This window comes from Rattus norvegicus, chromosome 19 (genome assembly GCF_036323735.1).
Source record: "Rattus norvegicus strain BN/NHsdMcwi chromosome 19, GRCr8, whole genome shotgun sequence".
Taxonomy (NCBI): Eukaryota; Metazoa; Chordata; class Mammalia; order Rodentia; family Muridae; genus Rattus; species Rattus norvegicus.
Genome location: NC_086037.1, coordinates 58,117,061 through 58,233,624, shown reverse-complemented (window position 1 = coordinate 58,233,624; position 116,564 = coordinate 58,117,061). Strand labels below are relative to the sequence as shown.

Below are 116,564 nucleotides of genomic sequence, written 5' to 3'. Positions count from 1 at the left end.
TGCTTTAATTAGGCAAGAAAGAAGAGGTTAGGTAACTCGGGGAAACACATGGAACTTTGTAAATTAAACATGGGCCCACACCACGGCTGCCTTTTATTCTACCCGTTGGCAGATAATAATTACATGTTTTGTCTGTGCTTTTTTTAAGGGCTGTGAATTTTAAATGATAATGCGCCTCTCACCTCAATGTGAGAAATTGAGTCCGTATAATCAGCTCAAGTTATCCCTGCTTCTCTGGTATCCTGTTATTTAAAGCCTACTCTTTTTCGGGAGTTAATTATTATATATTATCTTCCCTATAATTATTTTTTCTTTTTCTGCATCACTTATTTTCGGATGTCACAATTGCATTTAGTTGAATACCAGATAAAAATACACTCGTTTGCTGCGGTGTGCCCTCTTACTCTGCCTCTCTACTGATCTCAATTCCTTCTCATCTTAACTTCATGGAACTCCCCCTCCCCGCTTGTATTTCTTTGTGTTCTTCCAATGACCTCAACTTAAAGCCAGGCAAGATCTTCTCTGCCCTGGGAGAGAGGACTGGGTCTCAGCTGCATTTTGCGTTAACAAATAACTTGTTAGGAAATCTTTTTACTTTTATCTCTCTGTCTCCAAATCCTCAGAGGCCGGATTCTTCAGTTTCAAGGTCACTTGACTATATATGGCCTGTTTTCAGTAGGCTTGGCTGAGAGGTTAGTCATCAGTTGGGGGCAGAAGGTTTTCAAGATTTCAGGGTCTCACATGGTGGCTTGTACTATTAAGTCAAAATTCATTCCATAGTATAAATTGTATGTTTTATTTACCATGCTGTACTAAGAAAACACATGTGTGTGCGTGCACACACACACACACACACACACACACACACACATATACACACACAGGACAGACTCTTACACAGTGGCATTCCACATGATCCAGGAGTAGGCGTGACCTTTCAGAGAAAATGTGATATAGAAATCATATCATTCAGAATCCAATTCGGAGACAGAAGTCACTCGAATTGTTTCAGTAGAGGAAATTTGATTTCAAAAGTCTGTAGGTAAATGTGATGGTTAATTTTGATCACTATACTGATTAGAGGAACACCTATTGGAAATGACAGGGCCACTGCACATAAACTCACCAAAACTTTGGTTACCTGTTCACAGCCTATGTAAGAGAAATGATATAAGATCCCAGCCTGGAAAGGGGAGGGGCTTCTGCGGCTCTACTCCTAGTTGGGGAGCTATAGCCAGTTAGTTTATGACTGCTATAAGATAGAGTCACCTTTCTTGGCGGTTGGCCACTAACGTAGCCCGTGCCCCAGTGGATAACCTTGAAGCCATGGGTAGCCATAGGCATGTGAGCAGCACTAATTAATCTCAAGGAGCTATTTCAAAAAAGAACTTGAAAGCTGGAAGGGCAGGTAGGGAAGGGGAGTGGATGAGAAGGATTAGGGGGGGGGTTGGGGATTTAGCTCAGTGGAAGAGCGCTTGCCGAGCAAGCACAAGGCCCTGGGTTCAGTCCCCAGCTCCGGAAAAAAAAAAAAAAGAAAAAAAAAAAGAGAAGGATTAGGGGACAGGTAAAAATCAAGATTCATTGCATATATTTATGAATCTTTAAATATTAAATTTCTTTACAAAGAAATGCCTAGGCTATTAAGGAGACACGTCTTTTGGTAAATCTCTGAAGTCTTTTCCCAGAGAAGTTTAACTTAGGATAACAATCTGATCTAAGTAGGGGCCTCACCAGTCTCATGAATTAAAATGAGGTTTTAGACTAAATAAAGAGGAAGGAAATGGGGAGAGAACTGGGTACCTTTACTAACCTGCTCTGATGTAATCAAGAAGCCTCACCTTCCCTTCCTTTTATCACTACAGTTGGGAGCTGTTCCTGTTAGCTGCTCCCTTGTGCATTCCCCCACCATGATGGACAATACTCTTAAACACTCCCCCGCTTACACTGCTTCTTCTTAGGTGTGTGGTCACAGATCAAGAAAAGTAGTTAACGCACCAAGAATAATCAGCTGTTCACTAGGTAAGGCAGAAGGCAAAGAAGCAGCCTGAGCTATTACAGGAAGTGATTTCAGCAACAAGTTATCACTGCTGGGGTTGCGTTTGAAAGACTAAAATGCAGTGGTGGAAATGCTAAAAAGTGGTGGCCAAAAAGCTCTTGAGCCTTGAAGACAGGCTTGACTTCATGCAGTCAAGTTCAACTTATTAACAAGGCAACACATATCGTCATCTATAAAATTCACACTCTAGAACTTTTCAATCAACTCACCAACAAATTAATAATGATAATGAAGAAGACGAAGAAGACGAAGACGACGATGACAATGAAGAAGAAGAAGAAGAAGAAGAAGAAGAAGAAGAAGAAGAAGAAGAAGAAGAAGAAGAAGAAGAAGAAGAAAACAAGAAAAAGCATAAAACCAAATCTCTCATTGTGAAGTTGCTATTTTTTTTTTTTTTTTAGTTCTTTTTTTTTTGGAGCTGGGGACCGAACCCAGGGCCTTGCGCTTCCTAGGCAAGCGCTCTACCACTGAGCTAAATCCCCAACCCTGTGAAGTTGCTATTTATACATGGAAATCCTCAGACTGGTTCAATGGCTGCTATAAGTATGAACCGCAGGGCAAAGAAAGATAACTAAGACAATACTCATGGGAAGAGGAGGGAGACAGGCTGACGAGGAACAACAACAGAAAATAAACAACAAACAGCAACAAAACAGGAAGAAGACATCCTGCTTCCTCCTGCAGCCTGGCAGTCTCCTTCCTACACCTAACAAGTCGGGGAAACATGCCTTACATTCCCGCCCACCCCTACTGCCTATGTGTTATTCCTGAGGTATTGATGAGACTCCAAAGCACGGAAAGGATCCCTAGCTAAACCACATAGTCACAAGTCCACTAGGCTATGAGGAGGGGAGAATTGGTCAGGAAAGATATATAAGATTAAAAGCATTGGATTAAAATAAGGATGTATTGCAAATCCAAGAAAACTATATCAAGTATTTTCAGGCACCCTTTTTAAAAGCCCAACGGATGATGTTTTCTCTCACATTAATGTGTGAAAGATTTGACCTTTTGCCTACAGCAGGTCACAAAATCTATTCTCTAGGAAGAAATGAAGGTTCTGTTCAGCACCTAATTATAATTGCTTTCAATTTTCTATTTTAATTTGTGTTATTTTTCAGATAATGTGCTATCAATATCTGTCTGCAACGTACTTTGGGGTCATACTCTTAAGCAGTTATAATTCCCGAGGCTGTTAGGCGGAGGGGCAGAGTGGAATACAGCCGCATCTGCCGCCACGTAGAGGCTCGGAAATTTGTCAACAGGTGTTTGTAATTGTAAAATACCCTCTTTGTGTTAAAACAAGATAATTGCACACAGGCATTTTCTGCTACTAAATAAATTTTGTTTATACCGATGTTGGCCATTTTTAGCACGGAGTCACATTAGACTTGCTGTTTTCTAAAAATATTTGCTAGTCTGTGAACAAAAGGGAATTCAAAGAGAATAGCATTCATGGCAGTTTGCACGGGAACTCAAGAAAACTGGCCTACTGGGTATGGGTGAGCTAAGGCTTGTGTGATATACCATTTTAATAACAGTTGTGACATAGTATTTAACCGCAGTCGTGTGGGAACCGCTGTTCTCTACAAATCTCCACTATATTCAAGTATGCTTCCAGAAGGCTTGGGTGGTGATCTGGAATTATGGATTTTAGATTATAGCAATAATTCAAATAGTTTTTTGAGAAAAACATAAAGATGATAAATGAGGCTGAAAAACAGCATACAAGTTACATCCCTCTCAGGAGAGTCTATCGTCTTACAACAGAACGGAGGGAAGGCCAACATTTACAAACTATTAGGAAATACTGTTTTCTTTAAAGTTATGATTCAGTCATTCATGCAATGAGGCTTTATTAATTAAGTCTTCTATTTTAAGGTAGAGGTAAATGCTAGGGAGGGGAAAAAAATGACCAAGCCTTTGAACGCCTTTACAGAGGTATCAATTAATCATAGAGACAATATTTTTTATCCAGAAAACAAGTTGAAAACAGGTTAGAGTGTTAATTAATTACAGCAGACTTTTCATAGTATCCAGGGAGATAATCCATGATGGATTTCAGATGGGAGAGAAAACTTACTTCTAATTAGTTTTGGTGGGGAAGCTCAAAAGTGAAAGGTTGCCTGCAATTTACCCAAATGTATCTGCCTCCAGGCTTACATTCCTGGACCCCCTATCAGCCTACCTTTCCCCCTGTCTCCACATCTCCATGAGATTCAGAGTTGTCCTCTCTGGGGTTAACCATAGACGTTTTATTATTCTATAATATGGGCTCTGTTCTACTGCTTTTAACTTGCATTTGCCCTTCTGGCTCTCAGGCTCTCCTGTGCCCCATGCAGGCCCTGCTCTGAGAAGAGCCAATTGGCTTCTCAGACCTGATCTTGCTTTCTATGTGCCTGCCCCTCACCCCACCCCTCCACTATTATTCTGGTTGCTAGAGCAGTTTTGGGGTGTTAGTTTCAGGTTAATAATTTTGGCAAGAGCATCTCCTTCTGAGGTAATTTTAGGATCTTTCAATGTCACCTGTCCTATAGAGACCAACATTCCTTGGAAAGTGAACTGGTTTGCCCCCACACCATCAATGTAGTTTCTTTATATCTCATGAAGAGGTTGATAATCTATGGAAGAAATGAAATTGATGCATAATAGGAGGTGGGTAAAATCAGGAAAATTCCAGTTCTTGGCACAAACACATTTATGTATTTTGTCTAGTAGGAGTAAAACAGTCTTACTTGGGAGAGAAAGTTCACAGCACCTGATTTGAGCCAAACTTTCTGTATAGTATTAGTTACTAGTTGGGTATGGGAATGTTAAGACATGTTCCCATATGTAACTGGAGATTTAATTTTGCTATTTGGCCTTTGATGAATGCCTGGGATCTCAATCTCTGGATTCAATACCATGTAGTGTTTCTCACAGATGACCCACACTGCCCATATGCAGATGCCTGATATGGCTAGAAGATTCTAGAATACATTCTAGAAGATTCTTGAATCATCAGGGAGTCTGGATCTTGGCTCCGCTCTCCACAGATGAGTCAGTGATTTGTTCTCGTCCTTCCAAAGTTTTTAAATTTTAAGTGTAAAAGTAGCAAATACCACTAAAACCAGCGAGAGAGAAGAAACATTACTTTCAAGGTATAGTCAACAAAACCAGCCAAGGGACTATTCAAGGAGCTTTAAGGCTACATATGGAATTCAAGAAAACAGTTCAAATTCTATGCCTGCTAATTGATTAATCTCCAACATCTGTAAAGAATTCTTGTAACCGAGTTACAAAAAATTTAATAATCTGGTTGAAAAATAGTTTAAGAATCTAAATATCATATACACATGCACATGCACATGCACATGCGTGCGCATGCACACACACATCTATATCTGTATCTGTATCTGTATCTATCTATCTATCTATCTATCTTTCTTTCTTTCTTTCTTTCTTTCTATCCAACAGACTCAGTGTTACCATTATTAGGGTATATATGAAATGCACAATTGATACATGATTGTTGATACATTATATGGGTGATTGCAAAAGGCAACAGCGTTTCCCATGTGGTAGAGAGATTAGAATTTTACACATAGATGGTGAGAATGCAGTGCGGTGCAGCTGCTGTAGGAAACAGGACAGAGACCCATCATCAAATGGACAAAGGAGCTGGCAACACTCCCAAAAGTTCCTCGGGGTATTTACTCCATTCCCCTCAAATGAAAGGAAGATCTCAAAGAGATTCTAGCCCACCCTTTACTATTCCTATGACAAAAGAAAATGTGGAACAGTGAGCAGTGGATTAAGTTTCCGCCTTAATAATGAAATGCTGTACATTTGACAGTTTGGCTAAGATTTGAGGGTGCTCTGGAAGATTGTACAGAAGCCTCATCACAGAGAGACTAGTGCTGATTCCACCTAGAGAAGACATCCACAGTGGCCAAGGGGTGTCAAGCTGAGTAGCTTGGTTCTAGAGGGTGGAGGGAGGGAGAGATGGGAGTTGTTAGCAACTGCATGAAGTCTCAGCCAAGCTGGATAAGTGATCGTCTGTGTGCCTTTGTGCTTGGAAAGTGACTCTGGCCCAGCTCTGGTTCCCTGTGGTTTCAGGTGTACTGGCACTTCGGATTTCACAGCTTCCTGTCATCCATGTCCTCCAACAGCTGTTAGTCACTGGCTTACTCTTTTACTTTATTTCATTGTGGTAAAAACACTTAAAGGAGTTCTTTGCAAATCCTAAGTGTGCAATACGTTAACTGTTAACTGCAGATAGGAAGTTGCGAAGGAGATCATCAGGTTTGGAAGAGGGCACCTTTGATCCGAGGCCTCTCAACAGCCTGAGCACGCTATTTCTTTTTCCAGATGCTTTAGAACAGTGGTTCTCAACCTGTGGACCACGACCCTCTTGTGGTCAAATGACCCTTTCACATACCATTGGAAAGCACAGCTATTTACATTGCAATTCATAACAGTAACAGAATTACAGTTAAGAAACATCAGCAAAAATGTTATGATCACCATTGGGTGATCATTGGGTGATTGGGTGTTATGGTCACCATTGCATGAAAAAAAAATGGATTAAAGGACTGAAGCATTCTGAAGCATTAGGAAGGTGGAGGACCACTCCTGTAGATTCTAAAGTTTAGAAGATAGCGGGGTCAGATCCAACAATGGAACTGTTTAAATCTTGAGCGGAAAGATTGGAGTTTGAAGAGCTTCCTGATGGTTTCTGCTTGATCTTTATTGTTTCAGGGCCCTGCCTGTGTTCATATCATGAAATAAGAGTCACAAAGTCACATCTGAAGCTTGCTGGTCATTAGAGAGATTATGCTGGCAGTTGATAGAAGGCTTATGAAAGCACATTTGATAACTGCCTAGAAGCCTTAATGCCACAGACTCACCAACCTCATAGGCACTGTAAATATAGATAATAGGAAAAATATATAATGGTACCCTGAAGGCAGCCAAAACCAGAGACGAGGCTGGGATCTGAGGTTTCATTTATTTTTTATAATGGCCTAAATTATTTGGATAAATTATGACATGCCTGTTGGACTGTGTATCAATGGGTCAGACATTTGAAACAGTGGTTTTGCTTTTCCGTGTAACACAAATTGGAATTTCAGCTATATTAAATACAAGGCAAATAACAGGCCTGGCTATTTGAACTCAAGGAAATTTTGGAGTTTCTTTGGTGGGGAGGGTTCTTTCTATACTTCTACATATTTATTTTCTAAATATTTAAAAGATCTGTCAAATGGACACAAGAGAGGGACACAGAAAGGGAAGGGAAGAGAGAAGTAAAAGCTGGTTTACCTTCATAGACATAGTTGGTGCACCTGTTTATGCCGGCATCACTTAGTGGCTGAGAATCTTGCTCCTTTAAGTCTGTAAACTATTATGCTCTTACCTTGTATGTGTGTGCATGTGTGTGTGCATGTGTGTGTGTGTGTGTGTGTGTGTGTGTGTTTCTGTCCTGTGTCTTCATTTCATATCTATTGCTGTGAAAAGACAACATAACTATGACAACTTTTAGAAGAAAACATTTACTATTGCTCATGATTCCAGAGGGTCATCTAGGCAGACAGGCATGGCCCTGTAGCAATAGCTGAGGATTTACATCTAAGCAGTAAGCCTGAGGGGGAGGGACAGAGGAATAAAGGAAGGGAGGAGGAAGGGAGGGTGGGCAGGGGGTGGGGAGAGAAAGAGAGGGGGGGAGGGAGGGAGGGAAGGAGGGAGGGAGGGAGGGAGGGAGGGAGAGAGAGAGAGAGAGAGAGAGAGAGAGAGAGAGAGAGAGAGAGATTCCAAGCTAACTTGGAATCACCAGAAGTTTTTAAACCTGAAAGCCCATCCCCAAGTGACATACCTTCTCCAACAAAGCCACACCCCTAATCCTTCCCAAAGTATTCCACCAACTGCTTACTAAGTATTCAAATATTTAGACCCATGGAGATGGTTTTTATTCAAATCACTATACCTGGCCTGCTTCTCTCTCCCCCTCTTTGTTATTTTTCTGATCTGCCATGTGATGTTTTGTTGAGGTCTTACCTCTATGAATGCTTCTGAGTTAACTAAGATTACCCTCACGCCTTCACTCTCCTTTCTACTCAGTCCTGTCAGGCTCTTCTCCTCCCCACAAGTCCCTTTACCACAGTCATGTCTTTTTGTTTTGTTTTATGACCCACTAAATTTAAGTCAAGGTTGGGAACTCTCTGTTGGAGTTTGGTAGACTCATTGGCACAAAACTGAAGTTGGTGACTGCCCTTCCCCCAGAATCTATCAGTAGTCAATGTTTTATTGAAGAAATAATCACTGAAAAGGGAATTCTGAAATTTATAATATTATCAAATGTTAATCTCTCAGAAGGAATCATACTATCTTTTTTTTTTACAAAGGCTCAATATTTTTGCTCACAAATGAAATATTCGTTAATAATACTCTACAAAGGGATACTTGTTTTAAATATCTCAAACCACAACATTCATGGCTGGCATGCTATTCACAGACATAACAACAACTGTCTGCCAGCCAGACTCCTGGAAGGAAAGGACGGAACACTCTGTGTGAACTGAAGGGAATTTAACACAGAGACCAGGTGCACAGAAGAATGAAATCACGGGCAAGGGTAATGGAGGATCACCTAGAGTCTTGTCCTGGCAGGAAGCTGTTCCTATGCCAAGGTCCAAGCATTAAAAAAATGATAGGCAAGTCCAGAACCTGGAGAAAGTTTAGCAGCAACAAGAGTGTCACCTGACAGGCACTATGGCTCCAGGTGGACAGCTACAACCAAAACACTGTAATACAGACGAGGAGAAGGAGGAAGAGGAGGAGGAGGAGGAGGAGGAAGGGGAGGAGTAGGAGGAGGAGGAAGGGGAGGAGGAAGAGGAGGAGGAGAAGGAGGAGAAGGAGGAAGAGGAGAAGGAGGAGAAGGAGGAAGAGGAGGAGGAGAAGGAGGAGAAGGAGGAAGAAGAGGAGGAGGAAGAGGAGGAGGAGAAGGAGGAAGAAGAGGAGGAGGAAGAGAAGGAGGAGAAGGAGGAAGAAGAGGAGGAGGAAGAGAAGGAGGAGAAGGAGGAAGAAGAGGAGGAGGAAGAGGAGGAAGGGGAGGAACTAGGAAAGTCAACATCCTGTCTTCTTTGTCTTCTGAATTACAAACATTGAAATCAGTTGGATGTTGAAGAGGTAGGAAGCCCAGCAAAAACAGGAGGGTTCCTTAAATACAGACATTTGGGGCTCACCCAGTCTTTCTGTTCTTCAGTCTGCCTCCTCTGCCTACTCCTCCTTCTCCAAGTTCTTCTCTTAAGTCTCTTCTCTCTGTGTGTTTTTACACCTCCAAACAAAACACATACCAACAGAGGGGAGACCATGCATTTCCCTCCATCACTGCGGTATTCCAAGGGAACTTAATTTAGTCGGCCTCTGCATGGAAGATAAATGGCGACTTTAACCAGGACTGTTTTCAGTGTACATGGTGACTGAAAACAGCAGGGGCAACAGTTTCCTACAGTGCCCCCCGGAAGCCACAGCACTGGTTCTGTCAACCACCCAACTTGCTCCTCCCACCGGGGGGGATCTCTAGATCCCCATTGTTCTTGTCAGTACTGTCTTCCTTCCCTTGGAAGGAACCCAAGTATTGTACCCCTCTCTCTGTTTACTATGTTCCCAGGACCATTACTCCTGGTATATGATCTCTACGATGCACACAGTGAATTTCTGAATCCCAATGTGCCTATTTTGGGCAGCAATTTCCTCTTAGAGGTCTGGATCAATAAGCCCAGTTGGTAGAGAAACTCGCACTCCCACCTTATCTCTAGTTGTTCAGGAACTTGATCAGCCCAAAATGCCTGGGGTGACAGGAGTTCCAATTTCATGAGATCACTGCTGTGTTCACGGGGAGATTTCTTTTTCTTTTGGATGTGCCCTTCTCTGACAAGTTTTCTGGGTCAAGAAACAATTCCATTAGAAGATTATTTGGTGTGGTCAAGGTTCTGTACATCGAGGTTAACCCTTGGTTCTGTGACCCAAGGTAGCAGTTAAGAACCGCTGCTTTACATCTTATGAGACTTGGATCCTGAAGCCATGGGAGTTAATCCATATGGGTTATTATGAAGGAACATAGGCCACACAAAAATGCCAGCAATAATAAGATGTTTCTAAATGTTCAATGGCCCAATATGAATTCAAAATCAAATGCATGATGAATCTAAGATGTTTCAACCTTTCCGTATTCATGTTACATCATGGGGGACTTGACCTTAGACTTGCTTCTGAATCTACAAAGCCTGCACTTTACAATAATGCCAATGAGTATTGCATGGGATACCCCTGTTCACTAGATACTTGTATGTCAACAATCCTATTTTACAGAATATACAGAACTTTCTGCTCTTCTAAAAGCATAGTGGTTGAACCGGAAGCAAAGGCTTTTTAATATTTTTTGACTGTCATTCCTAAGCATTAGAGTCTATCTTTAGATTGAGCTGTGTTCAAATGCTGGCTTTTTAAAACATTCCTATCTCGGTGTTGACTTGAGTGTCACAGAACACCACTCAGTGAGTCTTGGCTTGAGATTAGGACAGAATTTCCAACACTTTCCAAAATGGCCCTAAACATAATCCGCCATCTTACTTTGCAGATTTATGTGAAGCCGTGTCCTCAGCACTGATGCTTATAAAAGGGAAATATCAGTGAACTCTGGAAAACATTGATGACAGTCACTGTCATGCGCTTTCAAATAATCAGCCAAGATTTAATTTTTCATGTGAAAATAAACAAGCACATCCATCTCATGAGAATGTAAATTTACTTTCACCTTCAATAAATGGCAAAATTATATGTACGCCAAAGAATTGTTTTGAAATAAATTTTCTCCATGATTTTCAGTAAATATTTGACTTGTATATCTGTTTTAAATACCTATATACAAAGCATAAGCAGAATTCTTGGGTGGAAAAGCTCCTGTGACCGAGAGAATAAGATCTCTGGGTAGCATTGCTCATGGGCCAGGTCAATCCCTGTGCCAAGACACCAGCCCTGGGAAGTTGATCTCGTTTTAAGCCAGCCCTCTTCCACCTGTGGTTTATGACCCCTTTGGGATTGAATGACCCTTTACAGGGGTCACACACCAAATATCCAGCATATCAGATACTTATATTACAATTCATTCCAATAGCAATGTTATAGTTATGAAGCGGCAGTGAAACTAATATTATGGTTGGAGGTGGGAAGTCACCACACTATGAGGAACTGTATTAAAGGGTCACAGCATTAGGAAGGTTGAGAATCACTGCCTTAAGCCATGCTAAAGCCATAAGTGGAGTAATTATTCCTACAATGAAATTCTGTACTTCTCTTTTCCAGAATCCTTGTGTCGTTTCTTACAGAGCTTAGCCATGAAGCTTGGTAATATTGCCTGTTTTCTGAATTAATCAGAAAATCAGAAAAGCATAACATTTCCCCTTCTTCTCCTTCCTTCCCTCTTCCCCCTCCCTCCTCCTCTCCTCTTTCCCTCCCCGTTCTCTCCCTCCTCCTTTCCCTCTCCTCCCTCCTCCTCCGTCCTCATATTCTTTCCTTCCTCCTTCTCATCTTCCACCTCCTCCTTCTTCTATTTCTCTTCTTCCTGCCTTTGCTCTAGGTATGCATTCCCCACACTCTAACCTTTCCCAACCTGTCAGGGCTCTTTACTCTTTCTCTAAAGCTCTTCTCCCCACTAGGTGCTATTTGTCTATCAATGCATCTGACCTCCATGCCAGCTCATATAGTATGGCTTTTTTCCTTCTTCCTCCATCGTTCTTCTCTTGGCAGCAGCTGAGATGTACAGTCTTACAGTGTGCCTCCTGTGTTCTCGTGCACATGCACGTGTGTGTGTGTGTGTGTGTGTGTGTGTGTGCGTGTGTGTGCTTCAAAGCTAATAAAATTGTCTTTAACCTTCAGAAGAAATGTCTTGGGTGAAAGGGGTCATGATGCAAACCGTTTAAGAAGCCCTACTGTTGGAAAACCAGTTAGCCTTTCGGGGTTGTCATTAATTAATGGAATTGTGGCCGAGCCACTGCCGTGCTCTGTTGACACTGCTGCTTCCAGCTGATAAGGCTGAAGGACCAAGCTCTACAATAGGGTTAGTCCATGGCTGCAATTTCATCACCACAAAATGAGCTCCTCAGACAGGTGCTGTAGGTATGGGTTCATTCTTGTCATTGTGACAAAACACACAACCGACACAACTTAACGATGTGAATTTATGTGGCTCAGGGTTTGACAGGAGCCATCTAGGAAAGATTGTGGCAAGCAAGTGAGTTTCTTGGAGTGGCCCACTGTTTTGCATGGCTGTGACGGGTGCCCTGTGGAGAGGCAAAGACCCCAAAGATTCTGTCCTAGGATTGGTTCTCCTTGCTGATATGCTTTTCCTGTCACTGATACATAGCCTAATGGTTCCTGGGCATCAGCTCACCCTATTGGGCAAACTTCCTACAGATCAATGACAATGAACTTTCATGAATTAATGCTGTTTAGATGAATGAATGCCTTTATTGCATTCCTCATTTGATTCAAATAAATTTAGAAACAAAGTTTAAAGAGATGGTTTTAGTTGTTTGGCCAGAGAGATGTAATAAAGTTAGAATCAAGAACAGAATGTGCCTCCTTCTAATAGAATAGTAAGTAAAGGGTACATTATAAGGAATAATGTGAGTTTTCATAAACTGCACCAAGAAGAGATATAGGCTTGGGACAAATTTCTGATCAAGGGAAAACATTCATTCTAGGTCAGGTTCAAGGACAAAGCAACAGGTGTGCAAGGCCATGTGAAACTTGCCTTGAATTTATAATAGGCTTATAGAATGAAATGAAATGAATTTATAATGGGCTTAAAGAATGAAAAACTGCTTTCAATTAACTATACACATCATTTTGTAACTCCCTCTTTATGTAACATTTCATCTATGAGGTAATTTTACAAAGAACTTTTGTCTAAGAAAATATAAAAGAAGGCCAGAGAGAAGAAATGAAGTGCGATATTTGGAACTCAGTCCAATTTACCAAATGTAAATATTTACATGTCTCTCTATGTGTATATACATACATACATATGTAGGTATATATGTATATATGTAAGTATGCATGAACACTTATGGAATTGTTGAAACAGTTGGTCAGGCCCAGCCTAAGTGTGTATGTATGTATGTGTGTGTCTATGTGTGTGCTTGAATTCTCCCTTTCTTCTTTTTCTTTTCTCTGTGGCTCATGAAGAGTTAATGGACTCCAAGCCTCTTGCCTGGCCAGTGAAGGGCCCTTGAGTCAGAGAGGAAATAAGACTTGTTTTTTTTTTTTAATCCCCTGCTATCAGCAGGAGTCAAATTACCAGAAGGTAGAGGTTTTAGGCCACAGAATCACAAAGAGTTAAAGAAAGAGAAAATTTACCAAAAGGAAGTTACTTTTGCTCCTGCAATCACAGCTTTTGCACTCATGATCACCAAAGCCACCCTTCCTTGCCTGCCTCAGTACCTGGATGCTATGGCTGTCCAGTGGCAATGTTTGAATTCAGGCCATTGTGGCAGGGAATGGAAGGTGGTAGCAGGAAGGTGGCAGCAGGATGCTACAATGACTCTGCATGTCCTGACAGAGTAGGGAGCAGAGAAATGAAATTGGAATCAAGGGCAGGCTACCACCCTCAGGACTGTCCCTAGTAATCAAATTATGCCAGCTGGTCACCGTGTCTCAAACTGTTCCATAGCCTCCTTAAACAGTGTCACCATCTGGGGGGCCACGTGATGAGAGCATGAGTCTGAGGAGGACATTTCTCATTCAAACTGTAAGATAACACAGTTTTGGTTGGGATATTGATGAAGACATTATAGACTTAGCAGAAGCTTTGAGGACTGAGAAGGTGACTTTGTTTCCTACTATATGTGTATTCCTCTGAGGAACAAAAGCTGTATCTTGGGTTGGGTAGATACCCATGCAAGCACAAGGGTCCAAGTTTAGTCTCCGGAACCCACATAAAAAGCCAATACAATAAAGAGGCACCTTTAATCCTAGCACTCAGAGGTGGACATGGTTGAATTTCTGGGATTGGTCAACCAGTCTAGCCAAGTCAATGAGTAGAATGTCCTACCTCAAAAACTGGGCAGCTCCTGATGTACAACACCCAAGGTGACTCTCTGGCCTACACACACACACACACACACACACACACACACACACACACACACACACACATACAGCTGCACACATATATGAGAGGGCACTCAGTTTCTACTTCCTCTCAATCGATTAGACAATAAAATAAACTTATATCTTTCATGGTAAGGTAAACTTCATGCAATCCATGTGACTTAGAAGGCAGCTGGCACATCAGGACATCAGGGAGTGGATCTTCAGGTACCATATCTGCTTCAGTACTGACATTTGGTGCTGGATACTTGGTCCTCAGCTTTAGTAGAGCTTGATTATATACAGGAAGAAGATCATCAAGCTATTGAGCTCATGTATAGTTCTATTCTTCCTACCCCAGCTATGGAATACACAGACCTATGGAGCAAGGACCAACATAGATGGAAAAAGGGGCATCTTCTATTCACATAGAGTCATTTGTTTATTGATTATATTTTCAAGAAACTTCTTAAGAAATGTGGTATAACTCATAATAAAATATTTATTGTTTTCTGAAAGTCATGTCCTGCTCCTTCCAAGAATATAATTAGGGCCAGCTGGACAGTTTTTATGTATTAGATTCACGCCCTAAGCCATTGGCCTCATTCGTTCGCAGTCTGCCGTGAGAATTTCTCATTAAAAAAAAATTTTTTTTTTACTGTGGATGCCACTTGATGAACAAATTAAATTAATCAGTCACAGAGACTGTTAATACCTTTTCAGGGTGCTAAAGTCGATTTATTAAATGCTAAATCCCAAGAGAGTGCATGCCCATAAATAAATTCAGCCTACATTTAATAGTACTGTCCTTCATTCATATGCTTCTGATGTTGACAGGGGGATTTGGAGATACTGAGATCTCTGCCTCAAGTATGCTTCACTTAATTCCCCATGTCAAGTGTCAGGATTCCACTTCTACTTTTCCAAGGCTTTACTTCAGCATTAGAGACCTACGGGATGCATGATTAACTCTATAGGACAGACACAGGTAAATATTAGACTGAAGGCTGCTTGTTAATTTACAGTGGCCAATATTTTGAATTAATAGTTCAATACTCTAAAAGTGGCTTTCCTTTCATGGACAGCCCCCGAGGGCATTCATGAAGAGTTACCCATAGTCTCAGTGAGCACTAGTCTTGCTTTATAGCCAAGTGCCAACCTTGACCTCAGTCCACCCTTCATCTGTCACCCCTCTGTTGACTCAAGTAGCCCTAGTGTTGTGACTACAAACCACAGAGTTCCAAGGCCAGTTCTCTGCACTGATGAAATATTCTTAAGACCTTCTGCTGCATTTCCCCTAGGAAGGAAAGTTTAGGGAATCCCTCTATTGCTCATCACTCTAACTGTTAGGGGCTCCTACAGGGGACAGTTGTCACAATCAGAGTCAGTTGATGAGCATTTAATGGTGTGCCATTGAATCACCAAGGGACTGCTGATGGCTGGAAACTGTTCCCTCTGTCATGCATGAAAGGCTGTGGGAGGAAGCTGTTGCTGGAAGGAGACAGACACTGTAGCAGAGGGAAGGAAAAGTGACAAGGGTTTCAGATAAAAGGATCAACCAGTGACAAAGCCATCATCTGGCAAGGAAGGAGCAGAAAGGACAGAGGTACCTTGGCTTTATCCTACAGGTCACATACCTAGCTCTTGCTGGTTCTTCCTCTGACTTCTCTTTCTCTTCCTCCTTTGTGTGTGAGAGTGTGTGTTGTGTGTGTGTGTGTGTGTGTGTGTGTGTGTGTGTGTGTGTGTGTGTGTGGTGTGTGTGTGTGTGTGTGTGTGTGTGTGTGTGTGTGTGTGTGTTGTATGCATGTATATTTATGTTTTTGTAGAAGCCAGAGGTCAATGTTGAGTGTTTTTCTCAATCATGGTCACATGATTACAATGATGACAATGACAGTGATGATTGCATTTGAGGCAGAGTTTAGTCTTTCCCTAGATTTAGTCTTTCTAGAGCTTAGTACTTTGGTTAGTCTTGCTATCCAGAAAGCCCCTGGGGATCCTCATTTCTGTACCCAGCCCAGGGGTTAGAGATATGCCACGGTCCCCAGAAATTATGGGAATTCCAAAGATCTGAACTCAGAGCCTTAGGCTTGTAGCCAAGTCCGTTATTCGCTGAGCCATCTCCACAGCCATCTGGATCTCTAAGCCCTACCTACAGCTACTTGAAAGCAGATGAACTAAAAAGTCTGGAGATTTTAGCTTTGCAAGACACAGAGTAAAGAAGAAAGGAAAGAAAGAAGGGAACCTTGACCAGAAAGCAGTAAACGATGGGCAAGGAGGATAACGTGACTATAATGTGTGTTTTGGGAGTACTGTGAAATGAGTTAAGCAGTACTGGGTGGTGACATCCTACTTATATCTTTACCTTCCTAGAAGCTCACAGGGGTTTGTTGTCAGTAAACTGTCAATTGTCTTTTAATTTTTCTAAAATACCCATGAGTTTTCCTTTTTAGACATTTTAGGTATGCTAAGGCTCAGAAACAGGGAAGCTTGACATCTTGGTTGAAAATATGGAGGATCTAATGGAATCCACTCCTTAGAATAGAACTTTGGGGTTCTTAACTGTTTGGCTGGCAGTAGACAAAGAAAATAAGACAAACGAGTTTTATTGAAGTATTCAAGCAGGGTAGAAAGTATTCATGCTGGCAGGGTAGAAAGTATTCATGCTTGGCAATCAGGGATCTGGTTTTGAATCCTGGTTTCGGTGAGTTGTTCTGTGATAAAACATGGCTCTTGGCTGACCCCAAAGGCCTGTGAGACAACAGATTTCCCCCCACCCAGTGTGGTGTTGTTACAAAGAGGTGAGAACTATAAGAAGTGGGGCCTGGTGTTTGTGAGGGCCTGGCTCATTGAATGTGCGCTCCTGAAGGAGGAATGTAGGTTCTTGTCGTCCTCTCTTTTACTTCCCAGCCAAGAGAACTACTTGCTTGAAAAGTCTTGACTCAGCTACATGTGCTGACCCTCAGCCCACAGCAATGAGGTTTTAAAAAAAGAGGACTGCCAAAACATTGACCCAAAATAAACACTTTTACTCTATACGTTGAGTATCTCAATTGCTTGTCATAGTGACACAAAGGTGAATTGCACACAGTAAACTGGAGAGATTTCTTACAGCCTAAGTCATGAACTCATAATGAAGGTCTAATCCTCTTAATATCAGAGAATGTGAATTAAAGTTAGCACATTATGAAGAAGCATCTGCTTAGCAAGGGGTTGTAAGGTAAGACCTAACCAAAGCCTATCTTTTTTTTTTCTGTAGCATCATACCTAAGCTTTATTCACGGTTCAGAGTTGCCTCAAAACCTTCTGGGAGCTCATAGGGGATGTTATTTCTAGAAACCAGATGAGGTATAATATATCTTTCCAATTTCTAAGCACTGTCTTCCCCAGCAGAATGTGAAAGGAAGGATGGCAGAAAGCCCTCATAGGAAGACAGTCAGGGCAGGGGAACGCGCTGCCTTATTCCTTCCCATGCCTACTGCATGATTGGCAACCAGAGAGTCCGAATTAGTAATGAAGAAATAACTCCTCGGTGGGTGAGCATGAGAATGCATTATGAAGGAGACGTGGTCCATTTTTCATGCAGACAGACATCTCGTGCTCCCTCGGCAGCAGTTAGAGTTAAAGCTGGTACACAGTGAATGAGAACTGGATGTCAGATTACAAAGGGCTACACTGGTGAATCTAATTTTTTCTTCTTCTTCCTGAGAGACAACATTCATGGGTGGTGGGAGGAAGAAATAGAAGAGAAGGATGGAGGAGAGGAGAAAGAGCTTCATTGTCATGTGGCTCATTGGAGGTGTGGCAGTTTTAAGCTCCACATGGGTGTCCATCCCTGTGACATTCTGTGTTAGCTGCAGCCCAACTCCAAAGAGACAGATGTACTTTGCCACCTGTCTGCTCAACAGGAAGTTAAATATCTCCATCCTACTTAACTGTCTAGTAAGGGTCTATTGCTAAATATTTCTAAATGCATTATGCATAGTGTTTAAAAATTACATTCTTTTTTCATGGTCACTATGTTGAACTATATTGCAAGGTTTTTTTTGATGACTTTTTTTAGATAATATTTCTTTACTTTCATTTCAAATGTTATTCCCTTTCCTGGTTTCCTGTCCGTAAGCCCCCATTCCTCCCCCTCCCCTATAAGGTATTGCCCCCATCCCTCCCCCTTTCTGCCCCCCCACCATATTCCCCTGCTCTGGGGGTCTAACCTTGGCAGGACCAAGGGCTTCCCCTTCCACTGGTGCCCCAACAAGGCTATTCTCTGCTACCTATGCAGTTGGAGCCCTGGGTCAGTCCATGTATAGTCTTTCGGTAGTGGTTTAGTTCCTAGAAGCTCTGGTTGGTTGGCATTGTTGTTCTTAGGGGGTTGCAAGCTCTTTCAACAAAATGCGGATGCTCCCACTCCTTCTTAAAAGGGGGAAAATATCCTAGGAGGAGATATGGAAGCAAAGTTTAGAGCAGCGACTGAATGAACGGCCATTCAGGGCCTGCCCCACATGTGACCCATATATATATATACAGCCACCAAAACTAGATAAGATTGATGAAGCTAAAAAAATGCATGCTGAAAGGGACTGGATATAGATCTCTCCTGAGAGACACATCCAGAGCATGTCCAATACAGAGGTCAATGCTAGCAGCAAACCACCGAACTGAGAACAGGACCCCCTTGGGGGAAATTAGAGGAAGGATTGAAAGAGTTGAAAGTTTTGAATAGAACAAGAAAAAAAAATAAGGTAAGAGTACTGTTTCCTAGAGGTTCCAATGAGTAACTCACCTTAGCATAGCCATTCTGCATCTAGCATGTCTCCCATGGAAATACGGAAGGTAATAGATGATTTTAATCTATTTAATTTGATAAAGACAAAGTGTAATGTCACCTCCTATGATGAATATCTACCACAAGTTTTATAATATCTGACAAAAAGTGCACCGAGCTTTAGGAACTGGTGTGTGTGTAGATTGCTAAATAATGTTCAATAAATGTCATTTTTCATGAAATAGTCTCATTTGAACATTTATACTGCTTAGTATGGATCCAACCTACTTTACAATCCCTAGGAGTAGTTGATTTGGGGAACACAGTATGCACTGTAGCCCATTGCCCCCCCTTTTTGTATAAACTATCATCATTGAAATAATAATTATCAACCAAATTAAGTATGTTAGTTAAGAATAGAGTGCACATCTCAGGGAACATACACTGACTCTTGTTTTTCCCGACACAATGCAGGCTTGATTTGATCTGTCAACTGGCGACATAGAGTAGGCAGTTAATTGTCTAAAAGCCAGAGCATTCACTCGCACATCATAGAGTGAGATTTCTGGGGGAAAAATGTCTTTTATTAGTTCTCTCAAGCCATTTGTTTTATTTTCTTCCCCTTATGGTGTTTAACACATTCGATTTCATATTGATTTTTTCAGTCCTTTCCAGGGTTGAAGTCTCGGCTCTCTGTGCATTTGGCAATGTTCTTACTTTCTTGACTGCTATGTTGGGAACAAATGGTTTGGTGAGTTATTTCTGTTTGGAAATTCACAGTCGTGGGCATGGTTCAGTGCTTAGCATCGGAAAAGACTCTGAGTTCCAATTCAGCCACCTTTATAATATTACTCCATGGGCATTAATGACTGTTCTAGAAAGCTGGTAGGGTAAGGATTTTATGGAAATTTCTTCCACTGCTTGTTTTATTTATCTTAAAATGAAATCTTTTGTATTTGCATCCTCATCTCCTGGTTGGATCTTATACGTCTTTCTTTTGTCACATCTCTGCTCTTTTCTACTTCTTTCCCTTGGCTCTTATTGTTCTCCTCTTTCCATGGGTTACCCCTTTGTTTATCCTTCAACCTTTCTCTTGAATGTTTTCATTCCTATGACTGTGTCTGTGTAATTTCCAGGATTCCTCCGCTTCCTCGGAATACTCCATTGTGTCTTCTTGCACTTGTTTGTCAATAAAATATTTCCTTGAATCCCAGTAAAAGTATCAACACAAAGAAGATGCTATACCTGCTCTAAATGCTAGACTTCTTGTACCTGGGGATGCTCTTTATTCTCTGTCATGGTAGAAGAGCCACCTTGGTGTCTGGTGGTGGTGTCTCCTGCCTTTCGTATTTTTGAGATTTCACTTATGAAGCCTTTACAAGTCTAGGAGCTAAAAGAGTACCAACATGGTGGTGTCCTCTGGTGGTGTCCTCTGCATAGTGAGACAATGCTGCTGCTTCCAAAGGGTCTCCACACTGCTTGTATCATTGCCCAATATGTCTATCAGTAAGGGGTGGGGGCTTCTCAGACTATCACAGTGGTTCTTAACCTGTGGGTTGTGATCCTTGTTGGGGGGTATTCAAATGGCAGACATTTTCATTAGGATTCATAACAGTAGCAAAATTATAAAGTAGCAGTGAGGTAATTTTATGGTGGGGGTCATCCCAACATGAAGAACTATATTAAAGGTTTGTGGTGTTCGGAAGGTTGAGAACCCACTGGAGAAGTCAGTTGATTCATGGTTTCACCCTCACTCTTCAATGTGGAGATTTCCATATATTCTCTCTGCGTCTCCAAGTATATACCTACTCCAACAAGGCCACACCTCTAGTAATGCCACTCCCTATGAGTGTGTGGGAGCTGTTTTTATTCAAACCACCACACTGGGGCACTACAAATGAAGTAACCACAGTGACAACAGCTGTCTACAGCTGTTTACACAGTAAATGTTCCCATTGCACTTGTATCTCTGTCTTCTCTACCTGCTATTGACTGCTTACTCTTCTTGGCTATTGTCTCCTTCCTTTACATTCAAAGCCAACTTTTCCCAAAGGTGTCTTTCCCCATTCTCTCTCTCTCTCTCTCTCTCTCTCTCTCTCTCTATATATATATATATATATATATATACATATATATATATATGTATATATATATATATATTCACTTTTTGTAACCATGACATATTCAGTGAGCTTGGAGTGCACACAGTACATGTTCATCCTGATTTTTGATAAACAATTTAATCAATGAGTGATGTAAAATATCTCCCTAAGTACTTGTGCTAATCTCCCATTGCCACTGCTGATAGATTATCACAAATTTAACGTGTACCCAAAAGCATTTGCCATATTACATGTCTGGGATCATGAAGTACGGATATTAAGGCTTTATCAGCTCTCCTCTCTCTCTCTCTGGAAGCTTCAGGGGAAGAACTTGTATCTCTGCCTTCTCTACCTGCTATTGACTGCTTACTCTTCTTGACTATTGTCTCCTTCCTTTACATTCAAAGCCAGCTTTTCCCAAAGGTGTCTTTCCCCATCCCTCATCTCTTTCTGTGGTATTTGAATAATTCCTTCCCTCAGGGCTCAGGGCCACCCTGTTGAAGTAGAGGCAGAAAGAATGTGAGAGGCAGAGGTCATGGACGAACAAGGCCTCTAAACCAACATTATCAAAGTTCGTATGAATTGACTTAGAGCGAGGCAGCGTGCACGGGTCCTACAAAGGCCTGTACCGGGTCATTTGTGTGCATACCATGGCTTCCAGTTTAGTGTATGAGCAAGCGGAACGGAGAGTTCTGCATCTGGATTGGTGGGCAGCAGGAAGACAGAGTGAGCCAACAGGGCGTGGCTCGAACTCCTGCAACCTCAAAGCACACTTTCTCCAAGTTCACACCTACTCCAACAAGGCCACACCTCCAGTGACACCACTCTTGTGCCTCTCCTGGGCTCGTCGCCTCCTGATTTGGTCTAATTCCAGTGTGTTCTTTTGTATTTTATCTTATTATATTTTATTTTTATCTCTTAGAGGCCTCTTTATTTTCTAATGAGGGAGAAAGGGAGTATATGTGGATGGGAAGGGAGGTCGGGAGGAACTGCGAATGACAGTGGAAATGGAAACTGTAATCAGGTTATATTATGTGAGGGGAAAAAATCTATTTAAATCAAAGAAACATATCAAAAAAGAAAAGTGTTGTGATAGTTCCTCATCCTCGCATCCTCATTCCTGCGCAGTTCCTCATCCTCTTCCCTCCTCTCCCCTCCACACACTTTAAAAATAATATTTCTATTTGTCCACTTAAACAAATGAAAATATTTGTTTACAGTATTTATTCATCCACAGTATACTGTATGATTTATAAGACAATTTTAAAAATTGTGTCCATGGTGAAAACTAAAATTTTAATTTCGTTCTAAGCTCTACATTAATTTAGCCTGTAAAGTTGGGGGAGGGGGAATCCAAGGACACAGCGAGCAATTTGTAAGTCTTTAGCTCTAATTTTCAAGCAGCTTGTCAGTGATCTCCGACTACTTTCCTACTTAAAATAGACCAAGAGGAGAGTCAGTGGAATTTCATGCTCTTTTTATTCATCAGCTCTGGAGTTTATTCTCCCCAGCAGAAATACCACAGGCACTGAGAGGGTAGGGAAGGAGTGACCTGGATCTGTCTTGGTCTTTCCCCTAGGAGAAGGGGATTAATGATTGATTGTTGAGTGAATTAATGAATGACTAAAATACTGGAGTTATTTTTTCTCTGTCATCACCTTGGTTTCTTTTGTGTAACTTGCCTGTTTTCTCCTTTAGTCTGAAGAGTCTTCCTCAGCCTTTAATTATGTCCTCTCAATTCGCATCTATGTAGGTCCTTGTGCGTCACTGCCTGACGTATTTTCTCATTGTGTATTGAATTACTTTCCATGGATCCTAAGTATTTATTCCTGAAACAATGTTTTTTTTTTGTTGTTTTTTTTTTAACTTGAGTATTTCTTATATACATTTCGAGTGTTATTCCCTTTCACGGTTTCCGGGCAAACATCCCCCTCCCTCCTCCCCTTCCTTATGGGTGTTCCCCTCCCCGCCCTCCCCCCATTGCCGCCCTCCCCCCCAACAGTCTAGTTCACTGGGGGTTCAGTCTTAGCAGGACCCAGGGCTTCCCCTTCCACTGGTGCTCTTACTAGGATATTCATTGCTACCTATGAGGTCAGAGTCCAGGGTCAGTCCATGTATAGTCTTTGGGTAGTGGCTTAGTCCCTGGAAGCTCTGGTTGCTTGGCATTGTTGTACATATGGGGTCTCGAGCCCCTTCAAGCTCTTCCAGTTCTTTCTCTGATTCCTTCAACGGGGGTCCTATTCTCAGTTCAGTGGTTTGCTGCTGGCATTCGCCTCTGTATTTGCTGTATTCTGGCTGTGTCTCTCAGGAGCGATCTACATCCGGCTCCTGTCGGCCTGCACTTCTTTGCTTCATCCATCTTGTCTAATTGGGTGGCTGTTTATATATGGGCCACATGTGGGGCAGGCTCTGAATGGGTGTTCCTTCAGTCTCTGTTTTAATCTTTGCCTCTCTCTTCCCTGCCAAGGGTATTCTTGTTCCCCTTTTAAAGAAGGAGTGAAGCATTCACATTTTGATCATCCGTCTTGAGTTTCATTTGTTCTAGGGATCTAGGGTAATTCAAGCATTTGGGCTAATAGCCACTTATCAATGAGTGCATACCATGTATGCCTTTCTGTGATTGGGTTAGCTCACTCAGGATGATATTTTCCAGTTCCAACCATTTGCCTACGAATTTCATAAAGTCATTGTTTTTGGTAGCTGAGTAATATTCCATTGTGTAGATGTACCACATTTTCTGTATCCATTCCTCTGTTGAAGGGCATCTGGGTTCTTTCCAGCTTCTGGCTATTATAAATAAGGCTGTGATGAACATAGTGGAGCACGTGTCTTTTTTATATGTTGGGGCATCTTTTGGGTATATGCCCAAGAGAGGTATAGCTGGATCCTCAGGCAGTTCAATGTCCAATTTTCTGAGGAACCTCCAGACTGATTTCCAGAATGGTTGTACCAGTCTGCAACCCCACCAACAATGGAGGAGTGTTCCTCTTTCTCCGCATCCTCGCCAGCATTTGCTGTCACCTGAGTTTTTGATCTTAGCCATTCTCACTGGTGTGAGGTGAAATCTCAGGGTTGTTTGATTTGCATTTCCCTTATGACTAAAGATGTTGAACATTTCTTTAGGTGCTGAAACAATGTTTTAAGTCCTTTGAGATAACACTTTCCTGTTTTCCACGTCTTGTATTCTTCCTTTCATTTATCACAGCACACCCATCTATACAGATCATTCATCTAACCTGCCATCTTTTCATCTGTCTAAGTATCCTTTCATCTCTCTTCCTTTCTAGATTTTTAAAGATTACTTTCTATGTATTTCAATTTTAAATTAACTTTATAAGTTACACAGCTTACAAGTTTTTATAACCTTTAGAAGTTACAGAACTGGAGAGATTGCTTGGTGGTTATATGCACTTATTGCTCTTACAAAAGACCCAAATTTAGGTCCCAACACTCCTGTCAGAAGGCTCACAACTGCCTGTACTTTCAGCTCCAGAGAACCTGATACCCTCTTTGGGGCTCTGCAGGTGCCTATACTGGTGTTCAACCCCTTACTCTGAAGCCCCCAGATGCATACTCATAATTAAAAAATAAAAGAAATCTTAAAAATAAATAAATTACTAAGGTCTTCAAAGCAATGAAAGACTATGCATCCTTGACATTTGGGGGGAACCATTTCATGGTAATTTGAGCAGGGAGCTGGAGGAAGGATAGTAATTTGCTTATGTATCTTCCAGACACTGTATCCCCTTCTACTGGAAGGCATCAACCAGTCTGAGCAGGATGTTTTATGAGTTGCCAATGCTTAATTTACATTGATGTGTAAAAATCCTCTGCTGGCTACACTTATGTTAGACTCCTTGGGAGTTTTGGAATACCAAGAGACAGACAGAGAAGAGAGCAATGACAGATGGGAAGAGAGTCTCGGGTATTGAGAAGGAACATCTTTTCTCATGAATGGCATTTTCCATTTAATTTGGTGTTCTCATTCAAAGATCCTAATGCATTGGTTGAAAGAAAAGCCTTGTAGGAAATGACATTTGGGAAGGGGCCAATATGGGACACAACTCAAGGCTGCAAATGCCGGGCTCCTTGGCAGCTGCTTGGAGAACAACTGTTCGACGACAAACGACTTAGTAGAAAGCCTCTAGAGTGAGCAAAGGATTAAAATAGAAGGAGAGGGTGGGTTTCTGCAGCTTTGGGGAGAGAGGATTCAATTCCCCTGGCTTCAGGATAAATGTGCAACTGGAACCCTGCCTGGAGTTTATAGGCTGCACTGTCACATGACAACCAGGGATGGTCACAGTAAAAGACACAGCTAATTCCTTTCTAAATCATTGTGCCAGTCACGCTCTAGGACTTTGCATATTACTTAATTAAAATGTATCTGAACTGGTTCCTAGCATAATAACACCCTTCCCCTGTCACAGGATACAGGTCAAGGCTGTTTAACTAGAAGATGTGAGAAATACCATCTTGACCACAGTGTTTCATAAAGCAAGATCCCTAGTACAGGCTTTGAGCTTATTAAAGCAACTGGGGTGGGTGGAGGAGGTCAGCCTCTTGGCAAGTATTTGTATTTACTTTCCAGAATGTTGTCTTTTGTGACTACAAGTGCTTCTCTCTAGGATAAATCCAAGAGTCTTAATCTCTTTCTTTTGTTCTTCTGAGAGTGCGACTGGTAATTGCCAATGAATCACGGGGTCCAAGCTTCTCAAAATTTAATTTGCCAATGAATCATCTGGGATCTTGTTAAAAGGCAGACTCTGATGCAGTGGTTCTGGTGGGAGAAACTCCTTTCGCTGTGTATTTTTAAAGTGGAAAGCAGGGTCACCCCAGTATCCGACTCTGCTTCTCAGTGTGGGACCATTACCTGTCCTTACACCATGCTCTTCTTCCTCTTACAGGATGGCTGGTAGTGTGGTAGGTAATGCTTCCTTTTGTATTATGATTTCACTGTGTCTTTGCAAACATCCTGATTAGATTACTTGTTGGATGGAAAGGAGGTGGGGAATTGAATCCAAACCAAACTATCTTCGTAATAAATGCTAAGATACATATAGGCTTATTAACCAGCCTCAGTAACCTGACCATGTCATTTCCTTACTGTCTTGAAAGACAGATTGTGTCTCCCCTCTCCTCACACAATTCGTGCTACACTAGAAACCAGGACTCCTTTTTTTTTTACAAGCAAACCTTTGGCAGCAGGTCCCGTTCTACACTGACTGAACTGCTTTGCTTTGGAAAGTTGATAACGTGAAATCAATCATGTTTATAGTTTACGATGAATGACCAGTAAGAGGTAATTAATATTGATTCCTTGCTACAATGTTTATCATATGATACTGGACGTCAGCACTGGCCCTCCTGCTGTGTAGACAAAGGTTTAGCGACCATGTGCAGAAGTTGAAGAAATTTGCCATAGAGTAACCTGCCACCGTCTTACTTGTAATTTTATTTTGAACACTTTAAAGTTTTTTTTTGGTGAGTCCTAAAACCAAGATAGATAGCTCCTAAGGAAAAACATATGGATTTTTGTTTGGCTTATATATACTCGCATACACACACAGAGGGGGAGGAGGGGGGGGGAGAGAGAAGGGACGATGGGGAAGGGTGGAGAGGGGAGAATATTAAAGTCTGATAAAATTGACTAGTCTGCTTCAGCCAGATAACCCAGTTATTTGCAGGTTAGAGGTTTTCCTATTGAAGATGTATTAGGGGTTGAAATATCAATGTGCCTTTAGTCATCATCTGCGTTTCTGGGTCAGGGTATATCATTCAGTAACAGAAACACCACCTTAGATATTTGTTAAAAAAAAAAAAAAAGAAAGAAAATGAGATAGAGAATTGGATGTGTAAATTTTGTTGGGAAGGCTGCCTGCTTTAATCAGAAGTTAAAGATTTCCCCCCCTGGTATTATCATTGGATTTCTGGTCCCAAGTGTCAGGAAGCCTCTGGCGACACAAAGATAAGGCTGGAGGAAGTCCCTGATAGATCATTACGGTGCATGACCAAGGCGGTCCCTGTGGAGTGTGCTATCTTGCATCTACCATCATAGGCCTTGGCTCTTCAGATCTGAAGAGAAGATATGACAAGGTGAAGCATAGACTCCCTGCCTTTCTCAAAATCTCATGGAGTGAAGGGAAACAGGGGAAAAGGAATTGACCCAAATGGAATCTACACAGAAATCCCACACAAAAACCCATTACTTTGTAAGCTAAAGTGAAAATAAAATATTAAAATAAAATTGTATGGGAATGAATCTCAAGTGACATAAAACAAATCAGATCTGCAACCTTTGGAATAAAGGGAATTGTGTACTGTGTGGAAGCATTACCTGTCAATAAAAAGCGGATAACCTATTAGCACAGGGCAGGAAGTAGAAGGTGGGACTTCCTGTAGACAGACTGTAACTCTGGGTGATGGGTTCAGAAAGGTTCACCATCTAGACTCTGAGGAAGTCAGATGCATGAAACTGAGGAGAGGTAATCAGCCGTGTGGCAGACATAGAGTAGTTTAAATTGGTTAAATAAGTTATGAGCTAGTCGGGAACAAGACCAGCAAGAGGCCATAAGCATTATTAATAAATAATAAGCCTCCAAGTTGTTATTCAGGAACTGGGGCATGGGTGGAAAAGCCCGAAGTTATGGGGAATTTTTGAAAAAATGTAGTCCTTAGTTGACCTGGGAAGAGCAAAATAGCAGAGTCAAATGTTGGTTGTTGGAACAATATTCATTGACGGGGAACAAATCATTTGCTCATTGAAGTGCTTAAGGTAATAGGATATTCTCATTGGTACCCAGAGGATTCAATGAGTATTGGTTTCATGGACACCATTTTTCTAGTTATTCAGCCTAACTTCATGAATGATACTAACCCGAATGAAAATATATTAGTAAATTCTACCCAATTGTCTCTAGTAATCAAAGAAATCTCTCCCTTTGCATGGTGGTCTACAGGCTACAGATTTTTTTAGGAATTCCAACTTACTGATGTGGCCAGGCGTGCAGCTGTCCTGTTCTCAGAGAATATATTGCAGCTAGATCTGCCCTCTTGACATCAGCCATTATCCTTGAGTATGTGACCTGGGTGGCCAAGTTTCTAAGAAATCATGTCTAAGTTCAAAGTCAGTTGTTTGACTTTTCTTGGGAATTTGTGAGTTCATGCTATTTCTCTTGTGATCTTCTCAAAACAAAATTTATTAAACTCATCTCTCTAGCATAAGAGAAAAAATATATAATTTGTCAAAAGGCTAAGAACACGGAGATACTGATTATATAAGCAGAGAGCATAGTCTTTGTTGACAAGCACCCCTCTTCTATATTTTCTCTCTGTCTCTCTCTCTCTCTATCTCCCTTCTCTCTAATTTCTTCTTTCATTTCCTGTATTGACAACAATAGATCAGTTAGATGACCCCATTTTCTCACTGAGATCATGCACCATTGGCAAAAGTGTTTTTCAGGCTAATGCTACTGGGAGATAGAAAGCTCTCTGAGTCCCAAGCTTCTTTTGTTTTTCTGTTGCTGTTTATATTAGCTCAATTTTTCCTGCTATTCTGGGGGAATCTTTGATTTTCTTTTCCTTGTTTGCTGTGAGGAACAGGAGGTGGGCAAAACAGATATTGTCTGGTTTCCAGGTAGCAGGGAATTCTGGGAGTGTAAATTGTCTTTATGGTCTCATGCGATTGCCCAAGAGACAAAGAAATTGGGATAAATAGCTCTTATGATCATAAGGTATCTGTATTTTCTGTCTTGGTAGAATTTCCTCCCAGAATTGTTCAGATCTATTTATCCTTCTTTAAAAAGTGGGATGGTGGGTAACATCTTGGATATTTGAAATGGCAGGTGAAGGTCTTTGTATGTCATCTATACTTTCTGAAGACCTTGTGAAAAACCCAGATTGTTGGTTATTGTTTCATTTCTGTACATCATCTAAGCCATTGATAACCACTGCTACCAAAATATTCCTTTCTTTAAAAAGGGGGACCCAAATCAAAAGTTGTATCATTGTTGAAAGACACATCAAAGATCCACCATTTGGGATCACAAAAAAAGAGCTTACTGAAAGGCTAGGCTCCACAAGGAGTAAGAATTTGTGACAGCCACATCCTCATCTTCTTACAAAGCTACTGAATAATCTGCAAGAGGATACTATGAGCGACCAATTATTTTAAATAAAAGTCAGAATTTCATTCAAAGGTGTGTGCTGGCTTCCTTTGCTAAGTTCCTGATGGCTTTGATTTTGATATGTATTTCTAAGTGTGCTAGTCATATAAGAAAGAGGGGAAGGAAGGAGAGGAGAGGAGAGAGAAAGGGAAAGAGATAACAAGGAAAATCTACAGCAAGCTTCACTGGACTACTCCCTTGTATATAGACAGGAAGTGGGTCCTCTATTGCCTACCTTCCCCGTGACTGAACTCTCTAAGCATTCATAGTGATTTAGAAGAAGTTGTCCATACAAAGGAGCATCAAGAATAAATCTTCTTTGGGTTCCAACCATAGAATTGGCCAAACATACCCTTCTCTCTTATATATTTGAATATGATAAAAGAACTGTACTGTAACTTTAACCTTATAGAATCTGTAAGTTTAGTCAAATTAAAGTGCTTCAGATCCATGGTCACATTACATTCTCAAAATAAAAAAAAATAAGCTGTATACATAGGGTATGAGATCTCCTCCTTGAAGAAGGAAGAATTCTAAAATGACCCCTGGTGATTCAAGGCCTTTTTTAATCCAACTGCTGTAGGAAAGATATAGATTATGATGGGGTAAACACGCTGCTTTGTGACTAGATTTTGATAAAGTTGGCTTTGAGGAAATGAGACCATGCTCAGTGAGTCCAAGCTTATTCTGCAGAGAGAGTCAAAGTGTGACAGAGGGTCAGCACAAATGAGAACCTTGTTGGCAGAGCTTGAAGCAGGAGGAGGCTACGTGTCATGAAGTGAATCAGTTGGTAGAAGCTGAGGCAGGGAATCCTCAAATATAGAATAAGGAAGCATTCAAGTTTAATTTGCACTATTGACACTTTTTAAAAAATTAAGGTTAGTAAACATTTCTGAAGATGTGTTGGCAATGTTCCAGGCTTTGCAATTATATATGTGGCTCCACATTGCCCTGGCTCCTTCTCTCCCTTGCCTCTCTCAATAATGCTCTAAAATGAAAAACACACGAATGAGTGAGGAATGAATGAATGAATGAGTCTTGGGGCTGGAGAGGTTGCTTAGTGGTTAAGATGCATCTACTGTTCCTGCAGAGAACCTGAGTTTGGTTCCCAGCATCCATGTTAAGTGGCTTGCTATGTAACTCCCACCTCATGAAGTCTGATGACCTCTTTTGGCCTCTGTGAGCACCCGGATTCATGGGAGCAGATCCACACTCAGACATACATTGGCTGCCTACAGCTCATCTAGTGGTGAGACCTTGTGACAGTGCTCCATCACCATTGTCATGTCAACCTGTGTGGCCATGATGTGATGCAAGCTTTGCTTGGGAAGCCATGTGGTTGAGACATTCTGTGTGTCTAGTGATGTTCCAGGCATTCTTAGAAGACACCATCTTAGAGCAGGAGTCTTTGTCCGCTGTCTCTCACAATCATTTTGCCCTTCTCTTCTGAAATGATGATATCTAGGAATTAGGTGTGCACATATATACATGATTAAAAACTAATGAATAAAATTCTTTAAAAAATCATTTTCAGTTTAAGGGCTTTCAACACAGGCTAGACAATCAACCAAACAAATAAGTTCCACCCTTCACTCCAATGGTGTTTATAGGTTTTTACAATATAAGCAGAGGCAACATGGCTGAGTTCAAGCTACCTACATGAAGTTCTTCTCTATAGAGAAGCAGTGTGCACTGAGTGGAACATTATCTCATGCTTTCACGTCTTTGTAGAAATGAGGAAGCGCATACAGATAACAATGAAAGGGAGTCATGTAATGATGAAGGGAAATTCTGAGTTTCTGTTGATTTATTTTAATATATTTGCTTAATTGTGAGTTTGTGTTGTTCTAGGGTTCTTTTTATTTATGTATGTGAGCGTGCCTCTGTTTCTCTGTCTCTGTCTGTCTCTCTCCTATCTGTCTGTGTCTCTGCCTCTGTCTCTGTTTCTCTCTCTTCTGTGTGTCTCTGTCTGTCTATCTGTCTGTCTGTATAAATAAGTATGCTACATGTGTGCAGGAACTCTCAGAGGGTAAGATGATGCCAGATCCCCCGGAGTTAGAGATACAGGCGGTTGGGAGCAATCCAACTCCGGTGCTGGGAGCTGGATGCAGACCCTCTGCGCTAGGGACGAGTATGCTTAACCACCTAGCAATCACTTTAGCACCTGCAATTTAGATTTCAACGAAGGCTCTGATTGACAAACAACTCTGGCATTTAAAAAAAAAATTTGGAAATGTAAAAATGGCTCTTGTGAGCCAGTGTTGGGTAATTCTCACTGAAAGAATGTTATACAGTTAGAAGGAAGGATGGATTCCTCTCTATTTTTTCCCTTCCTGTTACCTAGACAGTGAATAGAGCAGATTTGACAATGGCATCCTTACCAGAAAGACATGGCTATGTCTGTAAGAAAGATTACAATGAAGAGAATACCAGAACTGAGTTCCCAACTCTGTGACTTCCACATTAGATTGGAATTCCCCTGTCTTTATTACAGGGATGCTGGAAAAAAATTACCTCCATTAAAGCTCTTCATGTTATAGAGTTTGGTTATAACAATTGTTCTCCTACCCTAGTTATTATGGAATATATTTGTATCATATAATAGTACAAGGCTCAAACATCAAATGTTTTGGAGTCTCATGCTACCATTTCAAATCTTATTCTCATTACATCATATGGTGTACCCAGCCAATCATTAATTCATGCATGCTTAAATTCATTTACTCATCAGAATACTCATCCAGTTTGGGAATAGCAGAGATACAAGACTGACAAGCGGTATTGTCTCTAGAAATGTCATGCTATGAAATAAACAAAGAAGACCACCCTGCAGGGTTGAGAGAGGAGAGGAACCTGAAGGAGAAGCCAGGGAAGATGACGGAGGTTGTAATAGCATGCTTTCATATTTGAAAGAGTGCTGAATGCAAGCAGTACATGCATTGCAGAGTTTGTCGTTCACAGGAACCCAGAGGGAAAAGTAATTCAATATCCAAATGTTTGCATATCCCTCATGTATTAGCTTTAATTTTCTCGCATTAATATGCTTCAGGGCCGTTTATAATGATGAGAGTCATAGGACCATGTGTACCCTGAAGAACTGCTTCATTCATAACCCAGACACTGATACGCAGACATGTTTGATAATTGCTTCAGAGTTAAAATTGTCTATGTTCATATAACATGAATACATATTAATTAAAGTAATGACATTTTTATTTCATGTAATTAGCATATACTGCTAAACGTTTTTATTTTGTAAAGTATTTCTTTTATCATGTTTATGTATGAACGTGTCTGTGTGGGGGATATGTGTACATGAATACTGATACTCTAAGAGACCAGAAGACTCCTGGAGCTGCAGTGTCTGGTAGTTATGAATCCACTGACATGGGCGCTAGGAACTGTACTCAGATCCTTTGCAAGAGCAGCACGAACTCTTAACCCCAGAACCATCTCTCCAGATCTGTAAAATACTGCATTGTACTTTCAACTTAATATTTGCAGGGTGTTTGACTGGTTTGCTGTTGTTGTTTTTCCTGATTATTTTGGCTTTTTTTTTTTTGGATTTTTATTTTGTTTTGTTTTGTTTGCCGAAGCTGCAGACTGAACCTAGGACCGTGTGCTTGCCGGTTAAGCACACCTGCTGAGATATATCCTCCCAGCAATGAAGTTAGCATCGTCCCCTGAGCAGATACAGTGACTCTCCAAAACACTGCAGCCTTCCACTAAGTGCGGGTTTTCCTTGAATTAATGCTCTTTGCTTGTTGTGTGTGTAGGAATATGTTTTCACATCAAAAGCAATATTGATCTTTTCTCTCAAAATAACTGCTTTCAGGCATAAAGCTATGTTTTATGCTTTCTTTTATATTTGTCTTAGTCCTGGGCAGCCTAACTCAATCCTTAATCCCAGGGGGTAGATTAATTTAATATTCACCGTTGCTTCTCGAGACTCACACCAGCTGAAGACAAATGATTTGGGAGCTAACATTATTAAATATTGTGATTTTATTTGCTCCCTGTGTTAGAAGAGCAGGTGGCTATTTATTCCAGCAACATAAATTTTGCAACACATAGTCTTTTCTTTTTACTTCTTGCAAAATACTTTCTCTCTCTCTCTCTCTCTCTCTCTCTCTCTCTCTCTCTCTCTCTCTCCCTCTCCCTCTCCCTCTTTCTCTCTCTCTCTCAGGATTGGGTTGCCTTTACTTTTTTGCTGTAATTTTCTAGTCCTTCCGTCTTCACACACTCCAAATGGCTCTGCCTACAGTCTTCTCATCTAGTGACAGTATGAACTACCTTGCATTACTGAGGAGAGAGAGAGAGAGAGAGAGAGAGAGAGAGAGAGAGAGAGAGGGAGAGAGCGTGCTGCACCTGGAACCTGGTGATAGAATTCCTCTCTTACTACTGGCTTGGAGACACTGACACTCCAACAGAGAGATCCACACTGATGAACCCACCCAGGCTTTGGTTCTTGGTTCTGCTTCTGAGCAGGCATGAAGTGGTGTGTGTGCACAGTGCACAGTATACCTCATGTGGTTTCCCCAGGGTATACTTGGCTCACGTAGCACAAGAAGGAATTAGGAAGATGTTAACTGCTAGAGGGACAAAGTAGGAGCAGTGAGAGACAGGGTGAGAGGAAGCTGGCAATATATTACTCTCTGTGTCCTCTGACCTGTCAATGTGATGTAGGGACTTGCCGTACAAATAGCCCAGAGATGTCCTGTGTGACTGATGGACATGATGCTTCCTTAGTGAAGCAGCGCCCATCTGTGTAATGTACAACCTTATCATGAATTCCCATCACTCCCTGCTTCTCTTACGCCTTCCCTTCTTTTTTTTCCTGGAATTACATTTTTTCCACCAAAAATCACCACTTTTTAAGGCTCCTGAAGCAGTAGTATGTATATTGTAAAGAACTTGAGAGAAGACAAGAGAGGTTCCTGGGAAAAATAGTTCTTAAGTTTTCCTTGTGCATGTGGTATCAACTGCAAGTAATTCATTAATTCATTCCCTTTCAACTAATGACCTACTGGCAGTCATGCTGAGCTGGGATCCATGCACAACATTAGATATAAAATCATTAGCTAGTAATATGAGATAAGTCTTTAAGATTCAATATTTCTTGATTATCTCATATATATACATATACAAATATGTACATACATACACATGTGCGTACACACACACACACACACACACACACACACACACACACAAATTTTTGGCCACATTCATCCTCCTCATCCATTTTGTTCCTTGTCCCTGGAAATTACATTCTACTTTCATGTTCCTTTGTTTCTGGCTTTGTTTCTGAGTTTAACCAGGACTGTTTAATATGAACACAGTGTGGAGCTCTCTGTGGGAGTATGGGAAATTCACCAGCAGCTACATCGACTGAAGACAAGGACTCTCCTTCCTTCAGCGTCTGTTTTTGGTAGTTTAATAGTCAAATAGTTCCCTGGCAATGGGTAGAATTCTATGATCCACTTCCTTGTCCTGACCCAGAGAGTGTTTCACAGCCCTCCTCCCCATCCAGCTCTTACTGCCCTTTCTCCCCTCCTCCTGCCATGCTTCCCGGGTGGATGTCTTGTTTGGGGCTGAGTACTCAATGGTCATTCCTTCTCAACACCTTGAGCTGCCATGGCTATCTTCCTTCGCTGGTGTTTATTGCAAAAAAGAGTTTTTTTGATGAAGACTGAGAGCAGAGTATATGAAGTTCTAAACATAAATATTTAGAAATCAATTTGAGAGCATATGCAATCAGCAAATAACACTGGCGTGTTTCCCTGAGGGCTTCTGTCTTGCCCAGCTGTGGACTTTGACCAGGCTTTCAGTGGCAGGCTTGGATTTCCTCTTGCGGAGGAGGCTTCAAATTCAATTAGAAAATGCTTTCTTTATCCCCACAATAGTCAGAGTACTATTATACAGGGGCACGTCTTGCCTGGCAGGCTGATATTATAGCAATAAAGTCCGTCACTCAGTAAGACTGGGGCTGTATAGCACTGAGAGCTAGTAAGCAAGGAGAAAGATAGTTCCAGTTTAGATTTCTCTATGCCTTGAAACCAAGGGATGTGCTGTCATCTTCAATAGGGTCTTTCGATCTGGATTCAGCGAGCAACTAAGAACATTGTCAATTGCCTCTGCGGTTGGGGGCGGGGCTGGAGGCATCCACGACCAATAACTTATAGTGAGGTACATCACTGGGAACTGGGATTTTTGTTTGTTCATTCATGGATCCTGGGGTCATCTACCCATGTATGGCAATTCCATTCCAACTCCTCTGTAATACAAAGTAGTATGTTTCCATATGGTGTTGGCATGAGTCCTTTGTTTTTCTGAGACACCATCTCTAACCTATTTCTTTCTCGCTTCAATGTTTAAATCTTCCCATTCGTGTTATTTACCTCACTTTTTTTTTATATCCCATGAACATGTCTAAATATCTCTACACTCCTTCTGGCCTCTTTCCCCACACCACGGCCCCTTTATGATTTCCCGGTCCCTACAGAATGGGACTAGAAGTGTTTTGGATTTCTGACTTTTTTATTTTAGGTTTTTGAATATCTTAGGGATGGAACCCACATCTAAACACGAAATTCATTTACATTTCACCTACACCTTATGAAAACAGCCTGCAGGTAATTTTCTCTGATATTTTTAGTGTTCCTGTTTTGACTGCAATGCGCCACCTGCTATGTGAAGTCAGGTGTGGAATCTTCCATCCATCGTGTTATGCAGGCACTCAAGGAGTTTCAAACATCAGAGCAGTTAAGAGTTTGTATTTGTAAGTAGGCAGTGATTAGTCACCTTTACAAAGAAACAGTTGGTTCCAAGTAAGAAAGAAAGGAATCCAGTTGTCCCCAAACAGATATGAATTTACACTGTTAGGGAAGAGATCGAATGTTGAAAAGCAAACTAGAATGAAAACATGTTCCCGACAAGAAGCAGTCACTGACGACAACAGCAGTACCTAGTCCTGCTCATGGGATGCTCACACCGAAATCTAAGTGATCATCACACAAGAACTATTTATTCTCCCCACTCCACTGAAAGAAGTGACGATAACCCAGGTGACAGTGGGCATCATGAATGCTTTATGGTTTACTGAAGCAGCTACTCTGTAGTTTATGAAGCAGTTTGTGAGTAAGCCACCATCTCTCACATTGAGCAGTGATTCCAAAGCATGGAGGAGATAAATAATGGTTCCTAGAAAAAAGATCGGGTTTCGGGTATGATGTCCTGATTGGTGGCTGTTGGCATAGAGAAAGTGTTGACTGACTAAAGAGCGTGGAACTTATATTAATTTGATGGTGTGGTACATTTAATTTTAAATTGTTGGATTGGGTAAGGATTTTGCACATCAGTCCTAAGTTATAAGCAAGGTCAAGAGTTAGAGAACTGGTCAGTTACAGATTGAGCTCTGACCATTTGGGGCAATGCTAATTACACTTCTGTTTGGCTGCCAGGAACGGTTGAGGGGTTGGTAGTAACTGCATGTCGTGGCTGAGGGTTAGTGATAGGGGAGATCATGCTGCAGAAAGAGGCTCTCACTGCTCTACCCTCATGTGCAAGACAGGGTTGTTGATCGTATTATATATTCATTCACTTTCTTCAAGCTGATCACTGGAAAGAGGCCAGCAAGAGAGCTGCATTTAAGTGCTATGCAGATGAAAGATACCAAATGTTGAACATGATCTATCCTTTATAAACTTACTCATTTTATCTTTATATATACATATATATATTCATATTTTACCTGCATGTATGTCTGCATATCATATGCATGCACATGACCTGCAATGACCAGAAAGAGTGTTGGATCCATTGGAACTGGAGCTACACATGATTGTGAGTTACTGGGTGGGTACTGGGTACCTAACTCAGTCCTCTGAAAGAGCAGCAAGTGCTTTTAACTGCTGAACCATCTCCCCAGCCCACAATCTGTTCATAATTTATGATTTTTCTGGAGATACTGATGTGCCCTAATTTTTTTGTTAAAATGAGTTTCAGAAAGAAAGTACTCAATATAATTTTAATAAAACAGAAGATGTGTGTGAGATTGTAGAGGGTGGCAGAACATGATTAGAAAATTGCGGGGAGTAAATGCCACCCTTAATATCATAATAGCCATATGGTTGACAAGTTAAAGGACAACTCAATTTGAAAAAGAAAGCATTTATGCTATGGAATGATGTAGGCTGATAGCAAGCTGCGTTACACCTATGATATGATATTTAACACCTTCCTGTCATGTATTGTTATCTTTATTTCTTTCTCAATTACAGAAGATTTAGCATTTCTGGTTTTGGTGCAGGATGGTCGGAAACTTAGGGATAAGTTACATAATGCCAATAACAGTTGGGGTGGATGGCGTGTGGTGCCAGTGAACTGTGGCTCAATGGTTCAGTCAAGTAGGTAATGAGTTAAATGCCTACAAGCATGATATTCAAAAGCTTGCAAATATCAAAAGATTGCAAGCATCTGGATATCTATTTGCTTGGTTTTACAGTTTCCTCTCACTAGATATAGTCCCTCTATACCTTCTTTTTATTTAAGTGTGTGTATGTGTGTGTGTGTGTGTGTGTGTGTATGTGTGTGTGTGCGCACACACACACATACACACACACACACACACACACACACACACACACACACACACACACCCATGAGTGATGCTACACCCATGAGTGATGCTACCCACACAGTGCAGAAGAGAGCCCTGGATCCCTTAAAGATTGAGTTACAGTTAGTGTACATTTAGTTGTGAGTTACCCAGTGTGCGTGCTGGCAAACAGACTCAGGTCCTCTGGAAGTGCAAGAAGGGCTCCTAACCACTGAGCCATCTCTTCATCCCCTAAAAGGGAAGTTAAAGGAACCTATTCAGAACTGGAACTACCTGCAAATGGATCTTCTCTCTATAGATGTAGTATTACATATAAGAGGGCAATAAATGTCAGCAAAGTTCTTATCTACTTGGAACACTTGGTGATTTTTTTTTTTACAGCACTTTTCAAAAGCATATTTAGGGGCAATGACATATTGTCTGCCATCCTTTAGAAACTTAAACTGTGCACAGATTCTTGATAGATGGATAAATATACAAAAGTATATATGTTCATGCCTTTAAAGATGTGATTATTTAACACAGCAACCTGAATATATAGTACTTGTTGGGCCTCTATACATTGCCTTGCAGAGCTTTCGCATCCACTGTTTGAAAGAAAGGATTACAGATTAAAACATACTGCAATTATAAATAATGCTTAGTATGAGAACAAAATAACATTTTATAAAAATTCTCTTTCTGAGACATAATGGTGTGGTCTGTAGGAAACAGTCCTCAACTATATTATTATGGTGTGGGTTTAGTCACAAAATTACCTATAAAACAAAGCAGTATTTGTTCTATTGTACTTTTAATTTGGAGTAAACAATTCTCTTTATGTCTTTGATAATTCCTTTTTATCTTCAGTGGCGACTAAATTGGAATACTTTATTTGATCTGGAAGCAGAACAAAGACACTTGGTAGGGGTGTTGGTGTCTAAACAATACTATTCTGTGGTCACAAAGCATCTGTATGGAAAATCAAATATATGGGAGAGGGGAAAGAATACACTATAGGAGAGGGGCAGAGGTAGGACTCCAGCAAAGCCTACACTCACAATTTTCTCCTTGGCTCCCAATCTAGTGCCTGTCACCAAGCAAGCACAGAGCCATGCTGAGTAAGTGCATGATTAGCAGGCGACAAAGTTTCCAGCGATCAAGGATAGCTCTAAATGAATCTGGATATTCTCAATCAGCCAGATGGCTGCCAGATGAGCCTCTTTGCAGTGACGATTCTCAGGCAGAGAATTCTTTGAGATCTTTACATTTATTTTAGGATCCGAGAACTATTGTTTTGAATATTGCCAATGATGCTTTCTCTTTTTGTTCTTACGGAAATGGACAGCTTGGTGTTTTATGAGAAATTAAAAGTCACATTGTGTCTGAAAAATAAAAAGCTGTATTTTATTAACTGAAATAGAATTACAAGAGCCATGAGCCATTTCTAAACTCTGAATAAAATTAGGTTGGGAAAGCACAAAATGTATTAATTACCAGTGTCACAGTCTCTGGTGGCCTTCAAGTAGAACATTTTTGCTTGTTTTCTATTTACTTTAAATCCAGGGTGTCAAACATACTGGATAAGCGTCTTGCTACTGAGCTATACCCAGCTCTTTAAGGTGCTCCTCAAATATTGTCATTTCTATATCCATCTACATATGGGTTAGAAGAACTAATATCATAGATACGTCCATGATATCTCACACACTATGCAGAGTCAGTGCCAACTCTGTCAAAATATCAGTGACATTTTCCACAAGGGTAGGGAAAATAATTCTGTATTGGTATGAAATCACAAAGGATCCTGAATATGGCCAGAAAACTCTGAGGACTAACAAATCCGGGGGCATCATAATTCCATCACAGACATGAGCCTCATTAACATAGAATGGATAAGCATTGATGATTATGATAAAAAAAGAGTTTAAGATGTTACAACCAAGTCGCACCTTTAATTAGGAAGAGGAGAACGTGAAAGACAGAATTAACATCACTTTTAGCAAAGCATACCACAAAGCCACAGTAGTCAAAAGATCACATCCAGAGACCAAAGGAAAGGAAGAGAGGACCTGGAAGAATGTCATTTATCTGTGTCCAGGTGTCCTTCTGGATAGTCAGCACCAGCATAGGCTGGGGCAAGGACAGTCTCTTTAAGAACTGGTGTTGCAAGTCAGACACCTGCTTTCAGGAGTCTCAAACCCCTTCTGTCTAGCACCGTGTGAAAGTAGACAGCTTAAAAAGTAGAATTACACCATCTCAGTTGTAAGACCTAAACCAGTAAATCGCCTGAGAAAAGCATGAGGAAGATAACTGGGGCCTTAACCATGCAAAGTCGGTGCTCTGCTAAGGAGGAATATCCACAGCCGTGGAAATATTTGAAGCCATGTGATGAATAATCATCTTTGTTTTATTCCAGATGGATAAGCAACAGAAGTCAAGTGGATGAACGGGACTATAGTAAACCGAAACACCTGTTTACACATAGCAAAGGTGGTGAGAACCTGAGGAAGAAATGACCAACAGGATGGGAAGGAAACCTTTACAAAGTCGTAAGAGATTAATAGTCAAACTGCACAGAACTGGAAAGTGCCAACAGAAACAAAAGCAAACCAATCACGGTTGTATATACAGGTCAGCAAAGAATTTAATGGGCCTTTCTTAAAAGCAGATCCCAGCATGATTGATAAATGTAAGAGAATATTTGCATCACTAATTATTAGAGTAAATAAAAATTCACATTCAGATATCATTAAACCCCAGCTAAATATATATATATGTATATAATATACAGCAAACATATATATATATTCATATATACGAGTATATATTCACAATATATTCTCCTATATCTATCTATCTATTCACAAAATAGTCAATACTGGTGAGGATGCAGAGAATATTTTCTCCTACATTGTCAAAAATTTGAAGACATTTGTATAGACATTTGAGAAGTCAACATGAAGTTGACCAAAAGCCAGTAATAGAACTACCAGATCATGGAGTTATTTTCAATATCTCCCATTTCTCTCTCTCTCTCTCTCTCTCTCTCTCTCTCTCTCTCTCTGTGTGTGTGTGTGTGTGTATGTGTGTGTGTGTGTGTGTGAGAGAGAGAGTGTGTGTGTATGTGTGTGTTAGAAACAGGTAAGTTTTATTTTTTTAAATTAAAGCAGTGATTCTCAACCTTCCTAAGGCTGTGTCCCTTTAATATTGTTGCTCATGTTGTGGTGACCCCCAGTCAGAAAGTTATTCTTCTCACTACTTCATATCTGTAATTTTGCTTCTGTTATGAATTATAGTGTAAATATCTGCGTTTTCTAATTGTCATTATTTACATGGATGCCAGGGATCTGAACTCTTGTCCTCACATTTTTGTGACAAGCACCTTACCCAGTGAGCCATCTCTCTAGCCTCTGTAACACCTTTAATATTCAAATGTGCATATCTAAAATTAAAATGTTACACATATTATTGAGTACATTTCAAATGCTCACGTTAATTATATAATTTATATCTGAATTATTTTAAGATAGTCTACCAAGTCTTCTGAGACAAATGCGTTCCTAAGCTTGCCTTATGGTGCTAGTTAACGTGTTCAGAAATGTCAGAGATGAGACCTTAGGTCATAGCAGATAGCTTGCTTTTTGATCTCAGGGGAAGGAAAGCTTTCACTATTTCTGAAGGAAATGTGAATTCCCTCAAAGATTTCTACTAGGGCTAACAAAGTTCTATTTTATTGCAGCTTTGCTAAGAAAAATCTTCATTAAGGCTCAATTTTATAAATTGCTTTTTCTGCATCAGTGGTGTGATGATTTTATTATTTTCTTCATTATTTTGTTAATGTGATTAATTAAATTGATTTGTTCCCTTCTTTTGGGGAAAAAATGCTGTGAAGCGTAATGTGCATACAGAAAGGCGCACAAACATTAAGCACACAGCTCAGTGGATTCTGACAAATAGATCGTGCGTGTGATTGATGGTCGGTCAGATGAAGACATAGAATGCCTGATATGGGGACTGGGGGGACAGGCAGGCTCCTCCCATTACAGAGACTAAGTCACAGAACCTCAACTTCCCATAGTACACATGACTGTTGCCAGATCTGGGGAAGGGGCCATCTGGCTTTCCTCACTCAACAGTATGTTTGTGTAATTAATCCTAGTTACTGCAAACAGTATGCATCTCTATTGTGTTGATTCTCAGTTTGGGACAGATTTCTCTTAAATGAATATGCAGCATTTATTTGCTCATTCTCCTGCTTGTGCATGTTTGGTTTGCTTATTTATTTTGGGCTGTGCTAATTAGCTCTCTTGAAGGCACACTCACATGTACCGCTAGGAGTGGGGACTCTGAACCAGAGGCTATGGTGTACTCAGCTTTACTAGAAACTGTTCAACAGCTTTCCAATGTGATTGTACCAATTAACACTTTCACCAACAGTGTATGAGAGCTCACTAACAAGCTAGTGCTGGTATTATTATAAAATAATTCCTTCCTCCCAGAAGCGATAGAAGGCAGAGCCACCCTAAGGCCAAATAGAGTAAACACTGTACTTTGTAGTTATGCACATTTTCTAGCATGTGACCATGTAATCTTCAAGAGGAAGGAAAAAGATTCATTAACAGAGTAGACAGGAAATGCTAAAATATCTCCATAATGAATCCATTGCAGTGAGCAAGCAGTGGGTGTTAAGTCATTGAACATGGTAGTCTATAAACTCCATCATCGACAAGAATGGTGGGAGGAAAAGAATCAGAAAATGCATAGTGAGAGAAGCTTGAAGTTGTTTCCTGACTCAGCTCTTGTGTTAGTGTTGTCACCCAGGAGTGCAGCTCCTTATCACACCAAATTGGGCACTTCTCGCAGTTTCGAAGGACTTCCAAAGTGTAGAGGAATTTTAATCCAACAACATGGCTCTTCTGGCAAGGGATCACATCCAAAGATCTTCTAAATCCATATGATCCATCCAGAATGCAGACACACTCTGGATCACAATATGATCTGGTTGGAATACAGACATGCTCTTAGTATATACTTTTAATCTCTAACAGTGAAGGCATGGCTAGTTTGTAGAAGGAAGCAGCCATGTTTGCAAGTGATGTCTAATTGAGGGGCAGGCAAAGTGATGAATCAGAGAAAGATTTGACAGAATGAGTCAGAGATAGGCTGTGTGCCCAACTCACATGAGAACAGCACAGAAAAGATAGGGTACTGAAGAGCAGCAAGAGAGAGAAAAAGTGCTGGTGGTCTGAGTGTGGCAGTTTTACTGTGACAGGTTACAATGAAAGCAAACTAGACACATGTGAAGACACAATAAGCCAGAGAAGGAGAAAGATCCAGAAGATTAGAACATATTGCCAACGTTAATATGAGGCCAAGCAGAGCAATTCAGGCAGAAGCTGAGAAAAGCTGGATTGAATCAGTCAGTTTGGAAGATTAGATTTTAGAGAGGCAGGAAGCTTCCAGGTCTAGGCCTAGCGATAGAGAAAGAAACACTCTGGACTCAGCCCTGTATTTACACAGGTTGGATACAGTCCTCGACTCATCCCTTCACCTGAGGAAATAAAAGTGACATTTACACCAAAGAACACATGATTTGAAAATATTGCTTTTTCTGAAAAGGAAACATCGTTGGCACTGTGACATTTTTTTCTTTCTTATCTCAACTACTTTTTGGGCTAGTTTTGTTTCTTTACTTTTGTCTGTCTCATAATAATACTAACAAAATAAGTATATGCCCTTTAGCACCAGGATCATCTTCTCTCTCTCTCTCTTTCTCTCTCTCTCTCTCTCTCTCTCTCTCTCTCTCTCTCTCTCTCTCTCTTCCTTTCTTCATTCCCTCCTTTCCTCCCTCCCTCTTTTAACACTATTCCCCCTTTTAACAGGTCAACTTCTAACTCACTAAATAGCCCTAAGTATCTGCAATGATCTTTTCCTTCCTTAACACATAAAATGCTGGGATTACAGGCAGATGCCCCCATGGCTCGGTTCTTGTGTTTTGCTTTTCTTTCTTTTATAAAAATTGGTTTGTTTTGAATCATAACATCTGTCATAGTCTAAGTGTGACTCGTCCCTCCAAGTCTCATTTGTTTGAACACTTGGTTCCTAGCTGTGGCTTGTAATAATACTACCAAAATCTACCTTGGTGAACCAAGGTGTTTATTGGAGTTGCTTACAAGACTGTGGAAGGGTCAAAGGCCACTGAGTCATCAAAAGCCCACTTCCGTATGGGTAAGGACTCATGTAAACTGAAACCCTGGGGCTCTCTGTATAATTTGTGACAGTTCAACAGTTCTGAGAGTCTCACTGCTCACCAACCTTTGAGCTTGTATAACCTTGGGAAGGGAGGCACCTCCTGAATCTAGTTTTAGAGACTTTACTAAGATTTGTGTGTTGTTTGCTTCCTGAGTCTTAAAGAACTTACCTCAAAGATGGTAAGTCTCAACTCAGAGGAAATGGCTTTATAACATTTGGGAACAGGGACAAGGAAAGCACCTGTTCTTTAGCTGTCTTTAACATCTGTGTGTAGTGACAGTCTTTTTTGTGGAACAATCTTCTCTTTACGTGTTAATGATTCTGTATCTTGTTCTAGTGGCCGGCATTTTCTGCCCTGTGTTTTTCATGAAATGTCCATCACACTGACATAGCTCTTTTGCAGGGTCCTGCTGGCCTTGGTTCGCCGTGGTGTGCACTACAGCAACTGTTCTGCCTCTTTGGGGATCAGTGATGCTCCTTCCAGGAGACAGAGATGTCCGTTCTAGATAGTCTCTACAGATGGTAATATTAGAGGAAGGCTCAGTTTTATGAACTGGGTTTTTTCCCCCCAAATTTCCATACTTTCTTTTATGTTAAGTTATCCTCTATCAAAATGGGAGGGCTATGACTTTGGGCTTTAAAATATAGCACCTGAGAAGCACAGTCAGCATATAATAGTACACAAAGTGTGAAACACACGGACATGGATTAAAAATATCAGGAAGCCACATTTGTGTGTAGTGACAGACTCATGAGAACTTTGCCATAGAGCCCTAAAACCCTGGCATGAGAATAATTCATCAGTAATATTGTCTGTGTACTTAAGCTTAAAAAAAAAAAAAGAAACACGGCCATGTGCCATCTCCTTCAAATCCTATTTTTCCTTCTCAGTCTACCATGTCTTTTAAGACACATTACCTAAATGATAAAAGATGTCATTACCTAAGGCAATTTATCACTATTTCCTGACTATATGTCCATATCTGTAAATTTTCTGTTATTTTCCTTTCCTTGTTTAATTGATCGTTTTTATTTTCGACAAGTTCATACTTCTGGGCAATGTGCTGTGGCTGTGTTTATCTTCACCGCCTTCCCTTATCTCTCCTTCATTCCTGCCTGCCTGGACCCTTCCTCCCAACTAACCCTACTCCTGTGTGTGTGTGTGTGTGTGTGTGTGTGTGTGTGTGTGTGTTGGGGGGGTCATGTAAAAGTGGTTACTGTGTTCATCATTTCAGTAGCTAATGCCATATCAAGAAGACAGTGCTAAATACATTCATCTCCATCCTTAAGCACTCCCTAGGCCTTGGAGCATTTGTTAGAGAAGCCCCCTTGAAGGCTGAGCACACAACAGTCACTTACTATTAACACACTGACCAGTTATGGTTCTCTGCTTTAACCATTTTTCATAGCTAAAGAAAATATTTTCCCTGACCAAGGATGAGAACAATATAGTGGTATATAGGAATATATGTAAACATTTAGAAGGCAGTTTGACTACCTATTCCTTGACAAAAGTATTAAATTCTCTTCTAAGGCAGTAGGCATTTGATCATGTTTACAGTTTTACATACATACATACATACACACACATATATGCTTAAGATGATATATAGATATAGATATGGATATATTTCTTGTGTAGTGGGCTTAGAAACTATCCAGAAAATGGTTGATTACCCCTGAAACAGTCATGCTACCATTGCACCTATGGGCACATCTTGCTAGCAGGTGGGTATTTCAGCATGCACGTTCCATAGATAAGACAATTGATGAGCTTTCTTCCCAAGCAAACTGCATAGTACCTCCTGGCATTGTGCATGCTAGCCAGCAGGGAGAGAGCTTAGCACCCTATTTCACTCTATCCTGTATTCAACATTTGTGATCTTCGGTGATAGGGTCTGTGGTAGTTTGAATAGGTTTGGCCCCCACAAATGCATGTCTTTGAATGCTTGGCCATAGGGAATGGCACTATTAGAAGATGTAGTCTTATTGGAGGAGGTGTGGCCTTGTTAGAGAAAATGTATCGCTGTGCAGGTGGACTCTGAGGTCTCCTATTCTCAGGCCCTGCCCAGTGTGCAATCAGATCCTCCTCTTGACTGCCTGAAGAAGCCAGTGTCCTTCTGGCTGCGTTCAGATCAAGAGGTAGAACTCTTGGCTCCTCCAGTACTATGTTTGCCTGGATGCTGGCAGGCTTCCCATCATGACAATAAGAATGGAGTGAACCTCTGAATTTGTAAGCCAGTCTCAATGAAATGTCCTTTATAAGAGTTGCCCTGGTCATGGTATCTCTTCAAAGCAATGAAACCCAAACGAAGTGGCATCTTATCATCTAATTTAGGTGGACAGCAACCAGCGATCTTGCTATATCATCTTTCTACATCCAAGCATAGAGCACTTTTTCTTTAAAACTTATCATACTTGTTATCTTCATGGAAAGGGGGCAGAAAGACAAGTGCTACTGAATATGTAAGGGTTTGTTCCAGGAAACATGGCACCTTTGAAAGCCACTTGATTTAAAAGATAAAAGCATTTCCCCCTCAGTTATCAAAATATTTTTTATTAATGTAGGATTGGCTTGATCTTTCCAGGACTGAAGTTGACAGAATTTATGAAGCTCACATCTGATGGTTAGTAATGCTTTGCCATTTAGTCACTTAGATTGTGATTAAAATATAGCAATGTCATTAAGGTGATTGGCCACCCAGTTAAGAAGACAGGCCCTGCTCCTATCTGTGTGTGAGTCTTTTTGTGTGTGTTTGTGTGTGTGAGTCTTTGTGTGTGTGTGTGTGTGTGTGTGTGTGTGTGTGTGTACCAGTGTCAGAATCTTCTCTGTAGCAGTAGTTGAGAGAGCGTGTAGCTTCATATATGAGCATCCGGTGGAGCTGCAATCCTGCTGTGCTATGCAGATAGTTTCAGCTTCCTGCAGCAACCCTGGAAGAGTCAGACATGCCTTTCTCTCTGCTCCCATTTCTAGTGGATCACTCAGAACTTCTCCAACCTTCCTCATCACTCATCCCATGGTACCAGCTCTCATCTCCAGCAGACATCCTGGGAACCTGTGAGTCACACAGGCCAGGGAAGGAGGCCTCTTCCTCCTTTCTTCTAAATCTAATCCTGTAGTCTTGCCCCCATGTCTGTAGCTGACCATCTGCTATGGTCTTTTTCCCTTCTTTCTGCCTCCATCTCCAACAGACCGTGTAGGTCTTCTCCTCCAACCTTTCTCCCCATTCATCTCTTTGATCAGCCCCCAGTTACAGCAGGCATTTCCACAGGCTAAACCTGCCAGAGAAGCAAGTAGGGCAGTGAAATGGGCAAGCAAGCTTAAGATCTCCACTCTCCTTCTCGTCCTCCAAACCTAATTTCCCAGTCGCATGCCAAGCTCTGTAGCAGACTACCTGTGTATGGCTATTCCTAGGGAACCAAGCAGATCCTGGTGAAGGATACACTTGCTTTCCTTCATCCTGTGGACCTCTTCACTTTTCCCCTTCTAGTCCATCTCCATTTCTAAGTGTCAGCTCCCAATATTAAGTTACCCCTTGTATTAAAAAACCCAATGACTACATCTGGCAAGATCCGAGAAGCATTTCCTACTAGACAACACACAGCCACCACATTCTTCTAAAATACACAGAGGGTAACAGAAATCAAGGAACAAAGTACCCACTCAACAAAGACAAGGTTAGATAGTAACTTGAAAACCCCACCTGCCCAGGAACCAGGTAATATCCTAGAATGCTGAGAATTGTAGTTCTGGAAAATAACAAAGCCTTATGGGAAAATACAGTGGCCTATAGCTTTGTCCTTAGAAGCCCCTGAAATACATGCCATGAAGTCATCCTTAGCTGGAAATTCCAGAGGATGGACCTGAGCAAATTCCATCTCTTGATCAGTATTTAACACTTAATAAAGCTTTCTTTAAATTTGGCCCAACATGGTGGAATTGTCTATGTTGTTGTCGTTGTTTCTGGTGAATCACAGGATTAACAATTAGCACCTAGATTTACAGTCGTCCCAACCCCAGAAGCCAAGATACAAGCGTAGAAACATAATCAAAAACAGCTAGAGTAATATGTCTCCATTGGAACCCAACTACCCTACCACATCAGGCACTGAGTGCTGCAAGACAGCTAAAGCACAAGAGAAGGACCTTCAAGTAGCCTTTGTGAATATGGTAGAGATTCTTAAGAGGTAGAGTAATTCCTTTAAAAAGAAAACCTATGAAAACACAAGCAAACAGTGAAAGGAAATGAATAAAACAGATCAAAACCCCAAAGTGGAAATACGGTCAAGAAAGAACATATACTGAGGGAAAACTGGAAAAGAAAAATTTAGGAGTGTGAACAGGTACCTCAGAGGTAAGCCTCACCAAAAGAAAATACGAGATTGTACAAGAGACTCTCAGGCATTGAAGATACGATAGAAAAAATAGATACCTTAGACAAGGAAAATGTTAACTCTAAAAAAAATTCTGGCATTTTATTGATTCTTTGTGAGTTTCACATCATGCTCTACAATCCCACTCATCTCCCCTTCTCATCATATCTGCCCTCTGCCCTTGCTACCCCCCCCCAAAGAGAATAGAGAACAAGCAAAATTAACAAAACAATACAAGGCATAGAAAATTCTCATTGTGGGAGCTACAGTATGCCACAGCATGTCTGACAGTACACCCTTTTGTTTATACACCTTTACTTGCAAGTGGACATTCCAATGAGTCGTTAGCCTGGTTTGAGACCTTTTCCTTCTGCTATACCATCAATACTTGGTCTTCACTGGGACTCATCTTGGTAATTCTGTTGTTGCCCTGTGTCGTGGGGACCCTGAAGCTTTGGATTTGTAGTACCAGCCCTTTTATAAGCGTAGCAGTTCATCGATGAGGCAGATGTTGGGTGGGCCAACTCAAAGCCTTGGACTTGGGCCTGGGTGGATAGCCGGGTTGGGTAGCCCACTAGCTCTTTCAGACCCACACTATCAGGATGAACCCTCCACCACTGCCCCAGCTACCTCACTCAATGTTGCATCTGGCAGGGTACAGGGTCAGCTCTTTTCTTCTCATATTCTCGGGACCACTCACCCACATGCTTACCACTGGTGCCAGCTCTACTGTGCTTTCTAGTCTGGGTGCAGAGTCTGCTCTCCTGAGAGCTGCAGCTGGAGCTGGATTTGGACATCCTTGGAGCTGACTCACCCCTGCCTTCAGGCAAGGTGATTTTCCCAAGTGCTGCATCTGGTGAGGGGCAGGCCTACCTCTCCAGATCTCTTGATCCTGGGGCTACCTCTGGAGAGGGGTGAGGATGCAGAGGGCCTCACTCCACACCCATAACATCTCATGACAGATGAGTGGTGGGTACAGGTCCCCCATGTTCATGCCCTCCTGGCCAGCTTATCAGGGATCCTGCCAACAGGGCTGGACCTACATTTCTGAGTGCTGCAGATGGTGAGAGAAGGCCAAAGCCAGTGAGGTAGAGACCAGCTCTGCACACCCTTTGGGCATCTGCATAATCCCAAGAGGCTTCCTGGACCAGGGACACCTGCATAATCTTTAGTGGTAATATGAGCTATGGGCATTGACATGTACCACTGCTGCTGGATGACCATGGACCCAGACATGGCTAAGAGTGGCAGCACAGGCTGTGTCTTCCCTATGGACACAGATGGTGGGGCAGACTACTCACAACTGCTATTCCTCTCCACCCCTGAGTCTCCAGTTCCACCTTTCTTCATAATTCTCAAACTGTTCTATTCTCTTTCTCATATCTGTACCATATATTTGTACATTGTAGTAGCTCATGCTACAGGGAGCCATGTGGCTAGAGGGCTTCTGGGAGCCTTCCTCTGCTTGCACCTCATGATGAGGTTGTGGGTAGGCCTCTGTAACACCTCACCTCTCAGTGGAGATTCTGAAAGCCAAAAGAGCCAGGACAGATATTTTACAAATTCTAAGAGACCACAATTACCAGCCCAGGCTTCTATACCAGTAAAACTTTCTATCACAATAGATGGAAAAAAGAAAGAATTCTATTATAAAGTCAAACTTAACTAATATATACATACAAATCCAACTCTACAGAAGTCTCTGGAAGGGAAACTTCATCCTGAACAAGCCAATCTAACTAAAGAAAACACAAGGAAAAAGTAATTCCAGACCAACAAATCATCATCACCATCACCACCACAACCACCACCACCACCACCATCATCATCATCAATGACGACAACAATAACAAAACTCTCAAAAACACAAACTACCATAATGTAATGATAGGAATAAACAAACACTACTAATTGATGTCTGTCAACATCAATGGTCTCAATCCCCACTCCCCCAAAAAAAGACTAACAGAATGGATGTGAAAACAGTATTCATCCTTCTACTGCATCTAAGGGACACACATTCACATCACACGTAAAAGGACAGAAGTAGACACTCAAAGCAAATGGACCTAAGAAGCAAGTTGGTACAGCCAATTTAATATCTAACAGAATGGAATTTAATCTAAAACTAATCAGAAGGAACAAATGCTCATCAAGGAAAAATTCACCATGAGGATACTGCAATTCTTAATAGCTATGCACCAAACAGGAGGGTACACAAACCAGAAGTTCATAAAAGAAACAAAAGTATAATGAGGAATAAAACAGGGTTGTCTACTCTCAATATATCTCAATATAGTACTTAAAGTCTAATAAAAATAAAACAACTGGAGGAGATCAAGGAGATACAGATTGGGAAGCAAGAAGTTAAAGCATCTTTATTAACTCCTACAGCTAATAAACACTTTCATCAAACTAGAAGAATATATAGTTAAGTCCTCAAATCAATAGTCTTCCTATATACGAATAACAAATGGACTGAGAAAATCATGGAAATAACACTCTTCACAATAGCCTCAAATAATATAAAATATCCTGGGGTAACTCTAACCAAGCAAGTAAGACTCATTTGATAAAAACTTTAAAATATTGATGAAAAGAAACTGAAGAAGGCATCAGAAAAGGTAAAGATCTCCATGCTCAGGAATACATAAAATGAATAAGGTAAAGAAGGCCATTCTAACAAAACCAATACGGGTTAAACATAAGTCCATGATTCTGTCAAAAATCTAGCACAATTCTTCATGGAGCCTGAAAGGACAATTTTCATCTTCCTATGGAAACAGAAAACAAGACAGAACAAAACAAACAAACAAACAAACAAACAAACAAACCAAAAACCCAAACTCAACAACAGGGTAGCTTAGAAAAATCCTGGATGAGAAAAGAACTGGGGATAATACCATCCCTGATTTTAAGTTGCACTACGTAATTATAGTAATAAAAACAGCATGGTATTGGTATAAAAGCAAAAATGTTGACCAATGGAATAGAATTGAAGACTCAGGCATAAATCTACACACCTATGAACATCTGATTTTTTTTAAAAGATAAAGATACCAGAAATAAACACTGAAAAAAAGAAAGCGTCTTCAACAAACGGTGCTGGTCAATCCATGTGGCTGCAAGTAGAAAATTCCAAATATATCTATTCTTACCCTCCTGTGCAAAATTCAAGTCTAAATGGATCAAAGACATCAACATCAAACCAGATATACTGAACCTGATAGAAGACAAGCTAGGGACAGATGTTGAACTCATTTGCACAGGAAAAGACTTTCTGAACAGAACACTGATAGCACAGATTCTAAGAACAACAATTGATAAATGGGACCTCATGAAACTGAAAAGCTCTGATATGGTAAAGGACAGTATCTTCTGGAAAAAGTGGCAACCCACAGAATGGGGAAATAATTTTACCAACTACACACCTGATAGAGGGCTAATATAAAAAATATAAAACAACAACAACAACAAAAATCCCCTGGATATCACAAAAAACAAATAACCAGTTTATTAAATTGGGGTATAGATCTAAACAGAGCATTATCAAAAGAGAAATCTAATATGGCTGAGAAACACTTAAAGGAGTGCTCAACATTCTTAATCATCAAGGAGACGAAAATCAAAACAACTTTGAGGTTTCATTTCACACCAGTAGAATGGCCAAGGCCCATGAAACGAATGACAGTCTCATGCTTGCAAAGATTTGAGGTAAGGGATTCCATAGCTGGTGTGAGTACAAACACGTACAACTACTGTAGAAAGCAGTGTGGTGGTTCCTCAGGAAGATGGGGATCCATGTACCTCAAATGTCACTTGTGCCCCTCTTGGATATGTACCCAAAGGACACTTCATGCTCCTACAGGAACACTTGCCCAGCCGTGTCCACTGCTGCTTTATTTGTAATAACAGAAACTTGAATAGACCTAGATGTCTATCAACAGATGGACAGATAAACATTTATACAATGGAGTACTACTCAGCTGTTTTAAATAAATGGATTCATGAAACTCAATGGATGGAACTAGAAAGAAAAATCATCCTGAGAGAGGTAACCCAGACTTGAAAAGACAAATAACGCATGTTATCAGTTATCAATTATCAGTAAGCTCCAAACCACAGAGGTTAAGTATGGAGTAAGGGACTAGAAAGGACAGCTAGATCTTCCTAGGAAGGGGAAACAGAATAGATAGTGATAGATGAGAGAAAAGGGGTGGTGGTGGAATAGAAATATCAAATAGGGATAGGAGGGAAGAGGGGGATAAGAAAGGGAATATAAAGAAAGACACCTAAACTTAAGAGCCATTGAATGGTCTTGTGGAAACCTAATATTGTAGAAATTTCTTAAGATACTAGGTTTTCATGCCCAAATGGCCCTTAATTTCATTTGTCTCTCCCTATGTGTATATGTTTGTAATATACCCAATATGGTAATCTAATAATATATATATTATCAGATGTACATGTGTAGTAAGATATATAGGTAAACACACACACATACACACACACACATACACACACACACACACACACACACACACACACACACACACACACACGGTGATCTAAGTGAAATCACTGACTAATGGGAAAGACAGAGCCCCAGCTGGACGTCTCTTGTTAGGAAATGAAGCCTTCAGTATTGGAAATGGTTATATGTAATTCAGTTAGGGGCCAGAAAGGTATCATGGAAACCCCCAAACAACCCAGGGCATTGCCGAGACTATAAAAGTTGCTTTCTACAAACTGACGCCAAGTTCCTCTTGCTATAGACAATTCCTCCACAGCGTATTGGACTAGGAGGAGTCATGTTGGTGCCTACCTAAAGTCCTCACACCTAGGGGTCGGTTAGTGTCCATGAAACCAGAAAGTGCTGTGCATGCTACCAAAGAAGAAACACCAGCCCCTCTACAAACCCTTTGATGTACAATGGCATCCTGCCTATAGTATATGCAATGGTGGCACAAAGGTGGTGAGAGACAACCAATATCTGATCTGACTTTAGGAACAGTCCAGTAGATGGAACTCATTCCATGTTTATCTGTCCAAGAGAAACCAAATTTAGCAATAAAATGACTTTTAATGACATTCTGCTTAGTCAGTCACCATCAGAAGTCTCCCTTCTGCAGCAGGTGGGGACAGATATACAGAGCTACAAATGGATGTTATGCACAAAGTGGGAGACTTTGGAGTTCAGAGTTCCAAACAGGATGTCTCCATCAAATCCCTCCCCCAGGTTCAGGGAACCCTGCAGAGAGGAGGCATAAAGAGGAGGAGAGCCAGGTGGGCTGGAAGACATTAAAGGAATGTGCCCTTCAAAACAGGACAGGACTAATGTTGATAGGAACTCAAGGAACTGAGACGTCGTACTCAGGGCCTACAAGGGTGTACAGCAGATGGGATCCTAGAGCTGGAGGGAGAAGTGGGCATACAACCCCATCCCTAAACCAGATGCTATCTTCAACTGATAACACTTGCAAATGAAATTTAGTTTTCTCCAAGGAGTCTCACTAGATAACAAAGGACTTTTAAGGATAGGCTGAATGCTTAGCAGTAGATGGCCAACTGACAGTAAATGACCTCAACACCCTTTCGGAGGGGTCTTGTCTTATAATGTCATGACAATGACAGGGTTCTCTCTCTCTCTCTCTCTCTCTCTCTCTCTGTGTGTGTGTCTCATTAATTTTTTCTTTTCTTTCTTTTATCAAAAATTACCTTTTAATTTTTTATATGTATTTATTTTACCGTACAGGTCCTTTGCAGATATGTTATGGCTTCTGTTTTCACATTTTTATAGGATTCCTGAGTGTACAAGACAGTGGGTCTCACCATATCTTTTTCTTGAGCGTTTTTCCCTTTTGTTTGTTTTGTACTATTCTGATTTGTTCATCTTATTATTATAGTATATGTTATATTAATATTATATTACAATGTCTTTGTTGTTTGGTTCTAATGAGAGACAGAAAGGGGATTGGTCTGAATGGGAAGGAAATGAGGAGGAATTGGGAAGAGAAAGTGTAATAAGGACATATAATACGGGAAAAAACTATTTTCAGGAAGGGACAAAAAGACACATATGAGAATAAAGGCTAGGAAAGATATATGCATAATGTATCCAATTTAGAAATGTATTAACTTTTAAGAAGAAACCCAGATTAAAAGCATGGTTAACTAAAGTCAAGTTATACATGATATTAGAAGGGACCCAATGCTATAAAACTGCAGAATCTACCATGTGCAACAGTGCTATACCTCTTCCCTTCCCCCACCTCCCCCTACATTGCATTCAATGATCCAAAGGTTATGACCATTTAAATATTTTAATTAATTTTTTCTAAAGAAAAAAAAAAAAAACAGTGGGGCTAGTGAGCTGGCTCAGTGGTTAAGAGCACTGACTATTCTTAACAGAGGTTCTGAGCTCAAATCCCAGCAACCACATGGTGGCTCACATCCATCTGTAAAGAGATCTGATATGCTTTTCTGGTGTGTCTGAAGACAGCAACAGTGTACTTATATATAATAAATAAATAAATCTTTAAATAAAAAGAAAGAAAAAGCAGTGAAGTTCTCCCTTCCCTTTCCTGATCCAGAAATGTATTTTCCATTTGGGTTATATATATTCCATATAATATTTGAATATAGTAAGTCATACTTTGATAGAGTTTTTTAAATTTTCACCCTGTTATTTCCTTTAAAATCCTCATTTATGACCTAAAAAACATCCTCTATTTTTTATGTGCTTTTTTGGGTCTTCCTTAATTTATTGATATTTTTCAGTTTGCTTAACGGTTTTCTGTTCACCACTAAACATGACATTTAAAAACATTTATTTTATTTTTATTCATGCCGATGGATGCATGTGCTGGTGTGTGGGAATGCGCATGGGAGGGCAGAGGCACTGGATTTTTCTGGAGCTGGAGCTGTAGGCAGTTGTTAGCCACCTGTCAGGTCCTCCTCAAGAGCAGCAGGGCTCTCACAGGCTGAGCCATCTCTCCTGCCCCAAACAAGGTGTGGAATGGCAACATTTCCCCATGCATTGTTGTTCTGTGACTCAGTCTTCCTGACTTACAAAGCTCTTGCTTGTATCTCTTTGCAATCACCACATTCCCTTTGTCCCCATAAGCTCTCTTTGGAGAGCAGTGTGGCAGCGCATGCCTGTAATCTAAGCCCTTTGGAAGTCGAGGTAGAAGGATCAGGAGTTCAAGGGAATCCCTAGCCCAGCATACATGATATCCTGTTACACCAGAACAAAACCAGACAGAAGCCTTTTTATCTTAATCTCCCCCCCCCCCCCCCCCGTCTTCCCAACTCTCTCGTAGCTACCTCCACTGCATCAGTACACCCCCCACCCCCACCCCGGGCTTCTCTCATTCCAGGACCAGCATCCTTCAGTCTACGTTCCTTTCTGCTCTTTGTGCTCTTTACATGGCTCTGCTTCCTGCTCTTACGTATGCTCTCAGCTCCCTTTCCCCTAACTCCATGTTTAGTACGGCTCTTGTGTGGTTATGCCAACGGATCTACCTGCTCTGTGTGTGACTGCGCGGAACGGGGCAGCTCATTATAGCGGAACAAAGCGCCGGAAGCATCCCGATGGGTCACGTTTTAATTAATGGCTACAGATCTCAAGTAGAACTTTAGTATACATGAGTGACACAACCATCTTTCCCTTTGAGTTGAGTTTTCAAATTACCCCATCCCTTGCCTTCATAGAAAATGAAATGGAACTGCAACATTGGCCTCTTGTGGGAAGAAGCCAGAGGCAAATTTAATAAAAATGCTTTAAATAATATTCTGTTTATTAATAATAATTTTTGTTTAAAAAGTCATAAAGATTCCACAAGTAATTTACAGCCAGTAGGATGGATTCACGTATCTTTGTTGCCATAGCTTGTGCTTTAAACTTCTATTATTATTTCAACAGAGCTTCAGAATTAAAACAAATAGACATTAATTAAAAATGACTCCATGGTTTAAAAATATATGGCTTGCCATCCCAACTATCTAAAATTAACATCTAGGCCATTACACACGGGGAGCAATTACGAATGTCGGAGTATGGTGTGCACACAGGGGCGGCATAGATTTATTTTTAAATCAACTTAATTGTTGCCAATAAAACAAAGTGAGGGGTGAACACATTTGTCTTCCACACACAGTCACGTTGGTGTTTGGCGCCACTCTTGATCAAAAACAAACAATTACGGCTTCTTATCAAGGTGGGAGAAACTCTCCCATCTCCCCGACAGAGCCAGCACAGCCGCAGGATGAGAGGACAACTGACAGGGGGTCCTAGTTAGTGTATCACCGCCAGATACAGCAGACTTTTAAGATTAATCTGGGCAAACTTTACCTTTGACATTTGAGAAGAAATAGAAAAATCTTCAGTAATCAGGAGAGATGCAGTCGTAAGAGAATGAACACACTTAAAAATGTTGAAAGGTTGGTGCAGACCTGCCTTTGTCTTGGGATCTTGGTTTTCCTTTCCCACTGCATTAGTGAGTACAATTGTGGGGATCTGAAGACCTGGAAACTAGTAATTTAGTTTGCTTAATTTAGGGCAATTCCCCAAAGCGTTCTCTGAAAGAACTGTGAACATAGTAATTATAAAATAGAATGTGAAACTAGACACTGATAGGAGAAACAAAAGAATAACACAGAGAAAGGAAATGAACAGAGGGAAGGAGGGAGAAAAGAGGGGGGAAAGAAACCATAACCATGAACATTAAATACAACCATGAGTGGTCACGTGGGTTAATGCAAACACAGATCTAAGCCTTTTACGAATATTTATATGGCAGTCCCCAGCTCCGAAAAAAAAAAAAAAAAAGAACGAATATTTATATGGAACTTGTCTAATGCCCAGCCCTGTGTTAGGTCATCTTGCAGGTCGACTTCCTGACTCTGGTCTGTATAAGTAATTGCCTTCGTTCTTATCATCTAAATACAATAAAACAGGCAAGTACTAATGGTTGGAGAGGGCACTCTGTTTCTGTGATTGAGAGTAGGGACTAGAACAAATGTTCCACAAAAGAACTTTGGGCAGAGGCAATGCGAGACTTCAGAATGATTGACCCGCTAATTTCCAGTTAAATGAGCTTTCCTCGGGATGCAATCTTGTATATCGGAAAGGTTTCATAATTAGAAAATGTTTTAAATTAATACAGCAAAACAGTAAGTCAGAGAGTTGTACAGGCTTAAAAGAAGCAGGGTGCTTAAGAGCATTCTCACTTATGAAAGTACGTGCCGTGTGATAATTGAGAAAATGTGCAATATATAATTAGAGAAAATGACAGGGGAGGAAGATGGTTGGCTATTTTGTTCTAGATACTGAAATGTGGTGAATTATATACCTTTCAGGATTTCAAAATTTTCTACAATTCACAATGAAAAATTAGGTATGGACTGATTATCTCTGTGGGTGAATTAGTCATCCGAGCTCTTCTGCAGTGGCTTCCCGAGGAAGGATAGAACACAGGGAGAAGGAATGGGACTTGGGAACAGAAAAAGCTCCTGAATCCTTGCTCTGCTTTCTGTCCCTTGGTGGCCGAGTGTCCCAAGAATTTCAACCCAAGAGACCAAACCACCACAAACACAGCCTGTGCAGAGACCGTACTGCACATGTCTTAAACTCTGTGACCTTTGACTTTAAATCTCCCTGGCATTTCTTTCTTTTTGTAATATGTAATGTTCTTTCTTTAATAAAGATAAGAATAAAATGGCTTTACCTTCTTTTCACTTAATTTTAACACTTCACTCACTTTTTAAATTCAGAGCCATAAATCATATTCTTTGAACAGTATAATTTCAAAAGTAACAAAATCGCATCTATAACTATTGTTAAGACATGTAGGCATGCATCTTCCTTAGTGCCCACATGAGGATATATCCCTCTGTTGTTAAAATGTTTTTATTATTATTTGTGTGTGTCTGAGTATTTGCCTACATGTGTGTCTGTGTGCTGATGCCCACAGAAGCTAGAAGGTGTCAGATATCCTAGAACTGGAGTTATAGACAGTTGTGAGTGGCGGTTGTGAGTCTCTGTCCCTCTCTAAGCCTTGGGAATCTATCTTCTTCCAGGGTCAAGCCCACCTTGCTTAATAAATTCCATTTTGTTTCACATCAACTTACTGTGAGTTTCTTTTCTGTAGCATAAGGCCAGAAGATAAATCTGCCACCAATGGCAATCGAGCCTCCTGTGGCATTAACCAATGCAAAAGCAGCAAATCAGATGCAAATGACTTTGAAAAAATTTTGTAGTGCCTTGCTTATGATCCCCATAAGAACATTCTATGATACAGGCACGTGGAGAACTTTCCCATCCAAGTCGAGACCATCCCAGATCTTCTAATTTCCAGCCAACAAGACAGCTGCCCCAGACACATGTGCGAACTCACCAACCAAGGGCTTCCGAGTAATCCGTTAAATTCTGGACTTGTTTGTTCTACAATAAGAGAGAAGTTCCATAGGAAAGGGATTTGATTTCAGAGCTTTATTAAGCAGTAAATCCCGACTTAAAAGTATCAAGCAACAGAGATACACAAGGCATCGTGTTATTAATGTTCCCAATGTAAGTTAACCCGAGTTTCTGTCTCCTATACACCTAACTGCACTCTCTCACTCTTTTTTCTAAAATTAGTAACTAGACTTTCTCAGGGCATATCAGCTCCTCTTGATAACCTGGACTTAGCAATAGCTGTAGAGTCCCCGAAGTGTACATTGCCTCCAAACCCCTTAACTTTCCTACAGAAACCCTAGTTACTTAGCCTTTGTCCTCTGGCTGCTATGTTCCTTGTGCTAACTTTGTTTACTTTTCCTCTGAGGAGGAATGAGACTTTAGCTACAGAGCCTCTGGTTATCACATCTTTGCTTGATCCAACCATCAGTGACCCACCTTCACACTCCAGTGATCCGAAAGCTGAATCTTGAGCCCACAACTGACAATCAATCTTGACCCTTCCCGCCCCGCCCCCACACCTATCTGTCTGCCTTCCTGAAGCTTCCCTGGTCCCAAGGCTGCATTTTTACTCACCTTCTTTATTTGTATTAGGCTTCTCTCGTCTCGGGTAGCCACTCCATCACGTGCTTGGACTATTCGACTACCACTGCTGCCCTTAAGAGATAGTCATGCAATAGGCAGTGTTTCATATGTCTGTGTCTGATGATGAATAGTAAATATTTCTGAATTCAAAGACAACATCAAAAGAACTGTTCTGATTTGAACAGAGAGACATATATTAACATAATATTGTGAAGCAAAGTACCAGCAATGGCCAAATTAAAGCCTCACTGATGTTACTTTGCCTTTTGTCTTTATGAACCTTGTCTCCTGTCCCACCCACTACTTTGGGGTGGGGTGCTTTGACGGCACATACAGAACTAGCCACCCCTTTGCTTCTCGTGGTGTGCAGCGTAACCTGTCTGTGGATTAAAAGAGAGTCATATCCAAAAGCGGTGTCAGTTCTAGGCTTGTATCATGATATGGTAATTCATGATTGTCCGACTGTGAGAGGTAAGCGGAATGTGGCCAGCAAGCTCATCCTTGAGTTCAGGGGAAGCACACAGGTAGGTTTCCAGGAAAGGAAAGCAACAGTGGTCTGTGTTCCCAGCTCTGCCTATTGTAACTTCACTGCAGAGTGATCCTGGGTCTTTTTATTGAAGATGAACTGTTTTGCATGTACTTAGAGAGACTATCATCGAATTTAGATATCATTTCCCCAAATACACCCTTCAGAGAAAGCCTAAGGCATTCTGCATCTAAGGGTGATGAACGTTCACCATGGCCTTTCTGAAAATTCTCATTCTTAATTTAACAACAGTTTTTTCTTACCACTTCAGCAAGAGACAGACAGTTCCCAAATGATACAGCCTGCCCCCTTTTGGATCAGTTAGCACAAGGAAATTGGATATTGGTGTGTTGATATAACCCTAAAGTAAATTGATATTGTTTGGCTTTCTTTCACAGAAAATTATTTACATACAGACAGAAGACTGCTCTCTTATGGACTTCTGTATTCCCAGGGCTTTGGCGAAACATTGGAAAGCTTCTCCCTACTCAGAAGCAGGCCTCCTGGTGTTAAGATAGTGTCCAGTCTATAGACATCAATCTAAAAGGCAAACAGGTAGGATGCTAAGTGTTACGTGAAGGGGCTGGGGAATCCATCTGAGATGCTACTGGGGTACAATTTACCCTTCTTAGACTATAAGAATTTCATTCCTTCCTGTTTAGTGTAAAAATTTGAATACAAGTGTCTAGCAGTACAGTCACCATATAATTCCAGGGCAGAACCCATTACAGAATTTCAAATTTTAGTTATGAAATTATTAAGACATTTAAGCACCTTATGTGGCTAGCTTAGACGACCAGACATACAAACTGAGACTACTCAAATAGCCACAAACGTAAAACTATAAAAGAACGCAGTAGTTTTCCAGGGAAGTCTATGGCCTGTGCCTGGGCCGCTAGCTGCCTAACCCTACTTGCCCTTGGGGTGGCCCGGGAGCAACTGCACGAACTTCAGGAGTCGACGAGACATGCAGTAGCAAGTGCTTCTGAAAGCAGCTATGAGCTCCTTCAATACCTTCTACCAGTGTCCCATTGGTCCCAAGAAAGCATCTCTTCTAAACCACAGGTCTCGACTGGCTGGCATTGTCTACATCAGAAATCCTAGGTTTCTCAGGTGGTCCTCGATTAGGTCCTCCTGCAGGACATGCCTTTGCAGCTGCATGGCCCCTGACGTTTATGTAGAGGTGGCCATGCTGCTCCTCTTACAGAAGCCCATAGGTATATAGAGCTGCTCACACTATAGCCTATATAGTTCTAGAAGTACCAAAGACTGTATTTTCATTGGGTCCTATGTGGTCTACACTGACATTGCTAATGCTGAGGGATGAGACCCTGGTCTTTTCAACAGGATTGGAAAGTCACGTAAGCCCAATGTAAAGCATATCAGTGTGGAAGAATATGGAGAACTTTTACTTGACTAAAATTGTATCCGAAATGAAAAGGCTAGAGAGATGTTTCAGTCGCTAAGAGCACTGGCTGCTCTTACAGAGGCGTCAAGAGTGTGATTTCCAGCATCCACGTGGCATTTCACAACCATCTGTCATGCCAGTTTCAGTGGATCTGTAGCCCTCTTCTGCCCTCTCCAGGTCCCTGCATGCATGTAATACCGACATATGTACATGCCAACACTAATGCACACAGTACAATAAAAGGGGATTAAAAATCCATTTTCCCATGTTATACCTTTTTATTTGTAAAACGTTTTAACTGAAATGCAATTGCATCGCTCTCCCTTCCTTCTCCTCCATCCTGCCCTTCCCAGCTACCCTCCTTCATATCCCCCCAGTGCCCACTCTGTCAAACTGAGTCTTTTAACATTACATCTGTTACAAATGTATATGTGAGCACATGTATACGCATACGAATACGCACACATATATTTAACTAGAACCTGTTGGGTTATGTTTTTATGGTAAGAGTCAGAGTACCACATTGGGGGGGTATTTCACAGGATTCTACCCTTAGACAAAGAGCTACAGGCAGCTGCTGACTACAGGGAAAATACGAATTAGCCTCTCTCTCAGTGATAAGCTCCCTTGTTGGTCGTCCAGGGCAGGGTCCTCAGTCCTGAAACCATATATGCACAAACAACAAAACATAAGTAAACGTTTTAAATAAAAGTTTACCTCCAGTTCTCAGACTGCACACCTGTCATTCCATTGTTTGAAGGTTTTTATTTGATAGCTGAATACACATTAAAAGCAGCTTTTCCTTGGGTCAACTAGAAATATTCCCATTTGATTTGCCTGAATATTAGAAATATGAAAATGTATCAATATTATTGGTGGTAAAGGTATTGTAGATGCAAAGGTGAACTGGGACCCCTGAAGGGGTTGTCCTTATAAAAATACCAAAAATGGGAAAAACTGCAGATACATTTGTGAGCTTTAAACATGGTATTCATGGAGCATACAAACAACCTCTGAGACTATATAATCTTCTAACATGATACAATAAATACATGTTTTAGCTGGGAATGCAGCTCAATGTTAGAGCATTATTCTACATGAACATGGCCCTAGGTTAGATCCAAGGTAGGAAGGGAGGGAGACAGGGAGAAGGGGAGGGAGGGAAGAAGGAAGGAGGAATTCATATTGTTTATGTTTTTAATTTAGGGTCATACATAAATAAAAATCTTACTTTGCACATGTACTACAAATCAAAGTAATAATTTTACTGCTCTAGAGCATAATTTGAAAATATTGAATTAAAATTTAAGGACAATAAATGTGTTGGTAATTTTCATATGCTAAGTTCATTCCTACCATCAACAATCATTAATGTGTTTCCATTTTTCTAAGCTTGACCTAGCCTTCTTCTTTTCTCTAGGACAACTGCATAGAATAGCAGTTGCAGCCCTGTCTTAACACATGGTAGAATTGAAATCTGCAGCAATTAAACAGCTGGTTTACAATCTTTTGTCCAATAAAGTGGTTGCGGTCAGGCCCTATAATATTTCTCTTAACTCCATACATTTCTTCTAAACATTTTCTGCCACTTTTATCATTTGAGAGTTCAGATTTAAAGTTATCAGGAACCTATTGCCCTGGTCCATCTTGGATCTTAAGGAAATTGCTCACTGGAAAGTATAATATATGACCCAAATGCATTCTGGGGGTTAAGAGCCACTTGGATATATAAAAGCATACATTCATGTGCACATTATAGCTTATTAGATACAAAGGTAGTATAAGTAGGGACGGTAAAGAGGAAACAAAGTTTCTTTAAGTATTCATTATGAGTGGCTCTTGGACCACAAGGTGATATTGGTGCCTAGACTATGAAGAAACTTGTCAGTGAAATGCTATGGCTTTTGGAGGTGGGAAATTCTAAGATCATGGAGACAGTATCTGTTTGGTTCCCGCAGTTTCTGACAAGGGCCTCCTGCGGCATCCTCTGACTGAGAAGCAGCAGAATGAACACACAGGTGCACAACGAGGGACCACACTGGCAGAGGAAGAAGCAGGAGGTAAAAGAGCCTTCCTTCCGTTACTCGCCATGCTCTTGTGAGGATGACGTCATCCCCTTGGAGTTTGGGTTCACTATGATCTAATGTCTCAGCACTGATGCTTTGGAGTTTAATTTTCTACCCGACTTTCAGGAAGGTCAAACAACATCTAAGTCACAGCAGGGACACAGAGTCTATGAGGAGCAAGTGCATGCTGAGACTGAAATCAAGACTTATAAAATCCTGCACTACCTGGCTCCTTTGGCCTCCTTGATGGCCTCCCCAAACCCTTACCTCGTACCCACTCAGCTGTCAAGTACTGAGGCTGCTAATGCCCCTGTCTCAGGGATCTGACATGCAGAGCCTTTGCCTGATATCAGGCCACAGCTTTCTGCATCTCTCTCTGGAACAGAGAGTTAATTGCGGGTATCTGTGCTGTGATATAACAGCAGCCATTGATTTACGCTACTAACCAGGGCCCCATGCTCTGTGAGGAACTAAATCATGTGATAGGAAACTTCCTGCCACCCTTAAGAGGTTATAAACAGTCAGCTCTTTCCCTATGTTCTAAGGATGCATCCAAGGTTCCTCTCCCTTCTTACCCCACCCTCTCTGTCCCTCTCCTGGTGACAATCTATGACTCTTTCTCCCTGTCTGTCTTTTTGCTCACTTTCAGTGAAGCTCTTCTCCATGTTTTAAAGAGGATTCTCCTTCTCCATTAACGACTCTGTCATGCTTACATCTCCAAGCATTGTCCCATCTCTGTCTAAAGTTCTTCCATCCACACCCTCCCCTTCTTACAAAACTCTTGGAGAAGAACTGTGCCCACTCCCTTTGTGGACCAACTCCTTCTACTCATCTTTTATTAAATCTTCCACTTGCTCTCCCATTCATTAACAAAACTGTTCCGATACAGCCTTTAAACCTGTTCTTTAAACCTGTCTGTTACTTTCATTCCTATTGTTACAGAGGCTCTCCCACTCACTCTGTCTCTTGATGAACATTTACGTATTTTAACACATTGGGTTTGTGCCATCAAATCCTAATATATTAAACAGGGGTACATTATCAAAATCATTTGCTTTAAGAGGAGACCATAGACAGTTTCCCAACAAACACACAGTTATTGCTTCTGTAATTTGCTATGAAGTGTAGCAGGACAATTCTTTTTCTGCCAGGGAAGGCAGAATGGGAGATAAAATGAATCATATATTTCTTAATTAGTCAATAAAAGGAAGCATGTCCTATTATAAATACAGAGAATCTTTTTTGATGCTAAATTAATGACTGGCATCAATCTTTACTTGAAGATTTTTTTTCCAACTACACAGTAGACCACTCTTTGCACAACAGCTAACACAAAGGCACTGGATATGGGTATCTCTCTGGCTGCTTCCTTCATCAGCCTTTAGTCTCCTAAGGTTTTGCGTAAGAAAATTAAGTAAATTCCAGTGAACTTACATGCTTCTAAAATACATTGTGAAAACCACTTAGCAGCACACGGTGAATATACTCTGGGCTAGAGGGATGGTTCAATGGTTGAGGGCCAGTGCCGCATTTGCAGAAGACCTGAGTTCAGTTCCCAGAGCCCACATGTAGCTCCAGTTTATAAGCTCACAAGCACATATCCTCACACAGAAAAATATATACATACACACACCCACACACACATATAATTTTAACAAGAAATTTTAAAAAGCATTCTCCATATACAAATACTCATATAAACTCATATTTGCATGTAATATCTATGGTAGATCGGTAGAACAGGCAATGAAATAGGCATCCTCCCCTCCCCAAATACACAGATGTATGTCTACATACAACAGCAGTTCTCAACCTTCCCAATACCACGGCCCTTTAATATAGTTCTTCAATTTGTGGTGACCCTCAACTATAAAATTATTCTTATTGTTACTGCATAAGTATAACTTTGCTGCTGTCATGAATCATAACGTAAATATTTGTGTTTTCCGATGGTCTTAGGCAACCCCTGTGAAAAGGTCCTTCGACCTCCTAAATGAGTACCAATCCAGGTTCAGAGCTGCTGACCTAGAACCTTAGAAGGTAACTTTATGTGGTGAAAGGCTTTTTAAAAGTATAGTTTAGTTTTGAAATCACATCTGTTTATTTATAGTGGGAAGGAGGAGACCCACATGTCATGGCATGTGGATAAAGATCAGGATATATGTTTGGGGACTCAGTTGTTCTCTTCTACCGTGTGGGTCCCAGGAATCAAACTTAGGTGGTCCGGCATTATCGCAAGCTCTCTTCCTACCGAGTCATTCCGGTGGCCTGGAACTACAGGCACTGAAGAAAAAGTCAGTACGTGAGGGTGGATCCTACTTCCAATGCAATTGATAGTTTTGAATAAAGAGGAAAGTTGAAGTGCATGTGTGTAACATGCACATACATGTAAACAATACTAGGGACAGTCAAAAGAAGATTGAGACAATGCAGAAACAAGCCAAAAGTTACTAAGGTTTTTTTAAAAAAAATCAATTGACAGGAAGCTAATCAATTGATGCAGCCAGAAATGATGCAGCCTCTATTCACACTTCTAAAATACATCAGCCTTCTAAGGTCTGGACTCTGGACTCCTCCCTGCAGAACTGTGTGCCTTCTGCTGTTCAAAATCTCAGAGTCCGGGGCAGTTTATTATGGCATCCCTGAGAAACAAAACCAACCATAAACCAGAAACTATACGAGACTCATAAAAAGCAGTAGCTCCTCCCTTCCTCCAGGTCCCCAGTAGGACATAATATTGTCTTTCTGTTTCTAGTTGTCCCGTTCACTCTACATATGCGTTTCAGCAGACTCAGGGTGGGGAAGATGGAGACACGGCTTCTAACCATCCGTAGCCACCCCTCCCTTACACCCTGCATCTTCTACTCATACATTCCCTTTGTTGATGGCACTGCGAAGCCTATTTTGCGACTGCGTTCATCATCCGTGGTTTGTCTATTGGCAGATTCTAAGCATTACCAATCAATAAATGCCATTTATGCTATTAGGATTATGCAAATGCTGTTCAATGCGAGCTAATTAAAATGTTTGCGTTTAGTTTTCTTCTCAAAGAATCCAATTTATGACCCTGGCACCACTCAGAGCACAGACTGCTTAAGATCAAGATCAAAGGCATCTGTCTCTTCCTCTCATCATTAAAAAAAAAAAAATCATATGTTTTGTTGACTCTTTGTCTGAGCAATGTATTCTCTTCCAGAAATTCCTACTGACCTTTTCTTAAGAAATACAAACACATGGCTTATTTACCAAAGCACAAAGAATCTTCGCCTTTCATCTCTTCTCTCTACTGAAATTACCCACTTTCCCCCTCAGGCTCCTTCTTACCACAGCCCTCGGGTTCGGCTTGATTCTATCTAGGTGGATGTCTTCTTGTTTCCTATCTGTAAACTCTGAAGTTGGCATCACTTCCTCATAATAATAACTTCTATGTGTGTGAGTGTGTACATGCATGCATATGCGTGCATGTGTATACATGTGTGTGCATGCATGTATATGTATGTGCATACATGTGCAGACATATTTATATGTGTTCGTTTGTGTGCATTGTGTAAGTATGTGTTTGTGGTGTGGGTATGCATCTGTGTGCCTGTGTATATGTGTGAACACATGCATATGATGGGGGTGTGCAGTCATACATACATGCATACATGTATGTACATGAATGCATGCATGTGCATGTTTGTGTGTCCATATGTATATACATGAGTATATGCATGCATTTTTGAGTGTGTGTGCATGTGTATATGTGTGTGCATGTGTTTGTATGCCTGTATAAGTGTTTGTGTGAATTTTTGTACATGCATGTGTGTGTACATGTGTGTGTGTGTGTGTGTGTGTGCATGTGTGTATATCTGTGTGTGTATGAATGTTTATGAATGTGTGTATGGCAACCTGCAGGCTCCACATAGTGTTTTAGGATGTGTGAAGAGAGATCGATTTTCTACATCCCTATGGAGCTGAAAACATCTTTAGTTCACTGTACTTGCTGCTGTTGGTATAAACTATTATGCTGCAAATAATTTTTTCTTGAGGATATTAAGGAAGTATTTTTGTGTCCTCGCAGCCAGTGGTGATGATGATGAAACTTATACCTAGGAGATCTTCAGTCCCTGTGGCCACCCTTCAATTTTGATGGTTTTTAGCATCTTTCCATTCTCTGAACTGTGACAAGACTGTATCAATGAATGGGTTTTTTGCCCTGCTTAATAGGCCTTTTCCAATCTGACTATTCATGTCTCATTTCAGTCTTATAAATGTCCCAACCTTCATTTCCTCGTCGCCTTTGTTCTTCTTTCTAGAACTCCCATTAGTGGAAGGGTGAGCCATTTGAAACAATTTTCTGTCTCTCTTGTCATTTCCCCCACACTAACTCTCCCTCTTTGTGCTGCGGAGAGCTAGCCTTGCTTTGTGTGGAGTTTTGATGTTTGCTCTTTTCCAGATGAAGTGTTTAATTTGCAAGACTTTTTTTTCTACAGCCGTGGTTTAGTTTTCAAAGCATTTTTTGGGGGGATTTGCATATGCAACATCCTTTCAAAAGTCCCAGGAAGCAGTGTTCACACAGGACACCATTATTCCCTCAATTTAACTTTGCTAATCAGAGGTCGTATCTTCTCCTCATTTATCTCGGGCTTGGTTTATCATCCTGGTCATTTATCCACACTGCGGGTGCTTGGCTCACTCTTGTAGACAGTCATGCAGTCGGGTAAGAAGTCCTACCTCATTTTATTTGCTTTTAGAAGTCTGTTTACTCTCTGTCCTCCTTTGACAACCATCCACTCACCATGCATAAAGACTCCATAGAACTTTACTTTGTAATAATTGTGGGAGGTTTCTGCCTTTTAACTCTTGCACACTGTAGGCAGAAATATAAATCGATCTGGCTGCTACAGAAAATCAGTATGAGGTTTCTTTAAAAAATAAAAAATTGGGTTTGGGGATTTAGCTCAGCGGTAGAGCGCTTGCCTAGCAAGCGCAAGGCCCTGGGTTCGGTCCCCAGCTCCAGAAAAAAAATAAAAAATAAAAAATAAAAAATTAAAGCTAATATTTGACCCAGTTATACACTATTTCTGTGTAAACATAAAAGAAATTTGAGCCAGCTCATAGTAGAGACACCTGCATATCCATGCTCATCGAGACATTGTTCATAAAGCCATATTATGGATTGAGCTTAAATGCCCACCAATAGATGCATTGAAGATAAACTATGACTTGCACACAATGAGGTTTCATTGAGCCATGAGGAATAAAATTATGCCATCTTCAGGACTTTGATCCAAAACCCCTCAAACAATTATTTCCCAGAAAACAAGAATATTCTGAGGATGGCTAAATATAGTTTAAAACTTAACCAGTTTCTTCATTGTAGTGCTTCTTGCAAGAAGCCAAAATATCTTTATTTGAAGATGATTGGGCTTTATACATAAAAGATACCCCCAAAAATCCACTGGAAACTTCTACAGCTGAAAAACACTTTTAGCAAAGTAGCAGGATATGAAACTAATTCCCAAAATTCAGTAGCCCTCCTATATACAGATGACAAATGGACTGAGAAAGAAATTAGGGAAATAATACCTTTCACAGTAGCATCAAAAGTAGCTTAGGGTAATTATAAACAAGCAAGTGAAAGACTTGTGTGATAAAAACTTCAACCCATCGAAGAAAGAAATAAAGAAGACATCAGAAAATTTATATATCTTCCTTGCTCATGGATAGGTAAGGTTAATATCATGGTTATCATATAAAAAGCAATCTGCAGATTCAATCCCTGTCAAAATACCAACAAATTATTTGCATAAATTGAAAGGGTACTCATCAGCTTTATATAGAATCACAAACAACCCAGTGAAAACGATCTTGAATAATAAAAGAGCTGCAGAAGGGTATCACCAACCCTGACTTCGAGTTGCCATACAGAGCTATAGTGCTGCAAACAGCGTAGTGTTGGCCTAAAACAGAAACATTGGTCATGAACTTAAGTTGGAGATGCAGACATATATCCATCCACCCATGGACGCCCGAGTTTTCGTAAAGAAGTAAAAAAGTCTACACTGAGAATAAAATGACAGTGTCTTTAACAAATGTTACTGGTCAAGTTGGATGGCTGCATGTGAAAGTCAAATCAATCCAAATTTATCAACCTGCACATAACTCAATCCAAAACAGACCAAGGACCTTAACGAAAGAACAGGTATCTTTAATCTGGTTGAAGAGAAAGTTGAGAATAATCTCAAACTCACTTGTAAAGGAAAAGACGTTCTGAGCAGGAAGCTGATAGCATGGGCACGAAGAGCAATGATTAGCAAATGGTACCTCATGGAACTGAAAAGCTTCTGTATGGCCAAGGGCACTGCCTTGTCATTCAAAGTGACAGTCTACAGAATGAGAGAGGAGCTTTACAAATTCTACATCCAATATAGGGTTAATATCGGAAACACAGAAAGAACAACAAGAACAACAAATCTTCAAAACCAACAACCAACCAGAAACAAAACCTGGGCATCAAGAGAAGAAAAGAAAAAAGAAAAGAAAAGAAAAGAAAAGAAAGGAAAAGAAAAGAAAGACCCAGTTTAAAAATGAGGTATAGAACTAAACAGAGTTACCAACAGATGAAACACAAGTGGGATGAGAACCAAAGAAATATTCAAAATCCTTCGTCATCAGGGAAATGCAGACAAAACAACTTTGAGATTTCATCTTTCAGCAGCCAGAATATCAAAGATCAATAAAACAAGTGATAGCTCATGCGGGCAAAGATGTGGAGTAAGGGGAACACTCCTCCCTGGCTGATGTGCCAACTCCATGGAAATCGGTGTGGTGGTTCCACAGGAAGCTGAAAATAGATATATTTCAAGTTCCAGCTCCACTCTTGGGCATACACGAAAAGACTCTGCACCCTACTACAGAAACACTTGCCCCTTCGTGTCTATTTCTGCTTGACTCATAATAGCTAGAAATTGATAACAGCTTAGATATCTATCGGAAGATAAATGGATAATGAAAATATGGTAATTTGTACAATGGAGTATTATTCCCCTATTAAAAATATTAAACATGCAGGTAAATGAATGGGCCTAGAAAAAAAATCAGTCTGAATGACCTACGCCAGACCCCAAAAGACAACATAGTATGTTTCCTTTTATATTGGATATTAACTTTCAAGCCTTTAATAGGAATGCTACAATCTATATAACCACCCAACTTAGGTAAAGAGTAAGGAAATAGAGCAGACAGGAGGATCTCCCAAGAAAGGAAAAATAGGAACCTTTACTTTGTGGCTAGTTACCATGAGTGACACAGAACACATAGTTCATTCTGAAGTGGATTTAAATGAAGAACAGTTTTCTAGGAAGTTTTCACAAGAAATCTTAGTAGAGTCACCAGATGAAGCAAGATGATCAAGCTCAAGAAGATAAACATCATTTTAACACTAAATTATAAACCATATATATTTTAGAGAGAAACCATTTACACATGCATATACATATACATGCATGTACACACACATAGACTCATACACACACACACACACACACACACACACACACGAGTGAAGGAGACTGTTAGAAGGAAAATGAAGAAAGTACTAAGAGTAAGAGGGTAAAAATATCAAAGTATATTATCGAAGTATATGATATCCCTGAAAGAAATTGTCTTCACAAAATCAGACACAATGTGCGATGAATATACCAATAAGAACTTTTTATAAAGAGAATTGTGTTGTGCAAATAACAAAACAATGATTGTCGTGGGTAATGATGAGTCATCAGACTTGATTTAGACAGAAGAGAAAGCAAGAACTAGTAACTTTTTTCTCTCTGGGCAACTATCTAATCCACAAAAAGCCCCGGGTTTTAATTTTCTAACGAATTAACTTAAGCAAGTGGCTCAGTTGCCTTAATTAATTATAACAACCTTCCAGGGTTATCACTAATAATCCATTAAATAATCCCAAACTGTATACAACAGAAATCTTGTAAAAGTTACTCATCAGGAAACTCTAGAAAGAGCTACATGTGTCCCACGTCATTCTCGATGACTTGCTTTGAGTTAAAGGTTCTGAGAAGCACTTTGATAGAGAAACTGGTCAAAATTTAAACCTCATTTAATAATTTCCTAGAATAGTCTTCATTACTCTCCTGGGACTATCTGTGTGAGGGACTTGAGGTCCAACTGGGTCATGGGTATTTTTATAAAACCAAGTGAAAAACTGAAAGCTGTTTTTAGGCTACAAGTGCCCAAAGGGGAATGCGTTAAAAAACATTTTTATTCTGGATCCTGGGTTACTGGTAGCTGCAGTTTGATCATGAAGGTTAGCAGTCTGGTTGGAGGGAACACAGCAGAGATGATGGGAGGAGAAGACAGAGACAAATATTGACAACCTGAAGGAGTTTGTCCTGTGAAACTGAAACATGTGGCAGCTGCTGGGTGATGTGGTTTTGATAGACAGGGTTTCCCGTGGGAATCTTTACAACATGATGTGCTCTGATGGACACGAGCGAAGGAGGATAGATCTCTCATGCTGGCCAAAGGACAAGGATAGAAGAGTATTGTATCCACGGTTACAGAGGAGGAAGCCAAGGTTCAGAGAGGCGAAGCAACTTTCTTAAAGACACACAGCTGATCTGTGAATCAGTATTCAGTCTAGGAATATATCTGAAAGTTGGCTGAGCCGAATGACTGGGTTCCTCTGATCTAGGAAGATGGATCCACAGGATATGATTCCAATAACTCCTCCCCTGTGCATGGCATGCACAAGCCAGTTTAGGTGGAACTCAGTGACAGGTGTCATAACGTCTTAGTCTCATCTCTGATCGATTACACGGAGTGTTAGAAACCAGACAGGCTGCTGGCTCTGCTAAGACCCTATTCCCTTCTGAACTCTGGCTTGTGTGTTTGCTGGATGTAAAGCCACCCAGCTCATTTCAAAACAGAGGAGAGCTCTGAAGTGCCCATGGGCAGGACCTGCCTTTAATCACATTTCAGAAATGGAGTTTATTAATCATCTGGGGCAAACATGCTACTTTTTCCCTAACATATACTGCAAGGGCTATAAATTTCTACCAGCTTGGCTGTCAACGCTCTTCTTAGGCTTCTAGAAACAACTTCGGTGGGTGAATTTTGAGGTGCGCTAAACTGTGCAAACTGAAAATCTCTAATCTGATAACCCTGAGTTACAGGAATGTCCATGACCCTGTCACCATGGCCGAGAAACCCCTACACACGCTTCTCTGTACTTTCATGCTCATTAAAAATATTCCTATCAAGGTCCCATCTCATTTGTTCATCCCTCTCTCCATAGCCAAATCCTGATGGGCTTGCTCTGACAATAGACTGCAGATTACAGAATTTTATCCAAGTGGTCTCATGATTATGTCGTTGTGTGTTGTATATGTGTGTGTGGAAGGAGGGTCTAGCTTCTATATATACTATTCTTCATTAGATTCATTTATTTTTAAATATCTTTTAGGCACATGAGTGCTTTGCCTGTGTGTGTGTGTGTGTGTGTGTGTGTGTGTGTGTGTGTGTGTGTGTGTCTGTCTGTCTGTACCATATGGGTTGACTGTCGGGTGAACAGAGGCTAGAAGTAAAGAATTAGATCTTCTGTAAGTGGAGTTATTGATGGTTGTAATCAACATGTGACTTGTGAGAAACAAATTTAGATCTCCTGGAAGAGCAGCAAGTTCCCCTAATTGCGGGCACTCTCCAGTGCCCACCACATTTTATAGTATTTTTATTAACAATTTCATGTATGTATATAATGTATTCTGATTATTACCCCCCACACATACATAATACTTTCTCTTATCTCCCTTCATTCCTATCACCATACACCTGTCTCTTCCAGTCTCCTCTTCTAAGAGTTGTGACTCTGAACTTTGTTTTGTGACCCACCTACTTTAACCTGGACCAGTGAGACCGCCCACTGGAGCCTGGTGGCATTCCCAGTGTGCACACAGCTGAAGGCAAGGACTCGCCATCTCCTTCAGTCTGTCATCAGCAAGTAGTTCATCGGGGGGGATGAGGCCCACCAGACCCTGTCTCCATCCAGGTCATACTGTTCCTCAGCCCATTCTTTTTTTTTTTTTTTTAGATTTTTTTTTATTAACTTGAGTATTTCTTATATACATTTTGAGTGTTATTCCCTTTCCCAGTTTCCGGGCAAACATCCCCCTCCCCCTCCCCTTCTTTATGGGTGTTCCCCTCCCCATCCTCCCCCCTTGTCGCCCTTCCCCCAACAATCTAGTTCACTGGGGGTTCAGTCTTAGCAGGACCCAGGGCTTCCCCTTCCACTGGTGCTCTTACTAGGATATTCATTGCTACCTATGAGGTCAGAGTCCAGGGTCAGTCCATGTATAGTCTTTAGGTAGTTCCTCAGCCCATTCTTGTGCAGATCCAGTGTAGGCATCTGTGTTGCGCTCATCAGTAGTTCATTTTTTTTCACAGCTGTTGTCTGGCTTTATGGAATGTGTTCATACACTGACCAACTGATCAATATTTCAGTTGTTTTCCATTCAGGGTCTATTTTACATAAAGTGTCTGTTGTACCAATGCTCATGAATAAACATTTTATTCAGATACGCTCTCAGTATGTGGATGCAAATTTCACTTTTGAAAAAATCGTTTTCATTGATTGGCTTTATTACTGGACAATTTCATATTTGGACACCGTGTGTTTTTGTTTTCTTTCCCTGACTCCATTACCTCTCTCCTATCTCTACCAAGCCCCCGTATCCATACAAGACCCTTTCCAAGCTTCACGGCTATTAGTTTTATTTTTGACTTAGTAAGCATAGCTAGGGCTATCTGTGTTCCAACATTGGGTTGGAAGCACACAGGTGTACTTGGTAAAATTCTTGGTACATACGAGACTGAACACAATGATTTCTCTGTTCTGAATGGATCAGTAACAACCATCCGTGACAGTGAACATAACTGTAACACATAAATAGCGGTGAAAGACGGAGGAGGCCATGAGTCACTATTAAGGAAGGCCCCAGCATTCCAAATTGACTGCACAATTTTATAGCAAGAGCAGCCAAGAACTCCTGCTGTACCTCATCCCCATTGATGCTCACAATTGCAGGTCTTAAGCTCTAGATATTCTTGGGGCTAGAGAGATGGCACAGCAGTTAATAGCATGAACTCTTCTTTCAGAGGATCTGAGCTTGATTCCTAGCACCCAGGTTAAACAGCTCACAGTCATCTGTAACTCCAGCTCCAGGGGATTCGAGGCCCTCCTCTGACCTCCATAGGTATAGTGTGTGTGTGTGTGTGTGTGTGTGTGTGTGTGTGTGTGACACACACAATTTTAAAAATATAAATATGCTAATGGAGGCGAAGCAGGATCAGTTATACTTCAATTTTTCTTTTAATGAAATATGTTAGTTATATTGCTAATTACATATTTTGACATCATCGTAAGTGATACTGCTTTTAATTTTAATTTTTGGTAGCTGCTGCTACGTGCAAATGTCATTCATTTCTGTATACTAAATTTACATAGAGTTTCAGGAGACATTCGTGTAGATTTCTGGAATTTTCTATGCAGATATTTACACTTGAGAATGAGGTTTGATGCCATATTTGGCATACTTTTCAATAGATGCCATTTGGGCCAAGTTGGCGATGGAAGTCTTCTATGTTCTTCCAGATTTCTGTGTAACTTATCAAGTCTTGAGAATATCTAAATCCTTAGATATAAGGCCAGCAAGATTCTCAGCTGATGAAGGTACCTGCCATCTGAACATCTGAGTCCACAGACTGTCCTCTGGTTCCCACATAGTCCTCATGGCCAACACACACATTCATGCACAAATACACCCACAAGCACACATGCATGTGCATACATATGCTCACATGCTCAGGCACATGCACAAACACACAAACACACACACACACACACACACACATGCACATGCTCATTGCACAGGCATTTGATACGAATGTTTTGGTTTTGAGTCAAACTTCATGTGGTAATCATTTACTTTTCTTCTTTGTATGAATTCTGTTGAATGAATTCATAGGAAATTATTTCATATTATCTCAATTTTTGGTTTATGGGTTATAATTATTTGTTGCACTAGGTTTTGTTTAATGTAGGTAAATAGCACATACATATAATTTATAATAATCTATTTAAACGATACACTGTATACACTTTTCCTTATGATATAGCTATATTGCAGCTACCATTTAGGGATTAAAAATACTCAGATAAACAAAGGACAGGATTTCCTTGTGGATAGAAATCCTAGTTGACAATTTAAGGGAAATCGACTCAATTTGATGTTTTCCACAAAATGGGATGCGAGGACACACACCAATGTGTTGTCTAAAGACAATACCAAGTCCCTAAGGTTACACTGTCCGTGTAAAATCACCAGTGAGGAAGCAGTTGAGCATTTTTTCCTTGTTGAAGTATGAACATCTCATCAACAGTTGCCCAATTACTCTCCAGACCACTAGGATGGGCATCACACAGAAGCATCAATCATATTACCCGTCAGAGATAGATCTGCAAGCCGGCATTTCAGCTGAGACCCTGCAGCAGAATTTGGATTCCTTTGGCTCCTTGCATTAGTCACTCCAGGAGAGCAATTCACATCCCATAAATCACGTTCAGACGGTGACTCACAGGGCTGTCTGAAATTTACTCATCTTAGTCTGTGTGCTAGAATTAAAGAGGATCTGAGCCTGTCGCTATGATGGGTATGTCTGTGTAAACGTGGTTCTCAAAGTGCAGATTTAGTTCTTGCCATTTTAGCATTCCAAGTACACACATAATTTTTTAATACCTTCTATTGGGGATAGATCAGATTTCTGGGTGCCTGAATCTTTCAGTTGAAAAGAATTAAAGGTGGCATTCTTAGACTGATATGAGATGTGTGCATATCTAGACTTAATCACTTCATTGTAGATATTATTTGCTTACATATTCATGTGTGTATGTGTAGGGGTGCCTCAAGAGTTCAGAACAGAGGCTTAGATTCCTTGGAGATGGACTTGAGGAACCAGATGTGGTTGCTGAATAGAGGAATAAGTGTTCTTAACCTCTGAGCCTTCTTACAGTTCCCATAACTTGTTTCTAAAGCATAAAAATGGTACCAGATGGCTTAAATTCATTTCATGTATTTAGAAAAAAAATCATATAAATGAATGGCTAAATGGTTTTGATAGTATTTATATAATCAAGAGAATTGTCTGGCATAATTGGCGAGGCATTTTATGATAACCAAAGACATATCAGTTATAGTTGTTAAGGTATTTGACAATAACCAATCAACTTTGTCAAAGAGTTTACAATAGATTGGGTGAAAGAAAAAACTGCAGTTCACAAATTGCCATTATGTGTGTATATACACACACATGTTTGTTACATGTGCACAGGTACACACACATATATGCACACACTCACATGAGCACATACACATGCTCTCTCTCTCTCTCTCTCTCTCTCTCACACACACACACACACACACACACACAGAGTAGTAATAATACATGGGGGCTTACATGAGAATGACCCCATTAGGCTCATGTATTTGAACACTTGGTCCCCAGTTAGTAGAACTGTTTGTGAAGGATTATGGGGCATGGCCTTGTTTGGAGGCAGTGTCACTGGAGGGTGTGGGGGATATTTTGAGGTTCCAAATGCTCCCACCATTCTCAGTGTCCTCTCTCTAGTTCTTGACTGTGGTTTGAGATATGAGCTCTCAGCTGTCTACTGATATGCTTTCTCTCCACAGTCATACATTCTAACCCTCTGGATCCAAGACCAATTAAATGCTTCATTTTGCAAGTTGCCTTGGCCCTGGTGTTTTGGTCAAGTAATAGAAAAGTAACCAACACAATATATATTATATATTGTTTATCCTATTATATGACATATTATATATCCACATATGTATATATGACAGACAAGGGATCATCACAACTTGAATCCACCGGAGACACTGGAAGAAGAAGTTTAGTGCTGCATACACAGGAGAGAGCAGACACTGAAAGCAAAGGAGATGACAAGGAAAACAGGTCAATTTCCTAGTCCAATCTCTCTTGCTATGCAACTCAGCCTTCTCGAGTCGCTATAGCAGTTCCCATATGGTTTAGCAAAAACAAGGAATTCCTCCAGCGTGTGGCTGTCTTTTGAAATAGATGTTTAACTTGCGGCTTCACAAACTGATTTCTTTTAAAGAGACATATGCTTAGTGGCTCTTGCCTTTCAGGTTCAGGAAATTGCTTATTTCACTGTGGCGGCTGTTTACTCTGCGAGGCCTGATGATGACACGCTATTCCCCTGTGTGTCCACTGACAGTGAATGTGATGGATCTCATCCTGCGATGGCTTTGTTCTTATTCCCTAGATGGTGATTTAGACATGCTGATCATTTAGATAAACAATAACACACACAAAAAATCCATGAAATTGTCTTTAAATGTTTCCTCAGAAAAGTAAGATTGTAGAGGGAACCAGGAATGCCCAAATCTTCCCATGTTTGTGGCCCTACAGTATGCTGTGGCTATATTATTCTGTACCACTGTAGTATGTTTTTGGCCTTATAACATGCTGTGGCTATAGTATGCTGTGCCGCTATAGTGTGCTTGTGGCCTGATTATTTGCTTTCATAAAAGTTTAGTCTATTCAGTGTTTAGTAAACAAAGAAAAATTAGGAATTTGATTTTTATTTTATACTACAGTTATAAAGGGTGGGCGAGTGCTATTGTGGAGAATAAATCTATTTGGTTGGGTCGCAGACAGTATCATCATGGTCAGTCCTTCAAGTTTGTGTTTATATGAAGACTCGATATGACCATTTCATATGATCTCATATGACCTTTGGGAAATCTGGCACTATCTTTCTAGGCAGAAGGAGTATCAAGAACAGAAGTGTGGAGATGGGCAAAGTTTAACCCCTTTAAGAAGTGGAAATGGACCAGAGAGTTGGCTCAGTATAGGGATGGTTTCCTGTTGCTACAGAGGACCCTAATTTGGTTCACAGCACCCATGTCTGGTGGTTGACCAGTCCCTATAGCTCCATCTTCAAACAATATATATTGTAAACCCATATCAAAATCTCCAAGAATGAGTTAAAATTTAAAAATTAAAAAAAGGGATCAACGGTGACTGCATCAAACTAAAATCTTATTTGTATCAAAGGGAGTGATCTGCAGAGCACGAGGAGGGGCTTCTCAGTTATTCTTTTGACAGGAAATTTATATTTATAATATTTAAAGAAAAAGATTAAATAGGAAAAAGTACATGTAATCTAATGAATAAATGGAAAAATAACTGAGATGATGTTTTCCAAATGAAGAGATACATGGGAAATGAGAAACCTGAAAAAAAATGGTTCAACATTTTTGGGCATCAGAGGAATTCAAATAAAAACTATATCAGGATTTTGTCTGACCACAGTGAAATTGACCATGATCGGGGGGGGGGGGGAATAAAACCAGTAAGGTCGGCAAGGATGCCAGAGAAAGACACCTTTGCACACTATTGAGTAGAAGAATTAACTGCTCCAGCCACTATGGAAATTAGTGTAGTCATTTCTCAGAAATCCAATGATAGAACTATTACAGGCTTCTGTCGTAGTACTCATGGGTATTACCCAAAGGACTCTAAGGCAGAGTAAAGAAGAGACACTTGTCTGTTCATATTTACTAGAAATTACACATAATAACATGGAATCCAGCTAGTGCCTATTAGGGAATGGATAAAGAAAATAACAAACGCACACACGTGCACACACATGCACATGCATGAACATACCCATGCACAAACACTCATGCACCCACACATGAATACATGCATGCATGCCCACACACAGGCACACACATTTATATGTACATATACACAGTTGAATATCACTCAGCTATTAAAGAAAGCTAAATCATGCCATTTGCAGGGAAACTCATATAAATGGAAATTATGTTCAACGAAGCAAACTGGACTCAGAAAGCTGAGTTCACACATTTCCTCCTTTTGTGTGGAATCAACTAAAACAATTCATGGCCGCAGAAGGAAGACAGTGGGAGGCTATTGGGAATAAGACATGTGCTAGTGGGTGAGGGGGTGACAGAACTAGGTAACAAGGGGGATGAGTGTAATGAAAACACTTTACATACACATGTGAAGACGCTTTAATAAAACCCACGATTTTGTTCAATTTAATACATTCTAGTGATAAGAAGAGACGTACAGTACCCAACTGTTGCGGCTATCGATAGACTGTTCTGACTCAGGCTGGAGGAGTGAACCTGTTTACTCATCCTTCTTGGCCTCACAGGACTACTGGCTATCATCAGAGAGAAATCCACCTAACAAGATGAAAATGCTAATTCTGGCCTGGCTCATCCACGCCTGTCCTCTTAGCGACTCGCAATGCTGTGCTGTCTACTCTCTGCGGTCCATCTAATGTAAATCAATGGTAGGTGGTGGTAGTTACTTCCAAAATGAAGAGAAGGAGCTGTTTGCTCATTTGCTCATTTTCTCGTCCCATCCTGGGCCACGTTCTAAAAGAATGGCGCCTGTGACATCATGGCCCTATGGAGGGCAGACACAGTAAGGAACCATAAACTCCACATTAGTCATGAGTGACTTGGGTTGCCTGGGGTAATGTATGTTTCTTTTTATTGCTAGAAGATATTAAACTGACAAACATCATGGGTTTTACTGAGACATCTTCACTCATGTATATAAGGCACATTCGCCACGCTGATGGGTCCCCTTATGAATCAGTCACTCCTATCACTTTTCCCTCCCACTAGTATGTTTCTTGTTCCTAATAAGCAAATCCTACAACTGCAGCAAGCCTTCGTAGATTGGCCTCATTGCAATCTCGTGGGAGATCCAGAGCCCACGCGAGCCAGCTAAACCCTTTCTCTTTCTGATCTTCACAAACTATGCTAATGTTCCCATTGATTCTTTTAGAGTTTTAAGACAGGGTCTTATATATTCTAGGTAGCCAGAAACTCACTCGATACCTGATTACCTCTTCCTCCTGCCTCTAGCTCCCAACTGTTAGTGTGTACAACCCCTTTATGCTGTTCTGTGGATCAAATCCAGTGCTCGCCGGTCACTAGCTATGTGCTTTCCAACTTGAGCTATATCCCTGACACTGGAGTCATACATTTTTAAAGTTTCAATTAATACTGTGTTCACCAACACCTATACTAATAACTAATATAGGATATATGTCTCGAAAGGCTTAAAATAGCATACTCAGTGTTTATGTTATTCACCAGGAATTACTTTTCTAAAAAATAAAACCGGGGTTCAGGATTTAGCTCAGCGGTAGAGCACTTGTCTAGCAAGTGCAAGGCCCTGGGTTCGGTCCCCAGCTACGAAAAAAAGAAAAAAAAATAAAAAATAAAACCATAGCTCTTCTTTATATAGAAACTGCACGAAGTTCAAATATCTTCAAAAGTTAATAAAGTTAATTACTAAATATTCAGGGCACTTACTTTCCAGGTAAGTCCCGACCTTCAGATATGGGTGTTGGCTACAGAGTAAAATGTCTCCATCTCATGTACAGAGGTATTATGCCATTTCTATCACATATACGATCTTTAATGTGGAAACCAGCAAGTAAATAGCACTCATAAAAATGTTGCCTCACGTGCAAAATTCCTGAGCATACATGGAACCGCAAACACAGACGGCTTTTGTTTTGTTTTTGTCTTCTCTAGGAGGCTATGTATTTTAAACACCTAAATATCAGGGCTGAGGTGAAGTTCAGTGGTAGAATACACATGGGCAAACACATGCAAACACAAAGGACGTGAGAGAAGCACACAATTAAAACAAGATGGAGACTTTGAACCTTATTTTGCGTCTGTCTTTATCCTTTAATTAAAATACTGAAATGATAATGCCAGTGGATTTTTGTATAAGTTTCCTACATAACTGAGTATGGTATATAAGCCTGAAGGTGACACCCAATTCTTCACAATCCAGATGTTCGTGCTTGTATGTAAGTCTCCCTTCCTTGAGGCCAGGAAGGTGCTTTTAACCAATGGATTATAGCAAACATGCCTGGTGTTGCTCCCATGGTGATACTGCATTATGAAAACTTTCCAAGCTGACTGGAGCTGTGGACTCCTCTTGTGAATCTACTGAGGTCAGTGGCCATGTTTAAGATGTACTTACCCTGGTTAGGAACAGTAATTGACTTCCAGGGATTGAGGACAGCCTCTAGTCAACAGTCAGAAATAGTCAGACGCTCACAAGGCCAAGCAAGAGGGAAGGAACTATTCCCCAGTGCAACCTCTAGATGACAATTAGTCCAGCTGACACTTGACTGCTACTTTATGAAATCATGAACAGAGAACTAGCCAGGCCATTCCTGTTATCCATAAAAATAGTGAAAGCACACTTCTTTGATCTTTAAGTTTTTCTCCTCCTTGACCCCCAGGACTGAGGATTGAAGGCCTCAGACATGCTAAGCAAATGCGCCTCCCCTAAACTCTATCCCTAATTCCTTTTACATTTCAGACAGAGTCTCACTAAGGTACCCAGACAGTCTACCCTCTGTAGTGCAGGTTGGCCTTGAACTGTGAGGTTGATCCTCTGGCTTCAGCTCTCCAAGTAGCTAGAGTTACAGTCCTGAGCTTCTAGATTTTTTAAAAAGCTTGGTACTCAGCTATGAGAGAGCATAACGCACTTTGAGATTTATATTTATGGTTATCCATGCTCCTAACCTTATACATTTGTTTCTATTTTTGATAATAAAATATTATGTCTTTGTTGTTGCTATTCAAAATAAATTTCAATTCTTCCAGAAGCAGCAACAAAGGTAAGTGAAACAATTTCCTTACAAGAGCAAACTCTCCTTTGACTATTTTTATAATTCTTCAGGAGAAGGTGTCTACGTGCATTTTCTCTCTGGATATTAAATGACAACAAATGCTATAATATATTAACACTTCTTATTATGGTTTTGTATGCAGATAAACCAAAGAGGAGCAGGAAGCAAAGATCATTTGCTGCTGCCTGCTTTTGAGCTCATGAATTTTATTATAAAGAACGTGATCATGGGACCACGGATGCAGTTCACTGACAGAGTTCATAAGCCTGAGGTCTCGGGTTCAAGCTCCAGTCACAGCACACCATCAACACTGTCACTGAAAATGTAGCCCTGGTAGAGGTGGGGTCCTGTTGCAATGAATTGGGTTAGTTCCTATGGGGCTGAATAATTGACTTCCATTTATCAGAAAGGATTGGCAATCATCTGTCATGAACTATAGTCATTATTGATCCGTAGATGCATGATGATGCCCGTGTTTAAACAAGCAAGTATGATTTGCCTGATTCAGTGTGGTTTATGCTTTTATACAAACCTCAAACTTTTATTTGAGGCCATGCCATTTCATCTGCTGCTTAGTCACAGCTAAAGTGACCAGGGAGGTCTAGAGTGAACCAGTATCTTGGGACGTGCATGATAGAAATATCATTCTCAACACGTAGTAGCTGTGCTTGCCTGCCTATGATTGGCCCGAGGTCAAACCAGCTAATAGGCTAGCATAGGAGAGGGATAGGATTACAAGCCGCCGTCTGTAGTAGAGGAGCAGGAACAGATGGATGCTGGGAGTTGGTCAGTTTCCCTTATGGCTGTGGTCCTTGGCTGTCTCCAGTGGATGGCCCCAGACCTACGCATACATGGGCAGCTACAAATGTACTCAGTGAACTTCTCGTCCTCTTCCCTCCTCAGTTTACTCAGTCATACTCAAGCGTAAATTTTCTATATTAGTTTTGATTCCCCAGTAACTATATGCTGGAGGTGACACTGTGTTTAACCTAGAGGGGAGGAAACGGAGGCTTAATACAATTAGCATCTGAGGCGAGGGTATTGGGAAATTCAGTGGAAGAAATGATAAATTCCCTTTCCTTTCTGCTCTCTTTTTAAGAAATAAAAATATAGAGATGACTGCGACATGGAAGAAGGTATCTGAAGAAGGAACACTCTTCCTCAACCTAGGCTGTGGCAGGATAACAGACACATGAGATATACGATACATCGATCTGAGAGCTACCGGAAGTCACAGCGGGGGAGGATCATCTTCCTGCTGGATGGAGATGTGTTGTAAAAATTTTACATTTTACAATTATTTATTACAATTGTTCATTTGAACTGGGGGGTATGCAAGGCACGGCATGTTCATGGAAGGTAGAGGACATCACGAGAAAGGTCACTATCTCCTTATTCCATAGACGTCCGGAGGATCGAACGCAGGTCGTCTGGCTTGACAGCAGTCACCTCTTACCCACTGAACCATCTCCACAGCACCTTTGTGTGGAATATCTATACCTTCATATATAATAATCCATTACAGTTAGAAGAGATATAGAATAAGAAAAACAATTTTTCTAGGGTTCTGGACAGATGGCTCAGTGGTCAAGAGCTTTTGCTGCTTTTCCAGAGAACGTGGGTTGAGTTCTAAGCACACAATTATTTGTAACTCTAGTTCTAAGAGATCTGATGCCTGCTTCTGGCCTCTGCTGGTACCAGGCATACACATGTGTGCATATATATATATGTATATATATATATATGTATATATATGCATATATGCATATATATACAGGTAAAACACTCATATTCATAAAATAAATATAAGAAAAACACTTAAAAATAAAAATAATTCTAGTTGAAGAAAACTGGATGGCTAATAGTGGAAATATGAGGAAGCTTGCGTCAGAAAGTTTGAAGAACATCAAATGAAATAAATGGAAAAATGCCAAGATAGAGGATTTTCTCTTGGATACCATTTTTGAATCAAACATGGTAATTTATTTAATTTGGTGAGATAGCCAACTAGCTGAGCTGCCTTTGTCCTTCCTGATTGAATTTGGAAAGCTCTTCAAAGGGTAGTGTAAGTTCCTGTGGGTTACTTTATTTTAGAGAGTGATCTACAGGGATTATCTGACTGGAAAATCTCTCCTACTTGAGGACAGAGGCCATCAAGTGCTTACATTTGCCCATACCGAACTGCCTGCCAGGACTGGGCCTAGTGGCAGAGGCCTAGCTGCTCAGGGCCAGAGTCAGAAGTGAAGCCTGCGTTATACATTGAGTTCAAGACCAATGTGGGCAATTAATAAAAATACCTATCTCAGAATAACAAGTAGAAATATAGCCAGAAATGTAGTTTTAAGGCAAATTAAGCACTTGCCTGGCATGGGAGAAGCCCTGAGTTGAATCCCTAGTTCTGTAAACAAACCCAGAAATCAAAACATACGTGACACAGATCATCCATGATGGTTCAACAGGCCAATTCTTACTAAGGGTTTTCATTTTCTTTTTATAAAGTCTTAGGGTTGGGTTGCAGTACTGGAAACAGAAACACTTTACTTAGAATCTACCACTTCTCCCTTTACAAAGAGCAAGAAAACATTCTTGGTGGTGGTGGTGTTCTTATATCCACGAGGGGCAGAGCAGATGGCAGGCCTTTGTTCATTCTGGCTTGATGCCTGACTTGGTGGCCAAAGCTGTTTTATTCCTAGGTATGGGACAGTGGACCATGACAGGATAGGTAAGGTTACCTGCATTCAAAGCTCCCAGCACTCAGGCACCCACCTGAGATGATAGGCGGCTCCCTGCTTCCTACCAGATTCCTGGCCTGGGACATGTGCCAAACTTCCCATATAGGAAACATGACCGATGGTTACATAGACCAGAACAGAGTTCTCCGGGCTAATGAGGTACCTAGAGGCCATGAGGGTTTAGCTAATAAGCTTCCCCTTCCTGGGGATTCCTTCTTCCAAAGGTATTTAATCTCTGGTCCACCCTAGGGAGGTGGAGTGTACTCTCTTTTCACAATGAACAATCGATAAACGGTTTGGAACCAAAGACTGTCTCTTTCATCAAGAGCTACCACAGAGAGTATGGAGACCTTCGCCTACAGAGCCATGCTGCCTAAGCGTCCCACAAAAGGCCCCTTTGTGCTTCCAGACAACAGCTGCTAAGCTAACAACTTGTTCTAATATGCTAAGTCAGGGTTCTTCTCCCCCTTATCCCCACTCCCAAGCCCAGGTGGGTCCCCAGCCTGTGGGGCGATTCCTTTCTAGGCTCTCCTGTGGTTTCCAGTCTTCCAGCAGTATCTGGATGACCAAGAGTCTGAGAACCCCCAGGCCCAGCTTCATCGTAGACCTGTGGACCCAAATCCTTTCCCAAGTCTGGACAACCCGGTGGCTTCTGGGTGTTCAGGAGTTTGGGAATTTCCAGCCTGGGCTCCTCATCACCGGCCTGTGGAGCCCTGACCCTTCGCTCCTGACTCCATTTGGTTCCCAGCAGCAACTGGATGCCCAGGAACTCGGGAACCCTAGCTTCGACCTCCTACATCCTAGGCTGTTTCCCCACCCCGTGAAAACAGGGGAGCTGTGTTTTCCCACCCTGTGGAAACTTCGGCGTTTTGCTCAACAGCGACACAGGCAGGGCAGGGTAAAGACAGTCTCTGAGTTCCGCCTGCCTAATTGGCTATTCCCACACCCCGCTACAGGGCAGAATGCAAAACCACAACTAGAACTCACAAAAAAACAAGTCAAACCAAATTCAGGCAGAGCAGCAAGGGAGGAGGAAGACAGCCAGAGACCCATAGACAGCCATGTCACTCACAGGCTTGTCTTCCAACACATGGCACAGGCACTGCCAGGCCATAGACACCAGCGCAGATGGAGGATGTCACCCGGGGGCACGCCACCCAAAGTGTCCAGGCTGCAGTGGGAGCCACCACAATGTGTATGTGGTGGTCAGACAGGAGAGAAAGAGAAGTGGAGGAGCTTGAACATTCTGAAGAGAGATGGACCTGGAGACTTGAGTGCAGAGAGGAGGAACCTGCTGTGAATGGCCAGCCAGCCCTGCCACTTAGGACTATGGTAAACTTCTAACCTGGGTTGCTGCTGAAGGGGATGTCCGAGTCCATAGCTATGCAGTGGCAGGGGTATGTCCATGGCTCATATTACCACTAGAGAAATGGGAATGCCCCTTGTTGGGGTAGCCACTGGGGACCACATGGATGCCCGGGGCTGTGCATAACTGACCCTACTGTTCACTCCCCATAGTACTCTGGAGAGCTGGCTCCATTTTCTCACAGCGGCAGCACTTGGGAGAGCCAATCCTGCACCTTGTCTGGGCAGTACGAGTGGAGCTGACCCTGATGGTTGGGTATGGGTGAGTTAGTCCCTAGGGAGTGAGTATAGGAGAGCTGACCCTGCCACTCATCTCTTGTAGGGTGGCACAGGAGCCCCCATGCGCCACCCCTCACCACTCTCAGCAGTTGGGAAAACTGCCTACAGGGTCATGAACTGAAGAGAGCTAGACTTGCCTTTCACCAGATGTAACCCCTGGGAGAACATGCCCTGCTTCCTTGCCTGGACAGAAAAATTGAGCAGGCTAGCCCCAAGGGTGATTCCACAGGTGACCTGGCCCTACTAGTTGACTGCCATGAGGTAACCTGAGTGTGTGTGTATGTGTGTGTGTGTGTGTGTGTGTGTGTGTGTGTGTGTGTTGGGGGGGGTGATGTCCCTCCCCTCCCCCAACACCTGTGGCAGTCAGGAGACTTGGCACTGAGGTCATGAAAGCAACTGAGCTGGCCTTGTCTTGGCTGGCTGCAGCACTCAGGAAAAGGGTCTATGTAACTTCATCTGGGCAGTACAATAGAGGTGGTCCTGGTGGAGGGAACACAGGTGAGCCAGCCCTGAGGGAAAGAACATAGGAGAGCTGGCCCTGCCACTTGTCTGGCATGAGGTGGTATGGGTATTGAGGTGATTCCCTCTCTCTCATCCCCTGCCTCACTGCCTACACTAGACAGGAGAGCTAGCCCTGGGGTCATGAGAGTGGGAAAGCTAGCTCTTGCCTGTCACTGGATGGAGCACTTGGGAGAGCAGGCCCCTGCACCTTGACTAGGCAGAAGAGTAGAGCTGGCTCTGGACAGTGCCAGAAAGCCAGTCCTGAGGGCATCAGTGCTGTAGAGCTGACCCTGCCTCCTGCTGGTGGCAGCATTGGGTGGCTTGGCATGAGCAGTGATGGAGAACTTGCCCTGGTACAAAGGAAAAGCTGGTGCACTGACTAGGTCAGCCACCATCCAGGCCCAGGTCCAGGGCTCTAAGTTGGCCCATCCCAAACTCTATATCATCTGCAAATTGTTGAGAAGTCATTATGAGGATCCGGTATTGTTGGTCTCACAGAAGCCAGAGACCTCCAACCAGACCGATGACTCTCTGCACTGGACATTTACAAGTGAAGATGTGTGGACAGAGGGGTGTACTGTGGGACACACTGTGACACACTGTAGCTTCCTCAATGAGACTTTTTTTCTATGGTTTATATTTGTTCTTGTTTGTTGGTTTGTGTGCATTTTATTTTGGGGAATAAGTTGCAAATGTGAAGGATGGATATGAAGTGGAGATGAGCAAAACTTGGGTGCATAATGTGAAACTCACAACGAATCAATAAAAAGCAAAAAAAAAATAACAAAAATAACAAAGAAAAGCAAGCAAGCAAACAACAAAAAGAATTTACCGCTTGTTGGAAGAGTGAAGGGACTCGTAGAAAACACGGTTCCACAGGAAGCCAGAACTGGAAAGACTTGGCCGTGCATTCATGAGCAGACACGCACATACTGTTTTGAGCAGTAGAGTGGCCATGTGCAGAGCTGATCTCTCTGTCATTGTTGAGCAGAAGCTAAAGGAGGACGGTCTACCATGACGTGTGGTAGCTTTGAGGGAAGAATCAAGGGCCAATGTCAGGGACTAAGAATAGGAAGTAACCACGTGACCATGGGTATGTGAATTTACTTCAGGGTCTTCACTTTGATTCCATTGACCAACCTGTCTGTTCTTATATTAATACCACATAGTTTTTCTCACTATTGCTCTGTAGTATAGCTTGAGGTCAGGGATGGTGATACGTCCAGAAGTTCTTTTATTGTTCAGGATTGTTTATGCAATCCTGGATTTTTTGTTTTTCCATATGGAGTTGAGAATTGCTCTGTCGAAGTCTGTAAAGAATTGGGTTGCACTTTTGATGGGAATTGCATCGCCTAGCTCCACAGAGAGTTGATGTGCTAGGATGTGGGGCTTGGGCATACCCAGGTGAGGCCCCAACATGAAGGGGATGGGGAGGAAAAGAGTGTGGAGGGGGTGACAGTGGAGGAGGGGCAGTGAGTAGAATGTAAAGTAAATAAATAAAACTAATAAATAAAAAATTTAAAGAATAGGAAGTAAAACTACTAATAATATTTATATCCAAAGCACCTAAGAAAAAGATACCAAATTCCATTTCCTTCTTTTTGCAGCTCTCACGTGTCAACATAGATGGCCTTGTTGCTGTCATCAATGTAAAAACAAACAAACAAACAAGCAAAAAACAAACAAACAACAAAAATCCCTTCCCATTTGGGGCAAGTTTCTGGTATGTCATGAATTTTGGTAGACTTTTCTCCCCCTATTCCTATTCACAGAAAATGGCAGAGAGGGAACAGACAGGCTCCAGTTACAGTCAGATGACTAATATTCAAACCCGTGCCTTCCCACGTGGGCATGCTAGAGATGGCTACTTACTGTCCTCTATGTCAGAAGAGTGAAAAAGATTTGAATACGGTCTGGATACAGTGCGGTCTCTGTGGAAGATGGGAGGATACACATGGTGCCTTGAAAACATAGGGAACACTCAGAAATTACTGTGCAAGTTGCCCGCCCACCAAAGGTTCATCTCTCTGAAGTTCTGAACGCCACCTTCAAAAAAGCCCGCCGTGGACCATCTCATCACACCACACATCATCTTTTTGTTTGTATCGCGTTCTTAAGAATCAGGCTTATAATTATCCTCACAGTGGGACCTATTAAGCTTATTGTTTTAAGAACAAAGCTGGCACACTCTTCCCATTTCCCACGAACAAACTGAAAGTTCTGTTTTGAAGAGTCTCTTGAATAAGAAAAGAAAAGAAAAAAAAAACACACCACACAATGGAACTATAAATTTAAGTGAAAGGATACACTCTGGAATTTACAATAGGCAGCAGGCTGTGTTCCTAGTCTTCCTAAAGGTGTGAAATTGTAGTTAATTGCTTTGTTCTTGATTTGAAAGAGCAACGAGTTCATAAATACTAAGTTTGAGTGGCACTTTGCAAAGGCTCTCAAATCCCTCAGTGTGGTTTTCATTGCCAAAGATGTAATTCTTCTGGGCGTCGATTATTCCCGTGAATTTTAAAATATTTAAAAATACTCAACAGAGACATAGCTGGAGAGCAGAAATTTGCTCTGCACTTCGTGTTGATACAGATGGACGTGCCAATGAACCCTTTGGCTTACTGAATAGATGATGCCCTATAGCAAGCTTCAATACGTTCTAAGTGTAGAATTCTAGGATAAAATATGAATAGTGTAGTTACTGCTTCTTTAGTATAGAATGAGGAAGAAATCTTAAAGACATTCAGGGTGACTTACAAAATACTTATACATCAAATCACATATTTATTGTGTATATATGTGTATTAACTATAACTATCCTATCTATTACTGTCTATCAATGATTTGACTATTATCTATCATTTATTTATCTTCTATCATCTACCTACCTACCTATCTACCTACCTACCTATTTATCTATTTATCCATCCGTCCATCCATCTATCTTATCATTTGTCTGTCTGTTTGTCTAGGTTTCTTTCTGTTGCTCTGACAAAATTCCCTGTCAAAAGCAGCCTAGGGCCCAGTGATGATGGCACCAATCTTTAATTCTATCACTCAGGGGGCACAGGCAGGCAAATCTCTGAGTCTGAGGCCAGCTTGAGATACAAAGTGGGTTCCAGGACAGCTAGGGGTACACAGAGAAACCCTGTCTTGAAAAACAAAACAAAACAAAAACAAAAACAAAAACAAAAACAAAAACCAAAAAGCAACTTAGGGGAGAGAAAGGGGATTTGATTTACACTCCCAGGGGACAAAGTCCACCAAGTCCACTCTGGCAGAGAAGATAGGCCACAGGTAGAGAAGCCACAGTGGCAGAAGTAAAAAGCTGGCTGTCAGACGAAAGCAGGAAGTGGGACCAGGCTCTGAAACTCAAAATCTCCAGTCAATTAGGTTCTTCTTCCAGCAACCCCTTAGGTTCCACAACTTTTCTAAATACCACAAAGGCAGGACACCAAAGCTTCAAACATATGAGCCTAGGGAGGTCATATTAAATTGAAACTGCAATATCACCTATCAATCCATACATCCAAAGACATGGACTTTATATCCTACATAACTGGCATCTCTTTGTGGAAAATATAAAACATTTATGTGCCAACCTAAATCCTTTGGATTAAAATCTGTATAATGGGTGTACAAAACATAAAATTTTATGTGAAAGCATAGTACGCCTCATGATGTTTGACGCTATATATGTTTGACAACATATATGTGCATGTGTTATATAATCATGTTAACCATATGTACTCCCCATAACCTACCATTTCTTCATAATAAAATATTCATTGTCCTTCTGTTAGCTTTTAAGATACATAATATGTAATTGTTATCGACTGTTGCCTCACTGGCTGTTATCAAGAGTAGATTACAGATTTCATTAAGTAATTTAAAATGCTTACAGATATGATTAATATTATATTATCTGAATATATTGGTGGCATAAGGATGATTCATATTGGCCTGGTCCCACCAGACATGAGTACAAATAACATCACAGAAAGCCACACCCATCTGAAGTGGATATGGCATATGAATCTGGCCACCTATGGCTGTTAGTTTAATTGAAAATTGCAAGACAAGGCCAAGCATGGGGGATCACACACTACACTTAGCATCCAGAAGACTAAGGGAGAGAAGGAGCATGAATAACTTTGAGACCAACCTGGGCTATGTAGTGAGTTTCAAACTAGTGTTAGTAGCATAGACAGTCCTGGCTTGAAAAATAATTAAGTAAGTAATTAAATAAGTAAATAAATAAGTAATAAAATTTCAAGATAGCAGCTCTTTTGGGCCATAACCTAATCAGTCTTTATAGTTTATTTAAGCTGTTTATATAGGGAGGTTTTGGTTTATAACAGATGGCCACATGCAATATGATCAAGCGCCCACTTCAATGGTCACATGTTCAGCAGACTCAGAAGGAAAAAGAGCACAGTAAATACGAGAATGCAATACCCACTCAGGGCATAAGAGGGACAGTTGTTTTACAAACTCGGCCTTATACCCTCTGAGCCTATCATGTGGTATTAGGATCATGTCACCTTAACACTACCTGTCTGGCTTCTTCTAGTTCTTCAGTCCCCACAATCCACCCCATGCACAAAGAACCAGAATTCAGATTTGCAAGCAGAGGCCACATAAGGTGAACAAACAAGCAGTGACCTGACCTGTTTGTCCCTGGGTTGTGACCCAAGAGGGAAATACTGGTTTTCAGTTGGAGGAAGCAGTGAAGTGGCTGGGTTGTAGAGAATCTAGAATTTGACCTGGGAATTGGCCAGGACTTGGGTTATGAATACAGCATTTGGATTTCAATTTAGGCATTTAGAGACCTCTGTCACTTTGTCCACAGTATCCTTTTAATAGAGTTTCTTTGCTGAGTAAAACGCCTGAGGAAATGTTTTATAATTTATCATCGTAACCATGTCATGTTAAGATTAACCGGTACTAACTCTTCTAATTTCCATTTTCCTTAAGAAACATCATGTAAGCTTAAAGCAAACATGCTTCATGTGCATTCGCGATTTAAAAATGAAGAAGTTAGATGTGATGGTTCACCAGGTTGTCCGAGCTCTTGGGAGGGTGTGGGCACGAGGGTCATAAGTTCAAGGATAGCCTTGGTTACAATAATAAGTTAGAATCCAGCCTGCGCTACATGAGACCCTATTTCCCGAACAAAATCTGTTAATAATGCGTGCCCTCAGTACAGATGTGAAAATCCATGCTTATGCCAGTCAGCAGGTACACATGGGTACAGGTTCACAGGACATCACTACTCCAATGTATTCTTTAGAGTCACTAGGCTTTAACTAGGCTCATGTTCTTCTCATTCAGGAATTCCTCTCACTGTTTACTCCAGGGTGACTTCAGGGCTATACTGTAAGACAATGTGAAAATCACCGATGTTCATTATAACCTTAAGGAAAGAGTAATACAGTGAAGAATCTAAAGTCGAGCATTGTAGTGATTCCCAGTGGTTAATTGAGTAGAACTGAGTATTTCCATATTCTCCTCTTGGCCTTGTATCATAATACTACTCTGACAGTTGATCTCAGTGTCTGCAAGTGAGATCCATCCTTCTTTCTACAGAGTCTCAGAGCCAAGTCTGTACTTTCCTATTTTTATTGCCTCCATTAAAACCCAAACAGTGACACCTCTCGAGGATTGCAGGTTCAAGCTTATGCAGTGTTCCCCATGCAACATCCACAATAACCCCATCTCCTTAGACACAGTGTGCATATTCACACATACACACACACACACACACACACAAACACACACACAGTCATACACACAATTATGAATGCATACACACATATACATGCACATACATATGCACAGACACACACATATACATATACACATGCACATAAACACATGCATACAGTTATAAATGTATACGGATTTATGTGGATGCACACACATATACACACACAGACACATACACACACAATTATGAATGCATACACACATATGCATGCACACACACACACATGCACAGACACACACAAATGCAACAGAGGTGTAGAAGGAAGACATTATGGCTGACATAGGATACATTTCTGCTTCCCTGAAACCACAGGGCCTTTTTCACTTTTTCCTTCACATAGATCACCCTGAGATGGCTTTTCCTTCAACTCCTAGTCCCACAGACAAGGAATGCCATCACAACAGCATCAAAGTCCTGACATGATTCTTTCACAGAGCAAGAAGAGGAACACACCATGGGGCTCAGGACGAATGGACTTGTACATATGCTCTAAGAAACTTCCGAGCAATCCGTGGTCTGCAGTCTCTTCAGTCATAGACCTATAAAACCTCAGGCCAACCCACAAAGGATATAGGAAGTGGATACCTTTTAAAAAAATAATTGGGCATAGATTCATCCATATTTACACATCAATACCTTGTTTGAACTTTCAGCTTTGTCTCTCTGTGTGGTGTATGTGTGGCTTATATGTAGACGCGTTTGGTATGTGCACACCAGAGTGCATATGTGTAGAGGTCAGAGATAGTCTTTGTGTGTCCTGTTCTATCCCTCTCTGGCTTACAACTTTGAGACAAGATCTCCCATTATACCCACAGACTTCCAATAATTTTCGTCAACTGGCAGACTCCAGAAACTCTCCTGCCATTGTCCCTATACTGATTACAAGTGGCTGTGTGGCCACATCTGGCTTTTTATAAGGATGCTTGGTTTCTGAACACAGGGGCAGATGCTTATGCAAATAGCACTCTTCACCACCAGCCATTGCACCATCACTCATTGTAAACAATTTGCAAAATTCAAAGCAAAGGGAGGTGAGGGGAACTCAGTTGTATTATAAGGTTTCATCTACAGATAATGCACTGATTATTTCTAAAATACAGCACATTTCATTCCACCAAATCAGCCTGTTTTCCTCTGACTCTATTTCCTTCTTTATATTAAAAGCACATATACCACATTGAAACACATCGTTTCTGCACACCTTTAATTCCAGCGCTTGGGAAGCACAAGTAGGTGGATCTCTAAGTTCAGGGCCAGCCTGATCTATAGAATGAGTTACAAACCAATCGAACACTTGACTTGTGAGACAGCCCCCAAATTGAGTTCAGTAGGTCCTAGTAAATGTCCTGGTGATTAGGACTGCATGTTTAGGCCATATTCTTTCCACAACGTTCCATACAGACAGAGGATGGTTTTTTGGTATAACCTTGCTTAGCTTTAGGTCTTAGTTGGCTCAGTCTCTTCTAGGCATCTCCCCGCGCCCCACCCCTTTGTTTCTTCTACCTTCTGCTTTTCATCATAGCCTCCTCTCAGACACTGTACACTGGTAGCAAGAGTGTCCCGCTGTTACTCAGCAAGGTAACTGTGATCGAGGGAAAAAGGCCTTAGTTTCCATTGAACCTCTCAAGTTTCCATTTAAATGACCTTTGCCAAAGGCAGCCTGTGTTCTGCTCAGCCTTGGCAGCTTGCATAGCCTTCCGGGACACCTTGGGGACAGCATTTCACCTGCATTGTCTCAGCACCTGCCATCTTTGCTCTACACACCAGCTTTCTAGCACTTCCAAACAACTAACATCCATGACAACGGTGGCCTCCCACTGCCAGATTCTTCGGGGTTTTGAGCCCTATCTCCACAGGAAGCAATTACAGTTTTTGGTTTGCATTCTGGTAACACTGTTACATAGATATAGGGACCTTATTTTTCTCATGAGCCCAACTGTCTTTTTAACATTTAGAGAAAAAGTTCCAATTCCATGGTAATAATGACTGTAAACAACATTCTTTTTAACTGCTGGACTAATTGGTGGACACACTCTAGCTAGACTTAGTGGACCAAAGTCTAAGGCAGAATAAGTTACTTAGGTAGATCTTAAAGTATCTTCCTTAAAATATTTATTAGTGGCAAAAGCAAAATTAGTAATTGTTTGCTTCTCTGTTGCTGTGATGAAATAGAGATGCAAAACAATTTGTGGAGAAAAGGGTTTATCTATTTTTCTATTTATTTATTTATTAGATATTTTATTTATTTACATTTCAAATGTTATCCCCTGTCCTAGTTTCCCTCCACAACCCCCCTATCCCGTTCATCTCCTACTGCTTCTATGAGGGTGCTCCTCCACCTACCTACCCACTCCCGCCTCACCTCCCTAGCATTCCCCTTCACTGGGGCATCAAGCCTTCCCAGGACCAAGGGTCTCTCCTACCATTAGTGCCTGACAAGGCCATCCTCTGCTACATGTGTGACTGGAGCCATGGGTCCCTTCATGTGTACTCTTTGGTTGGTGGTTTAGTCCCTGGGAGCTCTAGGGTATCTGGTTGGTTGATATTGTTTTTCCTATGGGATTGCAAACCACTTCAGCTCCTTCTGTTCTTTCTCTAACTCCTCCATTGGGGTCACCGTGCTTAGTCCAGTGGTTGACTGCAAACATCCGTCCCTATATCAGTAAGGCTCTGGCTGAGCCTCTCAGGAGACAGTTATATCAGGCTCCTGTCAGCATGCACTCAATGTCAGTAATAGTTTGGTAGCTGCATATGGGCTGGATCCCCAGGTGGTACAGTCTCTGGATGGCCTTTCTTTCAGTCTCTGCTCCACTCTTTGTCCCTGTATTTTCTTTAGACAGGAGCAATTCTGGGTTAAAATTTTGGAGATGAATGGGTTTGTCCATCTTATAATTTGTAGTTCATTGTCAAGTGAAACCAAGGCAGGGATTCAAGGCAAGGACCTAGAAGCAGGAACTGAAGCAGAGACCATGAGGAGCATTGTTTAATGGCTTGTTTCCTCTTACTTGCTCAATCTGCTTTGTTATACAGCCCAAGACCATCTGCCTAGGGTTAGCACCGCCCAAAGTAGGCTGGACCCTGTCACATCAATCATTATGCATCACAGACATGCTCAGAGGTCAATTTCTCAACTAAGGTTTCCTTTTCCAATGGACTCTAGCTTGTGACAAAACATTAATCGCACTGTTTTTTTTTTTAACAATATTTCAATCATTTGATTTTACAGATGAAGACTCTGGAGCCAGATGCTGGGGTAAAAGCCTGCTAGGTTTCCTGTGTTTACTTCCTGTCAACTGGTTGCTTGCTCCACCTCTTGACCTATGGTTGACTTTATTTAATCCTGTTTACAACAAACAGGAAGCCCTTGGATTAAAGGTATATGCTAGGACTGAGCCACCAGACAACTAGAAATAGTTTTTTCCCCAGGAAATAACACAATCTTGGGGTTCACAGTGTGATCAAATATCCTGCCACATCATGGTAACCAGGACATTCACACCATCAGGGGGATGTGGTCAAACCATGTCCCCATTGATGTTACAAACACTCCATTTAGATTTCTGCAGATAAATTGCTGAGTTCCGTGTGAACACTTGAATTCATCACACACATACACCCATTTGAAATTTGTCATACTAAATAAATGGCCAGTACTCTTTAAATATGTCCATGTCATAAAAACTAAAAATCCAGACATCACCACAAGTGAGAAAAGACGTGGAAATCAACTGAATAAAAAAAATGTGGTTGGGAGCCGAGAATAAGCAACAGAAAACTAAAGACCACTACATTTGTGGTAACCCAGGTTTGTCAGTTAGTCATGTTGTGAACATCAGGTAAGCTTTGAGTTTGAGATGATAGTTCTGTACTAATACTCAGTTCCTTGTGTTCATTATCATGTTTCTAGTTCAGAAAAAAAAACACAAAAGGAAAATAAAAGATCTGGGCCCAGAATCTGTGGCAACTTTATCAATTATCATTTGTGATTTTGGGAAATACAGTGTTACCGAGGTTTTATAAGCCTGTTGATCAAACCCAATCCCAGCCTGTTTTAGTAAATAACATTTTACTGGAACACAAGTATATCCCTATATTTTTTGTATGTTATCTACAGCTGCTTCTGAGACAGAAAGGCAAAGATATATAGTTGCAACAGGAACTGTTCATATGACCAGTAGAGCCTAGAATATTTACTACCTGGCCCTCCGCAGAGGACCTGTGGCAGTGTGTGTATTTCATCCAAGTGTTAATGCTTGGGCATTACCTTGGAGCTCTGAAATGAGAGGAAAAGAGGCCCGAAAGTGTGAATCCCTGTGGTCAGCCCCAAAGCATGCTCCTTAAATCAATGGCCTCTCTGCTGTCCTTACAAGGTGAGCATTTCCTTTGCTCCTGGGGCTCCTCTTAGCCTGCTAGCTATTCTTCATAGTCTCTGTGGCCAGATGTGTTTCCTTCACACACAGCTTATAGGCCCGTGTCTTCTGGGCCCTCTCAGCATTCCTATCTTGACTGCTGATGATGCTGCATAAATAGTTACCAGAACTGTGATCACTGGAGTAAGAGGATAAACTATAGCTTAATCAAAACATCCAATAAGGAAGGTGCGCATGTGTTTTTAAGGATTCCATTATATAAACCTTCCAATATGTATTTCCTGCCCATCACTCCAATGGAAAACTTTGGGCACAAGGTATACATGTGTCTTCAAAGACACTATCACTTCATTTACATCAATCCAAAACTTCTAATATGTCTTCCCTGCCCACCACTCAAATATAAAACTTTGGGTGCTTACAGCAGGTAAAGATGCTTACTTCCAAGCCCAATGACCTGAGTTTGTCCCTCTGAACCCACATGGTGAAGGAAAGAGTTGACTCCCAAAAGTAGTATTCTGACCTCTGCGTGCGCACCAAATAAAGGCCTATAATAGAATATTTAAAAACTCACTCTTCGCATTTAAAGCCAACACTAGCAAAAACACTTCTAGACACTTGCTTTCGCTTTCGTGTTTTCTGTATCAACAAATGGTCTTAAGAGCACACTGTGTTCCAAGCCTGCCATCCAATTCAAATTATCTACATCACTAAGCACTATCCTTCCTGACCACCAGATGCACCCTCTATCTTCTCTTATTCTGTCTACTAATATAGTCTTGTTATTTTCAACTCTTCTGTGTCTTCCCCTACCCACAAAAATGGTTGACAGTGGTTTCTGATCTATTCATTTTCCCAAGACATTACTGCTTTGCATGGAATCCATAGAGAATCTTCAAACAGCTGTGCTATATGTCTGTTGTCACCTCCCACCTCCATCTAACATCCTTGTGAGGACTTCTCTTTGATTTGAGATGGGACTTTTTTTTATCTGGTCATGTGTTCCATAGCTTTCAAGGACCTACCCAAACTGGTCCCTGTTTAAGACACCCACCCCTGTCTCACTCTCCCTTCACTTTCATAACTGTTCATATTCACGATGTGTACCTTGCATTTTTTACCTGTACCTCATTCTATCCAGAAGTGGTTCATCCTTAAATGGAACACCTTACTCCTAATGCTGTTAACTCTCACATGTTCTCTGTTGGACTCCATTACCCCAGGGTACTTTCCCAGTCACTGTAAGGATGTACCCTGTGTTTCCCTAGCAACAGTCCAGATCACTGAATGATCTGATCTCTTCTGTGAACCAAGGTTCCCCCAAAGGTCATATCTGCACTGCTCCTGCTGCAGATTGGTGGACTTGAATTTTGTGATGCTAAAAAGGTGAAATGCTACAGCTTGGGAGCCCAAATCAAAAGTCTCCAAAAGGAGACTGTCTTTAGTCTCCTTAATGGCCATTAACTACAAACCTCTGGGTCTGACCTGTTCTTGACATTATCAGGAATTTGGGAATGTATTAGCTTTGCAGAGTCAGAGGTCAGAAACCCAAAGCTTAGAATGCCATCAGATGTTAACTGACACTTAAACCAGAGATTGCTCTACTATGATGTCCTCTCCAATGTATTAGCAGAATGCTTGATTAATGGCTTTCTTCTGTTCCCTGACTATAAAAGTCCCCACAACCTCTTCCACCACCGAAGCCTGCCAAACTGACACTATGTTCACAGACCTCCCTCAACCCTGTTTGGCTCAGAATTGTCTCTCTCTTATTCCCTTTGCAGTAAATCTACTGTTTGTATTGGAACTTAAACATGTCTATCCCCTGCCATCCCTTAAGCTTCCTGTGGGGCAGGTTCTAATGCTTTTCTTGGAGCACAGGAGACAAACAAAGCAGAGAGAGGAAAAAGGAGTTCTCTAAGATTTCCTTTCTCTGAATCATTATTACGTTCTGGTCTACTTTAACACTTAAGTGCTTTTTCTATTTTATCCAACAAAGATATTTGCATTCTTGCAAGTGGTACTTGAGGACTAAAAGCTGTTAATTAAACCTGGGATAACATGTTGGGGAATTGTACAGCTCCGGTGTTTGTATACTGAGACACGAGGCGCTGAAGAGCCATTTTGGACTGAGTTCTCTGTGAGCTCCCCATGGGAAAGGCTGAACATGTTATGAATTCTTTCCTCAGACACAAGTTAAGAACCACATATAATTCCATCTGAATACTATCGAGCAATTGCTTCCACTCACCGAATAATTACATATTTAGGAACACTTTGTGGTATAAGCTAAATTTGGAATTTAGAATGTAAAAAGGTCAGAGGCACCAAATATTTGGGCCTCGGCTCTACATGAACGAAGTACTGAGAAAAGAAACATCCAGAGAAGAATGTCGACATATCCAAGCCATTACTACTGTGGGCTGCTACACGAAGCAAACCTTTGTTTTTTGAAGTAGAGATGCTCTGAGTAGTCCTGCATGTCCTGGAACTCTCAGCAATTCCCCTGCCTCTGTCTTTCAAGTGCTGGTTTTAAAGGTATTCACCACCATGCCCAGCTGTATGGAAGACATTTTAAAATGCTCCCACTTTAGTAGTCCTGCATGAAGACCCAGCAGCACAACTGTAACTTATGTGCACAGGGCCTACGTCCATCCCACACATGCTCTCTGGTTGGCTGTTTGGTCTTTATGAGCCCTTATAGGGCCAAGTTATTTGATTCTGTAGATTTCCTTGTGGTGTCCTTGACCCCTCTGGCTTCTTCAATCCTTCCTCCACCTTGTTCATGGGATTTCCCAAGCTCTGCTTAACGTTTGACTGTGGGTCCCTGCATCTGTTTTTTGCCTTTGGATCAACCTAACTAAGCTGCCTTGTCCAGCCCAGATAGCAGAAGCTGTGCCTAGCCTTACTGTAAAGTAGTATGCTAAGGCTGGTTGATATTTAGTTGATATTTATGGCCTCCTCTCTTCTGAGAAGGACAGGAGGCATAGATGGATGAGAGGGGAGAAGGAGGGATTGAGAAGAGAGAAGGGAAGTTTTGATAGGGATGGAAAGTTAATTAATTAATTTTAAAAGGGGGAAAGAGCTGTAGGAAGAGACCCCTGAGAAAGATGACTCAGCAGTAAAGAGAACTTGCTGCTTTTGCAAGGGACCTTAGTCCAGTTCCCAGCAATTCTACATAGCTCACAAACAACTTTAACTCTAGCTATAGGAGATCTGATGACTTCTTTTGACTCTGTGAGCACCAGGCATGCATGTGGGCATACAAATAAAATAAATAAGTTCTTAAGTGCCCAAAGATGAGCAGAGTGTTAACTCCATGCCTATTGGAACATCAAACCATCAATTGTTCGGGCTGGATAAGTGTTTGAGGTCATTTGCTTTATTCCTGCTACATCGAATTCACACATTTTTTTAATTAATGGGGGAAAAAACTGTACCCAGGGAGATTATGTGGCTTGCCTAAGATTGTCAAGCAATGTCAGAATCATAATTACAACCTGGACTACCTCCTCCCAAACCAAGCTTTAAATAGTAAACAGGAGAAAGTCTCCTGATCTTTAATTTATCCTGGGAGTCGTGTCTTTGCAAACTGCCAAGCTTTAAAAATCTTCCATTTGTATTCATGGGGAAAAAAAAAGTCAGGGTGTTTGTACAGTCAAGGACAATTTACTCTCTTTTCTTACAAGTCAGTTAATAGACCAAAGAGAGTGGCCTTAAGCACCATGCACCAAGAAGAAAATGTTAAGATTTCAATCCAGCATGCCGGAGAGATGTGGAAGGATCCAGGTGGCTTTCATACACCTGTCAGGATAATTGAGAGCTGTGTAGCTAACCCAAGCTAAAAGGCCTGTTAGAAATTCTATTTCTCCCTTCGTTCACTTATATTTAATTATGTATCTATAATTATATATATTATGTCATTATACATAATTATGTGCAATGACATGTTATATAAAATATGTAACTATAATATTGGTATATAATTAAAATATGTTTTCTTATTTTTTTCCTGGTTAAAAATGTAGTTGTTACCCCAAATCTTTTCGTGTTGGTTTAGGTACAGAAGATAGAATGTCTGAAGAAAGCCCTGACTGGACAGCCCCCCTAACACAGTCTGCAGAGGTAGCAGACACCTGTTTCTGAAGGAATTGCCCAACCAGCGCTCAGGAAGCTCTACTTTTTGGTTGAGCATCCTGCAGAGCTTGTGACCTCCGGCTGTAGTTGTGAAGTGTTGACTGATTACACAAGGGACGTCTAAAGAGAAGGGTCATTTCTTTTTCTAGTATAAGGAATCTTAGTAGAAACATGAGAACTGGATTGTGTCCTGAGCGTGGAACTGTCTCCCAAAGCATATCATTGGGAAAATGGAATGTTCTGGTAGTCGGTAGAATGATCAGGAGATTCACAGGCTGACAAAAGTGTGGATGGAGGTGGAACAAGTGCTTGTCTACAGCTTCTTCTTTACGCCGTGTCATTTATTTATTGCTGATATTTCGACTTTATTTAATGAGAGTGAGCCTCTCATTATGACGTATTACTTTAAACAGCTTCCCTACACTGGGTGCTCCCTCACCCAGCAACCATGTGTGCACGCGCACGCACACGCACACGCACACGCACACACACACACACACACACACACACACACAAACTATATACTCAAATACAACTATAACTGTAACAACACAACAAAAAACCATACAAACATATACTGTGAGACCTTATCGAGAGTGTCTATTTTCTGGGTTAAAAGTGTCTTTAGGTGAGTTGGTTTTACCAACTTCTGAGCCATCTCTCTAGTAAAACCAACTTTTCAAAGTTCTTTCTGCAAAAAGAAAGAAAGAAAGAAAGAAAGAAAGAAAGAAAGAAAGAAAGAGAGAAAGAAAGAAAGAAAGGAAGAGAGAAAGAAAGAAAGAAAGGAAGGAAGGAAGAAAGAAAGAAAGAAAGAAAGAAAGAAAGAAAGAAAGAAAGAAAGAAAAGTCGGTCTACAGGGACTGGGTAAATAGCCCAGTCAGTGAAGTGCTTGACACTCAAGCAGACTGAAGTTCAATCCCCAGCAACCGTGTAAAATGCCAAGTGACAGCAGCTTCTCACAGTTCCAGTGTTCTGAAAACAAAGACAGGTAAATCTCTGGGGTTTGCTAGCCTGCTTGTCTAGCCTAAGTAATAAATCCTAGGTCACATTGAGATACCCCGTTTCAATATAAAAATAATGATGGTGGTGGTGATGATGGTGATGGTGAATTAACTCCTAAGGAACAACACTCAAGGTTGACCTTTGACCTCCCCACACATACACACATGTACCTGCAAGCCCACATGCCTGTGCACATACATACCCCTATGTACAGACGGGAACACATGTGGTGAATAGAACAAAACATGCTGATCCATAGATTAATTCTTTCTCTTCTGTCTCCCCTAGTAGGTTTATCAATCTCTGCTTGTCAATAAGACAATCTTATTGAAGTTCATTTAGCATGCCTCATAAATAGTTACTTCATTTTTATATAGTATTTCAGAGTGATATCTCCATCTCTTAAAGTTTTTAACATACCCTATAGCATTCCAGATGTATGGAATATTACTTTTGCATGAACCAAAGATATCACCTTGCCATAAAGAATATGTGTAGCTATAAAATATCAATGTGGCACATGCTTCCAGGGAGAGAGAAAATGCTTCTAGGTAGTCCTTACAACCACCTAAAAGAAGGGCGAGCCTCTCGTGTCAGTCAGTCGTTGAATGAAGCCATTTCTATTTTGGGAGTTGGGCCAAGATAAGAAGTGACACAGAAGTAGGAAAGGGCACACACATGGAGCTGTGAGGAGAACAGACACCAGCACACAGATGAAAACAAGCTCCCAGGCACAGACAGTGTCTGTCAGCAAGAGCAGAGCACACACACTGACAGGGATGCCTGAGGATCCAAAGAGAAATGTTGACGAAAACAACAGATCACAACGTACAGACCAGACAGTCCTTCCGAGTGGATGTGGACTGTATTTCAACATCAGTGTGTAAAGTGTCATGTCGTCTATGACAAGCACTCTCGCATTGTTTGCACAGTACTTTCTGCCACCTTGTCACGTTCAGGAGTAAGGGAGTCTCTTTCAGAAGGATCAAGGACTTATCACATAAGAACAAGAGCTAATGTTGCCGAAGTCACTTGAAAGGAAAGGTTTTGATGTGCAAGTGTGGGACAGGCAAGTCATCTTTGTACTCAGAGAAACAAAAGCGGAAGAAGAAAAAGAAATGCTTTTAGCTCCTGGCAGTCGAACAAGAATTATCTCATTCTTGTGTGTGTGTGTGTGTGTGTGTGTGTGTGTGTGTGTGTGTGTAATCATAAGACATGCATATGTATAAATGTATAGTCATACTGTTTCATAATGATATTATATGTTTTATATATCTATGACATATTTAGTATGTGTGATGAGAAAGAAGTTATGTAAGGATATTTTTCCTCTATTCCATTATTCTAATAACTAGATTTTTTTAAATGGAATAAATAGGTTAGCAGCATAAAAAAATCCAAGAATCTATGGGGCTGGAGAGATTACTCAGCTGCATACTTCTCTTGCAGGGGACCTATGACTATCTATGTTTGGACGCTCATAACTGACTATTGCTCCAGTTCAGCTCTCACGCCCTCTTTTGACCCCTGTAGGTACTTGTACTTACATGTATGTGCCCATGCGCAGAGACACATACATTTAACTAAATTTTTAGTCTTAAAACTCTATGGAAGACATTATTCAAAGAAAAAATAGATATAGGGAAGTGGGCCTTTAAATTTTGTTTTATACATTGGATAGGGCTTCCTCTGAAATGTATTAATTGAAAGGAAACTTATTAAAGTACAGAAACATTGCTTAACATTTTAGGATGCTTATGTGCAAACGCAGTTGGGGTTTGTCTGTGATGTGTGTCTGCATGCATCGTGTGGTATGAATACATACGTGCAGATGTTCACCGGATGTGCTGTGTAACATGAATATTGAAGGCTGCAAAGCATCGCTCACCCCTCAGCATTCTGAGTCAGATGAGATTCCTCAGGGTTCAGTTTCATTCCCTTGTCATGTTAAAATATCCCGACCAAAAGCAATTCAAGGTAGAAATGGATTTATTTGGTTAGTAATACAGGCTACCATCCTGTATTGTGAGGGAAGTCTAGGCCAGCACTTAAAGTCTACATCCACCCACAGTTGGCAGCAGAGAATATGGACATCCACTCTTGAGTGTTTGCTGTTTAGATAATTTTCTCTACCCTCACAGATCTTAAGGCCAAGCTAGTGAAACGATGCCCTCTACATTCACAGTGTGTCTTTGCACCTCAGGGAACAGTCAACAGAACCCCCCATAGACATGCCCACGGGCCAAACAGATCTGTAATAATTCTTTAATGGAGACCCTCTTTTCAGGTGATCCTACTTGGTAGCAAGTTGACATGAAAAACTAAACAACAGAGTTGGCAGATGGGTAGTGCCATGATCCTTACCATGCAAGATCCCAGGCAGGACTCAAATTCCCCTTTCCTATCAGGTCTTCAGAAAAACCATAGGACCTTAGGTTCGGCGCCAAGTGAAAACCATGAAGTTGATTTAGGAAATACGCATCTGCTTTGCTTCACCCCATTGGCCGTGTAGTTAGCTCTACTGACTACTTTGCCAGAAGAACATGGGAGAAGAAGAAATTACTTCAGCTCATGGTTTCTGAGCAATTTCAGTAAAAGCAGGAGAGGAACGTGGTGGGACTGCTCCATCCGTACCAGTGGAAGTTTGTGATGGGACAACTTGCACAAGAGCTGGAGCTGACAGCAGGGGTCTCACTCCAAGAAGTTAACATGTCCTCCAAAGGCTTCCCCTGTCTCCTCCAGAAAACCCCTACAGCTTCAAGGCTCTGCAATTTCCCAAAACAATACTACTAGTCGTAGACTCAGTATCTACATGTGAGCCTCTGGAGGACATTTCAAGGTCAAACCAGAAGAAGGTATCTCTTGGAAGAAGGTGGCTGTTGGTGGACTGCTCTGGTCATGAGGGAAGAGAGTCTCAGTGGGTATATGTTTCCTAGTTTTAGTGTCATTTCCTCCCAGTGACTAAATTCACAGAGCATGAAAACAAATGGAAGAAATGTTGGCTCTCAGTTGGTGTTCCCTATAGGACAGCAAGGCCTCCCTCCTTCTTCCCAGAGCCATAAACCATGCTTCAGCACAGTCTTCCGTTTCAAACTTTTCTATCACTGAGTTGTCAATTTTCCTTCCCTGAGCCCTAAGACTGAGCTTGCTAACCACCTCACAATTTGCTTCTTCCAGATGGCTGATGGCACTTTCGTTGTTCAAATGTCCCATGTGCTGCTCCCAGAGGATAACTAGTGATTTATTGCCTTCGGTGTTTATCAATATTGATGAGAGATGTCAACTTCACCAGATCTGGCACTGACTCAAGCTGGATGCGATTACAGATCATGTCATTATTAGTTATCAAGGTGATGTGGAGCTCAGTAAGGAAAGAGATCTACTTAGAAGAATGAGATCCCTTGATGAGAAAGAGACTGGTCTCAGCCAAGATACAGAGATGCTATGGAAAGGCTGCTCAGTGGTTAAGACCACATGCTGCTTTAGGACATGGAAAGATGTGGGAGAGGACTCAGTGGTTAAGAGTGAGAGCACTACTCTTTCAGAGTACAGTTCCTGGCACCAACATGGGACAGCTCACAACTGCCTGTGCCTTCAGTTTCAGAGGCCCTGATACCCTCTTCTGGCTTCCATAGACACATGCTTCTGTGCATATTCTCTCTCTCTCTCTCTCTCTCTCTCTCTCTCTCTCTCTCTTTCTGTGTATGTCTTCCCCCCTCACACTCACAGAATCAAATACAAGTTTAAAAACTAAAATGTCTAAAAACTGAAGCAGTTGGAACATTCATTTTAATTGCACATGCCCATTTTTAGAATATACCCTCATTAATATTTCATTTAATATTTATACTTATGATAATAATTCAATGTATTCTATGATAAGTTCCAATGTGTTCCATATGTTCTAGTTTTGTTTCTACCACTATGGTAAAATACTCTGACAAAATACAATATTCTTTAAGGAGCCACAGGTTTATTTTAGGCCACAAACCCAGGGTATAGGCCATCTCTGCAGGGAAGTCACAGGCAGGAGTTTGAGACAACTGGGAACAGCTATAGTGAGAACCAGAAAGAGAACGAATGATGTCATATGGTTGGTGCTCTCAACTTTTATTCATCCCGGGACTTCCAAATAGCGATGGTAGCCCTACTTTCAGGCTATGTCATCCCAAAGAAGGTGGTCAAGACAATCCCTCCCAGACATGTCCACTGGCCAATCTGCCCTTGATAATCCCTCCCCTCTCAGGGAGGGATTTCAGACAAAACTAACCATCACCTCAGGCTAGCCTCAAGTTCATGACATGGCCAACATTAGCTTTAAAATTCTAATCTTTTCTCTAAAGCTGGGATTAGAAATGTGTACTGTCCAAATGGTTGGAATTGGAAAATATCATCCTGAGTGAGCTAACCCAATCACAGAAAGACATACATGGTATGCACTCATTGATAAGTGGCTATTAGCCCAAATGCTTAAATTACCCTAGATGCCTAGAACAAATGAAACTCAAGACGGATGATCAAAATGTGAATGCTTTACTCCTTCTTTAAAAGGGGAACAAGAATACCCTTGGCAGGGAAGAGAGAGGCAAAGATTAAAACAGAGACTGAAGGAACACCCATTCAGAGCCTGCCCCACATGTGGCCCATACATATACAGCCACCCAATTAGACAAGATGGATGAAGCAAAGAAGTGCAGACCGACAGGAGCCGGATGTAGATCGCTCCTGAGAGACACAGCCAGAATACAGCAAATACAGAGGCGAATGCCAGCAGCAAACCACTGAACTGAGAATAGGACCCCCGTTGAAGGAATCAGAGAAAGAACTGGAAGAGCTTGAAGGGGCTCAAGACCCCATATGTACAACAATGCCAAGCAACCAGAGCTTCGAGGGACTAAGCCACTACCTAAAGACTATACATGGACTGACCCTGGACTCTGACCTCATAGGTAGCAATGAATATCCTAGTAAGAGCACCAGTGGAAGGGGAAGCCCTGGGTCCTGCTAAGACTGAACCCCCAGTGAACTAGACTGTTGGGGGGAGGGTGGCAATGGGGGGAGGGTGGGGAGGGGAACACCCATAAGGAAGGGGAGGGGGGACAGGGATGTTTGCCCGGAAACGGGGAAAGGGAATAACACTTGAAATGTATATAAGAAATACTCAAGTTAATAAAAAAAAACTTAACTGAACTAAAAAACAAAACAAAAAGAACAAAAAAAAAAAAAAGAAATGTGTACTGTCACACCGTACTTATTGTGCAGGGCTAGTGATTGAAGTCAGGGCTATAACAGAAAGCTTTTCTATCTGGCCTCTTTGTTCTCACAATAATGACTGACACTTAATTATTTGTGAATAAATGTCTAGGTCATAAGCTCTGACTCACTCTTGGACTGGCTCATAACTTAGATAAACCCTTTATTCTAGTTGGTTACCTCTCCTTGGTTTCATGTCTATGATTTACTTAGAATTTGGGGCAAATCTCTCACTCTTGACTCTTTCCCAGGATTCTATCGCTCTCTGTAAGGTGTCCCTTTCTATTTCTTATGTCACCTTACAGGCCATCTGCTTTCACAGGCAGGTGATACTTACACAGAGTAACATAAGACCTTTTTACACAGGTTCTCTTCCTGGTAGGCAAATTCTGTTAACTGAAGTATATGTATGTCTAGTCTATGGTGATAACTGGAATATTCTGAGAGCCTGTAGCTACACAGTACTCTCCTTAACACTTGAATGCAGCTTCATCTAAATTATTGTAAGTAATAAATATATAACAAACACAAAATATTGTGTGTGCTGTGTGTGTGTGTGTGCGCACGCGCGCGCGCGTGGTGTCAATAGTTTTATACTGACTAGACATTCAGGCACCAATGCTAGGTTAATATGTACAAAATGCATGTATAAAGCCAAATGATAAATACTTCCTTTTTTTCTAGAGTGGCCACCAAAGTATTAAAAGTCTTCTAAGTGGTTTATGTTATACTTATCTTGAGCCAAAATGATTTAGAGACATGAAATATAATTACATTTTATATAATTGTTTAATATTTTTTAATTTCATACATTTGAATTTAATAAGTTTCATTATTTCAAAATTTAATTTCAGAAATTATGAAATAATTAATTTCATAAAATTAGTAATATAAACATGAATTGAAATAATGCAAGAAAAGTCTCCATTTCTGTATTTTCTCCACCTCAGCCCCGATAATTCTTCTGAGAATAGAAAATTCCTACATACTTGAAAATACACATGAATATCTATAACCATAAATTGTATACACAAGAAATAATAAAAACATGAATGGAGTTTTAAAACTTGACTGGCACATTTAAGGTGACTGAATGGGATCATTTTCATAAACATGCCTCTTTGGAAGCTTTCTTTTTCACTTTGATAAATATATGGCAGCAGTAGCATTTCTTCTGTAGGCTTCTTCATAGAGTCTCCTTAACCTTTTTAGTGTTCCTGAAGACCTTTATCTCTCCTCTTTGTTCCCCGGACACAGTTCCGCAATCTCATCCTAGTGATGCCACAGGATAACAGCCGCACACCCCTGTCCCCAGTCCATGTCTCCCGTGCATCTCACAGGCCATCTGCTCCTAAACTTCCTATTCTGATTGAGATTGTATCCTAGCTCCTGCAGGCACTCCCTGCTAAAACACAATCCATGCTTTCCATAAAGCCAGGTAGGATCCCTCTTTGTCTCTCTGTCTCTCCATCTCTGTGTGTCTCTGTCCCTCTCTCTGTGTCTCTGTCTCTCTTTCTCCCTCTGTGTATGTCTGTCTCTGTCTGTCTCTGTCTCTGTCTGTCTCTGTCTCTCTGTCTCTCTCTCTCTCTCTCTCTCTCTCTCTCTCTCTCAGTGTGTGTCTCTCTGTTTCTGTCTCCATCTCTATCCCCTCAGACCCAATAGCCCAGTCTCACTTCTAGCTCTGTAGCAGAACATCTGTGGCAGCCTTCCCTGCCCCCCTGCTCTCATCTCCTGTGGATCCCACAGCTCTTCCTCTTCTAACCTTCCATCCTTGACTTGTTGCTTTGTCCCAGACCCCAACTCTATCAGCCCATCACCCCTGCTATCCTAAAGGCCACTCCTCTAAGGGCAGCACTAAGGTGAAAGGCAGACCTAGGCCTCTCTTGAGATCCAATCCCCAAATTTCTTTCCCAGATATATAACTGGAAACCTGTTGTGGCCTCCCTCCTTTCATATCTGACCCCAGCCCCAATGGATCTAAAAGATCTTTTCCTCCAATGTTCCTTCTGTCAATTCTTCCCAGTGTCCCAGGCTCTAGCACCAGCAGGCATTCCCTGTGAACACCAGCTGAGGAAACTAAGAAAACAGGCAATGCACAGCCATCATTCATGAGGAAAATCAAGACGAAACAGAAACCAAGGAGCAAAACATCTACCTAACAAAGACAAATCCAGAAATAGATATCAGCACCAAGACATATATAATCATCCCAAACAGATGCCTCGACTCCAGTGTAAAAACACAATCAATAAAAGCCAAGGCAATATGTTTCTACTACAGCCCAGCTATCTTACCACAGCAGCCACTGAAGATTCCAACATAGCTGAAGCCATAAAAAGACCTTAAAACAAACTATATGGAGATGGCCAAAGTCCTTAAAGAAAAACAATAAATAATTCCATGTTAAAAATCCAGGAAAATACAAATAAAACTTGGAGGAAATGAATCGATCTCTTAAAGAAATCCAAAAAAGTATCAACAAACAGTTGAAGAAAACAAATAAAACTGTTCAATATCTGAAACTGGAAATAGAATCAATAAAGAAAACACTAGCTTACAGAATTCTGGAAATGAAAAATTTAGGAATTTGAACAGGAACTTCACAGGAAAGCTTCGCCAACACTACAAGAGATGGAAGACAGAATTCCAGGCATTGAAGATTCAATAGAAGAAATGGACACATCAAAGAAATGTTAAATCATCCAGAAAACATGAGACACTATGAAAACATCAAATCTAAGAATAATAGGCATGGAAGAAGGAGATGAAACCTAGCTTACAGGCACATATATTCAACAAAATAACAGAAGAGAAATTTCCCAACCTAAAGTATGAAAAGCCTATAAAGATACAAGAAGCTTACAAAACACCCAATATATTAGACCAGAAAAGAAAGTTCCCTTGCTACATGGTAACCAAAATACTGAACATACAGAACAAAGAAAGAATAAAAGAAACTGCAAGGGAAGAGACCAAGAAACATATCAAGGCAGATATGACTTCTCAGTGGAGTCTCTAAAAGACTTAAATGTTTGGGCAGATGTTGTGCTGCACACTCTTAAGAGACCACAGATGCTAGCCTGGACTACACAGCAAACCTTTCAGTCATCGTGGATGAAGAAAAGATGAAATTTCATGATAAAGTCAAATCTTACAATATCCCTCTATAAATCTAGCCTACAGAAGGTGCTAGAAAAAAAACTTCAATCTAAGGAGATTCATTACATCCACAAAAACACAGGAAATAACTTTACATGAACAAAACCAAAAGAAGGGAAGTATACACACAATACCACCACCATCGTCACCACTATGCCCACCAACGAAATAATAGGAATCAACAATTATTGGCCTTTGATATCTCTCAATATCAATGATTTCAATTTCACCAATAAAAAGGCAGAGTAAAAGAATTGATGTCAAAACAGGATCCGTCCTCTGTTGCATTCAAGAGCTAAACCTCAACATCAAGGGTAGACATCACCTCAAGGTTTGGAAAAAGTTATTCCAAGCAAATGGATCTAAGAAGCAAGCCATTTTAATATCTTAAAAAATAGAGCTCAAACAGAATTAATAAAAGGAATAGGAAAAGAAGACAAGATGACATTTTAATTCTTAACATCTATGCCCCAAACACAAGGGCACCCAACTTGAATACTGCTACAACTTAAAACGCATATTGGCCCTCATATAGTAATAGTGGGATACTTCAAAACCCCAAAATGTCAGCTCATACTGGCAAGGATGTGGGACTACAAAGCTGTACAGTCAGAATGAAAATCAATGTGGTAGTTCCTCACAATATTAGTAATTGATCTACCTCAAGACAGAGCTATACCAACCTTGGCATATACTCAAAGAACCCCACTTTACCATAAAGACTCTAGTTCAACTATGTTCATTGCAACTTTATTCATAATAGTCAGAAATTGGAAACAACCTAGATGTTCCTCAACAAAAGAATGGATAAAGAAAACGTGCTTCACTTACACTATGGGGTATTGTTCAGCTATTAAAATGGTATCAAAAAAATGGTATCATGAGATTTGCAGGCAACTGAGTGGAACTAGAAAATATTATCCTGAGTGAGATAGCCCGGACCCAGAATGACAAATGTGGTATGTATCCCTTTGTATATGGCCATTTGTCATTAAGTAAATGATTACCAAACTATAATCCACAAACCCAGAGAAGTTAGGTGAAGAGGAGAGATCTAGTAGGGATGCATAATTTTATGGGTGGACTGAGGGAGGTGAGGACAGTAGCTGAGGAATCAGATTGGGGGAGATGGGATAGAAAAAGAGAGTGTGGGGATAGATAGCTAGAATTGGGGGGCATTTTGGGGGCATGTGGAAAACTAGGGCAGTAAAAATGTCCTGGGTTAATGAAGGTGATTCTATGAGGACCACTAGTAATGGAGGATCAGAGTTTCAACTGGCCAAATTCTGTAGCCAGGCAAAGCTCCCAGTGTCATAGCTGAGTTACATTAACTTTGAGTTGTTGGCCAAGGGAGTCCTCTGGAAATCTTCAAACAATTTTGGCTGATGCTAAGACAAAAGGTTACTCTCTGAAAATTGACAGCAGGGCCCCATTGCGGAGAACAACTATAACTCATCTATATAACATGGAGAAGTTGAGCTGGTGCCTGTAGGGAACTTTCACCTCTATGTTCTAGTCTCTTTAGTGTGGGAAGGTACTCTATAGGCTACCAAAAGAGAAGGGTGGACATGACCTCAGATACAAAGCCTTTGACCTACAGTGTGTCTCGCCTACAAAAATATTCGAGGGCAATGGTAGCCCAGAATATGTAGTAAGTAATAGCCTACCAATGTCTAATTTGGCCTGATCCATGTGAAGGAACCCATATCCACCACTGCTTAGGTAACCAAGACCCAGACACTAGATAACTGAGAGCCCTATGGTAAAGCCAACTACTACCAATCTAAAGAAATGAATAAAATGAATCCTAATGATATTCTGCTATACTCATAGATCAGTGCCTTACCAGTCATCGTCAGGAAGGCTAACTCTGCCAGGAGATGGGCTAGATGCGGAGACCCACAGCCAGATATTATACAAAAAGCATATAATTGGAGGTCTCCATGAACTCCCTCCCCTCAGAGTTCAAAGAATATCACTGAAAAGGAGGAAGAGAGATTGCAATAGCCAGAGGGGTTGGAGGACATAAGAACTCAGCCCTCTGAATCAACGAAGCAAGTTTCATCAAGGTTCATGTGAGCTTAGAGACTGAAGCAGCCAAGCACAGGGCCTACATAGGTCTATACCAGGCCCCTTCTCATGTTTTATATTATATATTATGTATTATCTATTATATAGTATATTATATATTATGTATTATGAATTATGTGTATATGTAATATATACATATAAATATATAACTATATAATGCTATATAATGTTTTATATATAAAATATATGCTTATTATCTATCTATATGTATGTATATGCTATTAACTTAGTATTTCTGATTATGAGAATGAATGGGTCTCTGGCTTTTTTGCCTGCTATTGGGACTCCTTTCCTCCTGTTGCATTGCTGTGTCCAAATCCAGAATGAAAGTTGTTGTTTCCTATCATTATGTTTTCTTTTGTCATGTTTGGTTTTTATCTCTTAGAAGCTTGTTCTTTTCTAAAGAGAGACAGAAAAGGATTGAGTCCAGAGGGGAAGGGAGGTAGGGAGGACCTGAGATGAGAAGAAGGAGGGGAAACTAATCAGGATATACTGTATGAGAAAAAAATCCAGTTTCAATAAATAAAAAAAAAATTTCGGTGTCTCTGGTTTTGGCAAGACTCTTTTGTCTGATCTATGCCATCGTCTTTCACTGAAGCCCCCAGAGACCCATTTCCTCTATTACATCATCTTCCAGAACATCCTTGTCTGGATTTTCCTTCCCCTACAGTCCAGATGTGTCCTACATCATGGAGGACTCAAGTTTCTAGTGTCTCTGAGGAAAAGCCCCCTAAAACCTCTGTATCTAAATTTCTGCTTCCCAGTGCCCTTCTGGTAACAGTACTCATGTGATCTCATGGAAGAAGCTACAGTGAGTCCAAATGGCATGGTATATCCAATTATTACATCAGCTACTCATAGCAATGTGAATTGGTAGAGGACTTTTGTTCACCTTAACAGCAGCATTAAAGAGATACCGTGAACTCATGTGGAAATGGAGGTGAGGCACAATGAATCTTACTACAAGTAGCAGGATTCCTTGAAGTCTTATTAAGTTTGGCAATACCATCCCTCTCCACTCCATATACTCCATATATACACATAGTTAGCTATATCCCGAACAGGAGGAGCTTGCAAGATACCTCTATGAGGGATCAAGTCCAGTTATAACAAATGGCTCAAGGTATTCACCGTAAGGAATGATATCGCTGTGGGCCTTGTAGGTGAGCAACCTTATGAGGCCATACATGTGACTTTTATCAAACATTAATCATCAGAGCTGCCCCTGATGTTCACTTCTGACTTGAACACAATTGAGTCATCGTCAATTCCAAGGTGACGCTTTAATCATCCAAGCACCAGGGCTCCCTTAAAGAGATACTATCTCCTGAAAGCCTTGCGTTGTTGTGGGATTGTCATCTTCTGGTTTTAGAATGCTTCCCTTTGCCCTGTGGCAGTAGCTGAGACTTAAACCAATGCCTTGTCTCACATTGTCTAATTAAATGCAGGTTTTCTCTTGGATTAAGCATATTACAGTATTTGCTTTGGTCCCCAAGGCAAATATTCAAGGACATTAAGTAATAAAACTTAATATAGGAACAATTAAAATATGGAATATAATTTATGAAATATTAGAAACCGAGTTGAATGTTTATTATCACAAACGTTAATAAAAAGTTAATTGTGCCCTTTAGCAATTAATTTATGCGCAATTATCTCAAAGTGTTACTGGGCCTTCTGAACTAATTATAATTATATTGAGGTATTAAAAAGGAAACTCCCAAGTGTCTACAAAATAGCTTCATAAAAATCCGTGTGCTTACTTTGACATAGATGCTTTAAGGATGTAAGTAATATTCAATGAGTTAAGGCGACACTCCAATTACTCTGTATGAGTTGATCATTTAAAATGAGAGTGCTTTTAAGAGCTTTAAAAGCATTACAAAGCATTCAAAACAATTACTGTCTATTGCACCCTTTAGTTAATCATAGACTTGGTCTTGTATGCCGGAGTCCATGCATTTCATTTCACATGCTAAATCCATGCACTACAATAATGTCAGTGAAGGCCCAGTGTCAGCCCAGCCCCAGTTTTGTTTCGCAAACTTTACCAGGAAATAATGTGACTTCTGTCAATTGAATTAAAATTCTATTTATTTATTTATGTATTTATTTATGTATTTATGTATTTATTTATATAATGTTGGGGTGGTATATGTGTGTTTGGTATGTGATGAGGGATATGCACATGCCTATATTTTTGTGTTCATGCATGTCCTACGGAGCATGTGTAGAAGTCACATGTAGAACTTTCAAGAGTCAGTTCTTCCCTTCCAACGGGTGTGCCCTGGGGTAGAATCCAGGCTACAATGCTTGTTAATAGTTGATTTTGCCCACTGACTCCTTTCAGTAGCTTTCAATCATATTTTTATGATAAGATTATAATATTTCTTATTAGTTGCTACCAAGGGGCAAGGATTTCATAGATAACAACAGACACCTCTTAAGCGTCTCAGACTGTTCCAAATCCTGTTGATATATCTGTAGTGACCTGAGGGTGCTGATAAATTTTCACTTGCTGTCTTTCTCACCCTCTGACTCTTCCCTCTCCACCTCTCCCACCTCGCACCGCCCCTCCTTTCCCACACCACTTCACACACATTATGTTTTCTCTACATCATTTGGCCATTCAGAGACTAAGCTGCAGACACGGTAGCATTCACTCCCCAAAACCTCATTTATATTTCCTAAGAAAAATGTAGTATTTGGAATAAGCAGAGATTTGCTGTTTGTGTGTTTTGGTATTCAACCTTCAGCCTACATCAAATCTCACCAAATGCACCGAAACTATCATCTACGGCTGTTTTTGTTCTCAGGCTAGAATCTAATGCGGGCCACATGATGGCCCAATCAGCTTTCATGTCTATTTGCCATGCCTTGGTCTGCAACAATTGCTCAACTGCCCTTTGGTTTGCATGACTTTGATCCCTAGAATCACACAGGCCCCTTAGTTGACCTTGCTGGCTATGTCCTCATGCTTACATTCACATTCTGTACTCTGGGCAAAAGCATCACAGAAAAGCATCATGCTCTGTCATGAAGGTCTATGAGACAGGAATAATATCACCTCATTACATTATTGGCGATGTTTACTCTGGCCACTGGTTAAGGTGACATGTGTCCAACATCTTCTTGCCATGCCTATTTTCCTCTCTGCCCTTTTTGAGAATCATAGGCTGAGGCTCTGGCCATGGCGATGACCAATCTGCCATCAGTCTCTTCCACAAAATTTGCAGAGTTTATTTATAATCACCTCCATCAGTTATAAGGACACTGTTCCTTTAATGAGGAGGGAGATGTATATATTTCTGTGAGATCATTACTGGGAATCACAACTGATCAAAATGGAGAAAAGGAGGAACCACGTGGTGGCCGCCCCAACCACGGTGCTCCATCTACAGTGTGGGCTCTTGTACTTAAGCCTCAGGGATCTTAGTGGAAGGCATGGGAAAAGATTGTATGAGCCACAGGACCAGGAAATTTGTTATGAGATTTTTGTCTTCTAAAAATATCAGAGAAGCTACACCCACGAAGTCTCATTAGCAAGGATTCCTAAACAAGACCAGAACAAGGACGACACCAATTGACATGCTGCCATGGAAAGGGCAAATCTCATA

At 41.0% G+C, this 116,564-nt stretch overlaps 3 long non-coding RNA genes across 3 annotated transcripts; 2 read left to right on the top strand and 1 right to left on the bottom strand.

The window, feature by feature from the left end:
• The first annotated feature begins 25,834 nt into the window (after window positions 1-25,834).
• Window positions 25,835-79,909, top strand: LOC134483644 (uncharacterized). The gene is made up of 5 exons (XR_010060479.1): window positions 25,835-25,972; window positions 40,233-40,447; window positions 60,408-60,564; window positions 63,376-63,477; window positions 79,664-79,909. It is a non-coding gene; the product is annotated as an uncharacterized LOC134483644 (long non-coding RNA).
• LOC103694333 (uncharacterized) lies at window positions 55,816-62,399 on the bottom strand. Its single transcript, XR_005497000.2, has 3 exons — window positions 62,135-62,399; window positions 59,475-60,549; window positions 55,816-58,886 (listed from the first exon to the last, which is right to left on the bottom strand). It is a non-coding gene; the product is annotated as an uncharacterized LOC103694333 (long non-coding RNA).
• Window positions 79,910-82,223: 2,314 nt separating the features above from the next.
• Window positions 82,224-84,224, top strand: LOC134483645 (uncharacterized). Its single transcript, XR_010060480.1, has 2 exons — window positions 82,224-82,627; window positions 83,388-84,224. It is a non-coding gene; the product is annotated as an uncharacterized LOC134483645 (long non-coding RNA).
• The last annotated feature ends 32,340 nt before the right edge of the window (window positions 84,225-116,564 follow it).